Source organism: Pogona vitticeps, chromosome 11 (assembly GCF_051106095.1).
Source record: "Pogona vitticeps strain Pit_001003342236 chromosome 11, PviZW2.1, whole genome shotgun sequence".
Classification (NCBI taxonomy): domain Eukaryota; kingdom Metazoa; phylum Chordata; class Lepidosauria; order Squamata; family Agamidae; genus Pogona; species Pogona vitticeps.
In genome coordinates this window covers 6151844-6296022 of record NC_135793.1, presented here as the reverse complement: position 1 = coordinate 6296022, position 144179 = coordinate 6151844, and the positions used below count along the sequence as shown (strand labels likewise).

At 43.9% G+C, this 144179-nt stretch overlaps 1 protein-coding gene and 2 long non-coding RNA genes across 3 annotated transcripts; 2 read left to right on the top strand and 1 right to left on the bottom strand.

The window, feature by feature from the left end:
- Positions 1-10069: 10069 nt before the first annotated feature.
- POU3F4 (POU class 3 homeobox 4) lies at positions 10070-16193 on the bottom strand. Its single transcript, XM_072981202.2, has one exon. It carries the CDS (start codon positions 16117-16119, stop codon positions 14884-14886), a length of 1236 nt encoding a protein of 411 aa, XP_072837303.2. The 5' UTR covers positions 16120-16193; the 3' UTR covers positions 10070-14883.
- A 1711-nt stretch (positions 16194-17904) lies between these two features.
- On the top strand, positions 17905-20056 carry LOC144584500 (uncharacterized). The gene is made up of 2 exons (XR_013538787.1): positions 17905-18233; positions 18690-20056. It is a non-coding gene; the product is annotated as an uncharacterized LOC144584500 (long non-coding RNA).
- A 2681-nt stretch (positions 20057-22737) lies between these two features.
- Positions 22738-117607, top strand: LOC140702261 (uncharacterized). The gene is made up of 2 exons (XR_013538786.1): positions 22738-23484; positions 112188-117607. It is a non-coding gene; the product is annotated as an uncharacterized LOC140702261 (long non-coding RNA).
- Positions 117608-144179: the final 26572 nt, after the last annotated feature.

Below are 144179 nucleotides of genomic sequence, written 5' to 3'. Positions count from 1 at the left end.
CAAACAAACGAACAGCTGTTTAAATCAGGGGACGGCAGTGTGGTTCTTGAGGTTTTCTTTAACTACAACTCCCAGCAGTCTTAGCAAGCCCAGCCAGTGGTGAAGAATGATGGGATTTGTTTCCCAACAATACTGGGGAAAGCACAATGAAAACTGAAGAGTGGGAGGGAAATGACCAGCAGTGACAGCCCCTCTCAATCCAACACACAAAGAATCAAAACACACAAACACACACCGTTCTCAGCACCTTGTCATTCATGAAATGCTCCACTCTTATTTCGAGGCTGAAACCTTACTTATGAAATCTAAAACTGTTGGGAAGTCTGTTCTGATCAGCTAATAATGTGCATTCATTTCATTTTCTTTCTTTCCTTGTTCCAGAACGTTAGCAATGAAAAAAAAAAAACCTCAGAAGAGGAATACAATGCTTTACACATGGTTTTAATATAGTCCATATTTAGCAGGTTGTCTTAAGTATAATTGCTTTTGATATTTTAAAAAAATACCTGTGAAAAACTGCTGAGAGACCCTGGTGCTTGGGGGAGTTGATGCACATATATCAAAATTGGCTGCTGAACATTTGAAATAAACTATATCCTGCAATCTCGTGTAAGGATCTACCATGGCTATCGCGTATCCTAAATGTGTCCGTTATGATCCCTTGGCTGCATAATGTTTGTGCACCAAACGTTTAAAAAATCGGAAGGGAATGACGGACCTAAACTTCAAGGATTTTAGTTTGTTTCTCCGTTAATATACTACCCCATTAATGAAAAGCACTATTCTGGGCAGTTTACAACATAAAGGAGACTGGATTGTTGTTATAGGCCAACAGGTCGGAACTAACTTATAAAGCCCTAACAGGGCTTTAAGTGAGATATTTTGGGAGTGGTTTTACCAGTTCTGCTATGGCTGGATAGCTCAGTAGCTTAGGTCTCTGCCTGCAGAGCCAGAAGTTGGGAGTTGGATACCCCACTGTGCTTCCTGGGAAGAAGCCAGCCTGTGTAGCCTTAGGCAAGCTGCACACGGTCCCAAGATGACCCCAGAACAAGAGAATGGTCAACCACTTCTGAGTATTCTCTACCTGGAAAAACCTGAAAAGCATCACCATAACTTTGACTTGACTTGATGGCATGCTATTATTATTATTATTATTATTATTATTATTATTATTATTATTATTATTATTATTATTATTATTATTATTATTATTATTACTATTACTATTATTATTATTATTATACTAGTTTAACTGAAAATACAAACCTTCCTTCCTTTGATCCTATCCTCTCTACTCAGCCCAGCTTAGGGATTTACTGCAAACAACCTTAGGATCTTCTCTCTTGCCAAAAAAATAAAATTCTACCCTTGCCTCCACGGTTTCCTTCAGCGTTGGTCAACTCTTCAGAGGCCTTCACTGAATTTTTTTTTCCCCTTGGTAGTGAAAATGTCCTTTTTCCTCCTTGCTGTTGAACTGGTTGCACTTAATGATTTAATCCTCTGTTTTGTGATGGATATGGCACTGAAACGGAGGCTGAAGGGTAAGAGGTATTTTGTCTTTCAAATTAGTTTGTCGATAGGAGGACTAAGTTCCCAAGAGGTTCATATAGGGGAATGGGATTCTTGAGATATTATTCAGAACTCGGCCATCTCATGGAGTTACAAATATAATATTTACTTGTATTATAAATGCAATGTGTTACAAATACAATGCTGGGGTTGTTGGAAAGTCAAGCAGCATACAGACATACATTGAGACAAGAACAGGTATGAATTTTTCTGAGGGATAGGGTGAGTTCTTCCCCTCAACCTCAACCTTTGACCATCCATGGAGGAGCAGAGGAAATTTTCAATTTCCCTTTATTATTAAGTGGAGTGAGCTAAACAGGATCTACTTCAGCGAGACAAAGACCCATGGCCTTGCTTTGGTTGGATCCCAGCAATCACACATGCTGGAACCAAACCAAAACAGAGCAATAGTATTTGTACCAAAAAAAAAAAACCCCACACCCAGAACAACAGCCCTTGAAAGGGAGCCCAAAAAAGGTGGCTAGACACTCATCAGGTTTGCAGTGACACTTAGGTCATGTGGTTAAACTAGTCCATCCCTAGAATGAGCCAAACAATGAGACAGATCCCCATCTAATCACACCCTCAGTACGAAAGGAGGCTTTAAGCATGTTACTCCATTTATAGGTGGATTGGTTGCAGTTGTTTTATGGATTGAAGAGAGAAGAAACCAGTAACTTCCCACTCTGAACATTGATTATTGTGCATTTTTGTGCCTTACTACTTTGGAGGTGTTTTTAGATTTGCTTTTGTTTACCAGTTCTTAAGAGTGGTATTTGTTTGATCTGTTTTAGTATTTATAGACTTACTCTCTTTTAATGATGTAAGCCACCTTACATCCTTTTTAAGGAGAAATATGAATGAATAAACAAACAAATAAATAAATAAACAAATAACTTTCTCTCTAATTGTGAACACAGCATGTTTTCATACATGGCTGTCATTCAGCCCATATTACCCTGTTTCCCCGAAAATAAGATTTAAGCTGAAAATAAGCCTTAGCATGATTTTTCAGGAAGGTTGTAATATAAGCCCTACCTCAAAAATAAGTCCGAGTGAAGTGAAAATCCACCCTCCACCCTTGTGCAGCAACCGGAAGAAGATGACATGACTGTCTTTGAATAAATGTAGATTGTTGCACATGAAAAAAATAAAACATCCCCTAAAAATAAGCCCTAATGTTTTTTTTTTTTTTTTTTTTTTTTGGAGCAAAAATTAATATAAGACCTTGTCTTATTTTCAGGGAAATAGGGTAGTAGCTACATATCTATCCACTGGGCCCAACTCCTGTGTTGTTATCAGAGTTTTTAGCTGACAAACTCCACCTGGGAACGGTTCGAAATTGCCCGCATAGCCCTAAAACTGTGAAGCTGCTCTTATCAAGCCTGTGAAGCCAGCCTATGCATTATAACCCTTGGTATAAAAACAGTGACAGTGAGGTTAACCACTGTGTATTGCTTACAGGGTTTCCTTCCCCCTAAGGAACGGAGGAAGTTTTTAATCAAGTTTTCCAGCCCAGGCTGCCGTTTTAAAATCAATTGCTTTATGTTCTAAAACGGATTTGATCCTCACATGGAAAGGTCCTGAGAGACTCTTATTTCAGAAGCATTGAGAAGCTCCTCTTTATGTCTTTTTTTAAAAAAGCGTGTCTTTCTGATACTCTAACCGGGAAGCCCTGGGCCGAGTTCCAAGGCAGGGGGCTTGAGCTGCGAGATTCACTGTCGAGTCAGACTTAAGTGACTTGACCTGGACTGGACATAGGGTCCCCCCCCCCCAATCACTCAGATGCGACTCGTGACTTAGAACCCATCCACCGCTCTCTTTTTTTCTGGGGGAAGGACCTTGCTTTTAATAGGGACTCAGGCTTGGGGCTTGGAACCAAAATCTGAGACTTGAGATTCAGTCCCAAAGATTGGTCAACATCCCTGCCAAGTTCCAATGGAACATTTCCCCCATTCTGGGACCCTCCTTCCTCTCCCTTCCCACAAAACTTTCTTTCTTTGGGTGGGTGGGGTTGCAAAGAGAAGCCCTCCAGATGTTGTTAGACTGTATCTCCCAGCATTCTTGATCGCATAATGTCTAAAATCTGTTGCTTGCTGAAGTAAATTGCATCAGAGTAGGCCCATTGAATCAATGGCGCTTATGGAGGCATTGACTCAGTAATCACCCCTTGATTCAATGGCCCTATTCTAGTGTGATTTACTTCACTAAGCAACAGATTTTGGACGTTATGTTTGCTGGAGCTGATGAAAGGTACAAACTAACAACATCTGGAGGAGTGCGGTCAGACTTTGCCAACCCCTGTTCTTCAAAAACATTCCACATGAAACTAGGAATATACATATATGACAGGGTTGGCTCAAGACATTTTGTTATCCTATAAAAGACCTTCCTGTGCTATTCCACCTACGAAACAAAAGGACATTTCAGGTGACACCTTTTGTAATATAGTGGTGCCTCGCTTAACGAGCGCACCGTATAACGACGAATTCGCATAGTGATCTCTTTTTTGAGATTGCTAATGCGATCGCATACCGATGGTCTCTATGGCCAAAAATCACATTGCGACAATCGGTAAGCGTTTCGCTTACCGATCTTTGCATTGTGATGTCGGGAAATCAGCTGTTCGGCGGTTCCAAAATGGCCGCCGGACGACCTAAAATGGCCACCACAACCATTTTCGCACCCTGCCCTCGCTTACCGAGGGCATGAAAATGGCGGCGCTATGAGGAAACATCGCTTAACGGTGAGTTTAGAAGCCATTGGAACGCATTAAACTAAGTTTAATGCGTTCCTATGGCATTTTCCTATCCGTATAGCGATGTTTCCCCATAGCGATGGTTAATCTGGAACGGATTAACCTCGCTATGCGGGGCACCACTGTGCTGCTAAAAGAACAGTGTCTTCTGTGTCATCCGAGGGCATCAAGATATAGAAGACAGAGAGAAGGTTGTCTGGAAAATACTGTTCTGTCCTGAACAAAGGGGAAGAAACAGCATCTGCTCCTTGTGATGTTCTCCCCACTTTGCGTAATGGTACAACTGGCTCTAATCTATGGAATCCATAATATCCCTAGCATGCTGTGCATGGAACATGAACATGAAAGTGAGTTTGCACACAGAAGACAAGTCTCAAAACCTCACTGAGCCTTTGGATGTCATCACTGGCAACTAATCAGGATCAATAACCATAAGATAGTCAGGACAGTACTGACCATGAATTGTTAACATCAAGAATTAGAGTAGCACTGAAGAAGAACACTAAAAGAATCACAGTGCCAAAAACAATATAAATAAGATTTTTGATTAATTTATAGTCCATATAAAGGAGAGATGAACATTACTAAACTAACTTGACCATGAACCACAACAGATATGGGTTGAAACCAGAGATATTATCAGGGAAGAATGTGAAAAGGGAATTCCCATAGTCATCATAAAAGAAAAGGCTATATGGCTGGCTGGTGAGATGCAAAAGTACAACATTAGAGAAATAAGGTCTTTTTTTACCATTGCCACTTTCCGGTGAATTATGGTAGCCAACAGAGATTTGAAGCCAGGTCTCCTGACTCATTGTCTATCAAACCATCCACTAGGCCACTATTGCTCTCCCCTTTAATATTTCAGTTAATTATTATTGCTGAGCGAAACTATAATTTCCCATCATTCTTCATTCGCATATCACAACCAGTCTTTCCATGTACATTTATGCATTCAGTGGGATACTATATTGAAGTAAATCCCATGATCCAGACTTCTGCCTTTCAGATAGCCACCCCACCATTTCAACATCTTTGGCATTGAATGGAATCTAACAACAGTTGCTACTACACAATGGAGGGTTATCTGAATGGACTCGGGTAAGGTTTCCAATCCATTCTGAAGGAAATTAACCCTGAGTACTCATTGGATGGACAGATCCTGAAGCTGAGGCTCCAATACTTTGGCCATCTCATGAGAAGAGAAGACTCCTTGGAAAAGACCCTGATGTTGGGAAAGTGTGAAGGCAAGAGGAGAAGGGGACGACAGAGGATGAGATGGCTGGACAGGGTCATCGAAGCGACCAACATGAATTTGACCCAACTCCGGGAGGCAGTGGAAGACAGGAGGGCCTGGCGTGCTCTGGTCCATGGAGTCACAAAGAGTCAGACACAATTTAACAACTAAACAACAACAAAGATTTCCAAAGCAAGGATACTTTGAATTAACCGAGGTTGGGCTCCAGTAGTTGTTGACAGATTTCACTGGCATTGGGCTTTTTCTATCAACCTAGATAATTTATGTATCAAATGAATATTTTACAAATTCTTATGGAACATCTTACTGTTTGTCCGCATATCTTGGGTTGCTTTTGGAATACAGGAGGTTTCCATTAGCTGTCTGATTTATGCTAACAGAAATTGAGTCTCATTATTCAAGGCCATAATGTGACCATGTGCTTCACTGAAAGCAGAAGACAGAAGAATTTTATTCCATGAACTTACCTAAAGTGCACTTCTTCAGCTAAGACATGATTTGAATATAACTCATTTTTAGATTGTTCATTTATTCCTATTTCTCTGAACAGTGGACCCCAATGTAAGTATGTGGGGAAGTGTCCCCTTACCACCGGGATCCTCTTGAAGATCCCAACAACCTAATCCAGATCATGTGGAATTCAACTGTGGGGCCAGAGAAAGCTCTAGAGGTGAAGGTCTGGAATTCCAGGCACTTCCAAGTGAGACATATTAGATTAAGGCCAATGTGGGTATCAGGTTGGGAGAAAAATATAATGAAAAAAAATAAATCTATTAAGGGAAACTGCATGTAATTGGAACCATATTTACAATAAGTCAATAATGTTTTAATTTTTTAAAAAAGCAGAGATTGGCCATATGAAACAAAGTTAACACCAAAATCCATATCAATCCAATGCCTTTAACTCATCTGACACAAAAGACGCAGAACTCCGTGCAAGCTTTCGTGATCAACCCATCTTTTTGAGCTGGTTGATAAGAAGATCTGGAGCTCTTAAAGGCTTCCATGCTTTGCGGTGCCCTTTCCATTGGCCGTACAAAAGCATAAGTGTATTGACGAAAACTTGGGATGCATTGGGTTGACCAATGAATCGGATCATCCCTCCCATGCATCTCAAATGTTCAAATGCACAACACATATGTCATACATGGCATCAACCATATGTGTTACGTATTTCAAACATTCACTTGAAAGCAGCATGTACAGCTGACACAATGTATGACATAGAGTTGCTGTATATTATTTACAAGCTTGGTTAAAATATTCACAGACATTATTGCTGAGCTTTCATTCCATGGTTCCCTGAGCCCTAAGTTGGTTCTCAGGTGCATTATATGTGAACTGTCTCCATTTCATGGAGGTTTGAGTTCATGCTGGGTGACAGAAAAATTCTTCCACGCTACATTATTTGCAGGGTGTCGTCCATACACTCAAATTATTGCCCCATCTACAGATAGTTATGGATGCCAACCAGTTAAAGGAAGCTGACAATGATCTGCCCTTAACGCTGGGTGGTAGGAAAGAGTTTCCTTTGGCCAGGAACCGACTGGACCTTAAAATGCAAGTTGCAAAAGAATTTTGCTTTTGTTCTTTTTAAATTAACTTAAATGGCTTTCCTCCTAGCTCAGCTCCTTTTAAAAAGCTCTTTTACACTGACTGCGCTGGACTCTTCTTTTGCGGTTTAAAAGTTACCTTTCTGTCCGAAAAGACAGCTGGGCAAGGGGAAACCAAACAGATGGAAACCTTCCAGCGGTATCATAACAAAACTGATCAAACACAGAAATTACACCAACTCAACATTGCAATTCAAAAGCAGTTTCCAATGGGCTCCACGGCACATTCCCCCCCACCCCCCAGGCTTATGTACAAAGTCCTGCAAACTAAGAGGACCATCTCTTGAAAGCATCTAGGATTCCCATTTTCAAAATGTTATTACACATTTCAGTCCTTCATCCTGATAATTGATAGGAGTTATTGATAAAGCATGCCCTTAAGTGACCTATTTAGACCGTTTTAATTCTCCTGTCTGTTCTGTTACAAATGCTTTAATGACAGCACTAGCCGTTGGTGCAAGTTTTTAAAAAACAAACTAAAAATGATCGTGGGTTTGGGAGTTGATTTCCTTTCTCTCCTGATTTGGGAATTATTTTTTTTAAATGTAAATGGAGCCAATCTTTGGTGTGAACAATGCTGCCAGAACTATATGTATGTATACTCTAGTTAATTGATAAGTACAATACATAGGACCAGATGAAATTTCAGCCTACAATCTCTCTCTCTCTCTCTCTCTCTCTCTCTCTCTCTCTCTCTCTCTCTCTCTCTCTCACACACACACACACACACACACACACACACACACACACACACACACACACACACACACAAAATCCAAGAGTTGAAAAAAGAGCACAATGAACTTTTGCCTACAAGAACTTAAAAACAAATAAACTTTACAGTTAATAATAACACAGGCACAGATTCTTGATCCAAAGGCAGGGGGAGATTTTTCCCCCAATGCAAAATTATTTTTAGAAGTCCACTGAGAAAGAAAAATAAAATACATCCCATATTCCTAGACAGGGTAAGGACAGGAAAATCACCCACAAAACCTGCATTACTTCCTAGTAAGACAGGCCACTCACCACCTGCATATATTACCATTTACAGTATGTTCAGACAATCTGCATACATTAGGACAAGGGCTGCACAACTCATGACCAGAGATATCAAAGGCAGTTCTACCAGGCATGTGTGAACAACCCATTTTGACTGCTGCTTTGGGACTGTACCAATAGGGTGGGCGAAGGGCTGAGGGCAAACTTGACTCCATGGTCAAACGGTGTGGGTCACAGATTCTCCTCAGCCTCGTAGGGGAGGTAAATCCCGTAAGACTTGCATGTCATTCAGTAATGTGTGGCATTGCTTAACAAAAGTGTCTGATGTAGGACACATCCTGAACCTGACACACAAGTCTCAGAGACTGCCTGGAAATCTCAGCCTGTTTTAAGTCCAAAAGATTGCCTAGCATGACTTTACAAAGGCACTTCTAACGAAGAGCAAATTTTAGTTGGTTAGCTTTTGGATTTTCTACAGATCCTGCAGAACCGGAAGCCCTAACCTGCCGTCATTTGTAAAATCTAGTATGGCCCTGCACCACAACCTGAGACACACTTTCACCAAAGGCTCAACAGAACAAAACAAGAGGGAACGAACATATGTCAATGAGAAGACCATGTCTTTGGGTTAAAGGTGGGAATTTCAGAATGCAAGCCACCATACAGTTTCCCAATAGGTATGATGAGGGCATGAGGCTCATATAGCTGGGTATGAGATCCTTTGGACCTCCAGATACTTCAAACCATATCCAGGGATTATGGAATTTGTAGTCCAGGGCATGGGGAGAACCAAAGCGTCCCTGGCCTCACTTGCAGCTAACATACTCAGAGGATTCTAACCCTAAACCTTATTCCAGATGGTTTTCATCAATCTATGCCAGCATTGTCCACTTAGGGGGGTCACCAGGGGTGGGGGGGGGTGAGGTCCCATGGCCTGGCACCTCAGATCTTCTAACCAGAAAGGCCAAGAGACTGAACGGATGGAGCTTTTCTCTGTGCTCGTAATATTTGGGAACTTTTGCTGGTTTATCCTGCCTGTTCTTGGTTTCCTTGGTGGACCTTAACTGCACAGTATGCAGGTGGCCCTCTTTCGACAAAAGTTATTGTCAATTAAGTGGAGGGATTACAAGGCAAAATCACAGAATGATAGAGTTAGATATAGTTGCTATTGCTTTTTTTTTTCTAAAATAGCCATCATATTTTTAATGTGTTTAAAAATCAATGCTTTGCCTACATTTGTTGTCTGAGCCGATTCTTCTTTGAAGAATGAAGAATGTTATTGAAGGATATTATTGAATATTATCAAATATTATTGAAGAACATTATTATTTCTTAAGCACCTAAAAATAACATTTTATCCGAGCATTGTAGACAGCATGATCAAGGCCCTGCCCCCAAAATTCCCAGTCTAAATAATGAGACTTTCTCTGTTTTTTTTCCCCTCTTCTCTTTCTCCCTTTCTCTCAGAGTGTCAACAAATTTGTGCCTATCTCGGATTTTATTAATAGTGTTATTAAGAATCTCTCTTCTTCCATCATAAATAACACAGGGGGAACTTTCTCCAAAATGACCAAGAAACATGAACAATAATCACGCATCTCTTGCTTTTAAAAGAAATACTCGGCAGGCCTCCGTTCTCACCCCACAACTGTCTGAATTAATTTCTGGAGTGCATGGATGGATAATTTGCATGAGGGTTTTGTTATGCAGTTCCTGGCTCTCCCCCTTTCCTCACCCAGCACCTAGGTCAGGTGACTGAGAAGGGGGGGGGATGATGAAACTGAAGCTCTATTCCATTCCATTCCATATGATTAACTGTTGTTGATTACTCGCCTGCTTTTCCTTTCTGCCTTCCTTTCTTTTTTCCCCCCAGTTCTTTCATTCTTTCTTTCTTTGTTCCTGCAGAAGGGAAGACCTTCTGGCACAAATCCCAAACACAATCTCCTCTTTCCAGCTATATCTTAAGCCTTGGGCAGGGCTCTTTCTTGATTCTACAAGGATGTAGAAGCCCGGCCAGGGTGGAAATGTCTACAACCCCAACAAAAGAAGCACAATTCATGGAGATGAACTGCTCCTGCTCTGGTAACCTTTCTGAACCCATCCTTCAGTGGCCATTTCTGCAGCTGGAATTGTTATACACTTTGCTAAACAGAATAGTAGTATAAAACACAGGAGATAATCTACAGTCAGAACAGATGCATTAAAATACTTCTAGAATAAGAAATATTTGCCCCTGTACTACATAAACACCGGTGGGTGAGGGATCTGTGCTGCACAGCCCCCCCCCCATATGTCAGATAAATTCATACTGCTGATTTTTTTTGCATGCCTGCATACATGCATTCTGCTTTTTTTGCATGCCTGCATACATGCACTCTGCTTTTTTTGCATGCATGCATGCATGCATTCCAAGAGGACAAACACTCAAGCTTCACAATACAGCACAAATAAACTCAAATCTGGCTAATTTTTAATTCATCGGACTGTGGATTTATTCGAAGGTTTCACCTCTCCCTCTCAAACTGGCCCATTGATACCAACGCATTCATCACAAGTAGGTAGTGACCTGGGTTGTTTCAGTATAAACAGAAGAAAATCTGGCATTTGGGGGTGGGGAATTAGATTCTACTTTGAAAAAAAATGCCGTTTGACTATATTTACTAGAATTACCCGGGAAGGTGAGGATGATACAGCTGAAGGATGATGATCATGAGGACGAGGACGCCTGGCTTGCCTTAAGTGCACATGTTTCTACTTTATGGTTCCTATACATTAGTAAAAGTGGATCAGGACCCCATAAATTCCTGTGTGGTTTTCCTAGCTGGCTGTTTTCCTTTTCCTGCAAACCACCCTTTAAACTCATATTTTTTTAAAAAAACATACAAACAAGGGCTCAGAACAAACCAATCTCATCCTCTTGTATTCACAAAGGCAACACCACACACACAGAGAGAGACACACACACACTTACTCCCCCCCTCCTTTTGGAGAAGGCTTCTGCGTTTTAAATTATAATTTGCAGGCTGAATAGATGCATCCCATTCGCAAGGCAGTCACACTAAATTGGGGCGGGGGGGGGAGAAGAGAGAGTCACATCATCCGTCCCCTGTTTTAATTGCAAACGTCTGGCCCAAAGAGTGTGTGTGTGTGTGTGAAGCCCCCTCTACCTATTGACGCTGCCTTGGTCCGTGTTATCCGCGAAGCTGCGTCTTAAACACGGAAGGAGAGAAAAAAAGACACGAGGGGGAGAGACGGCTGGGGTTTCTAACCAGGAACACAAACATCATTCCGATATTATATATATATATATATAAACAAACCAGGAAAATGGACCCAATTAACTGTCCATACAAATAGATACATATTATTATTTAAAAGAACAAACCAACGGGGACATTAGCAGCAGTTCCAAGCACAAAACCCGGGGAAGGGTTGGCTGGTGGGTCGAGGAAAACCCCGCCAGGATTTCTTAAGGCAGCGATCGCCTGCCACGATTTATCGCTTTAATGGGATGATCACAACCCGATCTATGGGCGAGGCGAGGTGGGATTTCCCTTCCGGCCCCCCCACCCCGTCCCTTCCCATCGGCGGTTTCGGACATTCGGCGCAGGACAGCCGACAGTTTGCACGATCCTTCGCATCCACACCGAGAAAGAAACACGAGTGGTTTTAATTTTTTTCTCCCCCCCCCACCCCCTTGCAAATTTCAAACGGGCTTGAAAAGAAGAGAGAGACAGAACTTGGATTCCAAAAATAAATAAATAAATAAAATGGGGGGTTTCCGATTAAAACGTCACCAAAGTTTTTAAACTCATTATCATCATCACAACAACAACATATCACAAACAGTAAGGCCGCAAAGGATTCTGGAAGGCGGGGGGGGGCACACAAGGAACTTTTAAAATAAATCCAGTTCCGGTCATGCCACACAAATAATGCAACCTTTTGTCAATTTGTAAAAACGTTTTATTTTAGACCTTTTTGTGTGTCTGTCTTTACAACAATAAAATATTGCGTCAATATAAACCCCCCCCTCCGACTAAAAGTGGTTGACAACCGAACATCATAAGCGACTGGTGTTTTTAAGCTTTCCTTCTTTCGACAGCCGCTTCGGGTTTTTATTCTTTCTTTCTTTTTTAATTTTTTTTTCAATTTTTTTTAAAAACTTTTTTTAAAACATAATGCGGAATTTATTGAAAATAAATAATTGTCGGTCACTGCGATAGGCAATTTGGAATAAAATAGTTGAAAAAAGCAACCTTTAATGAAAATAGCGTTTATTATAATCAGTTACTAAATGAATAATCTAAATGATCTTTTTTTCTTTTAAATTAATAGCTTCCCAAAAAACGCTTAGAATATACAAAACTGTACAATGTAATTTTTTTTTCGTTCTTTTTTTTTTCTCCTTTTTAAAAATTATTTAATATAAAGTTGGCAGAAAGATAGCGGTTTTTTTCCCCCCAGTGTTGGGATATTTGAAAAGCTTGATCAGAATCCTTGGAAGGGGCCCGGACAGAAATGTGGAAATAAAAACAGGATGAATTTCCGCGGCGGGGTGGGGTGCAGCAGGAAGAGAAATCGGGAGGGGAAAAAATTCTTTTGTATAATTAATATTTTACGGGGCGCAATCAGGGGCAGGAGGGCCTATTATAAAATGCCAAATTGGGGAGAGAGGGTAGGTTATTATATCCTAGACCTAGACTTTTTACGCGGGGGGGGGGAGATATATACGGGAAACTATGGAAAAAAAATATTCTTATCCTTTACTCCTCTGTAAATCAAAGGGGCCGAGCGCCGGAATGGCTAGCCACTGTGTCCTCCTGTTTCCCAACCGCCTTCCAAAAATGTATTTCCAATAAATATACATATTACGGGATCCGCCTAGGTGAAAGCGGACAATACACTATAGGTCTGTTTGTACAAGGCTGCACAAAAACCTTCTGATGTGCGCCTTTACAAACCCGCACATGCACACCTACCAGGAGATCCGAGCTACTTCCTAAACCCCGAGGTTGCTGTGTGAGTGGATCTACGGGGGAAAATCGTGTCTATTATTATCATCATCAATAATATAATATTCTTATTATTTCCTCCGGGAATGCTCATGTTCAAAATATCATCAAACAGCTACACTTAAGACACAAGTCTTTGGAAGAGATCTGGCCCTCCTCTAGCAACACAGCGACAGAAACTCTCCAGAAAAATAGCATTTTTCCCTTCCTCTTCCATTCTTCGCCCGCCACCCCGTCCAAGCTTAAATCCAACCCACTCCGACTCCTCTTCTGACGCTTTTGGAAGAAAACTCACGGATCGGATCCCCAAAGCGAAAGCCGGAGCTGATAAAAGGCTGTCTCTAAACAACAGACCGTAGCTTCGAACCAGGAGACACAGCGGCTCACCAGCGGGCCGAGGAAGCGGAGCGTTTAACAAAAGGCAATCGGTTTATTTTGGCGACGTTTTGCTTTCTTTCTTTTAAAGCTCTTTGCTGGGAGGAACCAAAGTCCCAGGGCAGAGCAATCAGGAAACAAAGAAAATAAATCGGGAGGTAGGGGCATTAAAGGATGTTATGTTGACGAGGTACACTTCTGAGCGCTATTTAAATAGAAAAAAGGGGGAAATCTAAGAAAAATTGGGAAATTCAGATATTTCTGAAGGTGTGGTTGTTTTGGTGCGTTTTCTATAAGATTTTCAGTGCCCCCCCCCTTATAGGACCAAATTTGGAGAATTTGACTTTTTTTTTCTTCCCCTTTCGCCTACCGCGCATTTTTAAATAATGCTGCCAATAATGATGACATGGAATAAGGAAAGGGAGGCAGTGAAAGGCTGATGGATTGGGTTCCAATTTTAGGTCATCGATGTTGGTTTACAGGGGTAATAAAACGCCCCCGCCCCCGACCTTCGGAAGGCCGCCATCTCGGAGTCTGGGTCTAGTCCAGTCAAGCTAAAAAGACTTCCTGAAAGAAAAAGAAAAATCCATCCCCTGAAATATATCGGATTGTACCAAGGCGCTGGAAGGTTACTCATAGGCACGTCTTGTCTTTTTAAAAATTGTCGATACAGAAAGAGAAAGACCGAGAGAGACACACAGAGAGAGAAAGGGAGAGATTTGCGTGAGATTTTTTTGTTGTTGGAATTTTCCTAGCAGAGAATTATTATTTTTTTAAAGGAACAAACACACACACACACAAAATTACCTTCCCTGTTCAGCACAGAAAACCAGGTCAAGGGAGGAGGAAAAAAAAAAACACGTGACAGCAGAGAGGAAAAATAAAAATAAGCGTGCCTCTCGAAAGATGCAGCGTGTCTGTCTGGACGTGTGAGCGCGCGTTTGCGTACCCGTGTCCTGCCCGGAACGAGGGAAAGAAGCCGGCTTCCCAGGCGCACCCTCCCCCTCCCTTCTTTTCACTTCTTAATTTGGGGTTGCTTTGGGAGTGACGGTGGTCCCGAATGAACCAGTATTCTCCTTCTCTCCTGGAGGCCGGAAAGGATGATAAGCAACAGAAGTGACCAAAAAAATCCTGGCGAACGATGCAAACGAGGAGAAAGGGAGGGAGGGACGGGGGATGGGGGGAAAGAGAGAATTGTATATATATTTATATATATATATATATTTATAGAATCACACCCAAATGATCCTGATCCGCCGCCGCCGCCCCAGTTCCCGAGCGGGTCCGTCATAGTCAAAGGTCGTGGCAGGAAGGCGGGTCCGTCTTCACGCCGTGGGGGTAGACTTCGTGGGGCTGGGGAGGCTCTCCCGGCGGCGTCATGCGCTTCTCCTTCTGCCGCCGGTTGCAAAACCAGACCCGGACCACTTCTTTCTCCAGTTGGAGGCTGTCGGCCAGCGAGGAGATCTCCTGGGCGGCCGGCTTGGGGCACTTGAGGAAGTGGGTCTCCAGCACCCCTTTGACGCTCACCTCGATGGAGGTGCGCTTCTTGCGCTTGCGGCCCTGGGCGGCGATCTTGTCCAGGCCGGTGGGGCTGCCGGTGGAAGAGTCGGCCTCCTCCAGCCACTTGTTCAGCAGCGGTTTGAGCTTGCACATGTTCTTGAAGCTCAGCTGGAGGGCCTCGAAGCGGCAGATGGTGGTCTGCGAGAAGACGTTCCCGTAGAGGGTGCCCAGCGCCAGGCCCACGTCGGCCTGGGTGAAGCCCAGCTTGATCCGCCGCTGCTTGAACTGCTTGGCGAACTGCTCCAGCTCGTCCGACGTGGGGGTCTCCTCGTCCGAGTGCTCGGCCCCGCACGAGGGGGGCGCGCCCAGCTCGGCCCCCTCCGGCCCGTCCCGCAGCACCACCGACGACGGGTGCAAGGGGGGCCCCGACGGCGCCTGGGGCTGGGGGGCCGCTTGCTGGGACTGGGGCTGCGAGGGAGGAGGCGGTTGGGGGGCTTGGGGGGGCGGCTGGGGGGTGGCGGCGGCCGGCGGCGGGGTGAGCCCCCCGTGCTCCAGCATCCCGCTCACCGTGAAGCCCCCCTGCCCGTAGTGAGCCGGGCTGGCCCCCCAGGTGTGGGGGGAGCGCTGTTGCTGGTGATGCTGCTGCTGCTGCTGCTGCTGCTGGTGCGGGTGCGGGTGCTGATGCTGGTGGTGGTGATGATGCTGGTGGTGGTGGTGGTGATGATGGAGGAGGGCGCCCAGCTGCAAGTCCTCCCGCCCGGGCTTCACGTCGGGGGGCTCCAAGGGCGAGGGCCAGGCGCCCCCACCGCCGCCGCCGCCGTCGCCCAGGCTGGCCACCCAGTGGTGGCCCAGCGGGTGCCCGTTGCTGCCCACCGACGGCAGGTAGTCGCTCTGCAGAAGCTTCGGCGGGCCGCGGAAGGGGCTCCCCGGCTGCATCCCCGCCGCCGCCGCCGCCGCTGCCGCTGCCTCCGCGTGCACCAGCCCGCCGGAGCCCAGCAGGCTGTAAGGGTTCGACGCCGCCGTCGCCATGGCTCGACGCCCGGTCGCCCGCCGGTCGCCCGCCCGACGCCCGACGCCGCCGCCGCGTCCCCGGACTCGCTCCTCTCTACTGCGGCCGAGGGAGACGCTCGCCCGCCTTTGACATCCAGCCGGGCGAAAGGGAGCCCGAGCCGCGGCCGCCTCCCCCCCCCCCCGCCCTCGAGCGGCAAGGCCGGCGGCCAATCCGAGAGCTCCTTCCCGCCGGGAAGTGGGCCGCCCAGCCAATCCGGGCCGCCGGCTCACCTCCCGTCCCGATGGGAAGAGAACTGGGGGGGGGAGAGATGGGGGGGAGAGAAAGGCAAAGAGACCAGGCAAACAGAGGAGGCAGAGCGAGGCGGGAGGAGAAGGGTTAAAACGAGGGAGTCGGGTGGCAGGAAGTGGCCCCGTCCTCCAGCCTCATTGGCCCACGCCCGTCACAGGACCCCCCCCCCGGGTGCGAGGGTTAACCCTTCCTTCGCTGGAGCGCTGGAGCCGAAAGGTTGTCACGCCCCCCCCCCCCGCCCAACCTCACTTGATGTAAGGGTGGGAGGAGAGGGACAGAAGGGGAGGCGACGGCACGGTTTAAATTTGCAGTGATTAATTCCAGATATATATAGTATATATATATTCCCCCCCCTCCAGGTTCAAATCGGGGAAGGGGGGGGAGAGGCGAGGCGAGGTTAAATACCTGCCTTCAAGACGGATCGCTTCTCCTCGGCCAAGTTAAGAGGGAATCCCGACCTTCTCTCTCTCTCTCTCTCTCTCTCCCTCTGTCTCTGGATTTGAGCAAAAGGCAATCACTCGGAAAGGGATTGAAGGATGAAAGGACGCGGGGGGGGGGGGACGGGCGCGAGAGGAAGATCCACGGGAGCAACCCGTCAGCAAACCTCGCCTGCCCGGGACCCACCGTCCAGGCACTTTCCAAAGTTTCGATCCTGCGCATCACACGGGATTTTCCCACGCGCGCACCCTCCCCTTACCTCTTTCGCGCACGGGTCCCCTCTGCGCAGGCCCAGGGCGCCGCCGCCGCCTCCCCCGCGCGCACGTGTGAACGCCGCCTAAGACTGGGGGAAGCGCCCTGGGTTGCCTCCTTAACGGCGGCTGGCCGGTGGGTCAATCAGGAGCTCACCCCCATGCGCCTGATTTAAATGCAAATCCGGCCGGCCTCTCTCTCGAGGCGACGGGGCGGCCTTCCACCTTCCCCGCAACTTTCCCGAGCGCTCAGACCCTGCGTGTCTGCGTGTGCGTGCGCCCACGCTCACAAGTTGCGGAGAGACCCGGCTCCCGCAGCCAGTTAACTCTCCTGCCTTCTGGAGAGGTTCAAGAAGTTGACAATACCTTTGTGTTTCCCACGCCTCTCCCAAAATACAGCGCACATCCACACGCGCAGCCTGGCCAAACTGTGTAAATAAATCAGGAAAAGTTCCCACTAAAGTCCCTCAACTTTGACAGAGGTCTGCGAGATGCTTTCTGGTGTGGGGGTTTTATTTATTTTTGTTTTCAATTACGTATGTTCTCCTTTTAAATGTAGCTCTGTGTAAAAAAAAAAGGATCTAATCGTAAATAGGTGAAAGATGGACAGAAAGGGGTGTGGCAGGCGATTACTGGTGCTTCCTAAACCGCTATCCAAGTTTTTAAAATATATACATATGTATCTGTATATAGATAGAGACATATATATATAGTCAACTGTGTATCCCTCTTTCAAATGTTCAGGGGAAGAACAGAAATCGCGTTTGAATTTTCCAGCCGAGAAAATTAAACCCCAATATCTCCCGAGAAAGAAAGGAAGTGGGGGGGAACTCTGAAGATTTTTTTTCTAAAAAGATGACCTTTCCTTGCATAATTTCGGAGGTAACCTAGCTGCGTAATTATATTTGCACTTACAGAACGCTGCTGCATCGCGCTTCTCTTATTGGTTTGAAATTCCATTAAATATATTGCAGGAGCTCCTAGGTTAAGCTTGATTTAAATTTGCATACATTTTCATATATTTAGCAGAAATAAAAGAAGGCTTGCAGCTACCCGAAAGTCATTAAGGCTTTAAGTTCTCTAGGAAGACAGATCTGGAGAAACAAACCCAAAAAATAAAATCCAAGAAAATGGTAAGACGGTCCCTAAACAAGGTGAGCTCCCACCTTCTTGATATCTATATATCTATATATTTTCTCTCGGTTGCATATTTGTCTTCACCCCCCTCACCCCCAAACTTAGTTTAAAAGAAGGGCTTGTATAATGTCTTTCTATAAAGTTTCGCCGCCTGGGCGGGTGTTCGAAAAGCTGAATGCTTTTCTTTTTTTGCTCGTTTTGAGTTAAAGTTTGAGACAACCGTGGCAATAATAAATGGTGAAACTTGGTGGGTTTGTTGTGGTTGTCGTTGTTGTTGTTTATATTCTAGTTCACTTCGCTGGCCGTCGAGAAATGTATTTGCTCATCCTTATCTATTTCTGTATTTAAGCCTAGAAGTGATTTTTTGGGGGGAAGGGGTGCGGTTGTTAACAAATACTTTTTGAGGAAGAGAGGTAACGTTCTTCTTTTATTTATTTATTTATTTATTTATTTATTGTCCTTGTTGTTACTAGACGTGTTTTGGGGATCCGTAGAATAATCGGTAAAAATTGGGGGATGGATTTATATGCGTCGGATGATGCAGAAGCAAGGACCAAGAAGGGTAAGTGAGGAGAAGTTATGGGAGGTGAAGGTGGCGAATCTCCATGAAAAGAATCTCTAGGAATCCACTCTGATCCGACCTGAACATGGAATCCGTCCTGTTTGTGATCCTCGGTTTTGAAATCCGTGGAAGGCAAATGAGGGCCAAAACTTCCCTCTGTGTCAGAAACGAAGATGCCTCGTGTTGGCAGGGGGCGAAAAGGATGACGCAAAAGCCCCGTGACCCCGCTCCTTAGCCCACTTAAGCCGAACCGTGGCGGATCGAGGCGCATTCTAGGCGGCCATCCCCGGCACGCTTGCTTGGCTGCCAGCGAACTGAACCGAGTGGAAGGGGGGTTTACTTTGAGTAAACACGCCCAAGGAGGACCTTTGAGGTCCGTAGGCGTCCGAGTCAGCCCGTCTCAAGTGCGATCCAGGCCGGAGGAGGGCAACGGGCGAGGACCCTTCCCGTCGGTTCTCCTTGGCTTCGTTAGGGATCGCCCCGAGGACCCGGCTGGCTTTTCACATTTCTCTCCCGCTCTTCCCCTGAACTTCTGAATGACCTTTGTCAACTTTCTTATTTTTGGTTCAAGTAACACCCCCCCCGCGCTCTCCCGCCCGCCCATCCGCCAAGCCCTCCTTTCCATTTTTTCTTTCACAGGCCCAGAGAAATCAAGCACTATAGTAGCCTAATGGCGGTGGGAGGGAGGGATGCTAATTCGTTTTGAAGTTTCTTTGATTTGCTAAAAAATAATAATAATAATGTTTGATTCTGAAGGCACGGGCGCCCTCCTGTTCTGCTCCAGATTTATGGGAGAACAGATCCAGAGTGGCGATTCTGGGGACGATGCTGATGCCCTTCCTTCGTTTTATATCCCTTCTCCTCCTCCTCCTTCCTCCTCCTTCCCTTCTTCTTTCTGCTCTTCTGGAGTGTTTTTCATCTGCCTGGAGCCGAGGCCCTCCTTGCTTTGCCTTCTAATCTGCTGGAGAGGGTTTCTTTAGCCCTTCCTGTCAGTCTAACTTCCCGAGTGTAACAGATGCTGCTCTCTGGAGCTCCTTTCTGCCGCTTTGCTCTATTCAGCCCCGCATTTTTCTCCCCGTGATCGGGGTTTCCATAGAGAGAGGCATAAAAGGGGCACCGAACCCGCCCATCCAGAGCCCCATAGAGAATAAAAGGACCTCATTCAATAGAACGACCCCGTCTGAACATGAGAGCATTCCCCCCCCCCTTCGCCTCTCCTCCTTAGGACAGGCACAGTAACTGTTGCAAGAATTTGTAACTTATTTTTCATGGACCCCAGAGCGGGGGACTCGTTAATTTTATAGATGTATGTGGGTGGGTGGGTGATTTAAAGAAAGAAAACAGCAGACAGAAGAAATGAATCGTTTCAGCTCATAATCTGGTTCCTTTTCTTATTTACGTTTGTTTGTTTGTTTTGGTTATTATTATTTTCTTGAAAGCACCTTTGACGCTCTGGTCTTGTCCTCTGCTCGTCCTGGGAGGACTTGATTTTCTTATCTCGCAACAAAAAGCTCCAAACTTTCGGATGGACAGAACAGCAAAATGAAAAATAGTAACATTTAGAGGCGAAAGTATCCCATCGGTGGGAAAGAGTGTGTGTGCTTTGTTTGCTTGCTTGCTTGCTTGTTGTTTTCTGAAGCTGAGAAAGTGGCGAAATATTGTTCTCTGCCTCTCATCGCCCCTCCCCGAACCCCCAAAGCACTTGACAATTTCTCTTTTTATATAGGATCAGATCTGGAACCACTGTCTGACTGTCCTCTTTTTCTGGGGTGGGTGGGTGTAACTTTTCGCAGGTGCTTACTTTAGTTTAGGGGAGCAGCAGGCGAGAAAGCGGGAACTGAGGGGATCGGACCAGGCTCAGCCTTTTAGATGGCCACCCTGTCCCCCCCCCAAAAAAAAAATCAGGGAATACACCTTCTTGACTTTAGCGGGACTGATTTGCTAAGCAAAGCTGTGCCGGTTCGCCTCGCTGCTTTCAGAGAGACCGTTTCGCTTGGGCAAAACGCCCCATTGAGTTCCTGCAAACTTATTTCAGAGTAGACGCAATGCATGGGGCCGGAGCTGTGCCCCACTTGAACGCACGCTCCTGTCCCATGAGATTAGAAACGATCTCCTGTCTCTCCCCCACTTTTTTTGGTTCAAAAAGCTGCTTCTTATAGAAAGCGCCCTTGGAATGCAACTTTAATGCACCTTCCAGTGTAATAAATTAATATCAGAGAGGAAATCTCTCCTGCCACTGCAGGCTTGTGGGAGGGGGAGGGGGATGAACGCGAGAGATAGGTTGGATGTTGTTTATTTCCTGTTGTTGCTGCTGCTTCTGCTGCTGTTGTTGTGTGCTGTCAGATCACCCTCTTGAATGAGAATCTCCAAAACTTATGGTCTTCCACAACCCCGCCCAGCTCTTGCAAACGCTGTAAGTCTGCTGGTTCCTTTCGGGAGCCAGACCCTCTCGTATTTGGCCTTCCTCTTTTTCTGCTTCTTCCGCTTTTCTCAGCATGATGGTCTTTGTCCAGAGAATCCTGTCTTCTCATGATGGGCCAGCCTCCGCTTCAACCTTTTTTTGCCTCCAGAGAGGGTTCAGGCTTCCTGTTGTTCTGTGCGCCCAACTTGGGACGACCCTTAATAGGGTTTTCGAGGGATGTGCGATGTTCCAAGAGTGGCCCAACCCCAGTGAGTTTTCATGGCCGAGCAGGGATTCGAACCCAGGTCTCCTTCACTCCATCCCCTAGACCTCACTAGCTCTCTCTCGTTGATCCGTCCCACGGATCTCCCGGCCTGTTTGCCAAAATCCTGGAGGTGCTTTACGGTGGAAAACACTGGCTGGCGCAAGCTGCAAGCTCTCATCCTATGCTCCTGGACTGCCGAGTGTTCTCTAGGGTTGGGGGGGGGGATTTACAATGGAGTAGACGTGGGTGGGATTCCGTGCTAAAGGGTGGGACGTGCTTTTAAGAACAGGAGAAGAAAGGCAGGAAAACAAGAGGGGAACAAGATGACTCAATGGGCACCCAGTTTTTCATCCTATATTTAGGTATATTTATATAGACCTCTCTGCCTCTCAGTCTGCCTATCTCTGCACACGGATACGCCACCTTGATACAGACTCTCTACGACGCACACACCGCCACCCTGCGCACTTGTGCGATCCGTGAACTCCGAGCCTCTTCCCTTTTCAAATGCGTGTGGTTCCCCTCCGAGGGATCAGAGGCGAGCAACGGAGTGTAATAGAATTGTAGCGACCATAATAGCCAGAGATATAATCTCAGTCCCCCTCCCCTCCCTCTCTTCTTAAGGGGACGCGGGGGGGGGACGTATAGAGGAGGAGGAGAGAGAATAAACGGCTCCCCCCCCTTTCTTCCAAATGTAGACCTTTGGCTTTAGTGGGGGGGGGTGGCTAGAGCGACTCAGTTGCAACTTTTCCAGCTATTACTCAGTTGCAAGAGAAGAGTTGGGGAGAGATGTGGGGGGAGAGGGAAAGAGAAGAGAGAGAGAGAAGCCCCCCCCCGCTCTTCCAAGGGTGCAGTTTTGACTGTGTTTAATACACCATGAAGACGCGAGCGGTAGGCAGCGACGCGGGGTCGCGCCCTCTGTAAAGAAAACGTCACCTCTTTTCGCCCAAGTTCACTGGAGAGGCAGGCAGGGCGGGCGAGGGGGGGGGAGCCTCGGTGGGAAACAAGTGGTTTCTTTTTGAGGGGGGAGGAAAAAAGAGAAAAAAAAGGAGAAAAGAACAAGAAAGGAGAGGAAAAAAAAGCACCCAACACACCCAGGAAAATAGCAGCATTTTTTTAAAAAAGAAGGAAAACTAAAATAAGGGGTGGGGGTGGGGGTGGAGTGCCAGAGGGAGATGGTGTTTAACTGTTTCTCAAGCAGCAGTGAAAGTTTGTGTGGTTGTGCATTTCCTTAGCAGGCGGTCATTCCTCTGCCTTCTCTCCCCCGCCTCCCCCAAAATGCTCACGGTAAGCCAGTTGTTGGTTGTTGTGTTGTTGTTGTTTTTTAAGAGACATCACAAATATAGTAGGATGGGGGGGGGAAGGAAGAGAGAGGAGGGGAGAGGGCCGTAAGAATGAGCCAGTTTGCAGAATTAGTGTGCTTTAAAACAAACAGACCAACAAATAAAAGAGAGGAAGAAAGAAAATGAGGAAGGAAGGAAGGAAGGAAGGAAGGAAGGAAGGAAGGAAGGAAGGAAGGAAGACAGACAGACAGACAGACAGACAGACAGACAGACAGACAGACAGACAGACAGACAGACAGACAGACAGACCCACCGGTCTTCTGTTGACTGTTTTCTGGTGAAAGCTACGTTTTCTACTGGTCTAAGATTTAGATGCAAACGATAACAAACCCCAGGCAGCCAGGGAGAGAGAGCGAATGCAAAGATTTCCCCCCCACACACACACTCCTTAAGAGAAGCTTAAATAAAAAAAAATATTTCTCTCTCACCCAGCTCGTAATTTCTAACCTTTGAAAGGTTTTGTGGCACTTGTATCGCTTCCGCGAGCTTGTTGGGCGTTGGAGGGACTGGAATAGGGAGGAGAAAGAAAGAAAAGAAAAGAAAAGAAAAGAAAAGAAAAGAAAAGAAAAGAAAGAAAGAAAGAAAGAAAGAAAGAAAGAAAGAAAGAAAGAAAGAAAGAAAGAAAGAAAGAAAGAAAGAAAGAAAGAAAGAAAGAAAGAAAGCCGTCCCTTGCCACCTGGGCCGAAGGAATAGCAAGGTAAATGAATGAATAAATAAATGAATAAATGAATAAACGAACGAACAAACGAATAAGTCAACCAGCCAGCCCTCCCTCACGCACTCTTGCCATTGTGCTCGCTTCCCATCCTCATCTTCAACTCCTCGACTTCGTTTCTTGGGGCGGGACAGATGCGGGGCCAAACGAGGTGCTGGTTGTTCGTGTGCATGCGCTCAGCGCGGGTTGGGCTCTCGTGTTCCGCGTTTTCACGTGCCCGTATGCTTGCGAGGCTGTTGCCGTTGGATTCTCAGCGCGACGTGGTGGTGGTGGTGTTTTTTTTCCTCGTGTATTTCTTTCGTCGGACGGAATACGCGGTTTGTGTGTGTGTGTGTGTGTGCGTGTGTGTCAGAGAGAGAGAGAATGAGGATCAATAGATCGGCTGCAATCTCTTTCCAAGCGTTTACGATTATTGGCGAGCCTTAAAAGAGAGACTCTGGAGACGTTTCATAACATCGCAGGCGGGTCATTTAGTAAATGAGATATATTGTTGATGTTTGTTTGGCCATCCTCCTCCTTTGGCTTTAGGGCTCTTCCGTCTGTTTTGCCATTTTATAGCCCGGCCTATCACATAATAATAATAATAATAATAATAATAATAATAATAATAATAATAATAATAATAATAATAATAATAATAATAATAATAATAATAATAATAATAATAATAATAATAATAATAATAATAATAATAATAATAGAGAGATCAGGCTGGCACCTGTCGGCCCTGATTCCCCCAGCGTCCGATTTCAAAAGGCATCTGAGGACAAGATGGCCTTTCCTTCTAAGAACCGACCAGGCTTTCAGGAAAATTCAGTCTCTGGTCCTTTTCAGTTGTTGCAAGATGTGACTAATATATATATATATATATTAAAGCATCTCTACGGTTTTAAATCTGGCCCACGTTAGCTTTCAACCATTCCCCAAAAGAAAATGTCTTTATTTGATTTCAGATATTTGTTACCCCGCCTTCCTCCTTAAAAGGACCCAAGGCGGCTTAAAGGGCAGAGTTGCGTTTGGTAAGGCTCCCCAAGGACCTGATTCGTGATGGAAAGTTGAAACCCCACTTAGGTTGTCTTTTTAGGGTGCAGCAAGGCTGCACGTGTCTACTTGGGAGTAAAGCCCACTGCACTCTATGGGTTTTCCTTCTGAGTAGAGACAGATCCCGCTTGTGAAAGAGGCAAAAGGATGCTAAACAGCTGTCATTTTTATATTATTATATTTTGAAAATTCCAAAGAACAGATCATTTCTCCAAAATTCTGTTGTTGACTGTCTGTTATTCAGGATCTTCCTTCATCTCCTTGAGCAAGTTAAATCGGCAGTTTTCCCATTTTTCTTCTTCTTTTTATTCCGATCTTTCTTGTGTTGTTCTCCAACCCCCCAACCCCCCTTTCCAGGAGTTTTATTAGGACGTTCAAATATCAAAAAGCAACCTTTCTGGGTCTCCCTCCACAGGAAATCCAGCAAGCTTTAGGCTTACTCTCCCGGCACTGGGCCAAACATGTCGGCATGTTTACGGAGCAGTCACTCTTGAGTTCAGCGCGATTTTTACTCCTGAGTAGGTCGCTTTTCAACCCGAGAACCCGCGGCACGTTCATTAGGGAAAGCTCAAACTGTGTATTTTCAACAACCCTCGCCTCGGAAAAGCTCCTTGCCGGAAAGAGCTTGGAAGATAGAAATATTCAAAATATTTATTTACCCAACAACATTTCCAAGATTCCGCAATATTCCCTTTGCAGGAGTTGCTCAAATGTAGAGGCCGATCCTATATTCGGGGGAAATAGTTATGCACCAATTTCCCTGCAATTTTTTCCCCTTCCTTCTAAAGAGGCGTCTCTAGTCAAATTTTGGGGACGGGAAGTTCCATTATGTTCCATTCGGGTTTCCTCGCGAGGAACGGTGCGCCGGGCTGCAGCCTGGGGATCGCCCCCTGAGGTTGAGTTAACCGTCTTCTTTTTTTACTTAAGGGAGATAGTTAAGCTTTCCCCCCCCTCTTCGTTTCCCCCGGGTTGCGTGGAAAACATAAATAAATCTGCCACGGAGGTGGGGGCAGGGATGTGTGCGTGAGCCTTAAGAAGAAGGATGAAGCCTGGGGGGGGGGGGGGGGGAGGTTGGGGGTTGGTTTCCTTCTGCCACAAACCAAGACAATGGCTTTTTTCCAGCCCTGGAGAGAAAAAGAGGCCGGATCGCAAACAGAAGCTTGACAGAAAGGGGGGAACAAAACAAAACAAAACAAAGCCCTCCACGTTTCTGGGTCTCCCTTTCTCGCCTCGCCGCTGCGCGCCGTTGGGAGGCTTGGCCGGCCTCCAGATCAATGACCCGGCGCGGGTGGGCGGGGCTTCCTTTCGGGGGGGGGGGGCAAAACCAAGGACGGCCCCGCCCCTTGCAAAAAATTCCCCTTGCAAATATTCTCCTGCCTGGCCCACCGCGAGGACCAGCGACAGAGTCTCTCTTTAGACAAACTGGTGCAAAATGGCTAGCATTCTTTTTAAAGGTCTGTCTCCGGGTACTGGCCCTTTTAAAGGCCAAATCGAACCTCCAGGTTGACTGGCAGTCTATCCAAAAGGGGGTGGGGAAAATTAAAAGGGGTAGAGGGGGAATGATAGTTCCAGGGCAGAGCTGTTTAGCTGGCCATTGTGAGAAAAAGGGTGCAGAAAGAGGCAGGCCTTTGGTCTGAGAGAAGCCACTGACTTCTGGTGCCTGATCCAGTGGTGGAAACCGCCGCCTGTAACCTGGACTGCAACTCCCACAAATCCCTCACCCTAAGCTATACTGGCTAAGCCTGATGGGAATTGTAGGCCACAAGCCCGTCTGGAGGACCACAACTTCTCACCCCTTTCCAATGGTTCCCAACCTTGGGTCGCCCAGAGGTTCTTGGGCTACAACTCCCAGAAATCTTGGCCAGCACAGCGAGTGAGGAAGGCTTCTGGGAATTGCAGTCCAAGAACCTCTTGGGGAAACAAGCCTGGGACCAAGAGGAATTGTCCTGGTTATAGTAAGGGCTGTTTACTTGGAAGACAGAACCTCCTCCCCTCCCCTTGCTGAGCAGGCTTTATCCTCAAAGAACTCTGTAGGAGAAGACTGCAGTCCTAGGCATGATGCTATTCTTTTAAAAGCAGGAAGGAAGAGACCATCAAGGCCATCTGGAAGCAGAGAAGAAAAGAGCGAAGCTCCTTGCCTATATAACCTAAGTGCTGTAGGGGCAGAGATAGGCATGGCCACCCCATCTCACTACACTCCAAGCATTGTGTTGGGGGTGTGGGTGGTGGTTCTCCTCTTCTCCTGTTCAGGAGCCCCTCATCAGGAAGCCTGCTTTCTCTTGTTTAGCTGGGGAAGCAGGATTCAAGATGTCTTTAATCTACTTCCCCAGGGGGGCAGGAAAAAGGTGACCATCCCTCTAATCTAGGACCTTGTGTAGTTTTCCTTCTAAGTGTTGTGCTGGTGACGGTGGGAACTGTAACATGGAAGAGGCTTCTGGAGGTGGGTTAAGAGCAGCCAGCTCCATTGGCACACTCCGGATGGGACCCTCCCTATCTATTCAGGTCGAGGACTCAATGCCTTTATATGGACCCCCTTTCTACTGTTTAGGATGCATCCATAAGATGTAGTAAATTCCTGCTACAGTCTTAAAAGACAGTTCTCAACCGTTATGACAGGTCATCTCAGCGGTGTGTCCTGCTTTGGCAGGGAATACCTCTTTTCTTAAACACTATGTATCCACATAGGAGTATAAGTAAAGATATTCCACAGCATATATAGATACAGCTATATGCTGAAATCAGTTGCAAATCACAGCTAGAGCAGGTCCATTAAATCAATGGAATTTACATAGGTGTTGACTCAAATTCCCACTGATCCACTAGGCTTATTCTAGTTGTAACTTGCTACTGGATTTCAGCCACAGTACAACATAAGTCTGTCTGTCTGTCTGCCTGCCTGCCTGTCTGTCTCTCTCTGCGTCTCTTCTCCACGTCACCCACAACCCACTTCAAAAACAGAATTTGTTTGGTGTGCAATTATATAGGGTACATGTAGAGATGGAGATCCTGCGTTCCAAAGGGCTGAAGTCCAGTAGAAATTTCACTTGTTTTCAGAGTCCTGGGCCAATCTACACATGCCTACTCAGAAGTAAATCCCACTGGGCTCTGTGAAACTGAACTCCTAAATAAATGGGTGTAGAGCTGCAATCACTTCAGGGACCTACATCAAATGCCAAATAAAAATAAAATAAAAACAAAAATAAAAAAAAAGATTAGGCCAGGAAAGAGTTAGGGGGCTAAGTCAAAAATACATCCATATGTCAGACCCCATCCCTGAATTCTGTGGAGCTAGCTAAGGCTGCACCCCTAACATCACTAAACTCAGTGGGACTTTTTTCTAAGCCGCCATGCGTAAGATCCCATTGCGAGGGAGTTCAGGATTAGAACCACTGAACCCTTTCCTGTTTATATGCAAGAGACCTAAACCACTGGGTTGGTACCTAATACAATATTAGAAGTAAAGAATAGTCAGAACAACATCTTTCATTATTGTTACTTATTTTGGCTACTTCCTTCAAGAGATCCTATGGATTTGATTTCCACCTGAATGTAAACAAGGTGCAATCCTTTACCTACGTATGTACCTGAGAGTAACAGTCACTAGACGTGGGTAGAGAAATGTATAGGATCACCACTGTTGGGAGGCTGGCTTCACCCGGATATGCCTACAGATGTATATTAGTTTAAGATGAGCCCCATTGAACACACTGAGATTTCCTTGTGAGACAGGACCTGGGCAGAGACGTTATATGGCTTCGTTCCCTTTGGCTATCCAGTTCTAGCTAGTTGGACAGCCCAGTGATTTGGAGTACCTGGATCTGTAGTTCGATTCCCCACTTGTGCCTCTTGGGAGAAGAGCCAGCCTGGGTAGCCTCGGGCCAGCTGCACAGCCCCAGAAGAAAGGGAGGAGAAACCATTTCGGAGTATTCTCTACCTGGAAAACTCCGAAAAGGGTCGTGGACTTGACCACGCACAATTATTATTATCCACATATAGGTTAACATTGCTTCTTATAGGAACTTTCCTGGGAGCAAGCCCCGTGGGGTTCCATGGCACTGATTGACGAGTAGATTTGTATGGGAGTAAACGTGTAGAAGACTGCAGTGTTAATGGAGGTCCTTGGTTTCTCCCACTCTCCCTGCCTGACACCTCCAGCCTCGATTTGCTCCTAGATTATTTCTTGCGAGCGTGGGAAGAAAGAGGCAAAATCTTGCTTTTACTTTAGTCCCCCTGTTTTTTTAAAAAAGGGACCCCCTTTCCTTTCTCTCCTTCATTTTATTCTTTCACGGAAGATTCGGAGGCGTGCGGAACGCGGAACTTTGGAAAGTTACTTTTTTTGGAAACTCCCTTAGTGTCCCAGCAAGCCCGTGGGAACCGGCGCGGTACGATCCATTTTGCCGGACCTTTGCTCGAATTTGGAGGTTTTAATTCAGATTCCGTTGGCGAGGCTTTCCCTCCAGGTAAACGCGCGGATCCGATCGGGCAGCCGGGAGAGGGGGGGGGAATCGGACCCACCTGGATCCTGCCGGATCAGTCGGCTGAAGAGCAGGACCTTGTGAATGGCTTCATTCTAGTAAATCGGCCTGTGTAATAAAACCAGCTTCGTAGCCACCTGGACGTGTCCGTGGACCACGTTTTCGCAAGAATTCCGGTGGGACTGCGGCCCCTTCTGAACCCCCCCCCCCCGTGCCTCACTTCTTCTGCAGGTTTCTGTCCTCGGACCTCCACTTTTTGCAATTCCTTCCAGGGCTTAAATACGTGGCTGTCGTTTGGGCACCAGGATGCGCCCTCCGCACCCGTTCACATGGGCCTGGCGTGCTCCGAATTCCACTCTTGAGAAGGTTTGGCCCTTAAAAAAGCTGCGCGTCTTCACGCGCAACTCTGACTCTGGTCCTTTGACTTCGCTCTTGATGCTCCGCGGCTGAATCAGCGGAACCAGCGCTTAAAAAAAAGAGAGCAGGACTGCTTTGGGAGTGACACGGGGCGAGGGTCTCCCCTTTCTGATTCACAAGTGCAGCTGGTCACGCGATGGGCAGGTAGGTGTGACCCAGCACTGTTATGATGCCGAGGCGCCCCACCGACGGGCACCTTTTGTGCCTCTGAGATGCGGGCCAGCCTTCTTTCCCTGGACGGAGTCGGAAGACACAACTCGTGTGTGTCCGCCTGTGTCGAAAGAAAGTTAAGCCGCATCTCCGGGTCTTCGAGGCGAGGGTCGCCGGGCTTTGACTGGCGCTCAGCCTGGGGTCCGTTCTGCAAACAGTTGCAAGGGCTAAATCTTGATGAAGGGTTGGGGGATCGCTCCGTTGGGGACCGCAGTTCCCAGAACCCTTCAAAGCCTGGATCCTAGAAGATTCCGTCCAAAAATAGAGTAAGGTTTTCAGGCGAGGATTACGCCTTGCCCTGTAACGTAACGTAAACTAGCCGTCTTAGTTGGCCTGGGTGGCTGGCTTCACAGTCACTCGCCCCATAAGGTTTTCTAGGGATGGAGTAGTTTACTGCTTGCATCATCATCATCATCATCATCATCATCATCATCATCATCATCTGTCGTCAAGTCAATTTTAACTTCATGCGACAGGGGTTTCCAGGTAGAGAATCCTCAGAAGTGCTTTACCCTCCCCTTCCTCTAGGGGCAACCTTGAGACTGTGCAGCTGGCCCAAGGCTACCCAGGCTGGCTCTTCTCCCAGGAGGCACAATTGGGGAATCGAACGCCGAACCTCTGGGAGACACCAACTCACGGAGCTAACCCGCCAGCTTCTTCCTGCCCCCCACCCAAATTTCCACGACCCAGGAGGAAATGTGACCCAAGGTCTTGTAAACTCATGGGGCGCTCTATCCACTCCGCCACACCGCCTCTCCCCTGGCCCCGGCGGAGGCTCTTTGGCGGCCTCTCCAGCCCAACTCACCTTCATCCTCCTCTTCCTCGCCTCTCCGCCCGCCCCAACCCCACCCCACCCCCGCGGCTTCTCCAAAGGTTCCGAGAACAGCTCGCAACGTGCAAGCCCACCTCGCGAGTTAGGCGACTCCTCTCCCCGTTTAATTTATGTTTTATAGTTGGTTTAGCCTTCTGATTTGATTGCCTTCGTAACGCGGGTTCGCCTCCAGCTGCTGATGATACAGCTTTAATTCTGTTTTAAAGGTCATGTAAACATGTGCCTACACCAGAAGGGAATGCAAATCCAATTCCTCCCGCGCGCCCCCCCTCCGCCCCCTGTTTTATAACGGCGCCTCCCTTTTGCTTGACGGCTTTTTCTCTGGGAAAATTAACGGGAGGAAGGTACATCTCTGCGCCGCTCCCCGCGAGGAAGAAGGCACGTCTGTAGCGGAGACACAGCACCCTCTCGCTTTATTTCAGGGGGGGGGGGGAAGCAAACCATCCAGTCCGAGATGCTTAATATCAATATATTCCCACCTGCCAGGGAGAGAAACATAACCTTGCTGGGCTGATCTGTGGCTGCTGGGTGTAGAGTTGCCACATTCTCCTATCAGCCTAGCTTGGAGCTCTCTAAAAGCAGCTTGCAAAGGGAGAGCTTAAGAGATTGGAAGGGGTGTGATCCTGAGCCCAGGGCTGGGGGGGGGGGAGCCCCTGCACATGTTGCAGAGTCTGGAATTCTTAGTAACATTCATTTTGTTATACAGTAGACGTACAAAGACTCGTAAAAGAGAACAGCTACAAGTTCGCCAGAGAGTCCAGCCCATTTCTCCTTAACAGGCACTTTCAGTCTCACTGTGAGACATACTAGTAGAAATGATAACGATGTTTTATTACAGTTGGGAACAGACCAGCAGCAAACAGACAAACAAAACAGATTAGAGAGAGAGGGAAAGAATGTTCAACAGAGAGGTGGGACTCTATTTGCATTCTTAAACAGGAAGGAATGATTGGCTATTGCTGCACAGATTGACAGTCGTTCCCAGCCCAGAAAGGTCCCACCCAGTCCAACAAACTGCAGGCAGCATGCGAGGTTGTTAAAACCCAGACAGCTCCAAGTTCCACTTAGCTATCACAGTCACCCTGTGATCTGTACTCATTCTCTTCCAACATAGCCTACCTCACCGGGTTGTTGTGAGGATGCAGTGGGAAGGGTAGACCAATTGAGATCTTTAAAGGGAAAGGTGTAGATTTCTTCAACTTGGTGATGCAAAGGATACTACTAGAGAAACATGGCTGTTTAAGGGCATAGGAGCGAGGCCAGAGAAGTAAGTTGGCAACAAACCTTAACTCCGCTCACTTTCCACAGTAGCATTAGTAGCTGTGCATGTGGGCAGGTGAGAGTTTTCCCTCCCTCTCTCATTGCACTAGAAGCAAGGATCATCCAAAAAAAATGTATGGAGGGAGGTCCTGGACAGGCAAAATACATTTTTTGGCTCATGTATAATAATAATTATGTGCCATCAAGTCAATTCTGACTTATGGTGACCCTTTTCAAGGTTTTCTAGGCAGAGAACACTCAGAAGTGCTTTTACCCTTCCCTTCCTCTAGGGGCAACCTTGAGACTGTGCAGCTGGCCCAAGGCCACCCAGGCTGGCTTTTCTCCCAGGAGGCAAAGAGGGGGAATCGAACTCCCAACCTCTGGCTCCACAGCCAGAGATCTAAACCACTGAGTGGAGGATCTAGCAGTGGAAAAGGAAAATTTCTAGCAGGGCTGTAAGTAGAGGACAACAGCTGGGGCTGTGCCCCAGGGCACCCAATTTAAGAGTACACGGAAGTATATAGCTAGTCTATTGATGATGGGAGGAGGGACTGATTGATTGATGGATTGAAGATACTGCCCCACTAGTGCAATGCATAATGTTTGCCGCATAACAGGGTTAGTGCGGAAAGCTCCCCTGATGAAGCTGCCTTCTAAACATTAGCAGAGAAGGGGGTCCACCAGGGTCGGTGCCACTGTGAATTCACCTTTTTTGGGAGGAGGGATATGAACTCTTTCTTTCTTTTGAGGGACACCACAATCCTACCTCTTCAAAGCAAACCCGTATCCATGTTTCAGGACCAAGTGGATGAGGAGGGGATGATGTCGCTTGTCTTGGGTGCCAAAATTGCTAGTTTCGCTCAAATTCTCTCTCTCTCTCTCTCTCTCCTGCCTGTACCTCCTGTTCATCCATTTTAATTGCCTAGCGCTCAGGAAAGAATTTTAAGTGTCCTTTTTTAAAAAAAAGATGCTTCTAATGACAAATTTCAGCAGAGTCATCTTTGTTAGATGCCTTGCCCCCATCGTGTTGCAAAGAGCATCACGAATCATAAAGGGAAAATTATGAGATGTCATACCTAACTAACCTCAAGAGAAAAGAAAATTACTTCTTATACGAATGTAGATTTGACAAAAGCTCTACTCCTTTCAGGGTTAGATACTTCTTACCACTTGGATGTATCATCCTTTATGCCTTTACCTGGAGATAAGACTGTTGGCATCTACCTCTAGGTCAACGTACATAAGGTCACCACTGACAATCATCACTGCATGTGTTTGCTTGTGACTGTTGTTAGGTTCCATCCAGTTGTCTCCAGCTCATGGTTGACCCTATGAAGGACTGGCCTTCAAAACATCCTCTCCTCAACAGCCCTGCTCAGCTTTTATAAACTTAACCCCATGGCTTCCTTTAAGGAGTCAATCTATTTTGTATTTGGCCTTCCTCTTTTCCTGCTGCTTTCAACTTTGCCTAGCATTATGGTCTTTTCCAGAGAATCCTGTCTTCTCATGATGGGCCCAAAGTAGGACAGCCTCAACTTCAACATTTTTGCCTCCAGAGAGAGTTCAGGCTTGATTTGATCTAGGATCCACTTGTTCGACTCGCTGGCAGTCCAGGGTCTCTGCAAAACTCTCCTTCAGCACCACGTTTCAAATGAATCATTCCCCCCTTGTTTACTTGTTGTTAAGTGTATTAAGTGTGCACTGCTGCATAGCTCAGTGGCTTAGTTCTCTGACTGTGGAGCCAGAGGTTGGGAGTTCAATTCTCCACTGTGCCTTGTTGAGAGGGGCTGGACTTGATGATCCATAGGGTCCCTTCCAGCTTCTGCACTTCAAGGTTATTAAGTCTGCCAGCATTTCCATGGGGCTTACTACCAGAAGTCCATGAAAGAACCGCATATTTAGCTTGCGATGGCACCTGTGCAGTCCGCTTTTGTATCCATTTGCTCAGAATCAAGGTTGCAGCCCTACACGCAAGGTCTTTAGATGTAGCTTCATTGGCCACCATGGGTCTTTGCAAGCCCCTTTCATTGGGTGTGACACCACTTGCTTCCAAGTCATTGGGAGTGCGTATGCTCCTACAAAACTAGGAAAATCTGGACTAAAGAATCCCAGACTCTTGCCAACATTTGGCTGGGGTGTTCTGGGACTTGTTGTCCAAAAGGACCATTCTTGAGCTCTGGGATTGCAGCCGGTAAGAACTCACCATGTATATTCAATTCTACTAAATTTCCCACTCCTTCCACAACTTTCCAAAGTCCTCTGGTCCTACTTGCAGTCGGCTCCTACTGTCATGTAAACAAAACCATTTAAATCCAGTTCTGCTGCCCGGTACTCTGGTATGTTCCCCTTTTCATACCTTTTCCAGCTCGCTGGAGGTCATTGCTTGTAGCCAATGGGGTGTGTTGGCATTTGGCTAGCCTACCGTTAAGCCGGTGGCTGCTTGTCCATCATTAACCCTGTTCGAGGGGGTTATAAACTTAGCAGTGCAGAATTTGCTCCTGGCAAAAGAAGGGATTTTTTTGCTAGAGTTCAGCTCCAGCCCCGGAGGGGAACTGTTGTGAGAATAATCAACCCAATTTGGTTTTCTCCAGGTTTTCATTCCTCAAAGGGAGAAGCAGAAAGAAGGGAGCGGATTGGGAACTCCTTGTGTGCTTGACTTAATTTACAGAAGGAATGAAGGTGGGCGAGGAGGGGGAATATGTTGTTTCCCCAATGGACTCAAGAACAGATATTTTGAATCTCTGAATTTAGGAGGTACCCTGGTTAGGATCCTTCCTCTCTCTCTTGTTTTCTCCTCATGAATAAACCCGCAAAGATGTTTTGGTTGGAATAGGGCTCCTCTTCATGCTGGAATGAAAAATAATTATGCATTTTTTTTAAAAAAAAAATTGCAACTGCCTCCTGCAGTACCCTTCTTCTACTTATTTATGACAAAGTTTTCTACGTTGCCTTTAAGGGTAAGAGTGCCTTCCAGAAAGGCAGACCTGGACAAAACCTCAGCACAATAAAAACACTTTAACAAGGCCACTAGAAGAAACAGCTTCATGGAATAATTTCTCAACAAATCCAGATGAAGGACCAACAAAAACCTGGTAAAACGCTCTTCTAGGAGACCCATACAGAGCAAAGAGGTCTTTGAGGTCCTTCTAAAAATGATGTTTTGCAGCTGGAGGCGTATTTCACATGTGGAGGGGTTACCTCTGAAAAAGACCTCTATCATCCTTGCCCTTCAGCCTGATTGCACGGAGCAGTGGTGGCAGGCGTATTATGGATGCAAGAGGCTTTAGCTGCTGATCTAGAGGTGTGGGTGGCAGCCACCTTGCAAATAACCAGGTTCCAAAGAGTTTAAAGCAAGAACGGGCAACTGTAGACTTCAGGGGTTCTTGGCTGCCAACACTCAACTCATTCATCAATATTATCTATGCAGTGTACGGCCAACGGGAATGTCAGGGCAGCATCTGGAGATTTGTAGTTGCCTATCTCTTGTTTGGAACTGTTGGATGGCTCAGTGGTTTAGGTGGCTGGGTGTTCGATTCCCCGCTGTGCCTCCTTGATGGAGGCTGGACTCAGTGATCCATAGGGTTCCTTCCAGCTCAGCAGTTCTAAGATGATTCAGATTTAAAGGTCAGACATAGCATTTTAAGCTGAGGGTCAAACTATTAGCTCAGTTTAGCTTCAGTTAGCGTGTGACAGCATGTTTTCCCTCCACCTACAGGATTCTCCCGCAGCTTCGTGCAGAGTGAATTAGGTTTTCAAATGGAGCTCATGGTTGCCTCTGGACGTCCTGCCACAGAACAGAACAACCTGCTTTGCTAGAGTTGGCATCGCCTTGTAATGCCACCTTCTTTAGCATCGCCCTTGAATGCCACTGGGGCTGAAACGGGCAATGTTGCCACTCAAGGCAAGCAGTGCCATCTCTGATCCACCCTGTCCTCTGGGGGTGAGTGAGCACCAAGGAAAAAAAAGAAAGGGGTGAAATTGGTGCCCCACCAATAGAAAGACAACATTTAGACTTTTAAAAACATAAATAGAGCTGGGAAGTTGTTCATTTTCCTAACATTCACCAATAGGTTTGCCTGTAGAGTGGGGCAATCTCTAAATGTTGGCCTCCTGGGGCAAAGTCCTAGTTTCTTTGCTCTACTTTCAGCTCTAGATGCCACACCAGCTAAAGTTTCCAGGCTCCTGGAGGGCAGCCAGACATACTGTGCATTACTGTAGTCTGGGCGTCAACAAAGCCCAGATGTAACTTAGGCCATCTGGCTTCATGTTGTTTGTCATCTTTCCAAACCCAAGTCTTTCCAGGTGTAGTGGACAGTCGTTGCCTTCATCCCTGGTTAGCCATGTTTGCTACAGTTGACTGTCCAGAGTCCTGACTCCTATCCTCTGAAGATGCCCATGGCCACAGAAACTGGCAAAACGTTAGGAAGAACAACCTTCAGAACACGGCCAAACAGCCTGGAAAACCTACAACAACCATTAGATCCCAGCCGTGAAAGCCTTCGCAAATGCAGTGGTGCCTCGCAAGACGAGCACTTCGTTTAACGAAGAAATTGCATAACGAAGACATTTTTGCGATCTCAAAAGCAATCGCAAAATTATGTTTCCTATGGAGTTTTTTTGCTTTGCGATGATCAGTTACCTGCTTCGCTAAGTGATTATCACAAAACGAAGATTTTCGCACAGCTGATCAGCAGTTTCAAAATGGCCGCCAGGTAAAAAAAATGGCCGCCCGCTGTTTTCTGGGATGGATTCCTCGCTGCACGGGCAGCGAAAATGGCCATGCTATGGAGGATCTTCACTGGACTGTGAATTTCAAGCCCATAGGAACGCATTAATCGGGTTTTAATGCGTTTCTATGGGCTTTTAAAAATCGCTTTACAATATTTTTGTTCTACAGCGATTTCGCTGGAATGAATTAACATCGTAATGCAAGGCACCACTGTACATTGTTCTTGCAGAGTTTGGAATTTCTGCTAAAGTTCCCTTTGTTATGCCATAGAAGTACAGAGACTCACAGAGCAAAATGACATCAGGTTGGCCAGACAGTCCACCCCTTTCCCATTAACTGGCACTTAAAGTCTCAGTAACTCACTCAGAGATATCTGTAAGAGAAAGAATAAAAGTGTTTCATTACTTACGATGGTGAACAGATTAACAGCAAACAAAACAAAGCACAACAATATAACTTCAACGGACTAAAGAGAGGAAAAGGAATGCTCCGCAGAGAGGCAGGGCTCTTTTTAAATTCAGAGGCAGGAAATAACAAGGTTACTGCTGGATAGATTGACAGTCACCTCCGCCGCACCTGCTAGAAGCAGCATGCGAGATTGTAAAAACTCCCAACAATTGTGGGCCAATATCTGGAGGAACTTAGCTTTGTGACAATTATCTACCGACTGAGACTGCCGATGGGTACCCTCCAGTGCTCTTCCTCACCCCCCACCTTCCTCATCATCTGTGCAGTTCTTTCAACTGGAGAAGGAGCTGAATCTGTGCTCTTCTGCCTCCAAAGCAGGTGCTCTGCCAGTGAGCCACGTTCTGGGCTCTTCCCCATCACCAGCTATGTGGGGCCTTCTGCACTCATATTAGGGGCTCCATCCCCCTGCCCCCAGAGTGGAACTGAGGACTTTATCCTTCACCCTGAGCATGATGATCATGTCTGATTTCAGAAGTTCAGCAAGGTCAAGTCCAGATGGCACTTGGATGGGAGACCACCAGGAAATACCAGACGCTGTACTGAGGGAGAGTGGTGGTCCTAGATCCACTAGATCCAATCTCCTAGATCCAATCTCCAGCATCTCTGGAAAGTGCTAGGGAACAATCCTGCTTGGAATTCCAGACAGATGCAGCCAACTAGCCATTTGTCCCAGTTGGTGGAAGGCAGCGTCTTACATTCCAGTCTCCCTTGAGATTCCCTCTGAAGATCCCTAGTTCGTAAGATCTGTGGTACACAGGACATGTTGCTATGAAGAACGAACCACCCCAACCCATGATTTAGCAGTCCTACACACAACTAGAACCAAGAGTTGTGCTGCCATCTTGTGCTCCTTTGTGGATGTTTTGATGACAACGAGGTGAACACAAAGAGTATGTGTGATCAGCAGCTTGCAGCACTCAGATTTTGCTTGTTTGTTTTTAGAAAAGGAAGTAAAGTAAACTAGTTTACTTTTGAACAGTAAACAGTCACTTCTTTAGAACAATGGTCTGTAACTATTTCTGGGAGGCGGAGCGAAAATGTTAACTAACAACATTTGAAAAGTTCCTTTCCAAGCTATTCCCAATCCAGTAGATTGTGCAGAGTTTTCAGAAAAATGCGCGGTTGAGTTTCTTGAAGAAGTGTTCTGAATCAGTCTCTCTGTGGCTTAGATGATGAACAAGGAAGCAGGCTCAAAAGATATCAAAGTGGCAGTTCATAAGCAATCATTCAGAATGGCTCAATGGAGGCATGAGAAGAACTAAAACCGTCCTGATGTATACGGTATGCCTTATGCAAACAACCCGATCATGGCCAGGAAAAATGTCTAAGAAACATTCAAAAGGAATTTTTTTCCTGTCTCACATTCATTCGGGAATTGTCAAATTGTGCAGGGTTATTCCTGGCTACCTTTCGGCAAATTGGCACCTCCACGTCCCAACAAAACACGCTATTCAACTTTGTTTGTTCATTGTCCATTAAACTCTTTGCCAGTTTGTGCTGACATTTTTGTATTTACCTGCAGTGTGTGTGCGTGCAAAAAGAACACAACCCGCTCTTCCTTATCTGGGTGCTAGTCTTGATTTATTTATTTATTTATTTATTTATTTATTTATTTATTTATTTATTTATTTATTTATTTATTTATTTATTTATTTATTTATTTATTTATTTCAACATTGCTCCTCTCCTTATCAACAGAACGGGTGGTTGTTTAGGAAACATGTTTGGATGCCAAGAGTGTGAACTGTTGTTTCTGGCCCATTTCATTTAAATTTCACTTAAAAGGCCAGAGATTGCGATAGATTTGATGGCCGAGAGTAGCCTTTTTCATGTGTTTTGAGGATCATGGGAGTTGTATTCCTTCAAAGGCTGTGAGGATGGGGAGGTCTAATTTCAGGCTATAAATTGCAGTCTTCAAAATCAAGTGATTTAGGTCCAAAACCCCACTGAGTGAAAGAAAATAAACCTCTGAGTAAACAACAACCTTAATTATCATAAAATCCATTCATAATCTGTTTCCTAGTTATTACGGAGTTACTTTCAAAAATATAAGTGCATGAAATCTATGAATGGGAGCCAGCAGACTTAAAGGAATGTGCTTGGTGTAACACTTTAGTAGTGCCCATTCATGGACTTCAATGGGCTGAATCCATCGTTCATGGGAAAACCAAAAATGAAAAAGTGGAGTTGTAGTCAGCATGCCGTACATAGTTCCAGATTCAAAAAAGCTGGGAAGGTTTGACTTTCAACAAGCCTGCAATGCAATCCACTTAAAAATAAAATAAAACAAACACACAAATAAATAACCTGATATTAAAATATGTGTGTCATAATCAGTATGTAATAGTCAGGCTTCCTATCTATCTATCTATCTATCTATCTATCTATCTATCTATCTATCTATCTATCTATCTATCTATCTATCTATCTATCTATCTATCTATCTATCTATCTATCTATCTATCTATCTATCTATCTATCTGTCTGTCTGTCTGTCTGTCTGTCTGTCTGTCTGTCTGTCTGTCTGTCTGTCTGTCTACACACACACACACACACACACAGAGAGATACTATAAAATATTTATTTATGTATAGTGAAGTACATATTTATGTAATGCTAAATGCCAGCATAAAACAAAACCTTTAGTGGGACGAACCAAAAATAGAAGCTGAGCCAAATAAGTCCTTTGAAGCCGATCCTGGATGGTTCCTTATGGATCCGCATGGCTGCCCGAGTGCTTTGAATCTATTTAATAATATCACATTAAAATAGTTTTACGGAGAACCTCATCCTCCTTCTCTCTTCCTTGGTTTTCTGTGCGTTCTCACATGTTTTTACGGTGTGATGCCCATGCCACTCTTGCGTGTACCTCTCTGTCCCCCCCGGATTTTCCATCTTCCTTATCTCTGTTTCGTATCTGAAGTTCTCATCTGCCTCTTTTCCTCTTCCTCCCCCCCGCTAAACCCCCAACCCCCACCCCCATGTGCCTACACACACACACACACACACACACACACACACCCTAAGCATTTGATCATGTCTTCAAGTCCCCTGGCTGAACCAATCTCTTTTCATGCCGAGGATAAAAAGAGAAGGACTTCAAAGTAGGTTCAGGTAATTAACAGCTGAGGGGAATATAATCTAAACCATAGGCCCTGCTTTGCACCCAGGTCTGCTTTTGCGAGCCAGCCGGCGAGGGAGAGCCTTATTCCCTGTAGCATCCCGATCCGCTTCCTTCCAACAGCTTTGCCAGGCCTCCAGTTATCACATCTGCATTTCAAACACTGGGGCTCTGGCATTAATTATTAATTAGCCTACAGTCACCCCCGAGGATTTAAGTTCCAGCCTGCACATACTTATTCATTGACCTCTATCTTCATTTTTGTTGGGGGGAGTGGGGGGGAAAGCAAGAGGGGGGGCGGTTGGCGTTGGAGGAGTGTGTGTCTCTCTCTCTCTCTGTGTGCATGGGGAAGCCACTGGAATCTTTAATAACTTCCTTTCCCCAACATCCTCCTTTCCCAGAAAGGAAAAAACTGAGAATTTTCTTAGAGTTGTTAGAGAGAGAGAGAGAACTTAGAAGGTTGTCTAGCTATTTGTTTACAGTAAAATCCTATGATGAGCATCTGTGTCGATTCCTCAGGAACATGGAGAGAGAATTCTGATCTGTCTGATGGACAATCCCCCCCACCTCTGTTTTTTCTCCCCCCTCCCCTTTTCCTGCTATAGCTCATACTGAGTTAACAAGGTAGTGCTCAAAATAGCTTCCGTGGATCCTTTTCTGGCTAAGATATTTATGTCACCTGCCGATTGACTGAAGGCGGTGTGGGTAGGTGCTCACGCTTCTGTGTCAACACTGTTTTTCTCCCTGAAAGCAAACAAGCTAGTAAGTCTGCAAAGGCGCCCATTCTGTAATGGGTCACCAGCCCAGATGTGTTCTTTTAAGGAAAAAATGATACGTGTGTGTGTGTGTGTGTGTGTGGGGAAGTATCTTCCTGTCACTGTTCTGTGTGGCCTTTCAGTGGATGGGTGGGGGGGTATGTGTGGAAGAGATCATTTGTGTTCATTTTTTCTAATATTCTCCCACCCAAAGGAAATCTACAAAAAACCATAGTCAGAATTTCTTCTGGAGATGCAATTATTTCCATATTACCTCTGCATCTGAAATTATCACTGAAACACGCAGCATTTTTACCCTTTGGCTGATTCCTTGAGGAATGATGATAGTGTAATTAGAAGGTCAGTCTGGTTAACTTGTTTGACATTCCGGCATTGATTTTTGTTAAGCAATTTAAATCTAGTATAGTACCCTTTGGAAAGTTTTTAGCAGTCTGCTTATGCATATGTTCTTTCACACAAATGATCTGGCCAAAGTGAAACACTTAGGCTGCACACGACCTTCTGCATGTTTACTCAAGAGTAAGAGTGTAACACTGTGAGCCATTGAGTCATCTTTTCAAAGTGCGACCTCAGTGAGCAATCAAAGACAGGAATTTATAATTAGAGAGGACAATGATCTAGGAGCAGTTCTCACTGAACTCAGTCAGCCTTACTTCCAAGTAAACACGCACAGAATCGCTCATCGATGTTTAGTCTGGCTGACAAGAGCTTATTTTTGCCAGGATCATATCATACAGAGATTCATCATTGTGAAGCCTACAATGTTGGGTTGGGTCATCAGTGATGAATATTTAGATCTGCTCAAAAAAGTGTTCTTTTTAAATTGTTCGCAGATTTCAAATTTTCAAAAATATATTGTCAAAGTGGCCGCTTTTCAAAGCAGCAGTTGGCAGATGACATCTAAGCGAGGAGCATTTCCTCCTGAGACGGTCCCGTCTGTAACACAGGGGTGTATCATTTAAAAACAAAGGAAGTGCAAATCTTTTTCACAGATATTATATTTCTCAGGGAAAAGGGAGATCTGCTAGTTTTGCCTTTTTCCTCCACCAAGACAGGGCTTCCAACCCTTAGACATTTTAAACCCCAAGTTCTTCTCAACTTGACTTAGAAGCTAAGTATCACTTTCCTGCACAGGAAATAGAAAAAGTAAAAGAAAATATGAAACTACCAAGAACTCCTTCCTGGTTATTCAAACAGGCCTTCCCTCCAGGCAATACTTAAATTTCTTCTTTCCATCTTGAACTATTGTTTTCATTGTACTATAATGTTATAAAACTACTATTATATAGTAACTATTTTATCTTGTCTGTTGTGAGCCACCCAGAGTAGACAATGTCTAGATTGGTAGCATGTAAGTGCAATAAATAAATAAATAAACAAAATTCCTTCCTTCCTTCCTTCCTTCCTTCCTTCCTTCCTTCCTTCCTTCCTTCCTTCCTTCCTTCCTTCCTTCCTTCCTTCCTTCCTTCCTTCCTTCCTTCCTTCCTTCCTTCCTTCCTTCCTTCCTTCCTTCCTTCGAAATGTTCAAATGCTTTAATTTTAGTGCAACAATATTAACTGCAAATTTTAGATGACGTAGTAATTTCAGATCTTCTGCTTGCAGTCCTGGTTTTGAAACCAGTGAGGGGAAAAAAACACTGCAGGATTTAACATTATAATGGCCCTTAAGCAGCATCAGTTAAATGTGTTTGGGGCAGTGATGGAGGAACAAAAAACAAAAAAACAAAAAACCCACGGCTGCTATTTGAATATTCACCTCCTAAAAATACTGTCTGGTGCCCTTGTTTTGTGTGGCTATTGCCTCCACTGTTCTCACCAAGAGGATCCTGTCATGTCTGGAATCACAATGAATGGGATTACCTTAGAAGCCTACCTCTGAGTGACAGTACCACCTGGAGCAGGCCAACATCTGGCATTCGAGACCCTTTTGGACTGCCATTTCCACAATTTCTCAGCACCGGTTACGTTATGGGTGCTGTAGTCCATAGCATATGTAGAGTCACACCTTGCCACTTCTCGGTTACTTGGTGATGTCCTTGAAGACAACGAAAGCAATAGACAGAAGCAGCAATATGAACAAATATGGGGACATTAAATGCGGGGAAGAAGGCTTTTTTGATCCTACTGAGAATGCTCATGAAAACTATGACTCATCCAGGCTCTGTTCTGTTCTTCATAATAATCTTAGAACTGCAAAGCTGGAAGGGACCGTCTGGATCACAGAGCAGTGAAATAGTGGAACCAATCCCCTTGAGAGGTGGTGAGCGCTCCAGCACTGGAGGCGTTCATGAGAAACCTAGACAACCACCTGGCAGATATCCTTTGATTTGTGTTCCTGCATCGAGCAGGGGTTTGGACTTGATGGCCTTATAAGCCCCATGTAAAGTCACTATTCTATGATTCTATGGGTCCAGCCCCTGTTCAAGGAGGTGCAGTGGGGAATCAAACTCCCAACCTCTGGCTTTGCCAGAGACCTAAACCACAGAGCTATCCTGCTGTTTATATAACTCTTAAAACAAGAAGGGTTACATTTGCATTAAAATCTGACTTCTGATTAATCCGTTGGCTTGGGCACGTCGTGAGAATGGCTGATGGTCGGATTCCAAAGGATCTCCTGTATGGAGAATTAGTGCAGGGAAATCGCCCCAGAGGGAGACCATAGCTGCGATACAAGGATATCTGCAAGCGGGATCTGAAGGCCTTAGGAATGGACCTCAACAGATGGGAAACCTTGACCTCTGAGCGTTCAGCCTGGAGGCAGGCGTTGCATCACGACCTCTCCCAATTTGAAGAGACCCTTGTCCAGCAGGCCGAGGCAAAGAGGAAGTCACAAAAGCAGCAAAATCAGGGAGCTGGACAGGGGACAGATTGGATTTGTCTTCAGTGTGGAAGAGATTGTCACTCTCGAATTGGCCCTGTTCCAAGTCCTCCATACAGAGCACGTTACCATCGTCTTTGGAGACTGAAGGATGCCTCTCGCGATTAATCCGTTAGCCTGATACCCAGCCACTGATCTTATGCCCTTGAGTTCTATCATGTCCAGAAGACTCGAACAAGAATCAGGGCTTTATAACATGCCATTTCCTCACCGGCAACTTTCCCTGATAACAATGATTTGCATGTTGGGAATTTATCCATGCAAAGAATTTAAGCAAGGAACAAGGGCTTGGAAAAATATGTTTGGGCAGAGTAACATGCAGAAGCTCTCCATAAGAGAACAGGGGTAGCGGCATCTGTCTGCTACCATTCTGCCACTGAAGGGGGCCCACCATGTCATTGTATTCATTCCTTTTAAAAGTAACTTTCCAAATTCTACCTGTAAGAGGCGCACTCCAAGTCTGGTTGCATTCTGTAGGCTCCCTGTCCATAAAGCCGGCACGATTCACACCACAATAGACATGCGAGAAGTTTCATAGATGAACATGTTCTCCTCATGTTATTAGGTCCACACCACCCCCTAGATAGGGTTTTTAAACATCCACAGGCAGGCAAGTCTTGATGGGGAAGAGGGACCAAGATCCATCATGTAATGCTTTAGACGCCTGCAGATAATCCAGGCAAAAGGACTAGACAGATGATACAGATGACGCTTTTTAAAAAAAAATCATCTGAATGGGTTTTTCCTGTTTGTTTCTGTACATCTATTTTCATCCGAATGTTGGAGCACATGTTGAAGTAATAATGTAAAAAAAATTTAGTGCCTGACAAGGGCGTTTTAGCTTTTTATATGGGTTTTCCTTCAAAATTTAAGCTCCTTTAAAGATTCGGGCTTTGTAAATGCCTGCTGTCTCGGAGGTTTCTCTATTATCATCACGCCGAATTCCCTTTCCTCCCGCACCCTCCTACTGTTGTTTTTTTTTTTGACTGCAAAAGCTTTCTCTCTTTTTTATGGCGGGCAAAGCCAACTTAACCTGCTCCCTCCGATCCTTTGGCAGCTGCTTAACCAGCAGCCTCCCTGCTAGCCCAAAAGGAGAAGTCTACACGTGTAGCTCCATCGCTGACGGTGCCAGGAAGTGTATCTGCGCAAGCATATGGACTGTGCCTCTTGACCCCTAGGCTCCTCCTTTGAAAGCCCTTTCACGGCCCCCGTGGTGATCAGCTTAAAGAACCTGATTGTGGAAACCCGGAGCGGCTGCTCCCCCCCAACCTCAACCCCTTGGCATCTGCCAACAAGCTTTGCTGGCAAGTGCCCGTGCATTAACAGCAGCCAAATTTTGCTTATTATTTGAGGAACTGTGTAAAGGTCTCCCAGCCTTTCACTTCCTTTTCATATGCATGGATGTGGGCATTTCAGGGAAGAGCGCACGCTTTTCCTTTGGAGACATTGCCCATGTGCCAGTCTTTTAGATCCTTGGTTGGTTTTTACATCCTCGGTTTGTTCTGGGCTCTGCGGTCTTCTGGTGTGCATCATTGTAGGCTCCATTCTAATTAATAATTAATATACCATAAAGTCTGTTCCGACTTATGATGATGACACTTTCCAGGGTTTTCCAGAGAGAGAGTACTCAGAAGTCGCTCATCATCCTCTTCTTTTGGAGGCAACCTGGGACTGTGCAGCTGGCCCAAGGCCACCCAGGCTGGCTCTTCTCCTGGAACACACAGTGGGGAATCAAACTCCCAACTGCTGGCTCTGAAACCAGGGACCATTATCTCACACATTGAACCAGCCAGCTAATATTTCTAGGGATGTGTAAATCACTTTATTCTTGTGATGAGAATGTTTGCCAACGTTCCTTTCTCCTGTATCTGAATTATCTAAGCCTAAGGTTCTCTCGGTTCCAAATATGTGATGAGCAAATTTTTGCAAACTCTTCAAAACTGAAACAATTTTCCCCCTCAACCATCTGCTTTGGCCGAATCCAGCAGAGCCAGTTGTTCCTAGGTGGAAGAGGCAGTGTTAGACCTACTTGGCATGAGAAAAGCAAGACGCAATCTCTCACAAAAACACTAACTCAGCACTAGCATGGTAGAATCCACAGGGATTCCAACACAGGCCTTCACAAGTTTCATCCCAAATATGAAGAAATTTGTGGATTTTGGAAAATTCTTATAAAAATGAAGGGGAATGGCATTCTCCCACATTACTACCTATTTCCTGATTGTGCCTATTTCCAATATATTCCATCCTGGGCCCGTTCAGTGGCTTCATCATTGTGTTGCTAGACTGCAATTCCCATCAGCAAGTCCCTAGCAGGTGGGAACTGAAGTTCAGCAACATCTGGAGGTCTGGATCTTGCCCACCTCTTGCCCTAATGTGTGGCTACTGCTTTCTGTTTCATGCCAGGCAAAGCCAACCTGTTCTTTGGTTCTTTATCTATCTCTTTCTATAAACATTTATGGATCTCCTTCCAGCCCGTTGGGGGCCAACCAGGAGATCCAAATCGAAATGCATGATAAAGATGATCAGGTTTAAAGCAATGCTGCTAGCCAGTTTTATAAAAATAAAGGCCAGGCAGAAGAACACTGTTCGGGCCATATAATAGAATGTCAGCACGGATGTTATGAGAATGACTTCCCTTGGGAATCACTCTCACTCGGAGCTGCTGCTCTAGATCAGCCATTCTCAGCCTTTCTGGACCACAAACACAAACACACTATGAAAGAAATGTACAGTCGTGCCCCACTTAACGATTACCCCGTATAACGATGAATCCACTTCACGATGATGTTTTTGCAATCACAACTGCGATCGCAAAACAATGTTTTAATGAGTTTTTTTCACTTTGCGACGATTCTTTGCATTACCACGATCAAAACAGCTGATTGTTGGGTTTTCAAAATGGCCACCGGCTGCTCAAAATGGCTCCCCGCTATTTTTAGGAGGCATTTTTTGCTTAACAGTCACCTGAAAATGGCCACCGTATGGAGGATCTTCGCTGGATGAGCAGGTATTCAACCCATTGGAACGCATTGAACGGTTTTCAATGCATTTCAATGGGCTTTTTAATTTTGCTTGACAACGTTTTCACTCTACAGTGATTTCGCTGGAACGAATTAACATCATCAAGCGAGGCACCACTGTAGGTAGAGATGGGCACGAACTGCCGGTTCATGGTTTGGCGTGGTTCGTTTCTCAGCTGAACAGTGGATCCACGATTTGACGCCCTTGTCTTCTTCAGCAGGAGCTTTCTCAGTGACCATCCCCTGCCCCATTCCTCTAGGTGTTGTCTCTGAGTGGGCACCCACTGGAAGGGGCAGAGCACCCGAACTGCAAACCAGCCATTCAGCCGGAAAACGTTTCGTGCCCATATCTAAATATAGGCCGAATCAGGACTGCAGAAGTCACATAACAAACCTTATAAGGGTGTGTGTGAAGAATCGTTCCCATTCGGTGGCCCCATTCAAATGCGCCAAGGTCTTCAGAAGGGGCCGTAGGCTCCCCATTGAGAATGGCTGCTCTAGAGAAGGCCCTGTCTTGCATGTACACCTAGCCTCCTCTTTTGGCATGGTGAGATATGCAACGTGGCTTCTGTGGGAGACCTCCAAATCTGGGCAGGTTCACCTTCAAGAGGGTAACCTTTCAGATGTCCTGGTCCCAAGCTCTCAAGAGTTTTTCAGGTTAGCGCCAATACCAGCATTAATGGGTTTTTCAAAGCTGCCTTCTGTTTGCTGATGCCCGCATGTCCTCCACGCCCTCTACCTAGCAGTAGAGAAATCCGTTAATCTTGTTTTCTCTGGCCCGTAAAGCTTTCTTAAAACCCAGATTCTCTCTGACCAAGTGCTAATTTTGATGGGTTTCTTCAAAGCCCCTGGTCTCCCCTCTTATGCTTCTTGATCCCGAAACCACACTTGAATCAGGCAATTTAGACTTAACTCAGCAGACCTGGATGTCTGATAGAGAGATTTCAGGTAGAGGATTGTCCTTGGAAAAGCAGGACACCTGGTCACGACACCTAATCCCCAAAAGCCATCATACTTTTTTTAAAAATATATATTTCCTGTTCCTTTGTATGCATGGCCAAAGGAAACTGGAACAGAATAAAGAAGGCTATGATGACGAGGCCACTGAAGTTTCTGTGACAGCGGCCAGCTGCGTTTGGACTCCAGAACAGGCGGCGAGAATCTGTTTTTAATTTGGGAGCGTCTCCCTTTAATACAAAAATAATAACACTGTGCGCCACACATCTGCAGTTACATAATGGGTCTTTCATGTTTGAGAACGTGGCTTTCGTGCATGCTTGGTCTGTGCCATCTATTTCTTCAGCCACTGGACGTTTCCAAAAATAATTGAACGTTGGCGTGTTGTTCTTCTTTGGCCACGGTAGCTGAGAAGCAAAATAATAATAATAAAATAAAATTTAAAAAAAAATTAAAAATTGAGAGAAACCTCAATGCATAGAGCAAAGGGACAAGCTAATTCAGAGGGGATCCTGGAAAAATCTTCAGATACTGGGAAGGCTGTTACAGAAATGAGAGAACAATTCCCATAACCATTATCACCACCCTGGAGGGTAAGAGTCTGAATCTGTGGGTTCAAGTGACAAGACATGGAATTCCAGAAAACTTCTTGGGAAGAAGTTCCTGATTTCATTGGACCAGAGACCTCTTTACCATGGGCAGGAATCTTGCCCACATAAGGGGAAAAACACAGAGGACGTAACTACCAACAGCGTATGGTGATCTAGCCACGTAGAAGGTTTTGAGAAGAGATTAGACAAATTAACGAAGGAAGAGAAGCCCAGAAATGGCAGTCGGTCACAACAGTTGAATAGAAGAGGTATGTGAAACTTCTGGTTATCTCTCCCCTTCATCTCCTTCTGCAGGTCATATTTGGTTTTCGGGTGGGGCAAAAGAAGAACTGGCTCTAAAATAGATCCATGGAGAGCTTAAATGGCTCAGAGGAGACCAACATGCCTGTACACAGCAAGTCCTGGTATCCTGTGTAGGCTGTGAGGCCACCCTTTGCCCATGTGTAAATAAGAAGACTGAGAGGAGATAGGATAGTACTTTTCTAATACTTGAAGGGTAGTCATATAGAGGAGGGGCAGGATCTGTTCTCAATCATAATGGGCTCAGGCTGCAGGAAGCCAGATTTGAACTGAATATCAGGGAAAATGTCTTAACTGTTAGAGCAGTACGACAATGGAACTAATGACCTCAGGGGATGATGGAGGCATCCAAGAGAAAATTGGACAACCATCTGTCAGCTCTGCTTTGTTTTGGATTCCTTCAATCAGGAAGAAGTTGGACTCGATGGTCATAAACCCTTTCAACTCAATTATTCTATGATTCTGTAACATAGACCCTCTATGTGTACTACAGAATACCAGCTGCTAACGAGCAAGAATAAAAGGATCTGCTATCTCAATTAACTCTCCTCACTTTTGGTATCACTGAGATATCTGGGTGGAATTCTCTGGGAAACAGGATGGTGGATTAAATGTACCATTGGTCTGATCTAGCAGGGATTGCAAACCATTAATTAATATAAATTAAAACAAGCCATATTGAGAATGCCCCTCTAGGTTTAGAATTCCACTTTTGGAATTCTGCATTCCAGCCGTAATCTAGAAGTTCTTAAATGTCTCCCAGCTTCCTAGAGTTGGATCCAGACCTAATCCTTCTTAAATAAGATGAATGCAAATCAGTAGGATTTGCCGTGTTTTTCCATGTATAAGACACCCCCATGTATAAGACACCCCCCACTTTTCTAATCCAAAATTAAGAAATCTAAGTGGGGCTTAGCAAGTGTAGGGGGAAAGGGATCAAAGCCCTGCAAGATCACTTTGATCCCTGCTTTCCCTGCCACTTGTTTTTTCTCTCCTCAGCTTACTTCCGTGTATAAGACGACCCTCAATTTTTAGTCTAAAAAGTATAGTCTTATACATGGAAAAATACAGTAATTTAATGCTGAATAATTTGTGCCTCGTTGATTTTAGTGGGTCCGATGTTATTTGTGCCATTGGGTTGTTTCTGACTTACAGTGATTTTATCAATTAACGACCAAAGGCACCTGTCATTAACAGTCCTACTGTGGTCTTGTAAACTAAGGTCAGGATTTCCTTTATGAAGTCATTCTCGTTCATGTTAATTATTTCTCTTTCCCTACTACCTTTTACTTTTTCCTGGCATTATTGCATTTTCCCCTGAGACCTGTCCTCTCATGCCCAAAGCATGCTAGCCGCAGTGCAGTTGATTTTGCTTCTAGTGAGAGTTTAGGCTTGCTTTGATCTGGAATATCGTAGCATCAATGACTTTGGCCTTGCTCTCTATTGACACATCTTTATACTTTACGATCTCTTTCAGTTTCATCATAGCTGCCTTTCCAAATCCTAGTTTTCTTTTGACTTCTTAACTGCAGTCTCCATTTGGATTGATGGCTGAACCAGGGTGTAAGCATATCCTTCACAATTCCTATTTCTTCACAGTCAGCTTAGATAGCTGAGTGGTTTGGGTCTCTGGTGATGGAACCAGAGGTTGGGAGTTTGATTCCCTGCCATGCCTCCTGAGAGCAGAGCCACCCCGTTTGGCCTTGGGCAAACTGTACAGTCCCAATGCCCCCCAAGTAGAAGGGAGTGGTAAACCACTGCTGCCTATTCTGTATCTGGGGAACCCTCAAAAGGATTGCCATTAAGTCATATTGACTGGGTGGCACAGGATTATGCTTATTATTAATAATTTCTGCATAGAGATTGGTTTTGTCTTAATGTACACCTGTGATCCAACTTTGGCACTTTCTCGTAGAATCATCAAGTTGGAAAGAGCCTATAAGGGTCCAAATCCCTGCTCAGTACAGGAATGCAAATCTCCTCTAAATTTCAAGAGCTTGCCATTCTCTGCTAGTAACATGGTGTTTGTTATTTGCAAATCTTAAATTACTGGTGTTTCTTCTGCCCATTTTTCGTCCTCCTTCAGATGAAACTAATTGGTGTGTCTACTCTTGATCAGACCTCTGGTTTCCAGTGAGCAAGAGCCCAAATTCCCATGCTTGTATTTCACATCAGGGATAAGGAAAGTGTTTTTTTCAGCCTGTGGTAGAAATCCCTCTAAGTTTGGGAAGCGGGTAAAAGATTAATTTCCTGCAACGGCCAGAGCTACAGGTAGGGCAAAAGAAAAGCACGTGGGGCAAGGTGCCGTTTCTACCAGCTTGGTTATTTTCTCGCCAGGCATACAAAAAAAAAATCAGTTTCTAGGCATGGAAAGTTTGTTCTGCGCAGCATCTACAAAGCGTAATTCTATCCAACAGCTTTTCTGCCAGCAAAGCTCAGTTCATTTCTGTTCGACAGGTATCCGGCGTGCAAAGCACAGTCCTTGTCTACTGCAGCTGCTTTCAAGCAGGTCTATGCAATAGCTTTCCTGCCTACAGAACCCAGCTTAGTCCTATGCACGGCAGTTAAAGTTCCAACACCTTTACAGTGCGTCTCATCTTCAATCAGTAACTGCACAAGAAGCTTATGGGAAGATGGAAGAATACCAAACCAAACCCAAAAAAACCCCCATAAGCCTAATCAAAACTGTGGCCAGAGATTTACCATCCATGTTTACCACAGGTCTATAAAACAAGATAGAAGTTATGGATCTATAGAAGCTGTCTTTCCGAAAGTTCTGTTCTTGCATAGATTTCCATTCCAGCTATACTTCATTGCTAGGCTAAAGACATTTACAGACTCTAGGAAGGAATTCAAAGCGCATCAAAGCATTGTGATGTTTGTTTGTTTGTTTGAGGTTTTGCATGTTCTTTAGTTGGCACACCACCGAAAACTCAAGCCACTGTTGAAAAAAGGAGGAGCCAGTAGTCTTCGGAGAGCATTTCTACGTTGTGATTACGACAAGCACCATTATAATTATGTGTATGCATTTAAACTTCAAACAATATCTGTCTATGCAGAAGCCATGGCGTTTACACCTATGCAAATCACGTGTAATTCTTCACGATAATTGGGTTTCCAATTACACAGTGAATTCTCATTCTATAGCAGCTTAAAACAAAATTCTAGTATCTCTTATCATTTCTTTAAATGTAATAGTGAGAGGGAAGGATGGTTTATGTTAGATGTCTGAAAATAGCCAAGAAAAATGTATTATCCTTGGCTGGATAGTTCAGTGAACTGCCTTTTTTAGTCTTCTTCTAATTTCTTAACTGCAGTCGCTATTTAGATTGATGGTTGAACCAGGGTATAACACATCCTTTACAATTTCTATTTCCTCACTTTCAGCTTGGATAGCTCAGTGGTTAAGGTGTCCAGCTATGGAGCCAGAGGTTGGGAGTTTGATTCCCCACTGGGCCTCCCTGACGGGGTTTAGAGCTGATGATCCAGAGGGTCCCTTCCAGCTCTGTAGTTGTGAGACGATGATGATGATTGGTACTAATCATCCTGCCCAAACAGAAAGGAGAGCTTTACCACACATTACGGAAACTACAAAAGCATGCTAATCAGTGCAGTCATCAAAAATATCCAGACCCCTGGCATATTGAGTGGTGAGGTGGACCTCAAACTAAGATGCCACGTCAACCAATAAGTAGATTGTCCTTATTTGCTCCCTACCTAAATGATCCGGAGTAGGAAAGAAATATTCTGGGACTGGAGGAGAAAGCCGAGAACCTCAAATATTTGCATCTGTGGTTTCTTTTTTCGAAGAACAAACAATAGATCCCCTGGCCAATTGTCCATAAACATCTTAACATATTGGTTCTACCTTCATTGCTGTTCTCACAGCGCTTCTTCCCCCCTCCCCCTCTCCCCAGCATCCACCGCTACACACACACACACACACACACACACACAGAGAGCTTGCTGTACAGGGACTCCATTAATCCTACATTTCCTAGATGCTATCTGAGTCACAGTGGGTTTCCACAGAAATTAATTTGTCCTGACAACAGGCCTAAAGATTGGAGTCCAGGGATCGCTTGGCGAATTCCCTTTAAACCCCGAGCACAATAATAAACAGAAGGCTGATAAGGATGGTTTTCGGAGACCACACAGAGGAGCAGCCAAGGAGAGACTTGCTCCCCGGGTGTTGGTGGATCCCAGGGATAACTGCCCTGCCAGCCGCGCCACGTTTGATGGGGAAACAAGGAGCCTGGCTTTTGATGCATTTCACTGTAGCGGCAGCTGCTGCAGGTGAAGCCAAGCTAATTGAAGAACAGCCATTTATGCCTGTTTAAAGGTAGAAAAAAAATAACGTTCCAACTTTAACCAGCAATTTGAGGAGAAACATTGTTTGCTTTCTCTTCTTTATGTAAACGTGGGTGTTGTTAGTTATTTCACTAACTATTTATTAGAATGCTAGTCTGGATTATTTTTCCGAAAGCAACCAAGGGCCATGAAATATGGTATTCTTATCTCCTAACCCCCAAGTGTTATTAGCTATGCACTACCACAAATAGTGTTCATTCCAACAATTTTCTGTTTAGTTATGCTGGGTGTTTCTGTTTCTTTCTCTCTTTTTTTGCCTAGAAATGAAGTACTGTAAATGAAATTAATATCTCATGACATCCTTCCTCTGGATGACTAGGATTCTAATAAAGCAGGATATATATAAATATAGCATTGGTTTTATTTTAATTTCTTACTTTTTGCTCACCTGAGGAGGAGAGGACCCTCTGAGTGCCTCACAAGAATAATAAAACAAGCATGAAATACAGGCATTCACTGTGGAATAAATTCAAGATTCTAGAGTCTAGACTAACAACGGTCATGATAATGACAAGCTTGTAAGCATAATATTTCTTCTTTAAGAATGCACATGTATGCGTGTGTGTACCTGTTTACCATTATTTGCTATATGGTTGAGCATCGGCACCCACAGACGCCTCTCCACACATATGCAAATTCATATTCCATGGAAAAACACATTGCATCCCTCGGCTTATTTTTATACACCTCGGTAATTGGTTGAGTAACGCCAAACCTTTTAATGCATTGCTATTTCCCAGTGAGGAATCTCGGCACTTGAAGAATCGTGTGATGTATGGGTTTGTCAATAAAATCCATTTCAGCAGATTTATGAAAATGCCGTCATAATATTGTGAGCAGGTTACCATCTGAAGTGGAAGGAAGGGTGCTTAACTTTTCTCTGTTCACGCACGGAAGACATAAAGGGAGGGAAAAACGAGGCGCTGCAAAGAGGCAAATTTAGAGCGAAGGGAGAAAACAGCATAGGGGGCCTGGAAGAATTTAGCCTCCTCCTCCTTCCGTCACACCCACCTTGCTAAAGTGAAGCTCGATTTTGGTTTTCGCGAACAAAAGACATTATGAAACAACACTTTGGTGTACTGTAATAGGAATACACGGCTGTGTGAAAAACAAGGCGTTAATCTGCTCGGTTGAGATGGCTTCTCTACCTCTGAATTCTTTTTTCAGCTTACAGACAAGACAAAACATAAAACAGAAACCGACCAACCAAAATTCTCCTTATACTTGTGGGCTCTGATCCATATGAGTAAGATTTAACATTAAGGCCATAAATCTGTTTTTGTAAGGTGAGGCATGACATGTGTAGCTGGTTAAAATCTTACAGGAGGCATACAAAGTCAGGAGGGGTTAAAGGATTCCTCAGAATCTTGTCCCCATCTCAAAGAGAAACAGAAAAAGGACCAACTGCCTTGCAAGTTGCTTCTAGGTCCAGAAGAATAATACTTGGTCATTTGTCCAGATTCTCCTAGACGTACAGCTGAATTATTTCTTGCTGATCCCTTCCAGACTGGTTGTTTGTTAAAACTTCTTGTGGAGATTAAGATCTTGATGTCCTGGATGCTAAAGTGTTTCAACCCAAAATATTACCTTATTATTACCTTATATTGCCTGTTAGAATTGTCGTTGTGCTCCTGAGCTCCAGAGGCTTCCACTCTTGCATAAGAAGCATGACAGGGCACGTTCTTCAGAAGGAATTCTCAGGAGGACCACACCGTAGCTGGGCATATACTTCGTCCCAGGAATTGTGCTCTAGATTACATCCTTCTCCTGGGAGAGAGGTGAGACTGAAATTGAACTAAAAAGTACTTAGCATGCTGGTTCATCCATCACTGTAGCTCTTCAGCAGTATTTCAAATGCATGTTGCTTAGAAATTTTTGCATAGATATTGGCTGAAATCCCGTTGCGCAGCTCTGCCTGCGTAAGTGGGACTTAATATTTATTTATTTAAATTTCTTCATTTAAAGTATTTTTGCCATGCCTTTCCTTGCTCCTTAAAAGGGACCCAAGATGGCTTGCATCTTCAAAAGACGATATTTAAAGCTAAAAACAGTAAGTATACAAATATTTAAAAGGATCAAACAAATGTCATGCTAGAAGACGGTAAACGAAAGCAACAACAAAAACATATTCAGAGCAGTAAGGCACAACCATTGTTTTAAAAGTCCCAGTCAGGCAGTCAGTCACTGAGGGGAGGGTTGCCTGAAGAGAACAGTCTTGGCCTGTTTGTGGAAGGACAGCCAAGATGGGGCCCGCCTGGCCTCCAGTGGGAGGGAGTTCCAAAGTCTCTGGGAGCAGCCGTAGTGAATCACACAATCCAACTGCACAGTGTGAATTGCCTGGGCATAAAGCCCTGCACGGTTCTGAGGGTGTAACTTTATGTGACTCGAACTTCAACAGGATGTGAGCCTCTATTTTGTGTTTTAACACAGCCTTCTATTCACAAGGGTGCTCCTGTTTTCAGCATTGTGGATCGTACAGGCGCTTAACCAGCAGGAAGTAGAAAGCCTGTTTGCCTACAAAAAAAAGGGTGTTATATTTGTCACATCAATGCCACAAAAGGAAGAAGCAAATACCTGTCCCACAAATGGCCTCAAAAATTAGTTTATATGCTAAATATTAATCAATTACAGCTGTCATGCTTTGGAAATGAAATTGTGAATGGCTGCAGTTTTGTATTTGTCACACTTAAAGAACTCCATTAATTGTGCCAAAAACAGAGGCAGCGGGTGCAAAGGAGAGGATCGGGAAGGAGACAAGAAAGCCAAGCGAGATTAGAAAAACCTATTCTTCCTTGTTGCTTTTTCAGATTATTTTAAAAATGTAAGGCCTACCGGTCTCACAAATTTAATTTGTGGCCTCTGACAGAACAGACACAGCCCTTCCCTATAAATGATAGATCCGAATTCTATGACAATCCTTCTATGGAATGATAATCATTTTAGAACTGACGAGCCGGAAGGGGCCCTTATGGATCATCGAAGTCCAGCCTCTGTCTTGGAGGCACCGTGGGGGAATCAAACTCCCAACCTCTGGCTCCGTAGCCAGATGCCTAAACCATTGAACTATCCAGCAACTTCAGTGCAGCGTGGGCACAATCCGGTGGGGTGGTTTCCCTTGTGAACCTTGCAGCATTTTGGAAGCAGGAGCACCTCCATATCTGTCTTGAGGACTCGAGCAGGGCCAAGAAACAGATCCTGGGTGCATGACAGGGAGGGCAATGATGTTTTGAGTGGTGACCATCGGGGCATCTTTCCCTCTGAACTTCAGCCTGTATCACCTGATAGTCACAGGTCTTGATCTTAACAGGTGGCCAAGCTGAGGGAGGCAAAGAAGACTGTTGCCAGAAACGGAGTCTTCTCTGTGGTGGCCCCATCCTTAAGTTTGCTAGAATAATCATCCAACTGATCTGCTGGCCGGATGCTTAGAGTTCACCAAATTTATCCAGAACAGAGACACGAATGTACATTATAAATTGGAAAAAAATGTGTGGGGGAAAAAAGGTATATTTTGCAGGAAAAAGTGCTAGAAAAAAATAATACAAATAAGAAAGAAGTGAGCTCTTGAAAGGGGGGGGGTTGAAACGGGATGGAATGGGTTCACAATAGATGGAAAACCATCCTTTTTACCAGAGATATAGGCCAAATACATAAAGAACTCAGTGTTGTTATAGATAGATAGATAGATAGATAGATAGATAGATAGATAGATAGATAGATAGATAGATAGATAGATAGATAGATAGATAGATAGATAGATAGATAGATAGACAGACAGACAGACAGACAGACAGACAGGCAGGCAGGCAGGCAGGCAGGCAGGCAGGCAGGCAGGCAGGCAGGCAGGCAGGCAGGCAGGCAGGCAGGCAGGCAGGCAGGCAGGCAGATAGATAGATAGATAGATAGATAGATAGATAGATAGATAGATAGATAGATAGATAGATAGATAGATAGATAGATAGATAGATAGATAGATAGATAGATAGATAGATAGATAGATAGATAGATAGATGACTGTTCTGTTACATAGGGGTGACTGGAGCATTCCTGCTACGAAAGGAATCACAGTTTGCTTACACCCTCTGCATGCATTTCAGTCATGACAAATTGTGCCCCAGGCTATGGAACAGTTTATGACAGGGGGCCAAACCAGGCATAATCCCCATACCCCATTTGTCCTTCCTCCCCTCTTTTGAACCAAACACTTCTCTAACACGCCTTGTCTCTTTGGCATGCTTTATAGGTTTGAAGGGAGTGACTTTGTCTTATTTTGATGCTTGGATGAGATAAATAGCCAACTTCTGAATATGTTTTTCTCCCCCTCCCCACCTCCTGAGCCCATTAGAATACAAGCTCATAGATGTTCCACCCAGCCCGGTTTCCTCCACTCTGATTTCCCTGGGGAGTCATTATCATGCTGCTCACACTGGCAGTCACCTTACGCTGTTGCACTTGCTATCAAATAACCTTCAAAATGTTACTAGTTATTATGTGTCAGAGGCCAGATTTATGATAAACTAACTTTGAAACAAGCATGAATCTTGATTCTCTGTTTTTTAAGGTTCCCCATTAACATTTCTTTGCAATTTCCTTGAGTTTAATTCTAAATGGGCGAGCTTTAGTCTGACCCTCTTTTATGCTGGTTTTCAGGCCAAACAAGCTTCTCTCCTCCCCTCAATCAGGTAACTCTTCTCCGTAGATACGATTCCATGACAATAATTTTTAGCCCAGATTTCAGGAAGAATGAGAAGCGGAAGACCCCTGACATTAACATTAACTGATTGGTCTCTGCAATCTTATTTGGCCACTCACACACCATCCTTTCTGTTTTGTGGAAATGCTAAAGGAATGTTCTTGTTTCTGCCTGTCGTGGAGATCAGCCAGTGCCTCAAAGGGAGAATTATGTTGCAGAATTTCGAATTCTTGGTTAAACTCCTCTAGCTGCTCAGAGCAGCTTCTCAGAGCAAAATATCTTCATGTTCCCCAGATTAGTCCACCCCATTCTCTTTAACTGGCACTCACCATCTCAATAACTCATCCTGAGACATTACTGGCAGAAAGGATGGGAAAGTTTCATTACTTACCGATCAGCAGATCAAACAGCGAACTGGCAAACATGACTGCTTTCAGCAACAGATCTCCATAGACTCTAGAGAGTGAAAAAGGCACTCCGCAGTGAGGTGGGCCTGTCTGAAATCAGAGGCAGGGAAGGAATGATTGGTTAGCACAGGAGAGATTGACAGCCACCCTGGCCCAGAGACGTGTTTCCCAGCCAAACCTTCTAAAGGCAGCATGCGAGATTGCAAAAACTCCAACCTATTATGCCTTGGAAACATTTTAGGCATACGAATGTTGGCCTTATCTGTACATTGCACAAAAAGTCCATTCTTTATGGGTATATTATTTCTACACAACAAATAGGGCATATCTTTTGCTCAGAAACACGGACAGCTCTCCTCACAGAAACTGAAGTGGTCCCGTTCCTCTGCTGGACACTGAGGGGTGAGTTGTCGTCAACATGTTGTTTGTGTCTGCACACACAGCCCCCATGGCATACCCCATAAATTAGCATGCTTTTCTCAGATGTGGGGAAACATCTTGAATGGATTCTGTCGTCATTGAAGATGGATCTAAAACTCAGCTTGGGTCTGTTTTCCCACATGAAACTGGAGAGCGAAAGGAGGCAGCATCTTGGCCTCCTCACATTCACTATAGCCTGCAAACGGTCCCGGGAACAGCCCGGCCCTGAAGTCATGAATGAGTGAGGACCCCTGGCAGACAAGCCATGACGGTCTGAGACCCGCAACATCCGAGACAAACGGTGTGGTTCAAGCAGGCTTGTGGATGATGGGATGTGAGGTAAGCTGGTGGCCAGATTCCCTAGGTGAGATGAAAGACAAGAGCCAACTTAGTACAAACTCTCACAGACGAGTAGCTCACAAAGACTGCAAAATTTCGTATATCAAACCAGATGGGTCATTCTTTAGGGGTTCCCCAGGCCACACGGATCCATCAGTTTCCATTCCTGCCACTGCTGTGAGGTTTGTGTGTGTGTGTGTGTGTGTGTCTTTCGCTAGCCTCCAGCCAGCCCATCCCTCTGTCTTCAAGCCATTCTGGCAGTGCAGAGGGCAAGCCATTTTCTGGAGCCCGCTGGTTCTGGTCTTTTTCATGCCCACCAAGTCCTCCATGACTTGAAGTCAAGAAACCGCCTTCCTCCCCGAGGTGCCTCCCCAGAAGCAGTGATGATAGAGCAACCCTTCAAATGACAGGCTAGCCACAACACAGCACTTCACAACACCCCCATCCTCCAGATAGACAGCTCACAAGCAGAGAGAAAGACTGAACAAAACGTCCGAGGTGCTACTAAAAATTCCATCCTGCTTCAACTCACCTCTGTCTTAAGGGAACACTTTGAATGAGCCATCTCCAAAATGACCTGCTCTCCACAGTCCTGTTCAGGGCCTGCAAACGCAAGCCTGCAGCTTCCTTTAGGGACTGAATCCATCTCATGTCCTCTAAATGAGCGGTTCCCAACCTTGGGTCTCCAGATTTTCTTCAGCTAAAACTCCCAGAAATCCTGGCCAGCACAGCTAGGGGTGAAGGCTTCTGAGACTTTGACTCCAAGAACATCTGGCAACCTGAGGTTGGGAACCACTGCTTTGAATGCTGTTCAGCTGCACCCCGCAGAATTCCCACGATTGACAACAACGGCTAAAGCTATTGGAGTTTTAACCATATACGGAGGTCTACCTTTGGCCCACCTCAATCTGCACCTCTGTATTTTTGAACAGAGTTGCTCCACCTGGCAACCGATTCTCAAACCCATAGTCCTATGAAGTAGATTTCCAGTCTCCGGTTTTGAAAGATTCTTCAGAGAAGGACAATTCCAGGATGATGATTTATATTATGTACTGGATTATCCTTGACTGGATTATTTTATCCTTGACAGCAGGGCGGAGTTTGCACATTTCTCCTCCCTTGAGCCTCTCATCTCCTTAAGAAAACACAGTCTGTCTGCTTTGCTTTCTTCTGGGGCTAGTTTGTCTTTTGAACTGGGGGGGTTGGGCTTTAGTCATCTTTTTCTCCTACACTTTGCCCCGAGCGAACGTGAAATTTTATTCTGTCAGCGGCAAGACATGGATATATTATATTGTCTTAATTACCAGGATTTTTCCTGCTGCTCATCATTCTGTGAGCCCCTCCAAAGAACTCTTCGGAGAGCCATACATGTTGTATCTGCTCTTTCTTTGTGGGCTTTAAAAGCTGTCAGATGTATAAATGATCTTTTCTGCCGAGCGTTTGCATAGTGCTCTTCGCTGGCAGAACTTAGGCCAGTTGGATGTCTAAATATAGGTGAATGTTTTCACCTGAGGGTTATGGGGCAAAATATCATCTTGGAGTCTGACCTACAAAAACCAGAGAATGTAAACATGACAAAATTCCAATAGATGTATCTTTCCACACACACTCCTTGTGGGCTGTATGCATATTATAATAGCTCCTGAACGCTGACATAAAACATATTTGCTGAGTTATTTGCTAATGTCACAACTATTTGTGAGCATTTCAGTGGTTTTATAATAATAAGAATCTTAGAACTGAAAACTGGAAGGGACCCTATGGATCATCAGTCCCTGTCAAGGAGGCACACTGGGGAATCGAACTCCCAACCTCAGGGTCGATACTTAAACCACTGTTTAACTGCAGTTCCAACAGTTTCCGGAAGGCCCAACAGCCCTGTTCAGGACTTGCAAATTAAAGGTTGTGGCTTTCATCACTGAGTCCATCCATTTCATGTTCGGTCATTTCCCTTTCCTACTGCTTTCAGCTTTTCCTACCATTATTGTCTTTTCTAGTCAGCCTTGTCTTCTCATGACATGTCCAAACGTTATAGCCTCAGTTTAGTCATTTCAGCATTTAGTGGCTGAAATCTAGTCATAGATAGCAACTAGGCTGGGTCCATTGATTCAATGGGGATTTGGTGAGAACCTCTTTGTAAATCGCATTGATTTAATAGATCAGCTGTTGTTGCAACTTATTGGATCTCAGGCAGTGGTCTAGGTTTTATTTGATCTAGAACCTACATATTTAAGTTTGTACTTTGGGTGTGGTAATCCATGGTCTCTAGGAAGCTCTCCTCTAAGAACACATTTCAAATGGATAATTTTTTTCATTTCAGATTTCTTCATTGTCCAGCTTTCACATCTGTATATCACAATGGAGAATATATTAATATGGATGATTTCAGCCTTAATCGCCTCAAAATCTTTTCTTATAACTGCATGTCTCAATCTGAGCTTCTCCTGACTTCTTAGCTGCAGCCTTTGTGAGATAGGTAGGATTTCCAGAATGGAAAATTATGCTATTCGAAGTCCAGAAAATCTGAAAATCACACACCTACCACTTATAATTTGAGGACATTTCAGAGGTTGCTCCCATTTTCTCCCTATATGAACTTCTACAGCAGTGTGGGAGAACTCTATAAAACAGGAGAATAAAATAATTGTTGGCTTTCTAAAAATACAAAAGCATTTTGAAAGGATGTGTTTAAATTTTTTTTCATTCCATTTCTTCCCAAGTTCCCAATGCATATTTTTGTATGAAACTCAATTACATAGCCCACTGACTTACCAGCAAAGCTACTCGAAAGATATTATCTAGTGCCAGTTAATGCGTGCGACTAGTTACTATACAAAATAAATCCTTGGCAAATTACTGAAAATATTACAATAAAACAAAATGCACAAAAGAAAGCTTTGACTGGAATAACAGCCTACTGGTGATTATTGCAAACAGCCACAATTCACTAAGGTCGGGGAATTGTTTAAGATCCTCGCCTCAGGTGCCTGTGTCTTTATATTTCCTGATTTTGATTTCAGGAGAGAATGTCCAGGATGTTTTTTTAAAAAAGTGTGAGATTGTACACTGGTATTTTTCCACATTTCAGATATTTAGGCTGTAATCCTATTCCTACATGCACTACAGACAGCTCTTCAGATTTTCTGGACTACAGAGACCATAACTCTCCATTCTAGAAATTCTACCTATCTTAGAAACACCTAAATGTGATGCAACTGGCAGAAAGGCCTAAATTTGGAAGGGTTTGAGGCTTAGCTAGGCTTAGCTCTGCCCAAGTGCCAGGCTCAGAAAGGAAGTTCCCAGCTGCCACCAGGGCAGGAAAAGGAAGTTTACCTGGATCTAGGCCTAGCTCAGGCTAAAAGATTTCCCATCTAGGCCTTTCTTCCAGGCGTACCCCAAAGTTAGCTGAACTCCTAGAATGGCAAATTATTGTATTTTTAGTGCCGAAAATCTGAAAATCACATCCCTGTTAAGCTGCATGAATTTGTGGAGCTAAAGACAAGAGAAGGCCAAGTAACAGGATTCAGGCACTTTGTTGTTGTTGTTTAGTCGTTAAGTTGTGTCCATCTCTTCGTGATCCCATGGACCAGAGCACGCCAGGCCCTCCTGTCTTCCACGGCCTCCCGGAGTTGGGTCAAAGTCATGTTGGTCGCTTTGATGACATCTTAGGCCCTACAATTTCAACATTTTTAAGAGGAACAAGTGAAAACTTTGTGGAAAGAACACTCATCAATTTCTTTTGTAGGCCACATGTTTCTGCTCTGAAGCAGATCTGAAAAGCTGGGTATTTCAGTGCCAGCTGGCTCTTAAACCTTGTTATCACAATTTGTCCAAAACTTTCTCCTTGAAAAGAACAAACGCAAGTGTCCTATAACATAAAAGGAACAATCTGTTTGGTAAATAGCCGAAAAAGCCTTTTCATATTTTCCAGAAATGCATGCATTTAATTCATTCTTTCATATTCTTTGATTTATTGCTTGTCCCAGTAAGAAGATTACATAATCCAAAGCAAGATGTAGGGGAAGGTCCCAAAAGCAGCTCTCCTCATCACGAACTAGAAAAATACAAAGATAATAAATGAAATGTCTAACAACTGGCTACAGAGCAATAGGGATGGCCCACACCACTGAATGAGCTCTCTGAGGCCAGAAACAGATAGCTCATGACTAGAAGAGGGAAATTCTTTTCTCACTTCTTTTCTCACTTCTAATTAATTAATTATCGTGTGCCATCAAGTCAATTTTGAGTCATATCCACCTTTTCTAGGGTTTTCAAGATATAAAGTACTCAGATGTGGTTTAGCATTCCCATCTTCTGGGGCCGGTCTGGGATTCTGCAGATTGCCCAGAGCTACACAGGCTGGCTCTTCCTACAGGAGGGACAGTGAGGAATTGAACTCCTGGACTCTGGCTCTGTAGTCAGATACCTAACTCACTGAGCTTGGGAGTTCGATTCCCCACTTGGGCCTCTAGGGAGAAGAGCCAGCTTGGGTGGCCTTGGGCAAGTTCTGGAGCACCCCCGGAAGAAGGGAATGGGAAACCACTTCTGAGTATTCCCTACCTGGAAAACTCTGAAAAAGGTCACAATAAGTTAGAATTGACTCGACAGCGCATGATGAGGATGATTAGATGTAAGTCGATGGCCTTCCTCATAGGCATCCTTCAGTCTCAAGAGACTATGGTAACATGCTCTGAATCTAGGAGTTTCCTCTCCAGAACATGAAGCCCGGGTAAGGTAATGTGGAGGATAGGCTGTTACCCAAGCAGCAGATCCCCCCTCTCCACATTGCTGAAATGATCCAATGGAAAGGCAAGAGCCAATACGACTGGTTCCAGCAATGTCGCAGGAGTTGGCAGAACGACACATGCTGCCTTCGGGACTCCAGCTCTGGATTTTGCCTCGAGGTTAACTCCTGAAGCCTTTTCCATGAGTGGATATAGCCACAAGGCAGTGGAGGTTTGAAATCGGAGGCCTTCTCTCATTTGTGTTTCTCATACTGGCTAGTCAACTTCTGTGACTTGCTTTTTTGTGATTTTTTTCGTGATTCGCCAAGGTCAACAAATCATGAGTTACCAATTTATGATTTTTCCCCTTGACAAATTGATTCATAAATTTGTTTTTTCTTCTTCTTTTCTTTGAAACCCTATAACATGAGTCAAGGAATTACCGATTGTCGAACAAATTTGGTGATTTGTTTTTCCATTCAAGCCCATCTCTAGTACAAAATAAAGAAGTATTGTCCTGTGATCGGTAACGGGTGAACAGAGCCCACAACACCCAATGATCCCTAAGATCTGCAACCTCCATACCTCCTGACTTCTCTCTGTGTGTGAACAGGACAATGCAATGTGCAATGTTAATGTGTGCAGAGCCCCCCCAAAACCCCCCAGATGAAAAAAATTCTGGAACTGAAAGCAGAATGCTAAACATCAGAATCTTCTCCTGAGATGTCCCGTGGTGGTTCCTTGGTGGAAAACTTGACACAGAGTAAGAGGCTGAAATCCTGCTGCATCACGAAAACAAATTCTTAGGTTTCTCTCTGTTCCTTGCTGATAAATAAAGAGCCCCTTTTGTGATTCTTGTGGGTGCATGCGCACATATGCAACAGTGCATACATGTCCCCTGAGAATTGTGTTGGGGCCTCTTTAATTATCAATGATAATTTTGCTTTTGTTACACAACAGGATTTGGGCCAAGCTGGTGATTCCAACTGGATTTTGACCAAAGAACACAGAAATTCAAGGTTCATCCAGCGCTCATCTTAGAGATTGGAAATTTAGTTTTTAAAAATAATCCGATACTGTTCTAATTCTGAGGCCCCCTAAAAGTAGTTGGTTATCACCACAGTTACCATTTCAAAAGTGATTATTTCCTTTCTTTTAATCAAAAGAAATTTTAAAAAAGAATTACATTTTAGTTACTTTTAAAAACCATCAGAATGCTAAAACCCTAAAATGCTAAAAGTAAATACTGAGGCCACACACCTCATAAGAATAAAGGTCACTAATAAAAGAAGGGACATCATCAATCCTTGATTGATAAATTAATTATAAAAAGTAACTCACTATTTTCAATTAGTCAGCTCCAGATTCTAAACTGGCTTTGCTGAAAGCACAATGGATGGGTGCATGAATCAATCATCCTGAGAACCAAGCATCATATCCAACAGACATCTTTTGAGGAAAACCTGTATCTCTTGCAGTTACGATGAGGTTTGTGGCTCAGCAGAGAGAAAACAGGGAATCTCTCTCTCTCTCTCTCTCTCTCTCCACCCCCACCCCTGGACTACCTTAAAACATTGTTGTGAGGATGATGAGCATAGGAGGTTAGCCTTCCACCTAAATTCACTGGAGAAATATTGGACAGAAAGGTAGCAGGTAAGTAGATAGGTAGAACTATATTATTTACAGTGGACCCTCTACTTAAGGAATTAATCTGTATTGGAATGGTGGCTGCAAGTTGAAAAGTCTGTAAGTCGAAACTCCATTGACCTACAATGCATTGAAAACTGATTAATCTCATAACCAGTGGTTTTTATTCTATTTTTATTCCATTTTTTTTCCTGGTCTGTAAGTCGATTCTCTGGCTGCAAGTCGAATCTAAATTTTGCAGCCAGAGAAGTCTGTAACTCAAAAAGTCTGTAAGTCGAGCCGTCTGTAAGTCGAGGGTCCACTGTATTTAAAATTATCTATAGACATTGTACCTACACAACCCCTCTTTTCTCCTGGAGAGGAGCCAAGGCAGCTTGGAATATTGAAACAAAGAACATTAAAATTTGAAAAACAATAGATTATTACAAGATTGGAATAAATTAGACAGAGCCCAGATCTAAAAACAAATAAGAAAACAATTCAAAAGCTTTCTAACCATGCATTTAGAAATAATAGATAGATGTAAAGAGTCAAAATCAGTGCAAAGATTTTTGTGCCCCCCAATATGTCCTGTAAACTTTTCTGTAGATTGTGCTTAAGTTTCCTGTAAGATTTTGTTGGAAATGCCGAGGGAAACAACATCCTTGAATAGGGGCACCTATCTTTATTTCAGGCTTTGCTACAGCCAAGTGTACTTGGGAGAAACCAGAAATTGTTTTGGCGCATTTATGATGGTATATTAAAAAGATGCCCCAGGTCCAGGTGTTTAAATCAATTGTCAAAACAATAGAGGATTAATCACTCTAGAATCATCACCTTCTATGTACCTGCTGGGCCACATCGTAGGATGACTACCGTTCTTGTGCCACACTTTATTAGGGACAAGCAGAAAACGGATTGGGGCTTACCTGAGCAGCGTAAATAACTTGTAACATTCATAATAACTCCTCTTACTAACAGGAATGAATAATACATTTGATGAATTCTACCTCATGTCCTCTGATTTCAGGAATATTTCCAGACATTGCTTGAGAACCAGTTGTAAATTTCAATTGAGTCTATAGCTGGATCTTAAAATTTCAAGACACGGTAATTGGGTGTGATAAAGACTGCACAGTATCTGTTGAGCTATCTAAGGAGATCAGTTGAATACAAGAACACAGGAGGACAAAGTAACCTCCCCCCCATTATGCAAATGTTTTCAGATAGGGGCTGTATTGTAATTATTCGTGCAATTTGTTCATTCATTCATAGCGAACATTTTCTCCGGTGAGTTCAAGGTGGTGTACCTGGCCGTCCTTCCCCCTGATTTATCCACACAGTTTTCCTGTGAGGTAAGTCAGACTGAGAGAATGTGGCAGCTTCAAGGTCACTAGTAAATTTCAAAGCTATGTAGGGACTGGAACTCAGATCTCCCAGTTCACTGCTGCAACTGCTATGCAACACTGGCTTTCAAGTATGCCTGCTTTAAGAGAGAGTGACTTTTCCGGGCTGGGGTGACTGTCAATCTATCCAGCACTAACCAATCGTTCCTTCCTCCCTCTGAACTCAAAGAAAGCTCCGCCTTTCTGCTGAGTGTTCTTTTCCCTCTCTTTTAGTCTGTTGGAAGTGGCTTGGTTTGTCTGTTAATTACAACTGTAAGTGGTGAAATGTTTTTATTCTTTCTCCTACAAATGTCTCAGAATTATTGAGACTATAAATGCCAGTTACTGAGAAAAAGGGGGTGAGTTATCTGCACACTTGTAGCCGTTCTTCTCTGTGGGTCTCTGTCCTTCTGCTGTGTAACAAAAGGAATTACAGCAGAAATTCCAAACTCCCCAACAGTATATGCACCAAAAGACAAGATGATGCGCTCAACGAAGCTGAGATCATGACAGTATGAACTGGGAATTCAAAATCAATCGTTCAGTGGTATCTCTTTGCTGTGATTTTAACCACTCCCGCACCAGCAAAATGCCGTTCAGAACTGCAGTGAATAAATTATGCAGTTTCTTCATAGACAGGAGTACTCTAAAGTGTAAGGTCAAACTTCAGATCAGATAAGTTACTTTTTAAAATTACAGCTCTCAGAATTCTGCGGCCGGCAGGTCCTCTGACCTCTCACTGGCTGGAAACCTCTGGACATGGCAGTCAAAAGGTAACTTTCCCACAGTCTGGATGAAACGACTCATGTGTTTGAAAATCACGGTTTTTAGAGTGAAAAGTAGCTGTTGGGAAAGGAGAGGGGTTTGACCTTAAACTGTAGAGCTGGAAGGGACCTTGTGGGTCGTCAAGTCTCATCGTTGTTGTTTAGTCCTTATGTCCGACTCTTCGTGACCCCATGGACCAGAGCACGCCAGGTCCTCCTGTCTTCCACTGCCTCCCGGAGTTTGGTCAAAGTCATGTTGGTTGCTTCGATGACACTGTCCAACCATCTCATCCTCGGTCATCCCCTTCTCCTCTTGCCTTCACACTTTCCCAACATCAGGGTCTACTCCAGGGAGTCTTCTCTTCTCTTGAGATGGCCAAGTCCAGCCCCTGTCAAGGAGGCACCAAGGGGGGATCGAACTCCCAACCTCTGGCTCCACAGCCAGAGACCTAAACCGCTGAGCTATCGAGCAATTTGTCCTGGGAGTGTGAATAAGGGGAAGGCAGCTTAAATCATTCTTCTTCATCCTGTTTCCCCATTGAACATCACACCCATGGTTGGTTAATAACTTTGAGGACAAATACTGAATATGTGCCATGTCTTTTCAAGTCGGAACTGGCTTATAGTGACCCTAGCAGGGTTTTCAAGGTTATTCACCTATTTAAGGACTGGATCTTCCAATTCTGCCCTTAAATGAGTTTCCATGTCCAAGCTGGGATTCAAACACAGGTCTCTTGAGTCCTAGTCTGTCACTCTGTCCACTACACCAGACTGAGTAAAGAGCAAATGGCAGGGTTTAATTTTCAGCAATACATTGGAAAGGGTTAGCCCCTTTTCCTCACTTGTTCGGATCACGTGCCCCTGTTAAAATGGCGGTGACTCTCATGGGTAGCCGAAGCTTCCTTCTGCAGTCAGATGGGTAGATGTATGCATTGTTAGCATTCTGCCTCACCTTTCTAAGATAAAAATCAAACTCCAGACAGTGTATAAGTAGCAAAGATAAATCACAGCAAAATGTAAAAACAGGCCTTGGAATAAACCAGACTGCAGTAAAGCAGCCACATAAACACATCATTAAAAACAACGTGTGCATAACCAGAATAGATTGAAAAACACATTGAAAGCTTGTGAAAAATAAATAAATAAATAAAAACACTCCAGAATAAAATTGCCTTAAAGAGTCCGGTTAAAAAACTGGCCAAGAACAGGCAAGATGCTATCTTGTGAGACTATTCCTATACCAACTTCAGTTGTGGAGGTGCCACAGCTGCAAATGTTTGTTGTAGTTTTATTTCCAACCTTGCATGCTGTCTGTAGTTTGAGTCATGGGAGGGACTTTTCTGGGCCGGGGTTATTGCCTATCCATTCAGCACTAATCAGTCATTTATTCCAGCTTTAGAATTCAACAAGAGCCGCGTCTCTCTGCTTAGTCTTTTTCTCTATTTGGAGCAGTTGTTTGCTGTTGATCTGTTTGGTTGCTTGCTAAGTATGTGTGCAGAAAAGAAAGCAGCGTACCAAAGTTTTTAGTTTCAAACAACAGCAAGTAAAGAAACATTTGTTATTCTTTCTGCTATAAATGTTTCAGAGTGAGTTAAGATTGCAAGTGCCAGTTAATGAGAAAAGGGTGGACTGTCTGGAGAACTTGTAGCTAAGCTACCCTGTGGATCTCTGTGCTTCTACTATTGTAATTCAAAGGGAATTTTACCAGAAATTCAAAACTCTGCAGCATGTTCACTTGCAGGCTGTTCATACAAAATAGGCTAAAACAGCAGGCTGGTTTGTTGTTGTTGTTTAGTCGTTTAGTCATGTCCGACTCTTCGTGACCCCATGGACCAGAGCACGCCAGGCCCTCCTGTCTCCCACTGCCCCCCGGAGTTGGGTCAAATTCATGTTGGTCGCTTCGATGACCCTGTCCAACCATCTCGTCCTCTGTCATCCCCTTCTCCTCTTGCCTTCACACTTTCCCAACATCAGGCTCTTTTCTAGGGAGTCTTCTCGTCTCATGAGATGGCCAAAGTACTGGAGCCTCAGCTTCAGGATCTGTCCTTCCAGTGAGCACTCAGGGTTGAAGGCTGGTTACATATGTGCTGATATAAATCGGAGGTTATTAAATGAAGGAAGAGGAGAAAGAGAATATTTTGGTCAAATCATCTTGTGCACTACACCATGCAACAGGGTTCCCTACAAGCTGCGAACACCTGAATCAGAGAGTGTGTGGTCATGTTTCTACAAACCAAAGAACCAAAAAATGTGACCCAATGGGCCAACTCCTTTTATGGGGTGTAAAGTCAGGAAGCAGCTGTTGTGAGGAAAGCTAAGAGTCAGACTTCTCCTGTTGCACATGTGCTGGAATATTTGGTCATTTCCATTTATCTCCAGTCATGAAACAGTTAGGGGTGATGTGTTCATCACTCGGCCCTATCATTCGGCAGAGTGGGACGGCGGCATCAAGTGGCGCATCCTGAGACGAGGTAGCGAGGGGTTGGTGGAGAGAGTGTGGTGCCACCAACTCTTCCCTGTGCCCCATAACCTAGTCTGAGGCTTGTGTATTCCATTCTATGGGGCTACTCTAGTGTGAGTAAGATGTTGGCCGGCCTCTGTGTATACGTACAGCCCTGACCAGGGGTACAGAAGAAGAGGGAATTGTACGAATGGAGGGCTGGCGCTTTTTGATGAACATGCGCGATGCCTTCGTTTGCCGTGTCCTTCAGCCTGCTGGGTTTGGAGCTCTGCTTAATTTTGCCAGCAGGGAAGTATCCGTGCAAGCTAATCTGCTAATATTAATAATATACTAAGCCCTTGCCAGAGGCTTGGTCTGGAATGGGAAATTAAGACTAGAGATGGGTGCCGACAAAACTGTGAAGTGGAAAAGAACATAAAATGGGTTGGTTTTGTGGCTTGGTTTGTGGTTCATGGCCGGCCACACCCCAAACCGTCAAGAACGTCCAGTTTTCAGCTTTGTGCCAATCTCTGATTAAGACCCCCTGGCATTACAAGGCGCCTGTTTTGGGTGGAAATTCGTAAAGACGGCTGGTTGATGCTGAGGAGACTCTCAGCTTGCTTTCTGAGACACTCCATGGCGAAGTAGACCAGGGTGTGTGCTCAATCATCACAAATACTGACACTTCAAAAAAAAAATCATCTCTTGGACCAGGGAAGAAATGTTAATGAACTTGATTCCTGATTAGCCACTAGAATACACACGTTAAAAAAACAGTGAAGGAGGAAGACCTCAAGTCACTCAGCATCAAATCTGATGGAAGTGTGGTGATTCATCCATTCCCCCCCCCTCTTCAATCAGAAACTTTATTATTATTATTTTCTTTTTAAACAAAGGGAAGGGAATAATCTCCCGGTGTTCTCCTTTGTTCTGGCAGTGATTTAGGCCTTCACCGATGGACGTTCCGAAGCCAGACATGAAGGCTGCAAAGGGGCAGTGATGGAAATTGCATTTCTTTTTGATCCATTATTTTGGCTTCTGTTTATACAGACCTCTTTATGAGACACCCACAACATATTTTCCAGCAAAACAGGCACGTACCGTCTCGAGAGCCCGGAGTACCATTTAACTGTCATTTCCTTTGATTAACCTTCACCTGATCCTGCCCCCATAGGCAATTTTACTTCCCTTTGTTCTCCCATTTAAATACCACTCTCCATCAGGTAGGTTGCTAGAAGCGGGCCTGTAACATCTGTATGGAGGCCACCGGATTGGCTCAGCGTAGCTACTCTGGACACAAATGGCAGACTTTTCTGGACTGAGTTTTAGGATTGGAAATAAGGTGTTTGCCAGCTGATTGAGAGCTGATTCGGATGGGAAGGGGGCATGTAATATAGGCTAGACATGGGATAGTCGTATCCCTGGAGATATGAATACAAATATCGGCACCACAGGTGCCTGAGAAGTTCAGTCTCCACCCCCACCCCCCCAGTCATGCATGGTGTGTGTGGCTGGCATTGTTCCTGTCACACCAATTGTGGAAGCAGCCTGGCTGGTGCTTCCCTGCCTCCCCACACAGCTGACCACTCAACAGCTGAGCAGGGAGACTTGTCATCCTGCCTCCTCAATGGAGTGATCGGCTGCATGGGGAGGTGGGGAATCACTGGCTTTCAGGGGGGGGGGAGACTGGATGTCCCAGACACCTGTGGTATCAATATTCATATTTGTACCTCCAAGGATACAAATATGAATATCCCATGTTTAGTATAGGCCTTCAGGATCCAGATTTCTGACTGAGGCTGCGTACAGGGACCACATAACCCACTTGTTACAGCTGCTTTACTGGCTGCTGATCCCTTTCCAGGCTGGATTTAAGCCCTAAAGGGCTAGGGCCCAAGTTATCTCAAAGACCACCTCTCCCTTTATGAGCCTGGTCAGGTGGTAAGATCATCAGGGGAGGCCTCTCTCTCGGTCGCACCACCTTCACAAGGGAAAGACATTTTCTGTTGCTGCCTCCAGACTTTGGAACTCCCTCCCACTGGAGACCTTTCCTCCAATGACTGGCTGCCTGAGTGGGATTTCTATATTGTTTGTTATACCTTACTGCTTTGAATGTCTGTTGCTTATGTTTTTTATGGTATTTATTTGCTCATTGTTGTGACCTTTAGTATTGTCTTTTAAGGATATAAGCTGCGTTGGGTCCATTTGATGAGAAAGGTGGGCTAAAACTATTGCAGATAAACAAATAAATTGCCTAACTTCGACCACCTTGGAATCCATGTGAGGAAGGACCATTTATCTAGGAGAGCACCATGTCAACATTTTCCTGGATGAGGAAAGTCCACCTTTCAGGCAGAAAAGCCATTTTAGTTGGGATGAAGGTGCAGTTCTGCTCAACCATTGCCTCTGAGGCCGTAGAGACTAGAGATGGGCACAAATGGGTGTTTGGCGCTTCAAAGCCCCACCTCCCCCAGCAGCCGCCCACTCAGAGGCAGCACCTGGAGGAGGCGGGGCAGGGAAACCAGGACGCTGCCTCTGAGTGGGTGCCCACTGGAGGAGGCAGGGCTTTGAAGCGCCAAGCACCTGTTCAACAATAAACAAACCAGCACAAACCTCCAAACGGGTGGTTCATGACCATCTCTAGTGGCGACCGTGCAAAGATGAGAGAACATGCTCTCCTACACGTATGAACACATATGAACATACGTGGTATGTGTCCTAGTAGCAATGTTCACCACATTTGTTCAACACAAGTAAGCTCTGATTTTCCTCTGGTGAATTCATCTCTTTTTTCGGTATGTATCCCTATTTCGAGCCACAAATCTCTCTGGGGACATTCTTTTAATTCTGGATTCTTCTACAGCCAGATTTCTAATTTCAAGAGTCTTTTGAAATATTTCTGAGGGCTCCACAGCACCTCCCTGGCTGGGTTTAGCAGCACCTCAGGGCACTGTGGTTTGAGAACCACTGCATTGTATCTACCCTTTCCCCCAGATTTTATAGACCCATAAAATATGGTTATACACAGATTTTATGGGTCTATAGTACAAGAAAGCAGGTTTTCCAAGCTCTAGATGGCACAAGAAGCTGGATCCTGGTGTTTGGGTCACACAAGACCTACTTGGGGACTTAGAGACGAGAGAAAGTACATATATAAAATTGCTTCTCTTGCTTACCTTATCAGTACAGTCCTGACATGGTCCTGTGATCAGTCCAGGTTCCTTTGGTTTAAGAACTAGCCTCTAATGGTTGCAGTCTAGTTCAGGGAGACCTGAGTTCAAATCCAAGCTCAGTCCAAAAAAATTGGCTTTTGAGGGAATAACCCCTTCATAATCTCCTCACAGATAAAAGAACCACTTCTGCACACCCCAGATTTCGTTGGTGCAGCTATTCCCATGTAAGGAGGGCTGTGTTCTACCTGTCTACCATACAGGTGATAAAGAGGAGGAATCTGTGAGGAAAAAATATAACTCTAACTGAGCACATGGGCGAATACATGGGGGATCCTGTGGTAAAACTTTTAAGGGCCAAGCAATGGGCCTGGAAAGATACATTTTGGTCCATTTCAGGATGATCTGCTTTTGCTTTACACATCCTTTCCATCCTGAAGAAGACATTTGCGAACGGCAGGAAATCGTTATCAAAAATGAACTGAAATAATGTCCTCATTTATCTCTACCCTCACAGTCCACCTCACAGAAGTGTTTTTGTTTTTTTTTGCGGCAAATGCTTATACATGCTATTCGGTTCTCTAGGGAGAAGAGACCATAACGAAGAAATGTAACTTTTTGAGCACTCTTGTGCCTGCAGATTCTAGGAGAGAGGAATCTGTGGGCCGTTGCTTCAGTGATGAGTAAAACTAAACGGAGTAAGGGTGAACAATATATAATATCAAGAATGCTGCACAATACTGCACCTTAACAAGATGAGTTAAGGTGGAGAGAGCAGCAGATGGGGGAGAGATAGCCATTTACACCACTGCAGGATGTTTCTACCGGTGCAGCAATTCTGTTTAATTTCAAAATGGCAGGGCCAGATGCTGAAATAGCACCTGCACCCCCAAAGGTCAATGGTATTGATAGTTTCTGCCTCTACTTGGAAAGTTCATCAATGAGCAAATTCAAGTGATCTTTCTCCATCAGCTTTAGCATCCTTTTTAAAGGGAGATACATTTCTCATGAGGCCATCCACTGATAGAGGAGAAACAAAGATATCCATGATAAAAATCTAGCGGTATCCCGAAGTGGGAAAGCAGGCGTTAATTTGAATTAGGACTCACTAGGGGTCAACTCAATGAACTTTGAATACTAGTGAAATGGGGAAAAAGGCTGAAGATGGTGCAGTAGGCTTGTGTGATGCAGGCATACATTGGGGAGGGTGTCGAAGTTGGTCATATATATTGTTTGGCTCCATTTACACACCACCTTTTTTCCACAGCTCAGAGGCAGCATCCATTGTTTCCTCAAGTTTACCCTGTTTTCCCGAAAATAAGACCTAACCTGAAAATAAGCCCTAGTGTGATTTTTCAGGATGTTCATCATATAAGCCCTACCCCAAAAATAAGTCCCAGTGAAGGGAAACCCTGCTCTCCACCCTTGTGCAGCAACCAGAAGAAGAGGACAGGACTGAATTTGAATAAATGTAAGATGGTTGTTCATGAAAAAAAAAACACCCCCTAAAAATAAGCTCTAATGTGTTTTTGGAGCAAAAATTAATATAAGACCCTGTCTTATTTTCGGGGAAACACAGTAGGTTCATAACAACCACGGAAAGATGGTCTCAAGGGTGGTGAACCTTGAGCACTCCAGATGTTTTGGAGTTACTTATTCTCTCCACCACAGTGCATATTTATTAGGTGTATGTCAGAATTTTTCGTGACACCACCCTGAAGCGAAGAGGATCGGACCTGGTTAGCCATTGGAAGAGAGACCCCCCTAGTTCATTTCACGGAACTCCAAGCAGAGTGAGGAACTGGCCGAAAAACCCACACCAACTATCGATGGAAAGATGCTTAGAACAAAATAGAAAGACCTTGCTTTGTCTTCAGAAGTTATTTCTCTGTCAGTGAAAGACCCATCCTTAGCACACAGAATGGAGATAAAAACTGAGTTAAGCTTCTGAATTGGCTGGTGCTGCTCTAGATTTTCACTGTTGAGTGGGGCAGTCCCTGATTCGTACCATTCTCCCCTTAAAATCTTTTTATTCATGGATTGTATTCGCAGTATCTGGAGACAGATGCGACCAGACAGGGGCCAACTCCTGAAAAATAACCAGCCCTTGAGGTCTGCTCGTGCTCATTGTCCCTCACCCCACCTCAACCCATTTCAAATTCAGAGCCGAGCAATCACAAGTTCACTGACTAGATTTGAAACTTGATTTCCTTGGCATTAGCATTCAGCTGTGGGGATGCAAGATAATAGTATTACAAGCAACCTTCCATCCTGTTGTCATGGATGCAACGCAACCCAATATTGGAAGCTCTACACCACCGAAACATTATGCCATCTTGTTTCCCTCTTTCCAATTTTAATTTAATAACAGTGGAATCTCTTACCCCAAATATCATTTATTTATTTCTTTCCTTCCTCAATAAAAGAAAGAAAACAGAAATCGTATTCGGGCTCTTAGCACTGTGTAGCTGATGCCCTTTCTTCGATGTTCCCTGTTTTGATACTCTTAAATATCTGTCAGGGTTGGTTATAAGACGGTTTGAAAAAGACTAGCCATGAAGCACCTCGGCTTCTGTGACAGAATGACTGTTGTATATAAAAATGCATTTTGAAAGAATCCCTTTTTATTTTCTCTTCGGGGATAACAGGAGCTGATTTTGTGCATAGGTGATTTGGGGAGGGGGGAGGAAGAGTATTATTTTCTTGCCACTATGGCCACCTACCCATTTTCTTAAGCTTTCCCTCTCCCTCTTAATGAAAATAATGAATGTGCTAACATTTTCTGCTCACTTCACACAGAAATCCTAGCAGAAATTAGTGGCGTTAATGGAGTCCTTGTGAAGTGCCTATGTAAGCGTGCCAACTAGAGATGGGCAGGAAAAAGGAAGTTTGTGATGGTTCGTGGTTCGTCACTATTCACGAACCACAAAGTTTCACGAACTTTTTGATGACGTGAAGCGTCAAGATTCTGGGAAGAGTAGAATTGCCTCTGTGTGAGTTACGGTCACCAATCTTGCAGCGAGTCTTCATCAGACTCTCCTCTGCCCTCCCTCCAAGTTTGGCAAAGATTGGATTTGGGACATCCAAGTTAGATCCCCCCAAAGCTGGTTCCCCCCCCCAGAAAGTGTTCTTCAGCAGCTGGCTTGGGGAAAATTAAAAGAGGGAACTTGAGAGAGGGTATTGCTCATCATGGAGTGGACTGGGGAGTGATCAGAAAGGGGACAGATGTGGGAAGAGGCAGAAGTGATGGTTTGCTGGGGGGGGCAGGATCTAAGCATCTTATCATGCTGGCTGCTGCAAAGGTACAATCACCAGCTAAGCTGCCAATGGTGTGGCTACTATAACAAGCTACTCCCGAGGAACAGATCTGGAGTTCCATGGTTGGCGGCCTGAACTGACCACCAGCCCTATGCAAAGTTTTCTCTAGGTCCACCCCAGTGTTGCGTAGGGAACAGATTGTATGGCCAGGGACGAAGCATAGGAATCACCCACACCAATCATGGTTTAGCGTTTTGTTTGATTCTGGGAGAAGCACCTCGAAATGGCCCGATTCGCGGGGCTGTTTGTTTTGTGCCCCTCTCTAGTGTGAACCGTTTTGCTGATGTTTCAGAATTTCTATGCAAGTGTAGCCCATGCTGTGGCACTAACCGTTATGTGCTCTGGTGTGGCATTAGCAAACCACTGAACGAAGACACCATCATCAACCACCTTCACAGGTGTGTTTGGTTGGGGACCCAGGAGAGGGCCTTCTCTGTGGCTGCTCCCAGACTTTGGAACTCCCTCCCACTGGAGACCAAGCTGGCCCTGTCTTTGCTCTCCTTCTTCAAGCAGCCAAAGACCTTTCGCTCCAGGCCAGCTTTCCCTTGGTAAAAACCTGTGTGTGGTTTTTTAGATGGATTATTATGCATTGACTGGTTTTTTAGTTCTACTGTGTTTTCCATTTTTGTGTTTTTCCATTTCTTATAGTGGCATTTGTTGTTGTTTTTCCTTTTTAATATTTGCATACTTATTGCCCTTACCTTTAAATATTGTCTTTTAATGATGTAAACCACCACTATTATATATTCTTTGTTTTCTGTTTTAAATATTGTATTTCATTGTTGTAAGCTCTCTTGCGTCCTTTTCAAGAAAGACGGGGTAGAAATATTTTAAACAAACATGCAAGCAAGGAAGGAAGCAAATGAACAAACAATTTTTTAATTAGAGGACATAAACCATGGGCACTTTTAGAAATGATAGTTAGAGTTGAATCCAAGCATGCTTGGTTGTTACTTAGAGGCTGTATCTTCTAGGAATACTTTGCATGTGTGAACACTTCACCACAGATCAAAAAAACCTCAGAAAACCTCCATATTATCAGTGCTGAACCAGGGTAGAAATCAGCGGTGAGCAAGGAACTAATTTTTGAGCAAGAGAGTCGTACCCCAGGAGTATCCAAAAGCCAGGAGGAGCTTTGTGGCTCAGTCAGGATCTTAACCAAAATAGGATTTGCAATTTACAATAAGCCGTTGCTTCAGTGCCTGGAAGCAGCTCCAAGCTGCAGTTTCATAGCTCGCCACACGGAGCAGCTGTACACAGTCAGGAGAGTTCTGAATTCTCAGTCCAGCCACTCTTGAGACCTGGGATATACCGTATTTTTCTGTCTGTAAGACTATACTTTTGTCTAAAATCTTTGGACTAAAAATTGAGGGTTATACACAGAAGTAAGCTGAGGAGAGAACAAAACCAAGTGGCGAGGAAAGCAGGGATCAAAGCTGTCCTGCAGCACTTCGATCCCTTTCCCCCCACCCGTGCAAAGCCTCACTTAGATTTCTTAATTTTGGATTAGAAAGGTGAGGGGTGTCTTATACATGGGGGTGTCTTATACATGGAAAAATACAGTAACGCCTCTTTAAAATATGCATTGCCTTGTTCCTGGAAGACTAAAGCTGCTACATGAGTAGACAGAGGGATCTCAAGCAGATAATTTCTGAAGTCTTTGCTTGACTTTCAGCCGGATCTTGATCTGTGGAAGTGCCTACACATGTTCCCCCTCCCCACCCCAAATAGTGTGATGTACAGCTGGCTGGGCACTCGGTGGGTGGCCCTTCCTTCCCAGTGTGCTTTCTCCTCTGGCTTCATGGTCACAGAGCTGGTGGCGATGAATGGGCAGAGATACCTCTTGTCCTGGGGTATAAAGATCTGGTATCTAGTGACTCCTCCAGGTTGCTGTCAATAGGTAGGAGGAATCCATCCCAGAAAAGAGCAGGGCGGCCATTTTTTTAACCCAGCGGCCATTTTGAAACCGCCGATCAGCTGGCTGAAAATCGTCATTTTGCAAGAATCTGTTCCCGAAGCAGGGAACCAATCACCGCAAAGCGAAATTCCTCCATTGAAACCATCGTAAAGCGATCGCTTTTGCGATCACTAAAAGTTCGTCGTAATGCGATTTCATTGTTAAACGGGGCGCTCATCTTGAGAGGCACCACTGTATTAAAATCTGATGGATGAGCGATAGAAATGGAAGGAAAACAAGCCAATGCACAATCAGTTCCTGTGGTAGTGGATGGAATTTAAAATCTATGTGTAGCTCGGCTTGACACACCAAACAACAGACACTTATTGAACCAGGAAAGAGATTGTTAAGTGCAGCCAAATGACTCAACTGCAACCTGTGCTGATGTTCATGGGACTCCAGTTCCTTTCAGTTCTTGCTAGCATGCCAAGTGGTGAGAGCAGTGGTGGGGAATACAGTCCAACATGTGTGTCAAAGACACCAGGTTAGGAACGGTTGAGAGAAATGCTTCAAAGGATTGCTGTATTTTGAATGTTGTGTGAGCACGGCTTCTGTCTTTTATCCACTCCTTCCTTAATTGCACATTGTTTTCTGGTCGCCACATTTATTTATTTATATGTTTTTAGAGAGAATGAAAGATAGAGACACAGCTTTTTTCCTGCCTAAATTCTGAGCACACCCCTAATTAATCCACGATGAAGGTGCATGCATCAGTCAGCAAAACCAGGCAGAGAACATTATGGAGTGAAAATTAAAGAAGGAAAACATCAGAGACTCTACTGTATATGCCTGCTGTTAGACACTCAAGCATGGAGAACAGGATACACTTCCATGGATGGATAGCTTTCCTTATTAAAAAAACCCAGTAGGACGCACAGTAGGGGAACGCACTAAAACAAGGCTTTGTAGTAATTTCCTTGAAAGAAATTTCCCAAGATAGCAAGTTGAAAAGCTTTTAATCTTACAGCTGGCTTATAGAGAGAGTTTTGCTGTAGGTGGTATTTTTTAAAAAAGGAGGGGGAAAAAAGACCATTTGATTACAGCTGATCAGGTAGCGTCGGTCTAAAAAAAAAAAAGATTAAAAAAAAACTGAATTTTTTTTGTTCCCTCAGGGAATTTGAATGTTCCACTAATAATAATAATAAAGAACGTGTGGAAAACCTTCACCCGAAAGTCCCGGTATCTTTAAGGACATGAGAAGACTTTTGCAGGGGAAGATGGGCCTTGAGTTAAAGGTTCATGTTAAGCACCAGATGAAATGTTCGCAAGATGAAGGACTGCCATGGCAGCATTACTGCCTTCTTAGACTTTTAACTCCTTCGTGGGAATGACCTAGATGTTTCTGCGGGGGAGCGTGGAAGACAATGTCAATTTCATTTCTCCTGTCAGTCCTACCTTTTGATTTCCTCCCATATAATGGCTCTATGAATAGCCACCTCTTCGCAATTTAAGCTGCCCAATTTAGTCGTCTCCTTTTGAAGAAGAAGAAAAATAAAGGTATCGGAAATGCTTTCCATGAACATATGTGGATTCAAAAAGGAGGGAATCAGAGAGCCCGTCCCGTATCATTACCATACGCTGCCCTATATATTGCTTGTAATATTCATCTTCATAAACTTCGCCTGATGAGGGCTGCCTCGTTCAGCCATCATCTTTTGCCTAAATTCCATTTTTAAAAAAAGGAGTGATGAGAAATTAAGAAGCTTGAATTATTTGTGTTTTACCCATGGTTCCTTAAAAGGAGCTGAGTGTGTGTGCACGCCAGGGGTGTGGGCTGGTGATCTGGAAGGCTCTGCTGTTTATGTGATCATGCAAATGAGTCAGGGCGATGTTTTTCTGGACCCTCCTAGGTGGTCCTCTAGAGCAGTGGTCCCCAACCTTGGGCCTCCAGATGTTCTTGGACTATAGTTCCCAGAAGCCCTCACCACCACCTCTGCTGGCCAGGATTTCTGGGAGCTGAAGTCCAAGAACATCTGGAGGGCCAAGGCTGGAGACCACTGCTCTAGAGGGAAAATGTCCAGAATACTTCCCTTCAACATGAAGAGAGAATGAACAGCTGGAGTTTAGATGGCTAGCTGTGCAGGGTCCACAGCTGGAACAGATGTAATGCTGGATCAGAGGCAGGAATGGTCGAGCACCTGCCAACAGCCCCACCATGACAGGTGGCTGGAAGCATCAACCCCTGTTACCTCCTTGACCTATTTCTCTTTGTTCCTCTCCCTGATATTGTTACTTTTCAAGATGAGCTCATCTGTAAAGACCACAATACATATATACAATATGTATATAAGAGAGGCATTTGTAGGTGTGGTCTTTACAGATGAAATTGATGTGGTCTTTAAGATAGCTTGGGTCCAAGCCATGTATTTATAATTTTTATATATATTATATATAAATTATAAATACATGGCTTGGACCCAAGCTGTCTCAAGGACCACATCTCCCTCCACAAGCCTGCTTCAGTTTTAAGATCATCAAGAGAAACCTTTCTTTCGGTCCCACCATCTTCACAAGTATGTTTGATGGGAACACTGGACAGGACCTTCTTTGTGGCCGCTCCCAGACTTTGGAACTCCCTCCCACAAGAGGCCTGACTGGCCTCATCTTTGCTGTCCTTCCACAGACAGGCAAAGACCTTTCTCTTCAGGTGAACTTTCTCTCAATGATTCGCTGCCCGAGTGGAATTTTTTAAATGGATGATTGTGCCTTATTGCTTTGAATGTGTTTTGGTGTTGCTTTTTTTTTTTTAGTGTCGTATTTGTTTAATTGTTTTGTATTTGTATACTCACCATTGTTAACTCAAAATACTGTCTTTTAATGATATAAGCCATCAGAAGACAGTATTTAGGCCCTTTTTAAGGAGAAAGGGAGGGGATTTAAATATTTTAAATCAACAATCTTGTTCTACTTGTTATGCTATTATTATTGATGATGGTGATCACGATGATGTTACAAAGTCTATAACTTCCTTAGTTTAATTCTCCCTCCCAGGTAAATACACTTGTGCGTATCCCCCCCCCCCCCACACACACACACTGCTGGGATTTTAGACAGTGCTTGTGCACATTTGAAATGAGAAGATTTCCTTTAGACATGCAAGCTTAGTATTCGTCTCCCGGAGTGTGTGTGTCTTTCCCCACTCCCTCAGGACCAGCCCGATCCACTTACCAGGCTTCTGGGCATGCATGTGCCCAGCAGTGGTGACATTGTTCAAATCACAGATGCCGTCCCGCCGGCACCTCCCCACCTCTCCCCGCAGCTGACCACTTCAGACAAATATGAAGCTCCCACGTCTAGTTTTTTTTTTTTGTCTGAGCTGTCCCCCAATGTCCATCTGTGTAAGAATCACAGGGTACAAATTCAATCTGCCTGACGGATGTTCTTGGAAGTATGGACTTGGAGAAGCCCACTGAACCTCAGACTAAAATTCGGATCCTCGCCTTGGTTTACCTCATGAGAGTGAGGAGATGATGTAGAGTCATCTGCTCACCTTGATTGAGATATGTAGAGACAGCAAGAGAAGAGAGAAAGTGTTGAGGAGTGCAGGTGAATAGGCAGAAAGATGAACCAGTAGGCCCCTTATTATTCCATTACTCTATGATTCTCCATTTTTCCATGTAAATCTTTAGCCCTTCCAACATTTTCTCACTAAAGATTTCAGTGGGTATCCTGTATATTTTGATTGGGGGATGGTTAGAAGATTGTTCAAGCACTGTCCTGTTTCCAATAGAATGGTCAGGTCATAATTTTCCCAGTCTGGGGGCTCTCTTCAGTTGTATGTACGTTCATAAAAACTGAGCTTATTTTCAGCACCTTGTAAACTCAATTCATCCCACAGCCGAGAAACACTTTGCGGGTTGTGAATATCCCATGTCAGCCACCAAGGGCTGAGAACAGGAAACAAACATGCTTTATAAGACAGTTCACGTTGAAATAATTAAGGTGAATTGTGGCTGCAGGGGAATGTGTCTTTAAAAATTAACTCTGATTTTCTCGCCGACACATTTCATTTATTTAAAGTGTTTCTTTGGCACTTCCCCTTCCCTCACTCCCGTTAGATCAAGTCTGATAATGGTAACAAAACCTAAAACCAAAACAAGAACTTTGGGTTTGGGAAATCCATCCTTGGGATATTAACTCATGGAACCTGTTCCTGTGAGGACTGCTTGTGACTTTGGATAAATAGCTTTGCAATGGATTATAAATCTAAATTGTTCTCCACCACTGAAGAAACATATGAAACAGAAACTGCCCTTAAGGTAATGATTTTATGGCATACTACCCAGAAAATGCAATATTCCCAATGTAGCTATTTCCTGTTAGCATCCACCAACCAACCAACCAACCAACCAACCAACCAACCAACCAACCAACCAACCAACCAACCAACCAACCAACCAACCAACCAACCAGCCAGCCAGCCAGCCAGCCAGCCAGCCAGCCAGCCAGCCAGCCAGCCAGCCAGCCAGCCAGTCAGTCAACCCACCGACCGACCGACCGACCGACCGACCGACCGGCTAAGGTAACCATCTCAAGGTTGACTCAGCTTTCTGTCCTTCTGAGGTTGGTAAAATGAGCACCTAGCTTGCTGAGGGGTAGACAATGTGTAGTCTGCACAATTAAATTGTAAACCTCCCATAGAATGCTTTTATGTGCAACAGAGTGGTATACAGTGGACCCTCGACTTACAGACGGCTCGACTTACAGACTTTTCGAGTTACAGACTTCTCTGGCCGCAAAATTTAGATTCGACTTGCAGCCGGAGAATCGACCTACAGACCAGAAAAAAACCAAAATGGAACAAAAATAGAATAAAAACTGCCAGTTATGGGATTAATCGGTTTTCAATGCATTGTAGGTCAATGGAGATTCGACCTACAGACTTTTCGACCTGCAGCCACCGTTCCAATACGGATTAATTCTGTAAGTAGAGGGTCCACTGTATAAGCATCACATATTAGGGTTTATTTTTTGCTTTTTTAAAATTTTTGTCTTCCTCCCAAGAATAGGATTCATAACCCTGGAGGGCAAAAACAGGTTCTCCCTCCACTTCCCTCCAGTCAGGCAATACCAACCCAGTTTCAAGGGGCAGGCTGGTCTGATTGGCTGGTTCATCTGGGCTTTTTCCTGGCCTGTTCGCCTTAAGGCCTGGCGACCGACTTCACCTGGCCACTGCATCTCTCCGTACATTCAGAGGTAAGAAACCCCCAACATCAGTGATCCCTCAACCTGTCCAGCAACAACGTTGGGAGCTATGTGTCTTTCTATACAACAGGTCATGAAGTCATTGATATTTTGAAGAATGTCCAGTCTCCACATTTGCTTCTAAGATAGGAATGCTAAGAGCATTCAGAAACACAGCTTCATCTGGTTTAATGTCAGCTCAACCAGCCTTCAGCCTTCTTAGCTAGTCCAGACCTCGCCACCAGCTTCTGTTTGAGATTTAATTTATTTGATTCCTACTCATGTCTCTATATTCCACATCGTTGTTCACGTATTTAGAGCATGCTTGAGCAAGTCAGAAATCCTATGAAAATGAGTCAGTCAACTTTAAAGATAATTAAACACAGCATCCCTACGCTCATCTGTTTTGTGTTATCTTCAGGATACGAACATTTCTGAAGGAAACAGAGGTGTTTCATGATGTTTGTTTCATTTCAAGATTTATACAACATGACCCTTAATTGAGCAAATCCAACATTAGACAGCCATAGCCATGTGCAGTAATACATTTTGAAATTCTGTCCTGTTTGTTTGATCAAAATTTGGGAAATCCAACATCAAGAAGTTGGGTTGCTCAGCAGTTCCCTTTGATCGTTCGTCTCTAGCCAATCACGTATGCAGTACGTATTTAATGAGATCGAAGGGAGAAAAAAGTCTTAGGTGAAAGGCTGAATTCTACCTCCTTTTGATGTTGTTTTAGCTGTCTGGAATTTTGAAAGAAAAATTATCTGTGTCTTTTCGTGCCTCTGTCTGTCAATATTGAGTTGAAACTACCTTTTAAAGCCTGAAGGCCTGAGTTTCTCCGTTTGCTGATCTAAGAAACATATGAATAACATTTATAAATTCTTTTAAAATGAGAGATTTAGCAGAATGCTATTAATTGTGCAATGGAAACAGATGACCTCTGGATTATTTTACTGTAACTGAGAAATGGATTTATTTTCTGTCCCATCAGAATTCCTGAGAATTCATTTGTTAGAATTCCCGACTACATACTTCATATATACAACTACAAGTCCAGTCTTCCCTCAGTGTTGGCCGAGTTCACATTAAACCAGGGTCTGGGCTGTACCACCTCACACTGCACGTGACAATTCCACTGATCATACTGAAGGGTCTGGACTAAACCACTTTGTAGAGTGGTTGAAAAATATTTGGTTTATTTATTAATTACCTCTGTATTTCCACCTTTCCCTCAAGGAGGTTGAGGTAGTATGCAGTGGTGCCTCATTAGACAGTTACCCCACATGACAGTTTTTTCACTAGACATTGACTTTTTGCGATCGCTATAGCAATTCGCAAAACAGTGGTTCCTATGGGGGAATTTCGCTTGACAATGTTTGGTCCCTGCTTCGCAAACCGATTTTCGCTAGACAACGATTTTGACAGCTCCCTCCGCACTCGCAAAACAGGTGTTTTTGGGACCTAAGCTTCGCAAGACAGCTATTTAAACAGCTGATCGGCGGTTCGCAAAGCGGCTTTCCTATGGCCGATCTTCGCTAGACAACAATGATTCTTCCCCATCGGAACACATTAAACAGGTTTCAATGCATTCCAATGGGGAAATGCTTTTTGCTAGATGATTTCGCTAAACAGCGATTTCAGTGGAATGGATTATCATCGTCTAGCGAGGCACCACTGTATATGGTGTTCCCCTTGATGTTTATCTCTATAATAACCCAATGCATCTGGTCAGGCTGAGAGGTGGTGGCTTGTCCCAAGGCCACTTTGTGAACTTCACAGCTGTGAGGGCTTGAATGTAGGTCTCCCATGTAGCCATGCCATCTCCATACCACCAGGATGAGAAAACTGCTAGTATGCCAGGGAGTCAGCCATCCTTTACTGTTTGCTGTGTGTGAATGGAGGAACATTCCCCTTCATAAGATCATCCTGAACCTTCAAGTGGAAGGGCTGTAGCTCCATGCAAGAGTGCCTGTTTTGTCTGAAGAAGGTGCCAGCTTTAATCCCCAGGATTTTGGGCAGGCACAGGAAAAAACTGTCTTGGAAACCTTGGGAAGCTACTAGATGTGCCAATCGATGGCTGAAGTTAATTGGGAGCTTCCAACGTTCCTATTCAGTTAGGCATTATGTTCTGTGCTGGAACCAATTTAGAACTACCCTAGTAGGGCTTCCAGGGTAGTGGATTTACCAGCTCTGTGCCTCCCCAGTGAACATCCATGGCCGAATGGCAATTTGAACCCTGGTGTCCTGAGTTCTAGTCCATCACTCTGTCCACTCACTCGTTGCTCAGACTTCTGAGAACTAGAATCTAGTTTCATATTTCTGGGAAGGGCTACAAGGGTGAATCTAGACAGACATGACTCCTGCTATTATTGGTCTTGCAGTTCGCATTGTTAATTTCATTCTCACCCACCCTCCCCCATTAACCACATAAAGTAAACCAGACCACAAGGAGACACCATTGTTTTCCATGGGCATTTGGTCCATTTTGATCAGCTGCCAGAGCTTTTTCTTGATCTTGTTTTGTTTCCATCCATATTGTTTGGTCTTGCTTTCTGGCCAGTGCGATCAATGACCTATATTGGTCCTGTGGGGGAGTGGACGGGCATTGTCCTGTTTGACGATCAGATTTAGAGTGACGTCTTCAGTGGGAAGGGTGATGGTTTGGCATTAATTCAGGCTCACATCTCTAGGGTTGACACCTCTTTAAAAAAGCATGTTTTAAAAATACTTTTATTTACAATATTTTTAGCCGCACCATTGCCAGTGGCTTTTAAAAAAACCTAGTTTAATGCTTCCTCTGAAATAGCTCTGGAACATTTGTTATGGAACAACTTTTACAACACAGTTTGGCTAGTATGCATGTGTATACGTACATTTTTAAAAAAATCCTGAGTTTTTTTGGTCCGCTCTGAAACATCAAAAGAGCAACAGGAAAAGAAGTGGTATTCTTTGATTCCTTGCTTTCTGAAAGAAACAGAAACACACATCCGAGGAAAGCTGAGGAAACAGGAAACAGCTTTGGCTGGCAGATGCCACAGTCAATTCACGGCTATATCATTTCATAACCTGAACGAATTAAGGAGGTCGGCTGGGAAGAGGGAAGAGATAATGGCGGAGAACGGTGTGAGGCAGGGACGTAAGCAAGTCTTTGGTTCCGCGTCCCAAGTCTGAGTCTTTGGTATCAAGTCCCAAGTCCAAGTCTCCAACCAAGTCCCAAGTCCAAGTCCTAGTCTCCAACCAAGTCCCATGTCCCAACTCCTAGTCTCCAAGTCCCAAGTCCAAGTCCTAGTCTCCAACCAAGTCCCAAGTCCAAAGTCCCAAATCCTAGTCTCCAACCAAGTTCCAAGTCCCAAGTCCCAACTCCTAGTCTCCAAGTCCCAAGTCCAAGTCCTAGTCTTCAACCAAGTCCCAAGTCCCAACTCCTAGTCTCCAAGTCCCAAGTCCAAGTCCTAGTCTACAACCAAGTCCCAAGTCCCAAGTCCCAAATCCTAGTCTCCAACCAAGTCCCAAGTTCCAAGTCTGAGTCCCTATTAAAAACAAGCTCAGGAAAAGGGGAGGGGTGGGTTCTGAGTCGCATGTCGAGTCTGAGTCATTGAAAAACAAACAAACAAACCTGAGTCGAGTCCAAGTCAAGTGACAGGGAAGACTTCTCAACTTGACAGCAAGTCCTGTGCCTCGTGTCCCCATCCCTGGTGTGAAGTAGTATGAGGTTGTACCTGATTTGACCCTCTACTATGTGGACACTTGCAATCCATTTTCCCAGGGCACCTAAACTTTTCCTGTGTGGATGACAACAGCGATTTCAGGCAGGAAAAAGTGCCAGGTACAAAACAAATTTGCATCAGCCCTGGAAAATCTCCCACCCATTCTATTCCTAAGAGTATTCAGTCCTTACCAGTAGTAAAGTCAATAGCTCCGCACACAGAAGACCTCTTGTTCGGTCCTAAATACAGTGGTGCCTCGCTAGACGATGATAATCCGTTCCACTAAAATCGCTGTTTAGTGAAATCATTGTCTAGTGAAAAGCATTTCCCCATTGGAATGCATTGAAACCTGTTTAATGCGTTCCTATGGGGAAGAATCATCGTTGTCTAGCAAAGATCGGCCATAGGAAAGCCGCTTTGCGAACCGCCGATCAGCTGTTTAAATAGCTGTCTTGCGAAGCTTAGGTCCCGAAAACACCCATTTTGTGAGCACGGAGGGAGCTGTCAAATTGGTTTGCAAAGCAGGGACCAAACATTGTCCAGCGAAATCCCCCCACAGGAGTCACTGTTTTGCGAATCACTATAGTGATCGCAAAAAGTCAATGTCTAGCGAAAAAACTGTCATGAGGGGTAACTGTCTAGCAAGGCACCACTGTATCTTCAACTAAGGCTGTTAAAAGAATTTTGGACTCGTTATAGATGTGACCGGGCTGAATGTATTAGTCATCATCATGATATAAGGTAGAGATACATGGGATCCTAAATGTCTCTGGCAGACACAGATTTTACCAATTCAGTGGAAACTGAACTGGTGACTTTGCCCTGCATATTTTTTTAATAGAAGGTCCTTCTTTCAACCTTCTTTCTTTTTCTTTTCTTTAAAAAAAAACTGAATATACTTAAGCATGAATGTCCATCATTGACCTGGAGTACCTGTTTGAACAATTCTAACCCAAACCAGACACGTCCAAACATTTCCAAGTTTTCTGTAGCAATTCTTCAAGAGCTACTGCTTTTCATGGAATGCAGTGTGCTTTTTGTGCTATCCCGATCTGGACAGCCCTTAAAAAAAACAAAGCAAACCAAAAATCTCTCCGTGGTGTGTATTATTTTCCACTCAAATAGCGTGATAACAACATGTCTTTTACCAGAATGTTAAATGTCAAGGAAAAAAGCAATTAATCTACTATACGCATACATTAGACAGGGTAAAAATTCTTTGGATCAGATGTAATTTTTATTTATTTAATATATAGGGACTGTTGGTTTTTTTGAAAAAAAATGCAAGGAAAAATGCAGAAGGAATTCCTGCAGGGAAGTGGTTAATCTAATTTTAACTAAAGCTTACTTTTGTAATCTATCCAGTGCTTAGAGTTCTGTCATTGATCTATGATTTATGTGTTTTAAACCACCTCTTGGCTGCAACACTGCTTTCTAGCCAGGGTGCTGAGCTGAATACTAATTGCAAGATCAAATTTATGCTGTTGGGGCTAGGCAGCTGATGGGAGTTTTCCTTACAAGGCTCCCATAAAGCATGCTTCCTCGGTGAAATAGGGGGCTGGGGAGAGAGAGGAAGGGAGGGGGCAATACTATGGCTCTCTCTCTCTCTCTCTCTCTCTCTCTCTCTGTGTGTGTGTGTGTGTGTACAAATGCAGGGGGACTGCATCCTTTTCAAAGGTTTCAGTTCATAGGGCTTGTCACATCAAAGCTTTATTTGAAAGCTGCTGCGCATGGCTCGTGAGCCCTGTCTCTGCAGAGATGCATATGCATTGCTTAACCCCAGTTGATGGGAACCCCCCAACTCAATGGGTTGGTCTAAATTCATATCTGGAAGACAGTCCTCCTTACCTTTGAGCATCGCTTGTGGGAACCGCAAAACCCCTTTCCTTTATGAGTGTGACTAGCACACAGGCTATGGGGTGGGGGAAGCAGGGCTAATAATGAAACCTAGAAGCCTCACTCTCTGGCTCCCCCTACTGACAGGATTTGTCACAGGGCTGCAATGATCTCTCGTTTCTGAATGTCTTGTATTTCTCTAGAGCCTACCCACATTTTCTTCTGATCTTTGTTTAACCTGCGGTCACAAGACTTTGTTCTGTTCCTGTGCTAGCATTTTTTTTCGGCGTTTCCCAGAATGCGTACACTGATCTTCCGATTTTGCGTAACTTACATAACTTTGCCCTGATGACTAAAAGTGTATTGATACATTTCCCCCCCCCCCCAACAATCTGTATCTTAGTGGTTTGCATTTAAAACAATGCGTTGCTTGGTGTGGGTTCGTTGCTTAGGAAATGTGGACATTTTAAATATGGTGGTGCGTTGCGACCCCCAACAAGACTCACAAGGTGCAGAAATTTTACTTTGGTAGAGAAAGTCTGATCCCATGAAACACTTCATCATCCTTAGACTGTCAATTGGAACTGATCATTTAAGGCAGCCATTTTCAAGGGGGGCCATAGGGCTACCTGAGAGGGGGGGTGGCACCCTGGAAGGACGCCACAGACTGGAAACAGTTTCACACACCACCTTGCAACTTATACAATCCTGATTCAACCTATATTTATTTCATATTGTGTTTATGGCTGTGGCTGAAGGAAGGTTGAGAATGGCTGGTTTAAGAGATGTCAGTATTACTCACAAGGCATTCCCTCCCCCCCCAAAAAAAAACATTTTGGAATTTCTCCTTTTTCACACTTTCCTTAGGGAGCCATTTTGCAGAATATTCGGTAACATTAAAATTGTTTTGGTTATCCCAAGGGAGTCTAAGACCCCAAACTACAGTAGGTTATCCAAAAAGGTAAGGACATTAGTCCCTTCTTCACTCTGGAACTCAATGACACTGGATTTTGTTGCATTATGTGCCAGTGTCCCCCTGTTTTTTCAACCGTCTTTCTTCCCAACCCAATATATAGACCCTCTTGTTCACAAGTCCTATGTGAGGGTTTTCTTGAGCCTCTTTACCTTGGTTGTTGGGCAGTTGTGCCTTCGGCCTTTTCCAAGTCTGGATCTTAACCTCTCCCTTTGAAACCTTCCTTCTCTGAGGCATCCATGGCTGTTCATCAAGAAGCCAGGGAAGGACAACCTCCTCACCCGAATCCTAAACTTGATATTTATTTAAATGAACACTGGTAAACACTACAGTCAGGTCCACAATCTGTAATAACCACCACCACCACCACCATCATCATCAATCATCATCATCATAATCATCATCATCATCATCATGTGCTGCCACATCAATTCTGATTTCAGGGTGTTCTTGGTAAAGAATACTCAGAAGTGCTTTACCCTTCTCTTCCTCTAGGGGCAACCTTGAGACTGTGCAGCTGGCCCAAGGCCACCCAGGCTGGCTCTTCTCCCAGGAAGCTCAGTGGGGAATCAAACCTCCAACCTCTGGTCCTACAGCCAGATGCCTGAACTACTGAACTATCTACTCAGAACCAGAATCTGTAGAGGTATCATTAATAGCGTCCCTCTCTCCTCCAGTTTATTTATGTCTCAAATTCTGCTGGGCAAAATTAATGTGACAATCTTTATCTAGAATGATTTTGGGTGAATTTGGTATTTCATCCAGTATTTCATTTCCACCCCCTCCCCATATGTCTGACGACATGGCCTTGTCCATGAAAGCTGACATTAAAATATAATAGTTAGTCTTTAAGATGCCACATGTTCTTGTCTGTGTCTTTGATTCGTTTTATGTCTTTGGATTTTGCCCAATGAAGTGAGCAAACCAATACATGGGACTGGGGATAGTCTCTCTTGTTTTGCATTATATGCCTTTATGAGGACACATGTCATGCAGCTGGTGTGATTTACGAAGGCTTCACAGCATACCAGCGCATGTGCTGTAGTGTATTTTATTAAGGGTAATGACATTTTAGTAATGTTACGTCCTTGCTCTGTCTCTCGCTTTCCTGCCCCACCCCCGAACATCAAACAGGGGCATCACTGTTTTCCCCATCAGCAAAGTAATTCTTACAGCTTTGCACAAATCCTCGGAGTGTGCGCATGCCCGCACGCATTGGGGGTGGATGGATCTCTTTCTGGCCAGTGTCAATTTCACATGTGCTAATTCCCAATTCTGTTGTATCTTCTTTCTGTACCGATCCTTGATTCCACCCCCCCTTAAAATGGAAAAGCTTGCGTTATTTTTGACCATTGTTTTCAGACGAACGTTCGCTTCTGTATGCATTCTAGAACACATGTTTTAAAAATCTGCATTAGGGATTAGCCCAAAGGGAGGATCCGGTTGCATCATCCTACAGGACTCCACTGGTTCTGTTGGACTCAAAATGCATCTGGCCTCCCGTTCGTTCCTTGTTGTCGATTCCTCTGTTTGCTCTCTTCTTTGTTGCTGCTTCCCGTCTTCCGTAGCCCCTCCCTCTATTATTTCTCCCGGTGTCAAAATTTAGGTGGCAAGCTCCTTAGCGCTTAGGACGCGGTACCTGCCACATTTTTGCTGCGATCTACATGACTCTCTAACAGAGATAAAGGAATAATCCAGTGTCCCTTTCTTTTACATCCACAGAATCTGTGGAGAAACTGGTAGATTTGGTAAAGTTCTTAGAACCATATGGAGACCTATCTTCCTGGACATTCATTCATTCATTCATTCATTCATTCATTCATTCATTCATTCATTCATTCATTCATTCATTCATTCATTCATTCATTCATTCCCCACCTTTCTTCTTCAGAAGGACCCAGGGTGACTTACATCATTAAAAGGCAACACTTAAAGCTAAAAACAGCAAGTATACAAATAAAAGGATCAACCAAAAGCCACACTAAAAGACGGTAAATGTATGCAAAGCACAAGGCATAAAAATCCATTTTAAAAAACCCTCCACTCATGCAGCCAGTCATTCAGGGAAAGCTTGCCTGAAGAGAAAGGTCTTGGCCTGCTTGTGGAAGGACAGCAAATTTGGGGTCAGCTTGGCCTCCAGTGGGAGGGAGTTCCAAAGTCCGGGAGCAGCCACAGGGAAGGCTCTGTGTCCAAGCACGCCTGTGTAGGTGGTGAGGACATGCTGGGAGCATTGCTGTTTCGGGGGTTTGAAGGACTGTGAAGGATGCAATATGAGGCCATGCTCTTAGTACAGCTGCTACTATTGCCATTGATACACTAAACACACACTTTGGGCACAGTGTGAGAAGCTTTGTCATTGCCACCTTGTGAGCCCCACAGGGGTGGAGAACCTTTGGCACTCCAGATGTTTTAGACTTCAACTCCCTGAATCCCCTTTTCCCTATGGGGGAATTCCGCTTTGCAATGATCGGATCCCTGCTTCGGGAACCGATCATTGCAAAGTGATGATTTTCAGCCAGCTGATCGGCGGTTTCAAAATGGCCACCGGGTAAACAAAATTGCCCCGCTGTTTTCTGGGATGCATTCCTCGCTGCACAGGCAGCGAAAATGGCCGCGCTATGGAGGATCTTCGCTGGACAGTGAGTTCCAAGCCCCTAGGAACGCATTAATTGGGTTTTACAAAAATAGCTTTTTTCCCTGTGCCATCAAACTGCTGAATTTGTAACCATCTGACGCAACTGGGAGTTGAGGCAATCGGTTTTTGTAGAATTTGCTCTTAATCGTCTTGTGTGAATTTTTCTGTTTATGGTGTGTGGGTATGCGTGTAGTGTTTTTAAGTGTGGCCGGTAGCCATATTAAATTCCGGGTATGGTTTACATACCTGGCCAGTAAATAAATAATAATAATAATTCTACTGGCTTTTTAAAATCGCATTACGTTTTCATTTTACAGCAATTTTGCTGAAACGAGTTAACGTTGTAATGCAAGGCACCACTGTACTATGTTGCTCTCGTTAAGATGACCGGGTGTAACTCATCATGCAGAAAGAAGATGCTTATTTTTCCATAGAGATAAGAAAGAAGAAGAGAGAAGGACCTCCTTGAATTTCCTAGACTGTCCTTTCCCTGCTCTGATCTATGCTGGGTTTCCTTCAACTTGGACTGATATCGCTATAGTTGTTGATGTTCCTTCTTTCTCGCATTTCCCTCTTGAAACTTTCTGGGAGAAGACCGAGAACTGAGAAGTCAACCACGTCTTCCTGCATCTCCACCTTTGTCAACAAAATGTAGGACTCCCGGTTCTTTTTATCTCAGTTGATTTCTTTACTAAAAAGTAGATTTCTTATTTCTTTCAAAGAAGAACTGTAGATGGGTTTTCTGAAGGTAAAAGAACCATTCTAATTTTCCGGGGGTTGAATTCATAAGCGAATTTAGCTCCTATTTGCTCTTCCAGCGCGTTCAACCCACTTCAGGAATATGAGTTGAGAACAGGACTCAAAGTTGATGTTAACTTAACCGAAGTGTTAAAAATCAAACAGCTCCTAATTGTATGGACAAAGCAAGATTTATCTGGTGACGGGTGAAGGTATCTGATTAAGATCAGGCCCTTTTGAAGGGTCACACAAGGAAATGAAACAAAATACTCCATGAATCCCATAAACCTCTGACAAATGGCTCACCGTGGTAACTGATACAGTGCCTTTTCTCTTATCGTGTTATATCTGGTGCTGCCCAAGCAGAGGAATCGCTTGCTTTTTGACAGCCCTGTTTACTGTGAAATAAGTCCAAAAGAAAGCAAGAAAGCAAGAAAAGAAAATAAGGAAAAATGAAATTTAATATATACCACTACATTTTATTTCCCTCTGAGAGATTTTCAAGAAAGTTATTCCTTCTCTTCTTTTTTATGTTTTTTGTGGGCTGTTTTTCCTATCATATGAAGACTGATTAATACAATCATATTGTATGTGATGAACAATGTTAATAGAAGAAGTAAATTCATGCCAGTCCCTTTCTTGGGTGTTTTCAGACAGTCATTAGTTTGGTGGATAAGTTTACTCCTATTCCTATTTTCCTCCTAGAAGTACAAGCTTCAGACCATTTTTTGGCACTCTCCTCTTTCACTCTCATTACAAGGTTCTTTAATTCCTCCTCACTTTCTGCCATCAGAGTGGGATCATCTGCATATTTGAGGTTGTTGATATTTCTTCTGGCAATCTTAATTCCATTTTGGGATTCATCCAATCCGGCCTTTCTCATGATGTATTCTGCATATAAGTTAAATAAGCAGGGTGACAATATACAGCCTTGTCGTACTCCTTTCCCAATTTTGAACCAATCACTTGTTCCATATCCACTTCTAACTGTTGCTTCCTGTCCCACATATAGGTTTCTCAGGAGGTAGATAAGGTGGTCAGGCACTCCCATTTCTTTAAGGATTTGCCATTGTTGGCTGTGGTCCACACAGTCAAAGGCTTTTGCACAGTCAATGAAGCAGAAGTAGATGTTTTTCTGGAACTCTCTGGCTTTCTCCATAATCCAATGCATGTTAGCAATTTGGTCTCTAAACAGCAGTAGCAAACAGGAAATGTACTTGCCTGTTTATCCTTTTGATACAGCTGTATCTCTATATATTTTTTAAAGTCCTTTCAACATGTGGTGCCGGAGGAGAGCTTTGCAAATACTCTGGACAGCCAGAAAGACAAACCAGTGGGTCCTAGATCAAATCAAGCCTGAATGATCTCTGGAGACCAAAATTCTGATGCTGAGGCTGTCCTGCTCTGGGCACCTCATGAGAAGGCTGGATTCTCTGGAAACAACAATAATTCTGGGAGTAGTGGAAGGCAGCAGGAAAAGAGACGGACCCAATATGAGATGGAAACCACTGGCTTTTGTTTAGAAGAGCTGAGCAGGGCTGTTGAGGACAGGCCATTTTGGAGATGGCTCCCTCATAGGGTCGCCGTGAGTCACTGGACAGCATAGCTCATCTCTAGTCTTGAACAGGATACTCAAATCGGTAAATGCAGGGGCTTTGGCACAGTGGAAGAAAAGCTGTGAAAACAACCAGCTGAGGTTTCATTAGCTGATTTATTAAGTTGCTTGAAATATTGTGGGTTTCTCCCTGCAAGATACGTCAAGGACCACCAGACAGGAAACCACCGTTTCAAGACAAAAAGCCTGCTGATGGGAATAGTCTGCCTTTGTGAGCGTTGCGCTAGACGAGCTGAAATGAGCAAGCGATGATGAGTGCATTCAGTTTTAGAAACTTGAGGCCATTTTTGGCAAACAGCTTTTTAATTTTTTTCTCTTTTTTTTTTTCAAATCTAAGAATTCTTTGGAAAGGAAGCAAAACCCGTCTTCTCCAAACTGGCTCTTCACTGTACTGATGACACCAATATGTCAGCCGGGGGATTCATTCCTCCCTCTATCGGAACAAAGAGTATTTAGCTTCTCTGCCTATTTGTTAGCACATCCTAAAGCAATTATGGGAAAGTACATAGGACTGGCACATGGGGATCACAGCATGGGGTGTAGCAACAGATGCATTTCATTGAAAGGAATGGAATTTTGTATCAGCCACTGGATGCAAAATTACATTCCCCCTCTCGCTTACAGAAAGTGAAAGAAATTAGAATGTGTGATGCATCCAACATTATGGACTTTTGACATTAGCGGGTTACAGTAGGAGAGTTTTTGGCACTGAATTCTCCTGTTGAAAATAATGATCTTAGAGCTGCAGAGCTGGAAGAGACCGTTTGGATCATTGAGTCCAGCCACCATCAAAGAGACACAGAAGGGAATCGAACTCTCAACCTCCCGGCTCCACAGCCAGAGACCTGAGCTGTCCAGCAATTCATATTAGTTCTGTTTATCGATTAAAACTTAGCTTTCCTCCAGTGAGCCCAAGAGAGCATATATGGCTTTCTACTGCACTGGACCCTCAAAATGAGGTGTATGCGATGAGCCATGGGTAGAGAGAAAGAGCGATGGGTTCAAAATTCACCCAGGGATTTCAGGGTTGTTTGGGTATTTGAATCTGGGTATCCCAAATATTTGTCCATACTCTCAGCACTTCCCCACATGGGCTTTTCATTAACCTAACCTATCTTTATCTCATTTTTTGTGTGTGCAAAAAGAAAGTGTTTCAGCAGACCTATTGAATCTGTGGAACTCACAGAGGAGTTGTATTCTTGAAGGCTTTCAGAGCCAGGATCTGATGGTTGTTGTGGGTTTTTTGGGCTCTTTGGCCGTGTTCTGGAGGTTGTTCTTCCTGACGTTTCGCCAGTCTCTGTGGCCGGCATCTTCAGAGGACTGGAGTAGCACTCTTGTTTGAGGACCCATAATCACCCATCTCCTGAAAAGGACAAAAGCTGATCCCACAGCTATAAATACTCAACTCCCAAACAAACTGCACCAGAGCACAGAGTGCTACTCCTGTCCTCTGAAGATGCAGACCACAGAGACTGGTGAAATGTCACGAAGAACAATCATCAGAACATGGCCAAAGAGCCCGAGAAAACCCACAACAACCATTACAGAGGAGTTGACTCACCAAATCTCTTCTGATACCATATAGGCCTACTCTAGTGGCAATTTACTACTCGATGTCAACTAATGAGTAGTTGCAGAGTTATTTTTCATATAATGAGTAACATTTTCTTCTCACTTTCAAAAGTTATTATATTTTAAGGCATTTTAGAGCTATTTCAACTGGAATTTCACAAATTTTCCTCAATTGTCTTCTTAATGGCAACTGGTAAGAGGGTTTTTTGGCAGCTGGATAGCTCAATGGTTTAGGTACTAGGCTGTGGAGCCAGAGGTTGGGAGTTCGATTCCCATGCTGTGCCTCCTGCAAGTAGAGGCAACCTGGGTAGCCTTGGGCAAGTTGCACAGTTCCAGGGCGCCCTCCTTCCCAGAAGTAGAGAAGGATAAACCACACCTGTGTATTATTTTAAAATATTATTTAAAACTAAGGAATGGGAAAGAGGAAGTGACCAGAAATCTCCAGACAGCACACCCATTATTAGCAGCACCTGGACTCACAGGTTACCTTTTCAAAAATAAAAAAAAATATTCCCATTCAGGCAGGACTGTTTGCAATTCCCTTTAAATTACAGAAGTAACTACTAATCTTACATCTGTGTCTGTAAGCTGGCATTTGCGATTTTATGCTTTTGTTCTCTTTTGGCCTGTGCCTGACTTCCGGAGGTGGGGTGGAGAGATATGTGTTTGTAGCAGTCTTCTTCCTGCAGACTTTAAATATCATCATCATTATCATCTTGGACTCCTGAGAGTACCCTGGACTGCAAGGAGAGCAAACCTATCCATTCTGAAGGAAATCAACCCGGAGTACTCACTGGAAGGACAGATCCTGAAACTGAGGCTCCAATGCTTTGGCCATCTGATGAGAAGAGAAGACTCCCTGGAAAAGACCTTAATGTTGGGAAAGTGTGAAGGCAAGAGGAGAAGGGGATGACAGAGAACAAGATGGTTGGACAGTGTCATCGAAGCGACCAACATGAATTTGACCCAACTCCGGGAGGCAGTGGAAGCTGGGAGGGCCTGGTGTGCTCTGGTCCATGGGGTCACGAAGAGTCGGATACGACTAAACGACTAAACAACAACAACAATCATCTTGGAACTGGAAAGCTTAGAAGGGACCTTCTGGATCATTGAGTCCAGCCCCTTGTCAAGGAGGCCCAGTGGGGAATTGAACTCCCAACCTCTGGCTCTGAAGTCAGATGGGTAAACCACTGAGCTATCCAGCATTTCATCAAGGAAGGGCTCCTTGTGGTAGAGAGCGGGGAAGCTGCACTGGGATATGGTGATTCTCCTTTCCCCCAACTGTATGTCTCATCCTCCATGACCAAAGAGTCCCCATCTGGCCCTCTAGAGAGAATGGATGGATGACCACGGGACAGGGGAAAGAAGAGTAATTTTTCCATCTGTGATCTTAGAACCCATTCCAGAGTCTTTGAAGTGGGATAAGAGAAACCCAAAGACAACACCATTTTTCTCACTCCCTGTACTTTTCAAGCATGTCACCCTTTTGGCTGTCCTGTTCGAGGGATACCAAAGGATATTTGCATCTTAAAACATTTTATCTTTAAAAATGTAATAGTTGATTACATTCAGAGAAACACATGTCCATTTAGAAGTGACTTGACGGTTAATCATATCCCGGGCGATGTTCGTATCTCTTCTAGAATCAGTGGGTAACATCTTACAATATCCCTTTGATTTTAAGGAGCAAATCCCTTTTTCATGACACACCGACGCGTCAGCCAGAGTCCACCAGGAATGTCAGAGGGGATGATGATGAGAATGCTTCCCGTCAGGTCGGGGCTGGTGATTAGAATCATTCATATTGGGCTCCTCAGCAGGATGACGATTGTTCCACTTATGGGCGCCGGGTGCCTAGCAAGCTAATCAATGGCATTTTAATGCACACAAAAAGCCACATTTCCCCTCCTGTCATGTTGGGATTTACAAAAATGCTGATTTCCTATGCTCTGACGAGGGAAGCATGAGCGTATTTTCGCAGTAGCGGATGCAGCCCTACAGTTTTTCCATATTCAGCAGATAACAGTCATTTTTTAATACACAGAGTAAGATTTTTTAAAGTGCTCCCTCTATTGACAACTGAGATAATCTGCATCTCTTCTAGAAGTCAAAAACACCCAGTTTAAGAGACTTTGATTAGTTCATTTGCATGAGAACCTAATCATAGCATCCTTGCAGAGATTGTTGGACTACAGCTCCCATGTGCATCTCTCTCCATGGCCTGATGGGAGTTGGAATCCAGCAATGTTTGTAGGGTCAAGCTGTTCTTCCCCACCCACTCCAGAATCTTGGTTTTGATGGTCCCGAGCTTAAAAAATCATAGAATACCAGCTTCTTGAGAAAAATCATGTGACTCTGCCTTCCTCGGAATATATGGTTTCAGAAGGCAAGGTAATATTTTGGGGTCATATTGCATTTGCAGTTTTAGAACTCAGATAAGAGTAACCTTTAAGAAAAATTAATATGAAGACATATTGGAGCCGTCCAGAAATGAGCGGTTAAAGAATGAAGCCATGGGGTACAGAGCATCATCCCGCTGCTTTTCAGCTATGAATGGCTTCACCGTGTTTTTCTATTCATTTTTATTATTGTTAAAAAATAACTTTCCACAGTTACAGAAAACTAACCCAACAAGGATTTTTGCTAAGCAATTTCTGTGACTGTCTGGGTGCAGGGAATAACTTCCAACAGCACATAGTGTGCACCTTCTTAAGATGGAGCCATGAAATACAGTATTGGTATCAAACTGATATAACTGTATAATACAGTGTGAAGCCAGCTGGATAGCTTGGTGAGTTAGATGTCAGGCTGTGAAGCCAGAGGTTGAGTGTTCGATTCTTCACTTTGCATCGAAGAAGAGCCAGCCTGTGTGGCCTTGGGTAAGCTCCATGGTCCTATGATGCCCCCAGAAGAAGGGAATGGTAAACCACTTCTGAATATTTTATACTTTGCAAACCCTGGAAAGGATCACTATAAAATCCAAATTGACTTGATGGCTCCGAATTATTACAATGGGCCTTGTTGACCAGCTCAAGTTCTAAGGTGGCCAAGGATCCTACCTTAGGGAGGACAGCCCTCTGTTTGAAGAACACGGAAATGTTCCCTCTTTGAAGCACTATCCAACTGATATCTCGTCAGAACATAGAGAACAGTAAGGAATTAGAACGGTAAGTGTTCTTGGACTGCAATTCCCAGAAACCCCAACCAGCACAGCTGGCAATGAAGGCTTCTGGGCATTGCCATCCAAGAACACCTGGGTTGCTCATGGTTGGGAACCACTGTTCTAGAAGATTCTTTTGCTTATGATGAAGTCACTTATTTTCTTCTGTGACCATTGTTTAGGAGGGTCTCCTGGAAACATGGTGACCCTGTCTTGTGAGGATGGGTTGACTACTGCCTCAACGAGTTCAATTGAAAACTCTTTCCCCTTCTCTCCGGGGACAAGCATGTTCAAGTCTCAGCTTGCTAGCGTTGTAGCCCTTATAAATTCATCTGACATAAGCCAACCTTCTCCCAGATCCACTCCATTCCTCCTTTCTCTCACACTTCAGATGAACGCCAGCAACAGTCTGGGGAGGTGTATACCTCCATACTCATAAAATAAAATATGCAAGTGTTATCGGCAGTATTTGATTTTCCTCAATAAAGTTGTCAAATGATCCACCAGAGAAGAAAGAAATCCACAAAATGACTTCAAAACCCTTCAAATTTCATCGCAGGTGAAAAGTCAGTGGTGACTGTAGGGTTCTTTCAAGAACAAGCTGGGCATAACAATCCATGTGTAATGCCCAAGTTCCTTCGCAGGTAGGATAAAAATGCATTGAATAAAACAGAGAATATAGATATATAATACATTTGTGGCAAAGGTCTCTGCCTTATCCACCATAAAAAAAAACTTTAAAATACAATATGGAGAACACCTGCCCCCCTCCCACCACACACACACACACACACACAAGGGAACGAAGATATAAATGTGATGTACTTGTTAAAAGAACACAGCAGGGGGACAGTAACAGCTCTAAACAGACAATGTAAAGGAGGAGAAAATAGCTCCCAAAGACACATTTGGATTGTTGATTCAGGTACCTTAAGGTAATTTGCAAGGCCGTAGTTTTACCGAGTCGGAGCTGCTTTCTGGCTTCATTGCGCACAGCAGGAAGGAAAGCAGTGAGCCAGGCTCTTCATTTGCGCTTTTTATGTTTCTTCACAACCCAGGAACCATATGGGGTATAAACGGATCACTCCTTCTGAGCAAGCTGGGGAAGGGTTGCAGGGCAGGGGCTTAGCGTGGCAGCTGGAAGCGGTGACACAGAAGCAGGAATGAAATATGGATGGAAATCTCGCCACTGGGTGCAATATCCTTTGTAGCGGCAAGAGGTTTAATGAAATCCCCAAAAAAAGATATTTAGGCAGTGCGGTGGTGTCTCTGCATAGGGTTAGAAAAAGCACATTCTGCCTCTATTTCACTAGTCATTTATGGAGTTGTACGTGCAGGTTATAGTGGAAGATGGTGTATTCCTTTCACAAGCTCCCCAAATTTCAGAGTACTGGGAAGACAAGCCATTGGTCCCTTTATCCCAGTATAATTTACCTTGAGTGGGAACGTCTTTCTAGGACTTCAGATTCTAGAGTTCTAGAGTTGTCATTTAGTTGTGTCCGACTCTTTGTGATCCCATGGACCAGAGCACGCCAGGCCCTCCTGTCTTCCACTGCCTCCTCCGGAGTTGTGTCAAATTCATGTTGGTTGCTTCACAGACACTGTCCAGCCATCTCCTCCTCTGTCGTCCCCTTCTCTCCTCTTGCCGTCGCACTTTCCTAACATCAAGGTTTTTTCCAAGGAGTCTTCTCTTCTTATGAGATGGCCAAAGTACTGGAGCCTTAGCTTCAGGACTTCAGATAGGATAAGACATTTCCTATCAGCTGCTTTTAATAGCTTTAATCTAGACCCTTCTAGGTACAAACAAGCAGACATACTATGATTAAGCTATAGTTCCTCCCCAGAATTGCCGTATGGCGTCACATGTCCTACTTTGCACACAACATCACTCTGTTTGAAGGCCTGCCAGAGGTCGGTCTTCAGTTTAAAGATATTCTCTCCCACTATCCCATCAAGTTTAACATTCAATCCCAGCCTGATTAAATGAACCCTAAGGAGGCCGGACCAGAGCTTTGAATCCACCCAGTGAATAGTATCTGAACAAGTCTTTGCTCAAGTCAAATGGACCCCAATCTTTCTCACTTTGGGGAGGAACTCCTTAGAGATATCAAAATGGGGTTCAACTGGGTGAAAGGCCTACACTGTAAAGTCATGAGGGCTACTAGGCCTAGCTCTACCCAAGAGTTATGTTCATGCCCTGGTGTAATCTTGGGCCTTTCTTTCTGAACAGGAAGCCTAGAGGAACTAGGCCTAGCTAAGCATCAAAGTCTGCCAGTTAGGCCTTTCTCCTAGGTGTGCCCCAGGTATAGGTGTCTGTCTATCAGGGAGACATCCAGAATGGATAATTATGGGATCTGTAGTTCAAAGATCTGTAGACCCAACTCCGGGAGACAGCGGAAGCCAGGAGGGCCTGGCGTGCTCTGGTCCATGGGGTCACAAAGATTCGGACACGACTTAACAACTAAGCAACAAAGTTCAAAAAATCCCAACGTTCTACCGCTAATGGCGACAACACAGCTGTTAGCTTCAAAGGTGCTGCCTGGCATTTTGTGGCAAAAGACTAATATAGCTGCTTGGTGGAAATCGCGATGGTATGATGCCATCCTCACTATCAATTATAAACTAAAGAACATAGGAACATAGAAACCTGTTGTATATCAAGTCAGAATATTGCCCATCTAACCCAGTATTCTTCATGCTGACTGGCAGTAACTCTCCTGGGATCTGAGGCAGAATTCTGTCCAGACTCTACCTGGTATTCCATGATGGCCTCCCATGCAATTTCCAAATAAATCTGAACCTCAAACGAGAGGAGCAAAGGAGGTTAGGGGTGTTCGTGGTAGCAGAGTGGTGTCTTTGCTGCTTTGCTTGCATTGAAGGTATATACTGGAGTTGTTCCTCTTGCTAGGCCAGTATAAAATGTAGAGTTAGCCATGTCCCAAGGGTGTCCACATACCTTATTTACAAGGGATGATCCTCGCTTTGAAGGGCTGTTGACTCCCAAGTCCAGCTGAAAGTTAAAGAATCAGAAGAGGAAGGGAGAGCATGGGCTCAGGCATCGACTGTTGTGAACAGAAACAATGAAATGGCACAATTACGTGCCGGGTGGTTTCAGGGGAGACCATCGCCCCAGCTTCGGCTGCTTTGATCTATCTCAAAGTGAAAAAAAAATTGCCTGGACAAAAACGGATGCTTGAATGATAATGAACAATTAAGCACGACAAAGAGAGGAGTCGAAGCATGGGTCTGTACTCAAATTGCATCACGCTCCCATTCTGCAGTCCCAGTTAATTCAAATATTTATTATTTGTGTGCAATTCCGCAAGACAAGCACACATGAAAAGAAGTAGCCATTTCATTGTTTCTACAGACTGGAGCGTATTGATCTTCATGGTGGGATGATGCTCAGGGGTGGGTTAGCTACTGTGAAGAAGAGTTGTCGAGGGACCTTTGTACCTTACTTTTAAAGTGGTTCCCCCCCCCCCTTTCTGCCTAACAGAAGGAACATAGCCTAAAGGTTTGGGCTACCAGTCTACCCATTATTTTAGTTAGAGTCACCTGAATATTACGCTCCAGTATGGTGCCGTAACCTTTCGGATTTTTGAATCATGCTCTTTTTCCGTCAAGATGCAAGCCAACGACTTTGAAGGAGGACCCCCTCCTGTATCTTGCAAGAAGCCTTTGAATTGTTCCTGATCTGCTTCTGAGGCTCCCCACTTATATGTAAGGGGCTTTGAAGATGAATGTTACCCATCACAAGGCAAAGGAGAAGACAACGATGAATTCCAGTGCTCATTCCCTCAGGTCAGGGGGAAGAAAGTGGTAGATCTCACAAAGGTCTTTGCTGTAATGGTGGCTTCTCTTTGGGTGGGATTCACCAGAGACAAGCTTGGTGGGTTTGCACATGGACAAAGTCTCAGATCTCTATGAAACTCAATTTCAATCTGCCAGTGTCTTTGTATACATGAGCTCTGTGGCAAATTATTATTTTTTTTTAAAAATGTAAAATATTTTTATCCTGCCTTCCTCCTTTAAAAAAAAAAGGACTTACAAGGGGGGCTTACAACAATTAAAAGGCAGTTTTTAAGCTAACCATACCGAGTATACAATACTAAAAGGATCAAATAAATCCTTAAAAAATATAAGGAACGCCAAAGCACATTCAATGCAGTAAGGTACAGTAATTCGTTTAAAAACAAACAACAATTCAGGCAAGCCAACATTCAGGGAAAGAGAAAGGTCTTTGAAGGGCTGAACAACACTTCTGGATTGCTTGCAGAAGGAGAGCCAAGATGGGGCCAGGCTGGCCTCCAGTGGGAGGGAGTTCCAGAGTCTAAAGGAGCAGGCACAGAGAAGGCCCTCCCATGTCCCCACCAGATGCACCTGTGAAAGGGGCGGGACAGAGAAGTTTCCACTGTCTATCACTCTGTTTCTTGTTCTTGCTTAGTTCTGTGTTTATTACAACAGCCTGTGCTGTACGTTGGGCTGGTCACATCCGACTCTTAACTCCATGCCATGGACAAGTAACATGGTCTCTCTGTCTCGTCTACCTGTCTCTGTTTATTCTGAAACCCAGCTGACATTTCAGCCGTAAAGGTCTGGCATGCAAACAGAGGAGGAATTAATAACTTTTTGAAATAAAATCTCGAGAACAAAAAGATGGGCTAGCTAAAGCAGTCATGCAGGTGAAATATCCCGATATTAATATCTACCTGAAGAAGGAGGAAAGGCCTGAATTGCCAATTAGCAGATGATAATGATAGCATCAATTGCATTTCCCTGGGTAGAACAGGAATGCCAATCGAAAAGGACTAGTCCAGGAATGTATCCATCTGAACGCTGAAAACAAAGGTACCTTGAGAACAACCTTAGTAAGATATTAGCTAATGTCTTACTAGCAGTATTTCAATATCTAAAATGGAATAAGGCTTTAGTTCCCCTCCCTGGGAGAAACTGGTCTATGAGTGAGAGAGCCAGAAAGACAGACAGACAGGCTGATAAATAGAATGACAATTTTTTACTAATAACAACCATAGCATAGATTTTCAGAGAGGCTGCTTTGTTACACACAAAGAGGTTTTTTTTTGGGGGGGGGCGGTTTCGAGGGGTAGAGAATAATCCACGAAAACTCAAACCAAAATGAGTTTGCAAAGGTGCCATAATGCTTTTATTTTTATTTTTGCTTTGGTTTTTGTTTATGTGTACACACAAAAATTCTATAAGATGCATCCAGAATTAGAGTGCAGTCGCAACTGGCCAAGATATTTATGGGCCTGCTGGGCGTTGACTCAGTGGGCCTACTCTAGTTGCCACTTACTCTACAGAGCAACAGGATTTCTGCCGATAAGTCTCCGGAAATATAAGGACACTCTTTTCCAACGAGGCCAGCTGCATCGATAAGATTCTTTCCCATTGCTTCACGTCTCCCACACTGGCGATGGGTACATAGGATTCCCCCCCACCAATAAATAAAGCTAAGTTGTTGGGGTGCTTTATAGGAACTCAAAAGCAGAAAAGCGATGAAAAAATAATAATCTTAGAACTGCAGAGCTGGAAGGGACCCTATGGATCATCAAGTCTAGCCCCTGTCAAGGAAGCAGAGTGGGGAATCGAACTCCCAACCCTCTGGCTCTGCAGCCAGAGACCTAAACCACTGAGCTATCCAACAGTACTAGATGATGATAACGATGTCAGTAATAATACTCATAGGTTGTGGCTTCCATTAAAAGACTTGCAACTAGAGATGGACATGAATTGCTAGTTTGGCGTTTAGCGCCTGTTTGTTCGCCGAACGGGTATAACATGCGTTCCAGCACCGCCTCCTCTGTTGGGTGTCCACTCAGAGTCACTGCCCCAGCTTCCCTGCCCTACCTTCTCTTGGCGTTGTGAATTCCTGCTGGAAAAGTTGGACGTGGAAATCGTTGTGTGCCTGTTTGGCCATGAAATGAACCGTCATGAACCACCAAATGGACAGCTCATGCCCATCTTTACTTACAACAGATTCCATGCATATTTGTCTGCCAGGTTCTGTGACTACGAAGGGGATTCCAGATGACATTCCAATTCAGTATACGGAATAAAACCAACGATGTAGGAAATCTGTCTGCCACTCCTTCCTCCAATTCAGCCCATCTCTTGACTCATCTGATGAAGTCTAAGCCTCTCTCCCTTCCTGTTTTCGGAATTATTGCATTCACTGGATGAGACAAATCAGAAAGCCACTTCTTATACCAAGTATTATCTGCACTCTTCTTACAAACAGATCCAGAAGAACATCGCCTCATATTTGGAAAACTGGCTGAGCTGCCAACTGCAAGCTAGAAATGCTGTGTGAAGGAAGGCTTAAAACATTTCCTCGCTCATCTCTTGCTGAAGGACATCCAGTGTCTTTTGAAGAAGCCACCCTGTCAAAAGAGAAGATTGAACTAATGAACAATAAGTGTGGTTTTTTAAAAAAAAAACATGTCTGTCTGTTAGAGAGAATCACACTTATATTCTAAATGATATGCATAATGGTGGTATCTATCTGAACCAACTTGCATGAGCAAGATTTATTGGTGGTGTGTGTCCTTAATTGGTATCTTGTCTGTAATTTAATTCTGCAACTCCCAGAAGCCCTGGCCAGCACAGCTAGTGGTGGAAGTTTCCGAGAATTTTAGTCCAAGAACATCTGGGGGCCCAAGTTTGAGAACCATGGCTCGAACAGGTGGTAAGATGTTTGTTTTCTTCGTACACAGAAATACACATCCATGTTTGTGTCTTCCCCTCCTGCTCCAAATGTTTCTGGACACATTTTTCATTGTCCCAATTGTGTTTGTGGGTATTTCAAAAGACTCTCTGTTTTAATTGTGCAAATGTTTGACACTGAGGATTGCTTTGTCCAAAACCCTTGTCTGTCCTGATCCTCAGAAATCTGTGGGTTTCTCTAGCCAGATGCTCTCACGTGCTTCCGAGTCTCAGAAAGTATGAAGTCAGTATTTCCATTTGAAGCATGAATTCAGCAAATGACTCTACCCACTTGGCATGTAGAAAACTAGATTGAAAGGTTGACCAGTATGCTGAGCTATAAGAGGCTGATTAAAATTAAACAAGAGGCTTCCTTTGAAGAGGGAATTAACACCAATAGTCTAAATTGATTACTGATAGTAAATAATAGTTAACCTGCCAATGCGTCTCAGGTGACCACCAATAAATTCAATGAGAATTAAATGGCTGATTGTTTTTACATAGTAGATTAGCATGGTTAGCGTTCAATATATCTTTACAATATATCAGTCCTGGGTAAGATCACCAGAGACAGAAAACACCAATGTGATGCACAGTCCCAGTAAGGGCATTGCTAATTAATTCCACAATAGGACCATCTAATCCTGTGAATATTCTACAGAAGAAGATAATGAGATGTTTGACATGGCTTACTCCCAAGAAATGGGGCATGCTTAGGAACATTGCAACCTGAGAGTTTCGATTTTGGCTTTCATGATCTTCTCGTGTTCTGAAAAAAGCAAAGAGCTAGGGTGTGAATGTAACGCTGGGTGTTTCAACAAGCTTATGATGAATGGACGGCTACTGTATTTAGGCACAATCTTAATTGTCAAAGGGTGCAACCAGACACCATTATACCATGTACTTTGGACCACTCAGGGAATGGCCTGGTTCAAGCTATTTTCTGGTGATTACACCATAAAGAGGAGGTTGTAGACCAGCCTGAACCCGCTCTATGTTCAATCTGGTCCTGTTTGGTCCAGTGGCTGGGCTATTCTATTTTTTGGGAGCGGGGCATAGGAGAGGCATAGAAGAATTGATGCTTTTGAATTGTGGTGCTGGAGGAGGCTCTTGAGTCCCCTGGACTGCAAGGAGAACAAACCTATCCATTTTGAAGGAAATCAACCCTGAGTGCTCACTGGAAGGACAGATCCTGAAGCTGAGGCTCCAATCCTTTGGCCATCTCATGAGTAGAGAAGACTCCCTGGAAAAGACCTTGATGTTGGGAAAGTGTTAAGGCAAGAGAAGGGGACAACCGAGGACAAGACGGTTGGACAGTGTCATTGAAGCGACCAACATGAATTTGACCAAATTCCGAGAAGCCGTGTAAGACAGGAGGGCCTGGGGTGCTCTGGTCCATGGGGTCACGAAGAGTCGGACACGACTTAGCGACTAAACAACAGCAACAATAGTGACTTTAAAATATTGCACCCAGCAAAGCGACTCTGTCCAGGGCAAATCCACATGATTCTATATTGCTGTCCAGTCACACCCAAAGATGGCCAAAGTCACAAAGGCAACTGAAGCTGTGCTGAGCTCAAACCCCCCCCCCACCCCGCTTCTGGTTCTTGGCTGTACCTTCACCCTAGTCTAACTTTGTGACAGCAGTGCAGCTGGGGTCCTGAAAGAAGCTTGGATTGGGTATAATATGGCTCCTCTGGCTTCTTGATCCTTCTCTGCAATTTGGACCTCTTCTGCTGGCAGATCTTAGCCCGCAAAGCAGTTCTACTGGCATGTTTCTCTCTTCAAAGATGTCTGGGATCAGACAGCAGAAGAGATTTTCTGGTGCATCTTTTCATTAAGATGGCACAGTTTAACTATGGTGGTGCCTCGCAAAAAGATCGTCGTAATGCGGTTTTGTCTTAATGCTGGGCAAGGCACGACTGTACTCTGTAAATTATTCGAGAACGCCCTACTATGAAACGTCCATGCATGTGATAACAATTTTGCCGAGTAAAGATTGTCCTCTCAGCAGGTCTGTTTAATCCATGATTACAACAGTGATTAAAATAAAGAGGGAGTATTCTGTGCTATAAGTAGCTATCCTTAATCAAAGATCAAACTCTCAGGAAGAATACCTCCGTGCAATTTCTGCTGATGTCAAAAATCAAGTTATGTTTTTACTACTATAAAGGGGTGAAAATATAACAATGTTCTTTTGGCTTTGGCTTACTAAATTAATTACAAATTACTTATTGATGAAACAAAAGTACTCAGCTGTCACTTGAAGCCAAATACATGGTTCACTTAATGATTATTTTTTGAGAAAACACATTAGTGCTTGTTTGATCCTCAAAGTGTTAACAGGAGCTGGTGGGGGAGGGAGGCGTAAAGCATTTGGTGTTCGAATGGGGAAAAAAAAATCTAACACAAGTTAGGAATGCATTGCAGGGAGAGCCACATAAAATACCAAATAGCTGACAGGATCATGAATAGATTTAGAAAACAGGAAGGAGGGGAAAAAATCCAGCAAGGGAAAAAGTAATTACAAAAATAAATACAGAAAGCTAGGCATGTGTGCAAAACCCAGTGGAGAAATTCCATTCTGTTTTCAGTTCCATTTTTCTGAGGGAGAGTAGCAGAAATCCATCTGTCCACTTAAATGCTAGTTATGCTCTGGTCCTTTTATGGAACATGTTGGTTTATATATTGGAATTGCACAGCACCATTGACTTTGTAGTTCTAACGGTCCATGATTCATCGGTCTTATTTCGGTATATACTCACATTTAACACAACAGCAATGGCCTTTCCTACTTGGACCCAAAGATGAGGTATTAACTAACAGATGCTGCTTGTTCTTTCATTATTCCACTTGTGAAGCAGACCTAACCAGTCCAGTAAAGGCAGTTATTCCCTGTGTAGAGGTGCCTCGTTACATTCCTTATCCAGAGTTTGGAAGAAGTTCGTTTTTTAAATTACAATTCTCCACATCCTCTGGCCAGAATGCCTGCTGTTGGCGGAAAGATTGTGGGAGCAGTAGCCTCCCTCCCCAAACACCTTTCCAATGTGGTTTCGAGAGTAGTTGACAAAAAACATTTTTTTTAAAAAAAATTCAATAAAAATTTTATTTACAATTTTTATTTTTTTAAAAAAAATAATCATTTTTAAATATAAAAATATTGTTAAATTATTTTTTAAAATCAGATGTAACTGATGAATGCCATGCGACACAATGTGAAAAAAATTCTATTCTCCATAATTGCTCGATAACATAAGGGACAGACCCTTTCTTAACCCCATTCTGACATCTCCTGATGTGTGCTTGTGAATAGAGGCACCTTTGTCTGCATGGAGAAAAGGCTGGGCAAAGTGAAGATCTGGACAGCTTTGATTTCTCAGATATATCAGTGTTGTGCATTTTGGTAAATTCTGATTTTCAAAAATGAACTGAAAACTCTCTGCCAGTCCTAATGAAGAGCAAATCTTCCACCTTCACTTTCTCACACCTTCATATTTTGTGACTTCTCATTAAAAGCAAATTGGAGCAAAATCCTCCAGAAACTGCAATTCTTGTGGTTCCCAATACGAAATGGCATGCCTTTTCAGTTCATAGTAAGGCTCTCCTGTCTTTAGATAGGTCTCCTGTCATCTTACTCCTGGTTACACTCCTTAAGAGCATATATTTTGAATGGACTTCAACTTTGGAATGTATTTGGATTATGGAACAAAGCACAAGTATTTGTCCATTTTGGAAGTGATCTAAACTGAAGACACAAAGCAGATTTTTCTGAAGTATGGAATAAATAAACATACAAATGCTAATACTAACAATGTTGTTGTTGTTTAGTCATTGTGTCCAACTCCAGAGCACGCCAGGCCCTCCTGTCTTCCACAGCCTCCTGGAGTTGGGTCAAATTCATCTTGGGTGCAACTCTCCTGTCCTCTGATGTCCCCTTCTCCTCTTGCCTTCATACTTTCCCAACATCAGGGTCTTTTCCAGCCCTTCCCACCTCTACCTCAAACTGAAGCAGATTTATGCATATCCGTATGTATGAATAAATGTAGATATAGATGAAGTCTGTTTTTCAAGAATCAAATGGTACTTCAAAGAAATCTGTTCTGGGTCCCAGAAGGATGTGGCTCCTCACTTAAAAATATATTTAATCATTCCGCCTGAGATTGGTAACAATGACCCGTTCAGCAGCTTGTGGCTGCTCATTTAGTGGGCAAACAGGTGTTTGGCACTTCAAAGCCTCACCTTCTCCAGCGGTGCCTACTCAGAGGCAGCACCAAGAGGAGGTGGGGCAGGGAAGCGAGTCCTCTATTCCAAGTTGCCTGGCCATTGTGTGTATCTCGAAAGGACAGCAGTCTGTAGTGAGGGAGGCTCAGTATTACGTAGAATACGGCATCATTCAGTCTGCAGTAGACATGGGCATAAACTGCTCATTTGGCCGTTTGTGCTGGTTCATTCTTTGGATGAACAGATGTTCAGCGATTCCCGGTTCCACCCCTTCTGGTGGGCACCCACTCAGAAGCAACGCCCTGGCTTCCCTGCCCTGCCTCCCCTGGGAGCTGCCACTGAGTGGGTGCCTGCTAGGGGAGGAAGGGCAGGGAAACACTCTACATCAAAGGACGAACCAGCACGAACTGCTGAACCGTGTCTGTAGAGACAGGTTTTCATCTTTTCTGGACTACAGATACCATCATTATCCATTCCAGGATTTCTGCCTTTCTACCTACCTTCAAATAACTTAATACAATAGACCTTAGAGAAAGGCCTAAATCGGAAGCCTTTCAGACTAAGCTAGGCCTAAGTTCCACGTGAGCCTCATTTTCCCTGGTCCAGTACCTGCTTTGGTTTTTCTTTCTTAGCAGGAAACTTAGCTAAGCCACAAAGCTTTCTAATTTAAGCTTCTCCCCCCAGATGCACCACATTGAGATGCCTGCAAGATAGGTAGGACTCCAAGAATGGAAAGTTATGGTTCTTGTAGTCCAGAACATCCCATCCTAGCTTTGTTTGCCTCTTCAGATTTAGCTTTCCATATATAAGATCTAGGAGATCGGGGAAAAATTAACCTTAGTCCTAAGATGTAGATCAGACATTTCATTGAACACTTGAAGTTTCTATAGAACTGCAGTAGCTATTTCTTCTCTAGTGAGAGTGAGCAGATGATGTTTTCCCATCTAAAAGGAACCATTGCTTAGTCATAAATGGCAATTGATAAATCATGCATCTGAGCTGCAATATCTTAGCTGTAGAAGTGCCATAACTCTACAGAATAACAGAAGCAAGCTTCACTGGGAACTGTGGAGATGTTTCATGGCACTTTTTCTTCTTTTTAATGATTCCACTTTTCATCTTTAGTGGTAAATACACTGAGCGAGCAAAAATGAAATATAAACATGCACACTGGAGGTTTAAAAAATGTAGGGATGGTTATCATGCTTGGCTGTTAAGACAGAGGGCACAGAATTGTTTCTGGAGAGACAAGAGGTGAGTGAAACCAAGTCTTGGAAAGAAAATGAATCTAAGTGTTTAATTGATCATTAAAAGGATCATTTTGCATGCCCTGATCCTTATTTGTATTGCTAAAATCCCACACTGTGTCTGTGTCTTCCTTTTCTAGTCTGTTTTACCTATTATATAATGGTTTGATGGACAAATGCAGAACAGCTCTGGATCTTGGTGTATTAGATTAGGCAGAATCACACCACTTCAGACTTAAGGTGAAAGGTCTTCCTGTCTTCCTTCTTTCCTTCCTTGACATTGTTTGTCTAGATTTCATGATCTTTGATCTCTTTAATCTGTATTCCTTCTTTAATCTTTAATGTATTTGTTTTTTTATTAGGTACAGGTACGGAAGCCTGCGCTGAAGGAAGGTCAAAAATAATATTCCCTCCAAGCAACACCAGAGATGAGCAGCATCTCCTTCACCCACCTCAAGCTTCCACCACCTCAGTGGGCTGCTCGGAGACTTGATTTGAAGTGATGATGCTTTGCCGGGTGGCTGACCCTCTTTTCTTTAAAATGGACTTTCTTTAATGCCAGCCTTAGAATGTAAGATAGATTGTTTTGCTTTTTTATTAGAACCCTGAGATTCTCCAGCTAGAGCCAGCGGACAAAGAAGGACTTTTCAATTAAAGAAAAAGGTTGTCTCCAGTCTTGTGTTCAGTGTCAATGGTGAATTGGTGAGGGGCAGGCTGACGTTATGAACATCCCCTGCGGCCTGGCCTACAAGGAGAAAAGATGAAGTCAGGGAGATGTGTGGATCCATAATTCGAAACAAAACGAACAGTTCTAGAAGGTTTCGCCTCCAACCGGGAAAGAGGTCTATCGGAATGCTAATAGGCATGTTTTGCCCAATCAAGACTCAAGCCGCTCCCAAAATAATTATCATAATGGTACAGTTGGTTGGCTTGCAAGAGTACATTATTGTCCACAAAACGCAACCCTCTCACCCACACGGCTGAGAAGATGACAGTTCAGTGCAATGGATGCAAAAAAAAACCCCCGCACCTTTCCATCACCTGAGACCTACGAGTAGACCCCCAATCTACGTTCCGCTCAAGATCTGTTTCAGCTTTTTGTGACAGAAACATGTTTTTTATGCTACGGAAGGGGAGGGAGAGTCAGGGTTATGGGTCTCTGGCCATCAAGAGACTGGTGATAAAATGGTTCCTCTATTATCCGCTGCCTGAAACCAACCCCAATTGAGAAAAAAAATCTGTTAAATGGCTGGGATTTCCCCTCCAGAAGTACATCGTGAGATGCTAGCAAATAATGAACAAGCTAAGGTAATACAACCAACATGAATTTGACCCAACTGTGGGAAGCAGTGGAAGACAGGAGGGCCTGGCATGCTCTGGTCCATGGGGTCACGAAGAGTCGGACACGACTAAACGACTAAACAACAACAAAAGCTCATCCACTTCATGGACACCAAGCCCCAGACGATGGCTAAAAGCAAGCAAAGGTTTTCTGCAAACCTCTCAAGCTGTAAATATTAGGATAAACTTATCAAGAACAGAAACAACACACCTTGCCAATGGGATGAATACTGTAGGGTGCCTCCCACCAGAACAAGGCTCTAACTGGACCCTCTGGAAATCACCCAATAGACTCGAAAGGAGGAAAATAAAGGAATAATCAAATAAAATGGGGCTACTTGGATGCAGGACAAATCTTCTGTGACTGTGGAGAAATCAGTCAGTGCGGCACTTACGTGCATGGAGTTTAGTATACTACGTATATTAAAGAAGGTCTACTGAATGGCTGAGATAGCGCTATTGAAGTAGCTCACATCTGGTCAAAAATAGTCTAATTATCGCAACATTTTAATTTGTTTTTAATTTTACCTATATTTCATATATGCCCATCATTTTAAATTGTGCAAAGCTCTGGAAGGAAGGAAGGAAGGAAGGAAGGAAGGAAGGAAGGAAGGAAGGAAGGAAGGAAGGAAGGAAGGAAGGAAGGAAGGAAGGAAGGAAGGAAGGAAGGAAGGAAGGAAGGAAGGAAGGAAATATTATATTTTAAACAGGCTTGTTTCTCCTCCTCATGACCTCAGTTTTGAGCCTGAAGATCCAAAAAAAGCCCTCACCCCCTCATCCCAAATGAGGCATGGCTGGTTTCCCCCATTTTGTAATAAGTAAAGCACTATATGTTTTCTCATCTGTAGAAGAGGTTCATGAGACTGTGTAATAGTTATTCTGAAATAACCTAACTGCACCACTAACTCTTTGCATGTATGTAGATGTATTCATGTTGTTGATGTTGTTGTGTTATTTTTATTTATATTTTTTTCTGATGACCTTTCGAAGTTAGGAGTGGTTTGAAGGATGGAATGGAAATCTAATCATCAAATAAAAATATGATCCAATGTTAAATAGAATTTTTTAAAATATATATTGTTAATTTGGGGGTTCTTCCCCCTTTCTTGTTGAACATAGGGTAGACTTTATTATAACCTCTCCCCCCCAAAAAAAGAGTCATTGAAGGTATGTTATTTTCTGTTTGAGTGAGGTGCAGGCTCTCGTTAGATAAGAGTCATGACTCTTTGTAAGGGGCATCCTTTTTTAAAAAATCCTCTTAATATGGCAGAAATCAGCAGTTGGATGTTGTGAAGAGAAAAGTCGAGCTTAAATATTGAAAGAAATCCACCAAGATAAAAAGATTGCAATTTTTTTTTTGGTCCTTCTTCACTGTTTTTGCAGTTTGGCAGCTGTCAACATCTCAAAATATCATTCTCCCCCAAACCGCTGAAAGAAAGAAAGTCTTTGATTTCCCCCCTGAGACGCTGAAGCCGAAAATGGACCCTTTGTAGTCTCAGCTTCGTTTCAGATGTGGAGTCGCTCCCCCACCTCCCTTGACTTCCACCCCAAACCCCCACCAGCCCCCACCTCCACTCTAACTGGTCTAGAAGCAAGCAATTCACAAGCAGAATCTCTGCTAATTAAATAAGTTTTTAAAAAATCATTAGAACTCTGTTTTTTGAATAATAAAACACTGACACACACTTGCTTCATACATAAACAGACACACACACACACATACAAATATGGTAGATCTCCTCCTCCCCCAAAAAAGTTTTCCTCCATTTGCATTTCCTGCATCATTAATAATGCAAATCAGGTTTTATTTGGGGCTTCCATACGTTTGTAATTAGAGGTAAATATTTAATGCACAGAGCTTGAAATCAAATTGTGTACCCCTTTGGATGACAGCAATTGTTTTCTCCAGTTGCTGGGAGTTAATTTAAGAAGTATTACAAAGAGGACAGGACTGGCTGGATTTGATTTTGTCTCCATCCTTTGTTTGCGATGCAGCATTAAATGCAATCAAATTCCAAGTCATGTCATCGTTGTCAGTATTTCGATAGAACCCAATCCCAAGATTGCAAGATCTGTTTCATGGCCGATCCGTTTTGTTATGGTTTTTTTTTCACTTCGGTTCCATTGTGAAGCTGGGGGCAAATATCCTGATTTTCTTGAAAGCAAGTGGTTGGGAAGATATATGTGTGATCTTTTAGCCAAGGATGGATAACACTGGCCCTGCAGATGTTTTTGGCTCTAATTAGCCCTAGACACTGTACTCACATGATGAAGAATTAATTATAGGCGTTGCCATCAATCTAGATCATGGCCTGATTTTCTGATTCACTGGTGATAGATAGATAAAATGTGTCCTCGAAGGCTTTCACAGCCAGGATCTGATGGTTGTTGTGGGTTTTTCAGGCTCTTTGGCCGTGTTTTGAAGGTTGTTCTTCCTGACGTTTCGCCAGTCTCTGTGGCCGGCTTCTTCTGGTGAAACATCAGGAAGAACAACCTTCAAAACACGGCCAAAGAGCCCGAAAAACCCACAGCAACCATCAGATAGATAAAACTTTATTACAATCAAAAGACCCACCACAAATAAAACATCAGAATATATCAATATACAGAAGTACACAAAAATATTGGGATCAAGTGCAAAGCAATAATCGGTTCTGAGGTGAACAACAACAGCATCAAAACATCTCCCCTGAAGCAATTCCAGAATTTCTAGCAAACCATGCTCTAACTACAGAGGCCCATCCACTTTTAGGGTCCTTTTTGTAATGCCCATTGCAGCAGTAAGAAATTTGGCAACACTTATGCATAAGCACGGGATTGGAGTGATAGTGATGGAGGGATTAGATTAGAGTTCTATGTCGTGTCTACAGATAGGCATGGAATGCCAAATGGCTATTTCATGCCAGTTCGGTTTTTTATCCGAACAGATGTTCGGTGCTTGCCAGCCCTGCCTTTTCCAGCAGGTGGCCACTCAGAGGAAGCACTCAGAGGCAGTGAGGCAGGGAAGCTGGGGCAAATGTCTACTCTGCAAAGAAAAAGATGAAACTGTGTCACAACTCTTCTGTAAATATTCAAAGATTGCGCAGACAGACTACAAAGCAAGACATGATAGAGTTGCCAAATGAATGGTCATTATGTAAAAAAATATATAATCTGCTCGCATGCAAGAATCTGTGGGAATGTTAGGTAGCGAAGGTGTCAAAAAAACAACCAAATTAGGATACTGCATGGACATTTGGGTTCAAACGGACAGACACCTTGAGCATAAATAAATACACCAGGCATAACAGTAATAGAATGCAGAAATGTCTAGCTAATTGACATTGCAATTCTAAGGAATGCCAGGGCTGAAGATAAATATTTGGAAAAATTAACAAAATACAGAGACCCTGGCAACAGAAATAACTTGCTTGTGGATAAAACACATTTCAGTGGTCCCCATAGTGACTAGGATACTGGGAACAATGCCATGGAATTTTATAAAATGTTATAATCGGCAGCAGAGACTGGAAATAATAGTTGACTTGACCTGGGAGTTTAAAACACATGAAAGTTGAGTGAGCAGTTTTAAAGAACATTGAAAACATGACCCGGTCATTAAAAATGTTTATGCTGTTAATTATTAAATAGAGATCACGAGTATTTTACACTTTCCTAGTTTATACTTTGGAAATGTCTAGTAATTTCAGTTGTGAAGGCAAGAGGAGAAGGGGACGACAGAGGACGAGATGGTCGGACAGTGTCATCGAAGCGACCGACATGAATTTGACACAACTCCAGGAGGCAGTCGAAGACAGGAAGGCCTGGCGTGCTCTGGTCCATGGGGGTCACAAAGACTCAGACACAACTTAACAACTAAACAACAACAAGTAATTTCAGTAAATTGGAAGGGGCAGGACAAACTGGTAGATTCATCTGTTGATTACCATTATATGTCTTGGTCTGCTGTTGATTATCATTATATGTCTTGGTCTGATCATCTCTCTTTCAGTAACTTGCAAAGTGAATCCCACTCATCCAGAGTTTGCCTCAAGACCCCACCCAATTAGGGGTGATGTCACAACAGGATATGCTCTGAGGTCTTTTACATCCTTTTTGTCAGGGCATTAGACAGGCATTTTTTATGATGTGGTGAAATTTTTAGCAGCTGCTATTAAAATTCTTGAGGGGAAGGTTTTAACAAATTAATGATAGATTTTAGCTACCAATGGGAATCCTTAAAAGGGATTTGAGCCAGCAATACTTGTCACTTGTATTAGACTATTTTAACTCTTATACATATGCTTTTTATATAAGAGAATGTAGTGTTTTGTAGTTTGTTATATTTGTGCACGAATATTGGTCTTTGACTCTCTTAAAGGTGACTTGACTTGACAACAGTGTGTGAGAGAAAACAACATCACTGGACATCAGTAAATAAAATTTTGTGAATTATTTTCTAGCTCTGCAGTTCTGCGATGAAAATGATGTCCTTTCAGGCAAGTAAAATTAATCCAGTTTCAGTCAATTTAGTGCAGTTTCAAAGTGAATGAAATTCAGGCTAATGTTTTTAAATATTGAGAGATGAGTTTCAGTTCAGATGAAGATGCTACAGAAATAATTCTGACGTGTTCTGGTTCAGCCCCAATACTATCAAGCCAGACAATTGCATAATGCAAATCATGTGTTTTACTCAGATTACTTTCTTATTTCTTTGCCTCATGAGAAGGAAATAGGCTACTTATGCCTAGTTTCCCAGCTTATCGTGACTCTGTTTTATTTATGTCGTTATTTTATGGCTGTAAATACTTTTCTGTCATATGTGGATCCTATTATATCTACAGTAGCTTATAACCTATCCATTAAAAACACAGACATATCCAAAAATAGCACAACTCAGTCAGAAAAATCAGCAAAAAAATGATGATAAGTTAATTCAGCTTCTCAGATGCTATTAAATACTCAAACGAAATGACTGTTTTATCTTATGTGAATGCTAATTAGAAGTGTAACTAAAGACAAGCTAGTGGTAGGAGGTTAGGAATAGGCTGAAGTCTCTTTTGCTGACGGAAATCTCCTGATCTCAGTAGAAATACGCTTTTGTGGTTGAGTTCTTTCTACTGACTGGTTTCAGAAATCTGCCCTGCAGAGTTATCTGTCAGGAATAGGGCTCTTCCAGCTAAGATCAGCCAAACAGAGGAAGAGGAAGGAAGGAGCCAGAGACAAGCGGAGTTATGCCCTGTGTCAAAAAGAGTTTTAATGATTTCATGTTTCTCACCAAAACCGCAAAAATTTCAAAATGTATTTGAGATAAAAGCATACCTTTTCTGCGAAATTTGTGGACTGCGAAGGCTTGCAGTACATTTCGTTGGCACAAAACTGTCTATGCATTTCTAAAATGTGAAAAGTAACATATGGATGATTTAGAAAGGGACAATTATCCTTGAGTGCTACAGCTTATCGCAACTCAATGGCGTTGGTCCTTTTTCCAACCACATATGTTACTTTTCACATTTTAAAGTCAATGGAGGAAAGCTTGCAAAAAATACATAAATGGACAAATTAGGAAAAGTATGTGAATCAATGTGTATGGAATAAATGCGTACACACTTGTTCACATTGTTGGCCAAAATCCTGTTCTGATGTTGTGCAAAAAGTCAAACTTTTAGTACCAACTTTGCTGCGAGTTAAGTAACCTCTGTTTCCATTATTTGTGCATGCAAAAACATGGCTCTTCATGCAACAGATCTCTACGGAGGTTTCTTAACTCATGCCAATTCACTGCTAAGAATTACATCTTTCGCGTAGCGGCACCATAGGATTTGGATCAATGGAAAAGACAAGAATGTGGTTGAGATTTGGAGGGATGCAACAGAAAAGTGATCCCTAATCTGGAGATGCCAAGGATTAAATTCGGGGCTCCTGCATGGAAAGCATGTGTTCTACCATGGAGTCAAGGTCCAATTCTCCCTTTAGGATGCTTGCATTTCTTTTAAAGAGACATAAAAAGAACATGCATGGGGCATAGCATCTCTATAAGTGGAATCCAAAGCAAGAGCCGGCTTCCTTCCCCCACGGCCCCACCCACAACTCTTCTCTTCATCAGCTTTCGCAGTGCCAGCTCCCCTGCAGGGTAGAGAATGGGACCCATTCCCTTTCGCCTGGCATTTATACAGAATCATTTTCCCTTCCAATAGCATTTGCTGCGGAGAGAAGACATTACTATTTATAGGTCACAGTATGTGTCCTCAGCGTGGGTTCCACTGGCAGATCGGATGAGAATAGCCTTAGTTTAAAGGAAGGTGGGGAAGCAGACCACACCGAGGATTACCTGTCCGGGTTTCACTTCTCTAGCAGCGCTCAAGCCAGATCAGCGCTCGTGCGGAGTGCCTCAAAATGAAATCATAACCGTCTGAGCACTGAGCAGTAACCTGTCCCTAAAACAGACCACAAAATGTGGGAAGTTCACTCATCAAATCCCATAATACTCTCTCTCTCTCTCTCTCTCTCTTGGAGGTGAAGTAACTGGAGATTTAGGGTGCATAAAAGGAAGCACTTCTTCATGGTCAAATCATGGTTTAGGATGATATTTTTGTATTTCTTAGATTATAAATCTCATAATTCTCCATTCTGGGAGTTCTGCTTGACCTCCACACACCTTACAAATATCTCGCTGCGGCTCACCTGACAGAAAAAGGCCTAAACTGGAAAATGGGGAGGCTGAGCTGGGCCTCGTTCCAACCAAGCTTCCTGTTCTTGTTCCGGCGATAGATGGGAGCTTTCTTTCCGAACAGGAAGCTGGGCGGATTGAAGCCAGAGGGGGCAACAGTGGCTCTCCTGGAGCAGATGGACAGCGGTTCCAACTACCCCTCACCTTTGGTGGCAATGAGAGTTGTAGTTTAAGACCTCAAAGGCCATTCTTCCCCACTCCTTAGTGAAGCCATGGAAAGCCCCTCCCTTTCTCCTGTGTCTTTGTCAACCAATGCCACCAACACCCTGTGTCATTTTGCAGTTTAGGGCAGCCCCTCTTAGAAGATGTGGGTCTGCTGCCGCCATATTTATTTCCATTGAACTATAGCAAGAACAGCAGCCAGTCGTCACTACATCAAATATCTACCCATTTTGGAATCTGGATAACTCTTAAGTGCAAAGAACACCACAACTTATGACTGTGGAGAGAGATCATCCCTGTTTGTTGAAATGACTTTGAACGTATGACTTCAACACTACATATACTACCCCTTCGCCAAGATTTATCTTTTGGTGCTCTCTAAATATTCGGGGTAGTGACAGCATATGGAAGCAATCCCAATGACATATTGATTTTATTTCATGTACTTCTCACGTAGCTATAATATGTCTACACTTTTTAAATTACTCATTCCAAAACGGAAGGTGCAATATTTTATCTTATTTTATGAGCGGCACTTCCTTCTGAGTGCCATCTTACCCTGCTTTCACAAAAGCTTATTTAATGGACATGTTAGAACAGGGGCGAGTCAACAAATTTTTTTTCTGTGGTATCAAGTTTTTCCTTGCAGGTAAACTGACCTGGGGGGGGGCTTAGACTTTAGTTGTGGGCGTGGCTTAAACCATCAGTAGGTGGGACCAAAGTTAAAAGTGGGTGGGGCCAATGCCTCTCTCCCTCTCTAACTGCCCTCTCTATTTATCTATCAGGAATCTCTGTTTCTCACTCCTTCCTCCTTCCCTTGTACAAAAAGTTTTTGAAAACCGCGTAGCGTTTACTGATAGCTTTCAGAAGTTTTTTTTTACGTTAGGATGAGGAGGCTGAAAGTTGGCTTCCTTTTGATTCCCTGCTGTGTGTTTCTGACAAGTTGCACTCAGCGATCCCTAGGGTTCTTTCCAGTTCTTCGTTTCAAAAATTATTAGGTGGAGGACCACAGGTTTCATTTAGAAATCAGTGACATTCATTTTTTTGGGGGGGGGGAAGACTGGCAGATGTGAGAAAATCTCATTACCCCATGTATTCTCAAAAAGCAGATGTAAAAATGCACAGCTGGATCATATATCATTCAGTGGAAATTATTTCATTATTAACACTTCAGCCGCGTGTTTGATTAGCAGAAGGGAAAACAAATCTCCCCAGACTTTAGATGCCTGATTCCCCTAGACCTCCAGTGGAGCTGAACACTGTCCACTGCTCTATTCTTTAAAAAAAAAAACAAAGCAAATTTTCTACAGAACTTTGCAAAAATTCGCTCAGTTTGCAACAACACTTTCATTAAAATCAATTTATTTGTGGATTTCTATTCCTTTCCGACATCATCAGCAGGCATGTGTCCTCTGAAGAATTTTGACCGTGTTTATAATCTTAAAGCTGCATAGCTGGGAGGGTCCTGCCCCGCCCCCTGCTTCCTTGCCCCGCCCCCTACTTCCTTGCCCCGCCCCCTGCTTCCTTGCCCTGCCCCCTACTTCCTTGCCCCACCCCCTACTTCCTTGCCCCGCCTCCTCTTCTGAGTGGGCACCCACTGCAGGAGGCGGGGCTGGGGATTCCCACCAGTTTGGCCAGGAAACAAACCGTCATGAACTGCTGAACCGGCAATTCATGCCCCTCTCTACTAGGGATGTGCAAAGGTCCTCTGACCATCAGCAAGTTTTAACTCAATGCCTCGCATTGCAACCTAATTTGAACTTGCATGTTCTGGGTTTTCTCTAAGCTGATATGGGCCTGAAATCTGAACCCGTTTTGGATTTCTACACATCGGGAACCCTCATTCACTTGAACAGGGACACACAAATAGCTATAGATGGCCATCATTTAAACATTATTATGGAACTTAGTAGTTGGACAGGTTACAAGGAGATGGTTCATCATGATTCACATTTTGGAATACGCCATCTCCACAATTTGTTTGCCCTCTTCATCTTCCCCCTTTTCCCTTCCTTTTCCCAGCATTTTAAAAATATTTTTTATAATCTTAGAACGGCAGAGCTGGAAGGGGCCCTATGGAGCATGGGGGTCCAGCCCGTATCAAGGAGACCCAGTGGGGAATTGAAACTCCCAATCTCTGCCTAAACCATCAAGCTGTCCGGCATGTCTTGTAAAAATGTTAATCTGGTATAATCTAGAAATGGTTCCTAGTTCCACCTGAACTGGGTTGTTCATGTCAATCTGGGTGAACCTAGGTCAACACAAAGAGTTCCAACTCAATGCAGAGTTCAGCCTTTGAACAAAGTCAGCATACTATCCTATCGGCATAAACACCAGAGTAGTGGGTCATGAATTCTGCAAGTTGGTCTTTACTTCTAGAAGGGACAGGCTGAGAAAAAGAAAAAACTCAAATATTTTGCGAGGAAAAAGTCTTCGGAGAAAGTCTGTCTGCATTGATAGCTGAGAAGTTTAGTGGTTGCTCTACTTACCGCATCAGAGACGGACATGTGGAAGCTTTCTGGGTCTCCAGGTGATGCAGAAAGAACTTGCATCATGTTTAAATGATTGGTTGCATCACGTTGAAATAACTGGAGAGAGGAAGGGGCCTGAAATGTCAATGACTCTGAAACAGCTACTTGTCCTCGTGAGCCGATAAAGTGAAGGAGATGTGCGGTATCATTTTCAACTGTGTTCCAGTACTTCAGAAAAGGGGGAGAGAAGAGACGCCTCCAATTCACAGCCAGACAGGACACAATTAAATGGAAATGATGTAATTAATGTCCTGAATGGTTCTTCTGAAGGTGATATTTTGGTTACCTAAAAAATGATATTTGAAAGCGGAGATCTATCAAACCATCAATTCTTGTGCATACATGGATACACATAGCCACTCCAAGCATTTCAAACATATTCAGCATTAGGCAGTAAATTCTTTCTCCTGTATTTGCGTGGCACTGCAAAAAACGATCACTCTTCCAGCCTGTGAATTCCCAGTGTTTACTTTACACATCATGTTTCATTTGCATTTATGTGGGTGTTTTTTTTCCCCGGGTGCTCAAAGCTCTGCAATTTCGAAGCATGAATCAGAATCTCATGAAAAGTACTCTAGTTTGTTCGACTCGCTCGAGTATCTTTTTTTTCCCCCCAACTGCTTTAGTTCTACAACGTAAACGGCTCCTAAAAAACCTATTCAGTGAGGGCTGAGCCTGGTGCTCTTTGAAAGCATTGAAGGGGATCCTGCATTCAAACGGTTAATTTGCACGGCGTTTTCTTTCGAGAAAAAGAGAAACTGTCACCCTGTCATTTTAGACTCTGACACTAAGCTTGTCAAAAGAGACAGCTGTTAAAATGAATTACTGTTGACACGCAGAGAAACGGCCCTCGCCAGATGTAAAAGGACATCTGCCACAATGAAGTGGTACAGGGTGGCTTTTAAAAATGTGGCCATACTGGTATTTGAATAGACGGCGCATGGCATTAAAACATGGCCTTGACTCAGAACTGTTTAAAGCAGTGAACCACAGCCAATGAAAAATCGCCAAGAAGTGCTGATCTGTTGCTGTATCCATAACTTATGCCTGAATATTAAAACGGTACAGGGTTGGAGTGATTAAGCTCTTATCTTTTCTCCCGGAGGATATGGACGTGAAAAACCCAGCAGGGAAGGTTTCGTGTTTCCAAGCCGTTGAATAAGGGGAGGGTTGAGGTGTAAATTCAGGACGTGGATTACACAGCAAAATAAGTCAGTCGGGCTTCTGCTGCGGCTGCAGTTGTGAGGGTATTAAAAGGTGGGGTGCCTTTGGCTTTCGGTGGCTTCCTGTTTGTGTGCGTCCATGTAAGACCTGATACAGAAATTGTTGGTGCATAGATTTAGAGCTTAAGATCAAGACAAAAATCAAATTAAAAACTTCAAATCTCTTGCATATGGGGGAAACTATATATTTTTATCCACACACAGAAACACACACACACACACAAATTTGGTAGCAGAAGAAACAAATCAAGGTGCTAAAGGACTGCTGGATAGCTCAGTGGTTTAGTGACAATGATGATGAAAGATATGTGTAGCTCTAAGAGACGGAAGTGTGATATTGGCCATCCTACAGGTATTGCTATCTCATTTTACTTGCATGCAGATTCTTCGGGTTTGTTTTGCTCTTTCTTGATGGTGAGGATGATACATATGTGCAGCTGCATAACCAGTGAAATATACACCCAATGCAACACACAAACAGCAGCATATCGCAGAAGATCTTGGAAGTAATGCCGTGTCAAACCATGTCTGCCCCATGCTGGGAACGGTTACTGGAAAGATCTGGAAGAAAGCTTTCGCCATAGTTTTGACCTGCAGTCTTTTTCTGGAATTCCTTGGAAGGAACGTGAGGTCATATTGTTGGAGTGCCTTTCCCCAAGATCATTCAACCCTTCATACCACACTTTCCAGTGTGACCAACTCCAAAGGAGGACAGAACATCATCTATGAGAAGTCAGGTCTTCTCGGGAGTGGCACCAGCTCTTTAGAGCCAGCTCTTGGTTGAGCTCTGCCTGGCCCGCTCCCTCACCACTTTAAGGAGGCTGCTGGAGAATTTTGCTCATCAGAGATGCCTTTCAATGCAACCGTGCTTGATTTTCTTGGCCTTGTGCTCTGCCTCCCTATATGGAAACATGACGTCCTCTTGGCTGGAGGGCTGAGTTAATTTGTTCTGTTTGATTTGCTTTATTTTATCGTTTTATTGCTGTTCAGTTATGGGTCATTCATTTTGTGATGCTGTAAAACACCCGGAATAGTGCTGTGCACTAATGGGTGGTATATAAATAAAATAAAATGAAATGAAATAAATAAATCATTATAATAAAGAAACACAGATCAGAATCTCTCACACTCATACTCTTTCTGTCTCTCCTTTCACAAATTGTGTCATTGTGCAACATCACGATGGCGGCTGATTTTCTGTATTGAATTTTAAGAATTCTGGAGGGATTGCTTGCAGCTTCTTGAGCCTATGCACCTGTTTATGTGCTTTGGTTCTCAAAGAGAAGATACTCTACTTTTGCTCAGAGGCATGTTATCCAAATTGTGGGAACTTTGATGGTGTGGATGAAAAGCTCTTTGTCTTGTTCTTCATAGAATCATATACAGTGGTGCCTCGCTTAACGACGATAATCCATTCCAGAAAAATCATCGTTAAGCGAAAACATCGTAAAGTGAAATTAAAAACCCCATTGAAACGCATTGAAACCTGTTCAATGCGTTCCAATGGGGTAAAAACTCACCATCCAGCAAAGATCCTCCATACGGTAGCCATTTTCGCTGCCTGTATAGCGAGGAATCCATCCCTAAACACAGTGGGGAGCCATTTTAATTACCTGGTCGCCATTTTGAAACCACCGTTCAGCTGTTAGAAAAACATCGTTTTGAGAAGAATCAGTTCCTGAAGCAGGGAACCGATCATCGCAAAGTGAAATTCCCCCATTTAGACCATTGTTTTGTGATCGCAAAAAGATTGTTGTAAAGCGGATTCGTCGTAATGCAGGGCAATCGTAAAGCGAGGCACCACTGTAATAGTGAAGTGGAAAGGGGCCTATAAGGCCATCAAGTCCAACCCTCTGCACAATGCAGGAATACAAATCAAAGGATATCTGCCAGGTGGTTGTCTAAATTTCTCTTGGAGCACTCATCACCTCTCGAGATAATAGTCTTACTACTCTAACAGTTAGGAAGTTTTTCCTGATGTTCAATCAAAAATCAATCGAATTTCAGATGCAGGTGAGAAATCTCACTGGGCTTAAGCATTTCCCAACCAGAAAGAACAAGGAACGGGCTGTGTGATCCCCAAGGTTACACAAACACAACGGCCTGCGGTGCCTTTAAGTAGATCACTAAAAAATAAAATAAGTAGCAAGCTTTTGTGGATGAAATGCACGTCTTCAGGCTAAGCACACCTCCTTCATGAACAGTGCAGGAAAACTGAAGACAGAAGTCCAAAAATTGATGATGCATGTCTGTGAGAGACAATCCAGGTCTTCTTGAATCTGGGCCTCTAGATTTCCTATCGAAGTGCATGATTATGTCAAGACAGCCTGCACTGACATGAATATTTTTTCAATTCCAACTCCCCTGGCAGATCAACTGCTGCAGCTTGTAGGAAGGATGATTAAAATGTTTTAAGCTTTCAAAGAAAGAGGACAAAACCCCACGGTGTCAAGTAAAGTAAGTGTCTCGACTCAATTTAAAAAAAAAAATCAACTCCCCCACTTCCTAAGAATATTTATGGAAAACTGAGTCAGGGATGAATGTCTGAAGAAATGGATCTGTCCATGAAAGTTCACATTAAAATATAGCAGTCTTTAAGGTACCACAAGGTTTATGTCTTTTATATTTTATTATTATTTTTCTTTGGGTTTTGTATGAGATAAGGGTTTCAGGGTTATGTTAATCATTCCCTTTTGCTTTGCATGAGGTGAATGAGATTCTAGCCATGCAAGCAAACCCTGAGATGAGGATGACGTCATGAATTCAGGTGTAAAAATACTATTGCCTTATTCTAGTAGGAGAAGCTGACAACACCCATCTGAGTAGCAGGATTACTGGGAGATGTATTCACGAAGGCTTTCACGGCTGGGATCTAATGGTTGTTGTGGGTTTTTCAGGCTCTTTGGCCGTGTTCTGAAGGTGGTTCTTCCTAACGTTTCGCCAGTCTCTGTGGCCGGCATCTTCAGAGTGCTGTCCTCTGAAGATGCTGGCCACAGAGACTGGCGAAACGTTAGGAAGAACAACCTTCAGAACACGGCCAAAGAGCCTGAAAAACCCACAACAACCATTATTGGGAGAATTTATGAAAACAGAAATAAAGCTTAAAACTCTCTCTGGGCTACCTGGCACCAACAGTGAACTCAAGTCATGAGTAGAGATGGCCATGAACCAGTTCGTCCCACTTCATCCCAGTTTGTAAAGGCAGCAGCACAGGTATTGCTGCTTCCCGCCCCCACCTCCTCAACCCCTCACCAGCATGCCAGCATCCAGCATCATCTCAACTGACCTCCCAGTCAGGGCAACAGCTCAGGCTTCTTTGCCCCTCCCCCTTGGTTGATCTGTCACTCAGAGAAGTCCGTGCTCTTGCTTGTGACTGGGAGATTAGCCGAGGGGGTGGGAAAAGCAAGCAAGCTGGGGCTGGTGAGGGGCTGATAAGCTGAGGAGGTAGGGGAGGGGACAGTTTGTCCCAGTTTGTAAAGCACTGCTGTCTTTATGAACTGGGATGTGCCAGTTTGTGCCATCGCTAGTCTTCACTGCAGAGTCTCCACTGCAGTACTGCAGTTTAACAGCTCTGCCACGAGACACGATTTAGAGGAATAACATATTTGGGAAATGGTGTTCAAAATTGTCATTGTGGGAGAAAAAAGATTTCTTCCTTCTTATTTGCTAAACCGTGTTCTCTGACACGCTCAGTGCTCTGCAGGCTGAAACTACTTGAACTGGTATATGAAGGAGGGATGTTTACACTGCATAAGCTTCCACAAACACCATTTGCTCAAAAATACTCCATTCTACATGGAATAACGTGCAGGCAGCAGACCCTCCTGGGGTCCTCTTAGCATTAGCCCTCTCACAATCAAACGTTTCATGGTTTACAGAAGCTATTAGCTCAGGTAACGCTAAAGAGGACCAGTTTAAACACAAACTCAGATTGCATCTGCTACAGTAACTGATTTACAGAAGTGGGGGTGGTGGGGTGTAAGTTTTCGGCACGGCAAGCCGAAGCTGACTTTCTTGCATTTTTTAAAAAAAAATTGGTGGAAGGTTGCTTATTTATTTTTCTACTTAGCACTTCTTGCAATTTCTCTGGCATGAATTAATCTACCCTTTCAAACGTCCCCTCTAATAACTAACGTTGTCGGCACACTGGCAGACTTGCAGGGAGGATTAATTAAATGAAAAGGGCCAAGAGGAAGTTCTAACTTCTGATTACTTATGACCTAGATATTTAGCGCCTTCCTTAAGCTGAGCCCTCGTATGTTCTGGGAATGACATTGCCTTCACCCCACTCCCCCCGTTTTAAGCTTGGCATAAGTGCCCACATTTTTTTTCAAGGGCAGACTTTTCCTTAGATGCTCTAGATCCTCTTCAATCCATCATCAATATCCACAGGAAATAATCATCTCTTTATACTACATATTCCTCTACACTCTGCAAGACGCTTGTTATGGTTCCTCTCCAGCTGTTCCCTTGCGTTTTTCCATGGGAAAAAAAAAGTCCCAAGTGAAGAATTTTTGGTCATGTCTCAATCTTTCTGACAATTACGGATTGATGCCTACTGGGAAATTTCCAGCACGGACAATTTCAAACAAAGATTTGGGGTTTATTCCTTGATCCTCTAACGGATCGTGTGTATGGGTATTTTCTCCCCCACACCCTTTCCTAAGGAGATCTTGAACTTCTCCAACTTAACGTCCTGCTATCAGCAGCGTTTAGATCCTACCAAGGTCAAAGGTTAATAACAGCCAAGCAGTTCAATGCTCTCTTGCTCATGAATTGCTCTGTGTAGTTGCCGTTGGGTTAGATTTTAACAGCTCCTGTTTCCCAAACAGGCTGAAACACAGGAAACCTCAGGGATTAAGCAAAGCAGCAACATATCCCGGATATAGGCAGTTTGTACACTTTTGTGCAAACAACGGGACGTTTTTGAGCAAAACATCGTCAAGGTGGGACTCTTGACTGGTGAGGAGAACATTGCAATTTCTCATCCTTACATGTGAGGGTGAGACAAACAACATTCGCTTTCCCTTATATTGGAGAAAAGACATCCGTAAATATGTACAGAAATGAGCGGAAGAATGTGGAAGCATTTTTATGCAGATATACTGTATTTTAGATCTTTTAGGACTGGAGGGCAGCTGAGTCAGCAAGAGGGCACTGTGGTTCAAGAAATCTAGAGATGCCAAACAGGTGCCAGCATTGTATCCTTGCAAAAAAAAAGTTTGTCCTGGGGACATATCAGCGCATGGCGAAGCCTGAGATGTTAACTGGGAATGCCCTAACTTGCAGCTAATGTAATTTATATATTGCACTATTCCAGGTGGTTCGTGCGTCTTGGGTTCTAGGGAACCCAATACAGCTTTTGGACTGGATGGAGTTCACAGGCATCAAGAGAAACAGAGTTTGCAAATTAAAAAAAAAAAAAGAAGTCAAAGGACCACTTGCTTCTGCTTTGGTGGACCTCCTCTGAAATAAGGTCTCTGGTTCAGGGAACACCACCTTAGGAAAAAGATCGACATGCTGGAACTTTTCTGCCAGACCTAGTGAGTGAAGTGTTTGGAAACCAGGCCCTAGGAGGGAGCTGGGGGCATTTAGCCTAGAGAAAAGAAGAATGAGAGACAATACGATCACTGTCTTCTAATATTTGAAGGGCTGTCCAACGGAAGAGGGAGCAACTTTAGTTTCTGCTGCTGCGGTGGGCCAAGATCCAAACTAATGAGTGAGATTAGAAGAAAGGCGATTCCTGTCAAACATTAGGAGAAATGTCCTGATGGTTAAGACCGGTTCTTCAGTGAACTCGGGTTCCTTCAAAAGCTAGTGAAATAGCAATCTCAAGAATCGCCGGCAGAAACAGGTCAACAGCCCCAAACGACTCTGGAGCATTCATAGGTCCCCAAATTATTGCCTTACACCCCATAAAAGCCCTACTATAGTTTTAAAAGAGCAGATTGGTGGCCATTTTTTTGGAAACAGCAGTAGGGCTTGGATCATACGCAGCCACTGGAATGGCTGTGAATTCTGCCCAGTTTCTCCTTAGTGTGTAGTTTTGGTCCATCTGTCAGGGATGTTTTAGTTGGACCTTAGGGTCCACAGTTATATGATTCTTTCCTTTTATGATTCCCTGCCTTAACATAATACCTTGCACAGTCAGGTTGCATGACCCAGTTGTTGTAATTATTCTTAGCACAGCAGCTCTCAGATCACATCATATTTATGACAGGTCTCTGGCTGTGGAGCCAGAGGTTCAGAGTTCAATTCTCCACTGGGTCTCCTTGAGAGGGGCTGAATTCCATGATCCATTGGGTCCCTTTCAGCTCCTCGGTTCACAAATTATTATGAATTTTATTTTATGCAATTTCTATATTGCCCAATTGCTCACTGGAAGGACAGATCCTGAAGCTGAGGCTCCAATACTTCAGCCATCTCATGAGAAGAAAAGACTCCCTGGAAAAGACCCTGATGTTGGGAAAGTGTGAAGGCAAGAGGAGAAGGGGACGACAGAGGATGAGATGGTTGGACAGTGTCACCAAAGTGACCAACAGGAATTTGACCAAATTCCAAGAGGTGGTGGAAGATAGGAGGGTCTGGCGTGCTCTGGTCCATGGGGTCACAAAGAGTCGGACATAACTTAACAACTAAACAAAAAATATTGCCCAATTTTATACAATGTCTGTATTGTTGGGTGGTTTACATTAAAAAGATCAAAATATAAGAATTTTAACCCCACCAACCTTCCAACCCCTATCCTACAAAAAATAAGATCAGATCAGAACCCAGTCAAGGTTGAGCAACCAAACACCAACATGTAGCATAAGGCGCAATTATGGGTCTCTTTGTTTGCTTGTTCGTTGGTTTTTGCCTTAGTACAGGTGAGCATCAAATCATGCTGTCAGAAAGAGAACCCTCCATTTCAAAAATGCTTTACAGGATGAATGAAAAAGCAGAAATTGCAGGAGAGACCAAGCGAAGAGAAACGGACCAGGCAGTGTCAAAAGGCCGGTATTTTCTCACTGAGTCATCATACATCTCAAGAGCGGTGATGAACTGAAGGCTGCCAGACTCAGATGTGATGACACTTAAGATGAAGGATTGTCGCATTCCATATGCAGACTGACACCGGATGATGCAGAGAAGTTATTGACTGCCACGGGGAGCACCTGTGACAGCCTGGCGCTGGGGCTGCAGTAGAGCAGCAGAAGGGAAGCAGGCCAACGCAAGTGGACGAGAGGAAAGCACAGAGCACCAACGAGAGAGAGAGTTTATTGAAAGCATGGTGGCTTTTCCCCTTCTTCTCCAACATAGTTATGTACATTTCCCTGAGAAGCTTCAGGGAAACCCAGCAATATTTTAATGTGGCGCAAGAAAAGGGGGAGGGGTGCTTTGTAGCAGGAGGCAAGAGGAAAAGGAAACTCTCTCACACATACACTTCACAAAACAATAAAGCCACATGGCCCTTGCTCACAGGGAACGTCCATGTGGAGGAAATGTCCATGTGGCAGAAGAAATAGAAGAGCCGTGCTTGAAGCTAGGAACAGGCATCCTTCAGTCTCGAGAGACTATGGTATTGTGCTCTGCATGGAGGACTTGGAACAGTGTCTAGTGTGGCTGAGGAGGCCGATTCGAGAGTGACCGTCCCTTCCACACTGAGGACAAATGCAATCTGTACCCGGTCTAGCTCCCTGATTTTGCTGCTTTCGTGACTGCCTCTTTGCCTCGGCCTGCTGGGCAAGGGTCTCTTCAAATTGGGAGAGGCCGCGATGCACTGCATGCCTCCAGGCTGAACACTCAGATGTCAGGGTTTCCCATCTGTTGAGGTCTATTCCTAAGGCCTTCATATCTCGCTTGCAGATGTCCTTGTAACGCAGTTGTGGTCTCCCTCTGGGGCGATTTCCCTGCACTAATTCTCCATACAGGAGAGCCTTTGGAATCTGTCCATTAGCCATTCTTACAACATGCCCAAGCCAATGTAGATGGCACTGTTTCAGTAATGTATACATGCTAAAAATTGCAGCTCGTTCTAGGACTACTCTATTTGGAACTTTGTCCTGCCAGGTGATACCAAAAATGTGTCGGAGCCAACACATATGGAATGTGTTCAGCTTCCTCTCCTGCCGTGCACAAAGGGTCCAAGACTCGCTGCAGTATAGGAGTGTGCTCGGAACACAGGCTCTATAGACCTGGATCTTGGTATATGTTGTCATCTTCTTATTGAGCCGTACTCTCTTTGTGAGTCTTGAGAACATGGGAGCTGCTTTGCCAATGCGTTTATCGAGCTCGACATCTAAGGAGAGAGTATTATGAATGAGACCCAGCAACTGTTCTTACTATGACGAACATCAGTTCTTCCCTGCTTCTCCAGTGATGAAAGGCTACATTGATAGCGTTAGTTGGTTTTTGATTTATTTGAATGGGAGAATCCTGGAGGCCTTATCAGCCAGCCAGAAGTACTCTAGAAAGTGGAAGAGCTTATGAGAGGCAACCAGAGAGTAATTGGGCTCCAGAAATGCTGAGCTCCACTTAGCCATCCCCATTTGTTCCACCTCTTCCTCTTCCAAAGCTTCCTACACCTTGTGTTTTTTCTCTCACACACATGCTTCTTCTCTTCCTTCCTCTCTTTCCATGTCTCTCATGCCTATTCTGTTTTGTCTTCAGCTACAGGGCTGTCACCTTCTTAAAACTTGGTGATGCCTCTCCAGATTCTGTGACCGTCTTTCAAAACTTCCCAAAAAGAGCCCAAATGTTCTCCTCATAGTAAGCGTGCAATGATAAAACACATGGTCATCAGAAATACAAAACTGTGAATCGTTTCCTATAACATCAATTGACCATGTGGCTGGTGGATTCTGGACATTGTAGTCCAAAAAGTAATTTTTCCCCAAGCCCTCATCTGTTTTAAAGGGGGAAAAATGCCTTGAGTATCTATGTGGGGACTGGATATACATTATCCCTAGTTTTGACCATTTGTTTGAGAAGCTGATGCTTTAGGGCGACTTGAAATGCTGTGCATGAGGCTCATGAGGAAATGAAGGAGGACAGGATAACAATGAAGGTGACAAAAAGCAGGCCTTCTATAACCCCTACCGTTCTCAGGCATTCTGTGGCCGAAACCTTGCTGCGTAGCACCAGAAATTGTGTAACTAGAATTGTGTAACTAAGTAAGCAGAGTCCTCATTGCAGTTCTCAGGGTCATGCACACCTGCGCACCTGCACAAAGCCGTGGGTGCACAAGAATCATGGCATGGGCCTGTTTAAAAAAAATTGCTGGTGAGGAATGGATTGAAAAAAATATGAATTTTCTTACAGTAAGCAATGGGATCTCAGCCTGAGTTGTAGCATAAGGGACTTGTCCCTAAAGGAGAGGACACCTTATCTCAGTCTCAGAGGGTGAGAGGCTCCTTTATACTCAGACCACAAGCCATCCCCGTGGCCACCCGGCCACCCTGAACACAGCCTTGTCTGGTTTTGAAGCAGCAAGAGCCAACCTTGGGTGGTTGCTATTCAGACAAGAGGAAGACCACCAGAGAATACCAAGTTGTCTTGGAAAAAATATTGCTTTGGAGACCTGTTGTTCCTCAAAGCTGACAATGTTGGGGTAGGTGGACCATGTCTCTCACTCAATATAGGGGAACTCGGCCTTGCTAGAAGCGTCAAGACCAGTGCAGTTTGGCTTTCTGCATCATTAGAGCTGCACAATTTCCATGAATTCTGCCTTGGCAGGAGTTGATCTCTCCTTGTTAATGCCACCGGAGCCCCGCGGTGGGGAGGCCGGTGCCTGCTACCTCTGTAGCAATAAAAGCTTTGAGGAGGATTTGAGCGATAGGAGTGGGAAAAGTCCCCGCGCGGTGTCTTTAATGCTGTTATCCCTTGCTGAGCGGGCGCTGGTATAATTCGTCATCTGTGCAAATGGGGAGGGAAACTGGGCTCCTTGCCGTGGTTCTGAGGCATTAAGCCGTTATTGTTTGATGAAATCCAGCAAGACGAGCTGAAGAAATTGCATAGCATTCCCTTTGATTGGTCGCGATCATAGAGCCGGAATGAAGTTATATTTGAATTTGACGGGCGAGAAGATCATCTTGCTTACTGATGTAAGAATACTGAAATATTTGTACATCATGGAGGGTTGTGGGTGTTTTTGTTTGGGTAGCCATGTGGCAACATAGCCAAAGTTTGCCTTCCTCTGAAGAAAAAGTGTCTTTTTTTGAAAATGGGGGGGGTCTTCCTCTGGTGGGTGGAGCTTCTGGCCGATGGAAGGTATCATCCCCTTACCCCAGAAGAAGATTCTTCCCTTGTAGGAGAAGAGAAAGGATGAGATTTTCAGATTTTCTGAACCACAAAACCCATAATTCTCCATTCTGGGAGTTCCGCCTGCTTTCTGAGGCATCTGGGAGAAAGGAGTCAACTGGAAGAGTTTGAGGCTAAGGTGGGTCTAGCTTTACCTGAACTTCCTTCACCTGTCCTGATGGTAGCTCAGAGCTGTTAAGTACCTTTTTAGCATTAATATTTTTACTGATGTAAGCTGCCTTAGGTCCTTTTAAGGAGAAAGGCAGAGTATAAATATTCTAAATAAAAAAATAGATTATGATATTTCCGTGCTAACACCCCCAACCTGACTTAGCAACGAGCCACTGTGTTGACTTTGCTTGTGTTAAAAACCCAAATGTCCCATGCTCATCCCGGTGGCTTCTTTCCTGCCCATTTAGTACTAAATCTTTCTTTCACACTTGCGTCTGCCTCACTCATGTTGCACCAGAATTATGAAGCCATTAGAATTATATCACCGTAGAGTCGGAAGAAGGACTGGAGAATCCCAAATCCATCAACTGAAATGGGAGGCCGAGCCACTTTTAAGTGGGAGAGGAAAAGACCTTTCCATTTTGGAAAATCCAAGCATTTCTGAAAGACTTGTTATTACTTGAGTTGGAAACAAACAAACAAACAAAAAACCCAACCTTACAGAATTTAAAATGCAGTGAAAAAGTGCTTCTGAAATGACAGTGGTTCCATTTCAAATCTCTTCCTTATAAAAGGAATCAATGATGCTTCCCTGGCATTATGTCTACTGCCTTTATGTTTTCTCCTACAGTAAAAGCGACTTTGAAGTAGTGATGGGAAGCCTGTTTGGGAAAAAAAAAGTCTCATTCTCGTCGATTTTCCAACACTCGCCATGCTGACACTTCCCTTTGAGACTCCTCTCTCCACCAATGAGATTCCTCAGCTTAACACCCCAATCTGGCTTTGACCTATCCTTTTGTGCTATGTAGAAGTGGCCAAATTCTGCACAGCCTCAAGCCCTTTCCAGGGGATCTTGTTGAAGAAATATACTATTTTTGCTGAGGAACTGTAACAATTCCACACAGGCTGGTGTCCTGTCCTTCAAAAGACAATGGAATTCTGGTAGGCTTTTTCATGGAATTCCTAAGGATGTGGGAGAGCGGAAACTCATGCAGGAAATCTCTCGGCAAGGAGAAAAGTTAAATTTGTATTGTATTTGTTATTTGTTGTTGTATGATTTATTTAATATTTTGTGTTATCTTACTGTTCTATGTGATATTAGAAGCCGCCTACAGTGGTCATATAGACCAGATGGGCGGGGTACAAATCAAATCAAATCAAATCAAATCAATCAATCAATCAATCAATCAATCAATCAATCAATCAATCAATCAATCAATCAATCAATCCTGGGATGTACTAGCCTCCCCCCTTTATTCAACTGGTTGGGACTCATCTAGAACAGTGGTTCTTAACGTGGGCGATAATGCCCCCCAGGGGGCGATTTCATTTTTCAGGGGGGCGGTAGAACAAAAAGGGGCGGCGTGGGGGCGCTGGAGCAGAAGGGGGCGGTAGGGGGGTGCTGGAGCAAGCCAAACCTGTGAAGATGGCTGCAGCCTTTTTCCAATGTGCATGAATATATATTTTCCTCCAATCTTAATTTAGTTTCAGAGTTTTCGTCTTGAAATTTTTAGTTCCTGCATTGCAGTTTATATTTATGCCCTTTTTATATTTCTTTTTGCATCTTAAAATTCGCTTGCAACTAAATCATTGTTACTTTTTGGGGGCATTTCATTTTCTTGGAATTGAATTTTGTTTTCAGGGGTCATTGGATTTAAGTGTCTTAAATAAATAAATAAATAAATAAATAAATAAATAAATAAATAAATAAATAAATAAATAAATAAATAAATAAATAAATAAATAAATATCATCACCGCGGGGAGGGGGGGCGATGATAACTTCCTCAATGGCTCAAGGGGGCGTTTCTTTCAAAAAGGTTAAGAACCACTGATCTAGAATACTGTGTCCAGTCTGGGACACCACACTTTAAGAAGGATGCCAAGAAATTGGAGCAAGTTCAGGGGAGGGCAACAAGGATGGTCAGGGGACTGGAAATCAGAAACCTAGGATGAACGACTGAAAGAACCGGGCTTGTTTAGCTTTGAGACAAGAAGACTGAGGGGAGATTTGATAGCACTTTTCAAATACCTGAAAGGGAGTCATACGGAGTTGGGGCAGAGTCTGTTCTCGATCATGCCAGAGTGCAGGACACGTAATGATGGTCTCAAGCTAAAGGAAGACAGATTTCAGCTGTATATCAGGAAAAGCTTCTCAACTGTTAGAGCAGTACAACAATTGAAACAATGACCTCAGGAGGAGGTCAGAGCTCCAACAGGCATTCAAAGGAAAACTGGACAACCATATGTCAGACCCATTTTGATTTGGATTCCTGCACTGAGCAGAGCGTTGGGCTCATTGGCCTTATAGGACCCTTCGGACTCCATTATTCTATGATTTTAGGGATTCCCTCCGTATTTCCCATAGGTTCTAATCAAGAGCAAGAAACCTGCTCTGAATGAACCCTTGTCAATCTGAAGCTTTTTTTTTTCTTCAGCAAGGCGCTTGCAAGAAAAAGAGATTTCTGCTGAGGAAGCAAAATCTTTCAATCCAATCAATAGTTCATTAAAAAAAATGTAAGAAGGAAGTACTTATTCACAGACGGCTAATAAGCTTCCGTCTCTCTCTTATGTTCTGCTTTAATTTAGCACTTGCTTAGGGTATTCTCCAAACAGAGGCCTGAATATTATAAATTTTTCAGAAGCTTTTTGAACATAATCCTCAAACAAGTCAGCAACATGTGCCTTGCATGTTATAAATCATGTTCAAACTGCTTGTACCATTGTGTCTCCCATCAAGTGATCTTAGCAACAATTTATGAATAAACATTAAAGAAGACACGTTACCCAAAAAATATCTGTCAGTGGGAAGCTACTATATATCCGGGTGCAGTAATGGAAGCACATTTACCTGTAGTCGTTGTTTAAGGTGTACACCTTTACAAAATGTTGTCTGTGAGTTGGTGCTAAGGGAAAACCATTACCATTTAAGAGTTTCAGTAACTGGAACCAATTTATCCCCTTCTGACCAATTTTCTGGTGACACGTTAGGCTGGTCCTAGCAACATGCAACTGATGAGTTCAAAGGCTTACCAGCCTGGCAGAATTTTCCAGAATCCAAACTGTGGTGGCATGCAAGAAATCCAAGTGGCCTCCACATAAGGTGGGATGATGAAGAAGGATTTGTGTGGAGGTATGTCTGGGCTTCTGTAGTTATTTCCATAAGGTAAAGGTTCCCCTTGACATTTTCAGTCCAATCATGTCCGACTTTAAGGGGCGGTGCTCATCCCGTTTTCAAGCCGTAGAGCCAGCACTTGTCCGAAGACAGTTTCTTTGGTCACATGGCCAGCGTGACTAGGGAACACTTTTTACCTTCCCACTGAGGTGGTACCTATTTATCTACTTGCATTTGTTTTCCAACTGCTAGGTTGGCGAGGAGCTGGGACAAAGCGACGGGAGTTCCCTCCGTCGCGTGGATTCGATCTTACGACTGCTGGTCTTCTGACCCTGCAGCACAGAGGCTTCTGCGGTTTAGCCCACAGCGCCATCACGTCCCTTTAGTTATTTCCATGGCTACATTTATTTGCACAAATCAGCACATGTAATCATTATGTTTCAAGAAGGATATTGACACATTGGGACATGTTCATGGGGAAGACAACAAGGACGATGAGGGGACTGGAAACCAAGCCCTACGAGGAAAGACTGAAAGAACTGGACATGTTTAGCCTTGAGAAAAGAGGACTAAGGGGAACTATGATAGCACTTTTCAAATACTTGAAAGCCTGTCATATAGAGGAGGGGCAGGATCTGTTCTCAATTATGCCAGAGTGCAGGATATGGGCTCAAGTTACAGGAAGCTAAATTTCAGTCAAGCAGCAGGAAAAGCTTCCTAACTGTTAGAGCAGCACGACAATGGAACCAATTACCTCAGGAGCTGGTGAGTGCTCCAACACTGGAGGAGCATTCAAGAGAAATATAGACAACCACCTGGCAGATATTCTTTGATTTGTATTCCTGCATTGAGCAGGGGGTTGGACTCGATGGCCTTATAGGTCCATTCCAACTCTGTTATTCTATGATTCTATGTGTCTACGATTCTACGAGTCATTTTTCGCTAAGCACTCTCTTTTTTCCAGTCATGGGGAAGTGGCCGCCCTACCAGCTTGGTGGACCACATGTTCTATGTATATGGCTGAGGTAAACATACCAGGATGCCTTTGTGCTCCTCAGTTGCTTTTCCTTCTCCACAGTTTTGCCTGGCTTGCCAGTGCAGTCTTGCTTTCCCCACTTAATTAGAGAAAAGCACAACCTTTTTACCTGGCTGAAAACCAGCCATTTCTTTCAGCTGCTGTGGCCCATCTGGCATTAAAAAAAAAAATCAACATAGGCACTCTGAAAACTTTTCCACACAAAAGTTAAAATGTTTGTGTTGTTTAGAGCTGCCGAATGCCTGCCATCGCTGCTTGGAATTGAATGTCAACGAACCGAATACATTTACCAGGCTCTGTCAACCTGTCAGCCTCCGTTAAAGCTTCGGTCTAGATAGAAGCCCAAGAGGGAGCGAAGAAAGGGATGGGAGAGGGAAGAAGCCAAACCGTGTCCCGAAGGCCGCCTTCCTTTGACGCTTCCTGTTTTGTTTCCTGATCTTTTCACGCCTTGATTGAAAAGGAACAAGTCACAAATGAAAAAAAAACAAAAAACGGCGTCGTGCTAGAGCTAAATGAGTATCTCCCCTCATCCCAGTCATCGGCATTGTGGGTTTTAGGAGAACCTCCAGACTTAAGAGCTGTACTTCAAAGGTCCATTTTAATTTCTCTTTTGTTCTTTTCATGATGGTTAGCCTTTTGCTGGCTGTTCCGCCTGGGCTAGTGTCCAGGGCTCTCTTATCGTGTGCCTGAAACTGAACTATAACAATGAATAAATGAATTAGAGGTATTCAAACAAAAGGCATCAGGGCTAACTCCTAGTTTTGAGGAGAATCTTAACCCCTTCTCTCCTTGGCTGTGTGACATTATCCACATATTTCCACATACCTTTGGTTCAACACTCATACACTCTCACACAACATTCCTGTGAATGGGGGAAGTCAACCAACTATGATTTGTGAGGCCTTCTTGTGTGACATTTCCACTTAAAGTCCATACAATGATCACCCTCACATACCCACATACACACAGTACTGATAGTGCAATGCGTCTGTCATGTTTAGTACAGTAAGACCACAATATCCACAGTGGATCCATTCCAAGGCTGAAACCGTTCCCCCCCCCCATTGCTGAAAATTGCAGAAGCATTGAATGCTATACACATTGCATCGACTCTGGCTTCCTCTAGTGACCAGTTCTGGTAAATACACACAGGAAATATAAAGAAATAGGCATTTCTGGAGTTTTTTATTTAGTATTTTCAGCCAACAGATGAGTGAATCGGTGGATACTGTAAACTACACTGAGTGAAAGAACAAAGGAGAAGACAAATATTTTAGGAAGAGAAGAAGGGACCCAAACATCAATGAAAAGTCTACCTCGTTGTATGTGGTGGACTTAGATTTTTGGGGCCCTGAAGCTTGAACTGTTATGGGGCCCCCTTTGCAATCAGCAACAAGGTCAGGTAACCATTGTTGATGATGTTGAAGCCTACGTTTCATGAGTTTCATTAGTAGACCTGCCTCTGCCCTTTGTTGTTGTTTAGTCAGTAAGTCGTGTCCGACTCTTTGTGACCCCATGGACCAGAGCACACCAGGCCCTCCTGCCTCCCGGAGTTGGGTCAAATTCATGTTGGTTGCTTCGATGACCCTGTCCAACCATCTCGTCCTCTGTCGTCCCCTTCTCCTCTTGCCTTCACACTGTCCCAACATCAGGATCTTTTCCAGGGAGTCTTCTCCTCTCATGAGACGGCCAAAGTATTGGAGCCTCAGCTTCAGGATCTGTCCTTCCAGTGAATTTTTATTTTACCCCTGGCCTACCACTCCACAAAAATGGCTAGCAGAGCCGCTTCAAGTCCCTATATATACCAAGCAGTAACCTCATCTTGAGACCTCCTTAGCATCTCAGTGGTTGGGTTGTCTGGAGAAGACCTGGAACTTTATTGGAACGTTTGGCTTTCTTCTCTTGTGGCAGCTCAAGTCTCCTGTATGATTTTCAGTCTCCTCTTGCTGATGATCTTTTTAACCCTGTGAGTGCAAGACAGAAGGCAAAGAACCCATTGTGGTTAGTTTTGCTCTAGGGTGGACGGTGGTTCCTTCCTCTACCTCTTCCCACCTTCCCAGAACCCCACATTTTTGCACCTTTGCTCAAAGACAGGGCTCGTGTTTCAAAAGCATAAAACAAGTAAATAAGTAGTGCTTGCAATCAGAATATAATGAGTGGAGCGAAACACAGAGAGCAGCCCCGATCAAACTTTATCCCTGATTCCATCAACACACACACACACACACACACACACACACACACACACACACACACACACACACACACAACCCGCTGAGAGTTATATATGTGATTATTTATTGCACTTACAAGCTTCTACAGAATCATTCCGTGCATTATATTTCCCCGAATGTGACCCAGGGGAAAGCAAAATTCCAACCATTTTTTATTTTATTTTATTTTACTTATTTATTTATTTTACAGTAAAGGGAACACGAGCCGAAGCACGCACAGGCCATGTTGTTATATTTTTTTTGTGTATGGGGATTGGGATTTGCATTTTAATTAAAATCTGCATAAAACCTCTGTTCCTGGGTCATAGTGCGGGTTGGAGGCATCATTCAGAGGCTTGAGAAATGTAAATTTGTTTACACAGCTTTATATATATATATAAAAGGAGTTGCCAGGGAAGAGTAACGAGGCCCTTGGTGGACTGTTGTAGGTACAATAAATCTAACAGTGCCATGAATACTGTTGCAGAATACAGCCCCCAGTGACTAGGGAATACGGTGGCATATAGATTCCTTTTCGCTAGATATAGCAAAGTAATCCAAACAGAGGGAGCCAGTTCCATACGATATTAGGAGAACAGTGGGGGGATAATATTGACCTAAAAGACAGACATTTCTTCCACGGCTACCATCCCTTTCTTAGTCTGGGGAAGGAAGCGCTGACATTTAGAGGAAGCTTTTATTAGAAAATAAAGTCCTCTATATTTATTAGGCCATGTAAGTCTGTGTGTTTTGTGGAAATAAAGATATCAGTATTCTTGTGGCAGACCGAGGTTTACAGCTGCAGTGGATACGAATACTAATAATAGGATAAAAAGCAGATGTCATATTAAAAGGTCTTGAATGTGGCACTCCAGACATGCTTTGTTTTATTTTTACAAATCATGCGCTGCATTCAGAAACAGGAAGAAGGCACGCCGTACAGTCAAGACCAACTAGTTTTATTTGGCGTAAACTTTTGGGGACCGTCGCTGATTTATTTACTGCAAACAATACCTGTTAGTCTTTTAAAGGTGTTGAAGGATGCTGTGTACTTTTTTTGCAAGCGCGGATTCACTCCCTCTGCCCTAGATGGGTATTTGTCCTGGAGAATAGATAGGGTCAAAGATATATTGCTGCCTGAGGCAAAGAACAAGATGTTATCTCTCCCCATTCCAGACTCAAAGTCTATTGGATCTGCGGTTGAATCTCATTTCATCCCCGGGACTGAAAAAGAGGACTCCATGGAAGGAAACCAGGCAGGTCACAAAGACATGGCATTTTCTACCCTCCGCCAGTTATGTTGCTGATGCTGCCCAGTCTGTTGCTTGAGGAGGTTGCCTTACTCTAGCAAACGACAGGCACAGTCCTGTTGAGAAATGGAGTGGGAGAAACAGTGTTTCAAAGAAGGGAGTCATCAGGCCAAGAATAAGAGAGTGGCCAGAATCCTATTAATTGTGCCCATCAGGGTAACCCCAGCAAATGTCTATACTGGCTTCTTAAACATTCTTAGAAGCTGAAATTTATGCGAATACAGTCGTGCCCTGCTTAACGATTACCCCGCATTACAACGAATCCGCTTCACAATGATGCAATTTTGATCGCAAAACGATGGTATAAATGGTTTTTTTTCGCTTTGCGATGATCGGTTCCCTCCTTCGGGAACTGATTCTTCGCATTACGATGATCAAAACAGCTGATTGTCGGGTTTTCAAAATGGCCACCGGATGCTCAAAATGGCTCCCCGCTGTGCTTAGGAATGGATTCCTCGCTATACAGGCACCGAAATGGCCGCCGTATGGAGGATCTTTGCTGGACAGTGAGTTTTTAGCCCATTGGAATGCATTAACCGGGTTTTAATGCGTTTCAATGGGTTTTTAAATTTCACCTTACGACATTTTCGCTCTACAGCAATTTCGCTGGAACGAATTAACGTCGTTAAGCGAGGCATCACTGTAGAGATGTAATGTTCCAGTTGGATATGGGCCATTATGGAAATTGAGCTGAGCTCTTGGTATATTCGCTTTCAAGATTCAGAACCAAAGTGTCTCCATTTGTTCAGACCCTTGAACGATCTTAATGTGTGGGTTAAGGACTATTATCCTTCCTTCTTGCATTCAGCGCCCTATTGATCATCCTAGTGAGGACGTCCATGGTTTAACTGTTTCCAGTACAGTAGCTGTAAGTAAGTGTGGAGGCCAACTCTGTGCTTCCAATTTTCATTCTGTTTATAAAGACGGGTACTGAAAGCAAGAATCCCTTGTATAAAGAGTCTACTTGCATTACTGTAGAAATTCATTTGAATTGTGGTATTCCAAAATGCTGCTTTCCTTCAACACAAAATATGAACTGGTAATTCAAAGAAACTATATTTCTGTCCTGTGAGTGATGGGGTTAATTAAACTCACACATGTTAACGAGCACTAGAATGATAAGAGAGCTAATGGTGAAAGCTTCTGGGAGTTACAGTCCAAGGTTGAGAACCACTGGTCTACATCATCACTGTGTCTTAAAAATGCCATAGATTGTTAACTATATGTTTACAGAAAAATATTTTCTTTATAGGAGATGTTCCAGATCACCCTTTGCACCATAAAAGGCAAGTAAACAAGCAAGCAAATGAAGAAAGCAAAAAGAAAGTGTGCTATTTACAGTGGTACCTCGTAAAATGACGAATCTGCATGATGATGAGGTTTTGCGATCGCTATAGCGATTCGCAAAACAGTGATTCCAATGGGCAATTTTCGCTGGACGATGATTTAGTCCGTGTTTCACGGACCGTTTTTTCTCAAGACAATGATTTTTACAGCTGACTGGCGGCTTCGCAAAATGGCTTCCCTGTGTTTTCGGGACCGATGCTTCGCAGGACAGCCATTTTAACAGCTGATCGGCGCTCGCAAAATGGCTTCCCTATGGGTGATCTTCACAGGACAACGATGTATTTTCCCCATTGAAACGCATTAAATGGGTTTCAATGCATTCCAATGGGGAAACGTTTTTCGCATGACGATGATTTCACTAAACAGCTATTTCTATGGAACGGATTATCATCGTCATGCGGGGCACTACTGTATAGTCATTGTAGATCCAGGACAAAAAAATGGTGAGAGTGCAGTAAACTTCTTGCTTTGTTAATCTCTGCCCTCCCCCGCCAGTATTTTATAGGGCTTGTGAATGTAGCAGCTACCAAACAATGCTGTTCGGGAACATATAAAGTAGAGAAAATGGCCATGTTATGCAGTGCATCTGAGAACACCCTGAACAGTGTGTGGTTTTAATGCTTAAGCTATTAAAATGAGCCCCGACTGGAGAGCTGACACAGCTTTAACTAAAGGATGCTCTGCTAAGTACAGCAATAATTATTTGCTTGTTAATTACAATTTTTTTTGCAAGTCACAAGAGTAACACAAATTGGAAAATAGGAATAATTATCACTAATAATACTGCAGAAGCTGGACAGATTGAAAGTCTCTTTAAATTTAATAACAGCAAGACAGTGCAGGAATTAATAAGAAATAGCATAATTGAAAATTATTGAAACCTTGCAAATCTGTTGCTTATAACCCATGGTACTCT

Bases quoted from the DNA above. Each gene is read 5' to 3' on its own strand.
- POU3F4 (XM_072981202.2), bottom strand. From the start codon at position 16,119: ATGGCGACGGCGGCGTCGAACCCTTACAGCCTGCTGGGCTCCGGCGGG.